This window comes from Colias eurytheme, chromosome 27, assembly GCF_061535395.1.
Source record: "Colias eurytheme isolate Ceu_HAF_F1 chromosome 27, ilColEury1 Martin Lab GWU primary, whole genome shotgun sequence".
Lineage (NCBI taxonomy): Eukaryota > Metazoa > Arthropoda > Insecta > Lepidoptera > Pieridae > Colias > Colias eurytheme.
In genome coordinates this window covers 5,700,527-5,821,938 of record NC_143006.1, presented here as the reverse complement: position 1 = coordinate 5,821,938, position 121,412 = coordinate 5,700,527, and the positions used below count along the sequence as shown (strand labels likewise).

Genomic DNA, 121,412 nt, shown 5'->3' with positions numbered 1-121,412 from the left:
CGTCGTCCAGACATGGAAGAAGTCCAGTAGTGTGCTGTGCAAAAAATTTAGTTACAATTTCCTAACGATGTATTCTCAACAAAAGTAAGTACATTTTGAAGAATTCACCTACCGCAATTGTAATATACTTAAATTATGACTAGAGTAATAGATTACACTTTCAATCTAATGGTAAATGTGATTATGTTTTGTGTAAAAGTATTTCTTAGGTTATTTTTTACATGTTACTGACGAACAATTTCTTGACATTTACTGACGTCAGTAAATTGTAGACGGTAAAGCTGTGGTCTCATGTGTAAAGTATGAAAATAAGATATTAAAATGTGTGTTAAATTAATGTAACGAATAAAAATAAAGGAGAAAAACAATAAATCTCTCAAGATTATTTTTTTGTAACTACAGGCCATACTTTTTTAAACCATGATGTAGGGTTAGTAAAGTCGGGCTTAGGGACTTGACTTTTCCCGGGATCTGATAACTTTTTTATAGTGAAAGCGGATCAGTGAGTCTTGGCCTCCAATTTTACAAGTGGTTTCTGATGGGATAACGCTTGCCTTATTGCATTTAGTGTTGATCGCTTTTCCACCCACACGAGTGATGCTTACTTTTGTTTTTATTTTTATTCAAAATACATATATCCAACAGCTTTTTTTAGTTTCAGAATGCCGCTAACCGGTGCCGAACGGCAAAAAAATACATTGAAAAACTAAAAAAGCAAAACCCTGAAATATATGAAAAGAAAAGGAAAACACACCTCGAGAAAGTGAAACAAAGACAAAGAAAAATATCAGATCTTAATGACAGTGAAAAAGAAGCTCGAAGACAAAAATGGAAAGAAGCTAATGATAGAAGAAAAGAAAAGGAAAAGCAAACAGAGAATTATAAAAATTAATGTTTTGTTGATTATTTTGTAACTAAAAATATTTTTTTTTTTAACTAGTGACTTCTTATTTTTTTATATGTAATATTACCTTATTCTGAATACAGCCTTACTTTTACAACTTCCTGACATTTCCTAACGAAACAGTTTACTGACAATTTCGTGATGTACAAATATTTTGAAAATGACCCATTTACGGTTATTTTAAGTTATTTGGATTTTGATTATTTCATTAACATTTTTTTCAATGTTTGTACCTTCATTCATACTTATATTTATTTTTTTAACACAATTTGACTTAACTTTGATTATTTCGAAAAAACTACAATGAAACGAAAGCTTTAAATTTTTTTCCAACAATTAATAATTACTAACGATAAATCGATTGCATGCATCAATTCACGCGCATTACTTTTATGAGTGCTCGATTGTGCGAAGCGTTGCTGTAGTTGGAACATTCAACGTTAAGAGGGGTTAGGCGGTCAGCGAAAATTCAGCTATTCGGGCCTGAGGTAAGCGGTGAGGGGATCCGCGTTTAGTATGGAATCAACGTGCTCGAAACTTAAAATCGTAAGCGCCATTCACATTTTTATCAAAAAGTGAATGAAAATATTTAGTATTTTCTAAATCTAAAACAGTCACGAAATCGAGAAGGTAAATACCTATGTATTTGTGATTTTATACGAATTATTATCGTAAAATACAGTTGTAATGAGCATTTATATGATATTTTAGAGGTAACTTCAGGATTTTTTTTTATCGAGCAAAATTTTTCCAATCGTGTTTTGGAAACAGTCATCCCATCACACATACGTTCTGTAATACATATTAGAAATTTCAGTGCGAAAAAACTTCAATATTTTCAATTATAGCTCATAGAAAACAGTCCATTTTGCCGTGTTCACCTACTAAGGGCCCTTAAGCATTATGCCGCATAATGCGCTCTAGTGCTCGGTTTATCTCAGACTTTAAGCGCAGCGACCGAATGTAAAAATTCCTTAACGAAAAACCTAACACCCCCCACTTCAACCGGCATAGCGATGCGATGCTTTGCAATAGCTTTACCGCGGCAGTCCTCGAGTGCCACACGTATTTTTTTTTATATTTTTTCAGCTGCAAGACGAAGTACTAACCGTGAAAAATTTGATTTCTTTGTTCAATATTAATTATTTATTCTCGTCTATCATTCCACTAGTTATTGACGTGACAACGTCTTATAATTCTATAGAGCCGGCTGCACGCACGAAAAAACATGACTCATGCGGCGTTACCTCGCTCTGAGGCGTTCCATGTAAAGCTTGAAGTGCAAGCGAGAGCGCGGAACGAGCGACAATGAAGCACAATCGGACGCGGACGTTGTCACGTTCAACTATCGTCAGTAAACCGACTTTACAGACAACCATTTTTTTTAAAATTCATATATTTCTCTACTGGTAAAAGCAATACAATTGTAAATTAAAATTCAATTATTATGTTAATAAATTTTATGGTTTTGAATAATAAACAAGAGATTGTAACTACGAAATTTCATATTTTTCTTCGCTGAATAAGATTAAGATAAAGTAAGTAATTTAATTTAAATATTTAACAAAAATTTAAATAATAAAATTAATTAATTCACCCAACATACCGTTCCTAATCGTTTGCCTTGCTTTCACAAGCAACTTGTGCAAATGTAACGCATCGCGTAAAAGATTTTTAGATGGGATATTACCGATATTACAATAGCCTCCATGTCCACCATGTCCTTCATTGCTCTGTGGTCCTTCATGTCGCCGTCGTGGCAACTGGTGGCAACACTGGACTTGTCGCCATCGCCCATCGGCCATCCGCGGTCCGCCATATTGAATTTTTTTATCAGTGCGGTGTTTGAATTCGTAGGTGGAGGTTGTCGCTTTCTGCTCGCTTATCGATTTCTTCGTTAGTAATGTGTTATTCTAGTGTTTGTATTGAAAACATGCCGAATTTGACACGGGAATAAATTCGTATCGTATTTATGTGTTTTCCTTTGAGTGTGCTCGTAAAAAGTATTCAATAAACAATCATAATATTGATTATTGACTGTCCAACCTGTGTTTATATTTCAAAGCAAGGTAAATAAAGTTTTTTATTTAACTATGTACAGTGATACTTATCAAGTAAATAGTAAGGTTTTATGGTGTATTAGTAAAGGTATAAAATAAAGCAGTTTTATTCGTTGAAGCTCGTAAATATAAAAATTTGATACGCCAAGTGTAGTGTGTGACAATACGCTAAATGTATGCGCATAATATTATAATGGAATCGACTAAACTTGATCAATAGAGTGTAAAGATGCGAATAAAATTAGAATTCCTTAACGCTTCCACATATTTACTTCTCATCTGAATATTAATTTTCACCTAATTAATTGGGAAAGCTTTGCGATTGTTGTTCCTAATTCGAATCTTGTTAGGCCAAGTTTTGTATGTCAGCTGTTTATTATTTACGTTATTTATAATTTATTTGTACTTATTAAATGTATCTTGTATATTAAAATATGTATTTACCTACTGGAATATTAAAATAAATATCTTATTTTAATATATTAGTTATGCAGATATTTTTAAGCATATGGAAAAACTGCAGTACCTACGTATTCTTACTAGGTACCTACACTTACTTAATTGTAAATATGTAATATTTTATTTTATTATTTTTTGATACACACATTTCTTCTCTTACCACATAAAGAACGTTCTACAACACTCAATGGAATTAAAAATTAATTAAGTAATGGAATAATTTTGTCGATTGTCGCCGCGTGGTTAAAAGCTAGGTCATTGGGTTAAACGGGGCGTTAAGAAATATCGATCGATTTACATGTAATAAGTACGTGCGTCCCGAGTCCCGACTTCGCTTGTGGTACAAATAAATATTATATAGGTAGCCTATAGCACTGAGGCATCAAGTAGGTACAGCGCCTGCAGAGATTAGTGCATTGAAACTTCACATATTTTATGTTATGTTAATTGTTACTTGTTAGTTTAGAATACATTAGCCGTTCATCACGGCTCCGCCTAGGTTGACCTGGAATGAAAAACAAATAAAAAATATATAGCCTAAACAATTAAACATACTTAGGTATGTCTCGGAATAATGTACCTAGTATTCTGCTCTGAAAGAATTTTTCAAATTGGTCCAGTAGTTTCGAAGTCTTCATTTTAAACAATCAAATCTTTCCTCTTTATCGTAAGTTTAGAAATAGGCATGTAAAGTTGAAGTTGAAGTGTTGTGTGTGTTTACCTATTTAATAAGTACCAATCCATCCACCGCGACATAGGTACATAAAATATTAAATATTATTTATCTTTGCAATTAAATATTTACATTTTGCATATAAACTGACATCGTTGATAAAAGTAACTTAAATAGTTGTAAAACGTGTTTAAACTTTAAATACCTACATTATTGTGCACTATGTATGTATATCTGTCGCCGTCAACTGGTTGAATCTGCTATTTGATTGAATGACTAGCGCATGCATTGAATGACAACATTCAATTCAGTGACTAGGCCGAACGTTGAGCGTCACTCAACGTCTAACTGCATAATATGTTCCTAGTTACCGAACATAGGTACCTATAATATTATAATATATAGCATAACTAGCTTTCCACCCGCGGCTTCTCCCGCGTTTTCAAAGAAAAACCCGCATAGTTCCCGTTCCCGTGGGATTTCCGGGATAAAACCTATCCTATGTGTTATTCTGATGTATAAGCTATATTGTGGTAAAGTTTCATTCAAATCCATTCAGTAGTTTTTACGTGAAAGAGTAACAAACATCCATACATCCATACTTTCAAACTTTCGCCTTTATAATAGTAGTAGCCAGTAGGATATAGTATATAAATTACTAGATTTCCGCCCGCGGCTTCGCCCGCGTTTTCAAAGGAAAACCCGCGTAGTTTTCGGATTTCGGATCCGCATAGATTCGTTTTTCGGATTTCCGGGATAAAACCTATCCTATGTGTTAATCCAAGTTACCCTCTATATGTGTGCTAAATTTCATTGTAATCGGTTCAGTAGTTTTTACGTGAAAGAGTAACAAACATCCATACAACCATACTTACAAACTTTCGCCTTTATAATATATTAAATTATAAAGATTTATATTAGTAGTACCTATAGAAGTATAGATTACGTAAGTAAACCGAAAACTATATGTATTAAAAGTCCCACTAAAATCAGAGACGTGGTTTTGAATTCATTGACCGATTTGTCGAAAATATGCAAGGCGCCCTTGTCAAAGGTCAAAAATACTTACGTCATGTTATAATATGTGGTCCCTTCACTGTTCCAACCTCAATAACTTTTTTATAACTATCTTCTTGTTCCGGCTTCGCTCGTGTTGATACGGGTTTTGATATGGGGATATGGGTTTCGATATTACAAATCGGACTAGTAGTTCCCGAGATTGGCGCGTTCAAACAAACAAACAAACTTTATAATATTAGTATATAGATTTAGTAGTATTATACCTACCTCATAACTTCATAAGTCATAGTATTTATTATTTAGGTACTCTATGAAATATACGGTTATCCTATATAATTATATGACCTTGTAGGACTGGTTCTGTCATGGATTTTAATCCATACTAATATTATAAATGCGAAAGTAACTCTGTCTGTCTGTCTGTTACTCAATCACACCTAAACTACTGACCCAATTTGCATGAAATTTGGTATGGAGATATTTTGATACCCGAGAAAGGACATAGGCTACCTTTTTTTGAGAAATAATATGTACCACGGGCGAAGCCGGGGCGGACCTCTAGTATTATACATATATTATGGAGTAAATGACCGCTAATGGACAGTGGTTATGACAAGTATGTTTATAATGTATAGTTTGAGAAATAAGGCTAGGAGTTCGAACATTAGAATCTCGTTGCTAGACTGAACTCCTGGCTTCACTCGCGTGGTACCTACTCGAAGCCTATGTGCTAATCCAACTATATTCTTATCTCTGTACCAATTATTTTATCCTACTAATATTATAAATGCGAATGTTTCTGAGGATGTGTGTGTGTTTGTTACTCTTTTACGCAAATACTACTGAACCGATTACAATGAAATTTAGCACACATATAAAGGGTAACTTGAATTAACACATAGGATAGGTTTCATCCCGGAAATCCCACGGGAACGGTAACTATGCGGGTTTTTCTTTCAAAACGCGGGCGAAGCCGCGAGCGGAAAGCTAGTACAATAAAAATAACCAACATAGGTATATATATCGTCTATTGGATAGTAGGATTACATTGTTATAATTTATCTTTTAAGTAAGTTGTCGAGAGCTCTTTTTTCCGGAATTATAATTCTGCTTTAAAAGTTTTAAAACTGTTGGTATTTTTTTTTTATAAATAAACTAAAAAATATAAATTATAAATAATAAATAAACTTAAAACTACGTAAGAAACGAATGTTCTTCCACCAAAAGAACCATGTAAATATTTTTAGTACTAACACAATTGATTATTCCGTTGTTTTTGGAAGTTTTTGTAAAATATATACAATCACAAATATATTTTCTACAATTGAATTTCTCAAAAGAATCATGTGAACAAACAAACAAGTATTTTGTTTAATATAATCGTGGGAATTATTCAAGGGCGGATCCAGCTTTAGTGCCAGGGGGGGGGTCACATAGACGTGGTCAATTTTCAAAAGCTATATTTTGGTAATTTAATTGATACGTAGATTTTAAAAAAATTGGTCAAGTGCGAGTCGGATTGGCGAACCAAGAGTTCCGTACAAACATTTTTATATGTTTTAATATTAAATTTATGCTTTTTGCAATTTTTCCTTTATCTGTGCTATAAGACGTAAGTTTCTATTAAATAAAAATTAAATATCAAGATTCTGTGTTCACGGGAAGTACCCTGTAGGTTTTGATTCCTGGCAACACTTGCGAATGTTGATAGGCATGAAATGTATGTTTTAGCAATTTTTCCTCCATCTGTGCTGACATTGCTTTTTACCAAATTTCAGAACTCTGTGTTCACAGGAAGTAGTACAATACCTATAGATTTTGATTCCCTTGCGATTATGTCGAAATTTGCGATAATTTACGGCATAAACGGCTGTATCTTTTGATTGCGTTGGCTTATAAGTTTGATTTTTTCACAGCTATAAGGAACCGTAGATTTGAGTATTCGGTATGAATTTCAGATTGATACCTCCACGCGTTCCTGAGAAACAGGGTCTTGATAGGCAGACAAACTTGAAAAATATATATTTTTTGCAATTATTCCTGTATCTGTACCATAAAATGTTGCTTTGTACCGAATTTCAAGATTCTGAGTTTACGGAAAGTACCCTGTAGGTTTTGAGTTTTGATTCCCTTGCGAATGTCGAAATTTGCGAAATTTTTCGGCATTTACGGCTGTATCTTCTGATTCGTTGACATAGAAGTTTGATTTTATTATAGCGTAAAGGTATTATAGACTTGAGTTTTTGGTATGAATATCAAGTTAATACATGTCAGCGTTCATGAGTAACAGGGTTGTAAGTTTATATATTTTTTTATATTATAATCTAAGGAAAAATTCATGCTTTTCGCAATTAGTAAACAAAGTCGTTGTCTCTGTGCCTATGTCCCGATGTATGATTAAATCTTTAAAACTACGCAACGAATTTCGATGCAGTTTTTTTAAAGATAGAGTGATTCAACAGGAATAGTATATTATTTATAAGGTTTTAGAGAAAGCGGGCGAAGCCGCGGGCGGTAAGCTAGTCGGCGTTATAAGACGTTTGATTGTACTAAATTTCATGACTCTGTGTACTCGGGAACTACCCTGTAGGTTTTGATTTCTTAGGGAGTGTCGAAAAATTTCAGCAATTACAGCTGCATCTTTTGATTGCGTTGGCTAAAACGTTTGAATTTTTCACAACATCAAGGGACCGTAGACAGTAGGATTTCGACATTAGCAAGGGAATCAATACCTGCAGGGAGCACCCTGTCCCGTAAACACAGCCTTGAAATTGAGTAAAAAGTATCGTGTTATAGCACAGATGTAGTAATAACGGCGATAACCCAAATTATTTGATTAAATTAAATAAAAATATATTTTTTAAATAATTTTAAACTTACAATCCCTTTACTCATGAACGTCGACATGTATTTAATTGATATTCACATCAGAACTCAGGTCTATAATAACTTAAATCTGTTATTTAATTCAAATTCTATGTCAACGCAATCTGAAGAAAAAGCAATTAGAGCCGCATATTCTGTAATTCGCAACTACTTGCAAGGGAATCATCAATCAAAACCTACAAGGTACTTCCCGTGAACAGTTGAACACAGTCTTGAAATTTGGTTAAAAGCAACGACTTAAGCACTTACAAACAATTGTAAGATACAACTGCAACATAATGAAAAAATATGTTTGCTCGGAGTCCTCGGTGCGCGGGTCCGACGCGCACTTGGCCGATTTTTTGTTGTAATTTGACTGTATTTTCTATTGTTCATTTAAAAAAAATTTTGCTATTTTATGTCTTATCCACGAACTGGGATATTTCGATATTTGAGGTTTTGTGTGAAAAGTGTAACAACAAAAGTTGTAGAAAAAAAAATTATTACATACAACTTTACCATTACACTTTATTCCGCAGTTATAGTTTTTTTTTTAAATCGAAAAACCTGTTATTTGTCCTTAAATTACGACCACAGGTCGACCCTAATAAAATTTTTCTATAATTTTTGTTATATTCTCTTCCGTTACCGTTTGTAATTGATTTCATTGTTCTATATTACTTTTATGTCTCAAAATTCAATAAAAACATCATATTGAACAGTATTAATTTGTTAATTTAAAAAAGTTAATATTAAATTAGTGGTCCACTTAGGTCGTGGACCTAGCCCAGGGGGGGGTCATGACCCCGTGACCCCCCCCCTGGATCCGCGCTTGGAATTATTACAACTCAAAGTACCGACGGCGACGTGAAGGCCTGTGCGACATTGAAGTAACATTTTGTTATTACACGCTTTATATTAGCTTCACCTGTATGTTTGTAACCGACTTCTTTGGGCGCGATTTTGACCCACTTTAAACTGCCAGATTTCGTTCAAACTTTGTAGATTTATTGAGGACCGATGACAATACACTAATTTGATAAAATAAATAATAGTTAAAAAAAAAAAAACACCAACCTAAAAGCGTGTTTTTTAGTTTTTTTAAACTATTATTATTTTTCCATATATTTTTAAGGTATGATGTAATAAGCAAAAAATTGCCACAAAAAAAAGATTAGACCAAGATAAAGCAGATAAGTCATTAAAAACACGACTGTTTATATTAATTTAGTTTTAATATTGTTTTTTTTTAATAAGTGGTTTTATTTATTACTAGCGGTCCGCCCCGGCTTCGCCCGTGGTACATATTTCGCAATAAAAAGTAGCCTATGTCCTTTCTCGGGTATCAAAATATCTCCATACCAAATTTCATGCAAATTGGTTCAGTAGTTTAGGCGTGATTGAGTAATAGACAGACAGACAGAGTTACTTTCGCATTTATAATATTAGTATGGATTGTTAGTATGGATTTACTAGCCACTTATACTGGCATTACCCGGATGCAATTGTAAATATGTAACATACTAGCTTTCCGCCCGCGGCTTCCCCCGCTTGGTATAAAATCTAATAAATTATATCTACGTATAGAATCAATCTATCTATTAAAACCACATCAAAATCCGTTGCGTAGTTTTAAAGATTTAAGCATACTTACGGACATAGGGACAGAGAAAGCTACTTTGTTTTATACTATTAATGTAGGTTTTTACTAGCAAGAGATTTTTAAATAAATTTTGTACTTATTTTTCGAGCCATTCAGACAGAACAAATCTATCCACTAAAGTACAGACTAGATTTAGTACCTTTGTTATTGTCCTATTTTGAAATATTAGCAAGTAGCAACTGTAACTTGCTGATTGGCTGCGTATTCGGTCGATATTACTTGTAAATGGCATTTTGCCAGGCGCCTTTTCGTCTATTGTGGGGTAAAAACACCATAATGTCTTTAGTCTGCTAAATATGGATATATCCTGTACTTACTAATGTTATAAACTAGCTGTGCCCTTCGGTTTTACTCGCATTTCTCCGCTCGTTACGGTCTAAGCGTGATGAATTGATGGTGCTATAAGCTTATAGCCTTCCTGGATATATGGGCTATCTAACATTGAAATAATTTTCGAAATCGGAGCATTAGTTCCTGAGTTTAGCATACAATCAAACAGACATACTCTTTAGATTTATGTATATGCAAAAATGTGCTTGTTTTGTTTCCTTTCTTAACACGTCGAAGCGATTTTATGATCAAATTTTTATGTCTGGATATGCCTAGATAGGAGACTAGAGAGTGGCAGAGCCCATAGCTTTTTAATCCGGTCATTTATTCAAAGGCTTATTAGACCACCCAATTTTTAGGGACCCTAACCCTAACTAAGAGTGGTGTAATAAGAAGGGAGTTAGTGTCCCGATTTAGGGCGATCGGGTCTGCCCGATCTGCCTAGCTCCCTAAGCGCCCTGCAGATTGGGTGATGTAATAACGTTTAGGGCGGTTAGGGAGCTCAGTTGCCGCGCGACTGTTGCGTGGAGTGGCTGCTTTTGTATGTAAGGTGTCACCAAACTTCCCTACTACAGGTTTATATAACTTAAAAGGGAAGTTCCAAATGTTTGTGATCACACCGCCATGTTAACAAATAAATAAATTGTTTATATCAATTGTTTATTTAATTGTTTTAAAACTCAACAAGTGTTCAAATTGTTCTGCACTTACTCTAATTAATTCATTAAAACTCCCGGTTCAAGCACGCTTAGTATTTGCATATTTGAAAGCTTTTCACGTAACCGCAAATACTCTTTCACCCAGATCTTTCTCTTCTTTTTTAATATTTGTTATTGCGTCAACGGTTGCCACTGCTACAGCAACTTTTTGAAGTTTCGATACTGACGGCGGCATAATGTAAAATGCAACAATACGTTTATCTCTCTAGACATTCGCGTATAAACTGAGTTAGGGCCCAATTCGCAGAGAAGTGTAATAAGCGCCGCACTAACTAGGGTACACGCCCACCCTAGATGCAGGGCCCTTGATATCGGGTAGTGTAATAAGGGTATCACTGAATCCGTTCGCGTTAATTTTCTAACCTATTATTTTTAAGTTATAATCAGAAGTTTATCCAACATCATACCTTAAAATTCACTTTTTCGTATATCTCTTTTTAATAAAACTGGGTAGTGGGTACCCAGTACGAAGATTACCCGGAAGAAAAACACGCGCTTTTTAACGGAAATTTAATACACTTTAATAAAAATAATGTTACATAAGTAAAAGTTGTATCAAACAGGGTTAATAAAAACAAATTACCAAATTACAATACTTCAGTCCCATAGGGGCGGACCTTCACCTTTGGTACTCGTTTTAGGCCAAATTATATTTAATTGAAGCACGCATGTACGTAAAATATTACATTTTTATATGTCTGTAATTTATGGAAATAAAAGGAAGAGGATATAAGTTTATTCGTGAATTTATGGTTATATTATAAACTAGCTTTCCGCCCGCGGCTTCGCCCGCTTTGTCTAAAACATAATAAATTATATGCTAAAACCTTCCTCTTGAATAACTCTATCTATTAAAAAAAAAGTAGTTTTAAAGATTTAAGCATACAGGGACATAGGGACATAGAAAGCGACTTTGTTTTATACTATGTAGTGATGATGCGAAAGTTGCATTGTTAAATAAATAAATAAATAAATCATTTATTTGCAAGTAAACATAACATGGTATACATAGGTGTTAAGAATAAGATAAATTATTTCAGCATGTTTAGTCGTGTTATGAATAATTATGATGTTTGTTAAAACATCCAAACATTGAAACATCGATATAGGTTATTATAGTCTTGAAATTGCTCCTTGATTTTTTTCTTAAAAACAACCTCAATCTATAATGACCATAGACTAAAAATATCAGAACCAAAATAAACAAAAACGAATTCTAACGCTTGTAAAATACGGTCTATTTTCCACATTTATAGATAGGTATTTTCGAAGGTGGATACGGCACGCCTAATTATACCTGATTCACTTAGCATTTAAGTGGTGACGTCATCAGCCTCACTTTTTGTGGAGTGAAGTCATGATGACGTAATTTCAACTGGGTTGGCATTAGGGTACTGGTCATCGCCCTTTATTTCACTATACTAGCATAGAATAAAGCGACCGCGTTTTCGACACTCCATAAGTTTTAGATATTTCTATAGAAAAACATGTTTTATTTGTGACCACAGATTATTAAACAGTTACGACACGTGAGTTATTGAACCTGTTTTGTTTCATTTTATTTTTTTATCGTTTTTTATTATTTATTAAGCTATTGCCACCTATTGCATAGCTTCTATCGCGGGCCTTGAGCTCGGGAACCGAATCCAGAAATTCCGTAACGAAAAAACCTCACACTCCCCACTCCGACTGGAGGTGTGGCTTGAAGGCATAGCATGCAATAGCTTTACCGCGGCACTCGGCAGTCCCCGAGTGCCACACGTCTTTTTTTTTATTATTTATTTATTGATTATTGTATGTATTTAATACACATATTTTACCACGCTCACTATTAGACTACAAGCCCGCATAGGACAAAAATATGGGTCAAATGAACCACCAGGGAACATATCTAGAACGATAGCAGAGCAAAAAATAATAAGATTCATCACTATGCCGTCACTTGTAAGCTGTCCAACTGAGTGCAGATGAGAATTGAAAAGTACAGGTAGACTCGGTAAATTTTGGTCATATATTTTTGTACGGCATTCTTAACCATCGATAGATCCATTAAAAATAATAAGAAACCGCTCAGTGCCGTACAAAAATGGTGGTCCACCAAGTCGGAATTTTTATTTAATTTCCGAGAGTTACCGGGGGTAAATTTGGTCATTTGACTATGTACGGCATCTGTGTCATACTATTGCTATACTGCTTTTAATCCATTATTCCGCAACGCCGTACAAAAATCATGGGGACAAGGGGAAAAAATCGAGAGTTGTAATCCCCTCTCTTTCCCCACTCCAGGGGGTCATTTGACACAACACGAAATAAATTTATTTTTAAAGTATTTTATGCATAGATAATATTTTTTCATGTGCCGTACATTTTCGTTGGTTCAAAGGGGAAAAATCTGAAAAAGAAAAAAAGCTATATAACGAAATGTTTGCTTTATATTTTTATAATAAAATATAAATATACATTAATATTAAGAAGCTCGAGGTGGTTAATTATCACCTTGGAAAGTCGGAGTCAGGTGGAATGGACTCCGTTAAATTGATGAACTAATAAAAAAGCTATGAACGAAAAGATGTGAATTATATGCAATCAGTCCATGAATACAGGTAAAGTCACAAGCAAATGCTAGTAATATATACATATTCAAAATGTACAAGTAAAGCGCTTTCAAATGATACCAAACACTGCATATTTATCTTAACTTTATTTTTTTACTCTGTATGTTTTGTCCGCTAGAGGGCGCCACATTAGATTTTGTGAAACCCCATATAGCCTTCAGCTAGCTGGTCGCTGGTTATCCAGTGAACAATTTAGACGCGACAAATGATATGTCATTTGTCGAATTCTGATAAGTAGTTTAGAAGTTACGAGGGAATAGATGAACATACATTCATGACCTGTAAACAACCATAACCCTCCTTTTGCTTTGCCGTAGTTGGGTAAAAATATGTTAATGCCGTACTGTATCAAATGGCCATAAAGCACCCTTAAAATTGTAGCTTTCGTCGCTTTCATCAGCCTAAAAGATGTGGTCTGCACAAAAATGTACGGCATCGTTTTTTCCTAATTTATCTATGTTAATACTATTTAAAACAACGGATAAAGTGTAGAAAACTATTATATTTCATTAATCTACGATGTTTAAACTTTAACAAAATTTCTGGTTTTGCATTTCTCTATAACTTTTTTTAGAACGGTTTCTTTTGAACGGCAATACTATACAACAATTGAATTTTACAATATCATGTTAAAAAAAAAGTTCCCGTACAGGGTCAAATGACCTTACAGCTCTTTATATCAAGAATTTGATGAAATTAAGATGATTATTGGTATATATTTAAAAGAACAATTATTTTTTGACGGCATTGCTTTTAATAGTACTTTTGAGTGCTAGATAATGTTTTGGAACCGAAGCCGTACTTAGTCAAATGACCCCCTGGAGTGGGGAAAGAGAGGGGATTGCAACTCTCGATTTTTTCCCCTTGTCCCCATGATTTTTGTACGGCGTTGCGGAATAATGGATTAAAAGCAGTATAGCAATAGAATAACACAGATGCCGTACATGGTCAAATGACCAAATTTACCCCCGGTAACTCTCGGAAATTAAATAAAAATTCCGACTTGGTGGACCCACATTTTTGTACGGCACTGAGCGGTTTCTTATTATTTTTAATGGATCTATCGATGGTTAAGAATGCCGTACAAAAATATATGACCAAAATTTACCGAGTCTACCTGTACTTTTCAATTCTCATCTGCACTCAGTTGGACAGCTTACAAGTGACGGCATAGTGATGAATCTTATTATTTTTTGCTCTGCTATCGTTCTAGATATGTCCCCTGGTGGTTCATTTGACCCATATTTTTGTCCTATGCGGGCTTGTAGTCTATATAAAATAAACACTTATTCGACATTTTATCGAATTAAAATACACCTAAATCTGTTCAGCAGATGCAGACTTTACTGATCGTAAAAGAAAGGTAGAATGCAGTTGATGAATATATTTAGATAATAGAAGTACTTACACCTATTTGTTATCAAATCATGGATGATAATAATAATTGTTAAACCCAAAAATGAATTGAAATTAAATAAATCATATTGCACGCCTCATAAGCGAAGCGTTGAGGTGGGTACTGGGTACTACTGTCACTTCGCGCAAAACATCTGATTTTTCAAACTTAAAATGTCTTTATGTATCATACATTGCACTTGTAAGATAATACATACACACACATATTAAGAAAAAACACTATTTTTAACATTCATGATATTTTTGATGTCATTTTTGTTATTTAAACTAGTTAAAAAACAGTTTAAAAAAGTTCTGTCTTGGACGTCCGTGTGTCTGTATGTGCGGAGGATTTTCTTGTTAACACGATAGCGACCGAAATACTTTACTAATCGAGTCTTTTTTTTTTCTCTTACGCTTGAGTATGCTCAGGAATAGAACCCTTTCATTTTTCAGGGTCTGATTCGATGTGGTTTAATTGTTATTAAATAAACAAAAATAATAATTAATAGTTAAATAATTATTAAAAAAAAATTATGAGGCGTGCACTTTTGGATTTTCCAAATTATTTTATAATATTTCTAGTTATCACTAGTTACATAGTATAAAACAAAGTCGCTATGTCCCTATGTCCCTATGTATGCTTAAATCTTTAAAACTACGCAACGAATTTTGATGCGGTTTTTTTTAATAGATAGAGATAGAGTGATTCAAGAGGATGGTTTTAGTATATAATTTATTATGTTTTAGACAAAGCGGGCGAAGCCGCGGGCGGAAAGCTAGTAAATTTATAATAAACAAAATTTCTCCTCATTCCCGTGCGATTGTGATAATTTTGCTCTTATCAATGACATCTGTTATCATTGACACTATCTAAGGCGCGGGTCAAACACAAGCGGCGCGGGCGCGGGCGTGCCATAAGCGCACCTCTTGAATCTGTTTTGCACCACGTCCTTCTTATACATTTTGTATGAATGAAGAATTTTGGACAGGCGTCGAGGCGGCACGCCACGGTTGCGCCGCGGGCGTACCGCAGGCGTACCGCAGGCGCGCTTCCCCCATCGCATCCAAATAGAGGTCAATTCACGGTCATACACAATCAAAAACAAATCGGGTGGTAGGAGACGGTAGCCTGTCAGTCAAAAATGTGTTCTCTCTGTGTGGAATTATATAGAGCTGCTATTACATACCCTTCTTCGTTTTGTTTTTAAAGGTGAATTGAATTAATCGATGAAATGATTTACACAGGTGATGGCAGTAGGGAAAGTGAAAATGAAGAAGAGCATAATGAAAGTTCCCATGTATTTACAATGTCAGAAATAAAGATAATCCTGATTTTGATTGTGTTTTTTATTTATTTGTAATTGTAATAATATTGTGGAATGATCAGTACTGTAAATACTTTTGAACTGAGATTTTAATGATAAGATTTATATGGTTTAAATGTAAACCTGTGTTTGAAAACCATATTTTATCTATACTAATATTATAAAGAGGAAAGGTTTGTATGTATGTATGGTTTTCACGCATAAACTAGGTACTGGACCGATTTTGATGAAATTTGGCACAGATAATCTTTAGACCCTGAGAAAGAACATAGGCTACCTTTTATTGCGAAATATGTACCACGGGCGAAGCCGGGGCGGACCGCTAGTACAATATAAATTTTGTGTTATTTTAACCTTCTTTTCTTCCATCATTACACCAGTACTACTTTAAAATTACTTTAAAAGTACTATAAAATTTTCCAAGTAAATTCCAACATTTTCAACAAAGATATATTTGCAATCGTGGGGTTATCCTCGCTATTTACTTACAAGGAATTATCAAAACAAAATCGTTACTTTCAAATTAATGTTAATCTCTTTTAGCACAAAAAACATAATTTTACTAAATTATGCATGAAGAAAATGCATTTAACCACTCTATATAAATATCATTTTCGGACGCCAACAGCGCGCCCGATGCGCGCCGGCAGCGCGCCCGAGGCGCGCCGGCAGCGCGCCCGCGGCGCGCCGGCAGTGCGCCCGCGGTGCGCCCGATGCGCGCCGCGCCGCTTGTATATGTCCCGCGCCTAATATATCGAAATACCAGAGTGCTGATTTGTGTGTATTTTATATTATCCATAATCTATATTATGTATTACTAGCGACCCGCCCCGGCTTCGCACGGGTGCAATGCTGATACTAAATACACTACAGAAAAACTGTGAACGTTGTACTGTGTACAATGTACATCTTATATATAAAAATGAATCGCAAAATGTGTTGGTAAGCGCATAACTCGAGAACGGCTGAACCGATTTCGATAATTCTTTTTTTATTATATTCCTTGAAGTACGAGGATGGTTCTTATGTAGAGAAAACGTAAACATGTACCACGGGCGAAGCCGGGGCGGACCGCTAGTATTATATAAAAGCATAGCGGCCCGGCCGGCCGGTACCGCCGCAAACGCTACGTCCCGCAATTTTTAAATCTGTAATATCTTCGAAAATATTCACTTAAATCATACGGTGTAAAGGGCCATATAGATCTATATTAAATGAACAATGTATTCAAGGTATTTAATTGGTTAAGGATTAATGCTGTATTGGTTAAAATCGCTTCGAAAATTAGCCATTATTTGTCGTAAAAAGTAAATGACAAAAAAAGTTATTGTGGGTTATCCATAAGAGATAGACATATACCATCATGGACTTTTCTGTAGACCTTTTCAATGTGTATAATACTTAGTACATTATTTTGATAAAACTCGTAGGGTTCAGCCTGCGTTTGCAATTTAAGCGGAAAAAATGTAATTTTTTACGACATCACATTAGAAACCTCAAAAATAACAGTACTTCTCCACTATTTAATGGATGTTATTATACATATAAACCTTCCTCTTGAATCACTCTATCTATTAAAAAAACCGCATCAAAATCCGTTGCGTAGTTTCAAAGATTTAAGCGTACAAAGGGACATAGAGACAGAGAAAGCGACTTTGTTTTATACTATGTAGTGATTAGAATTATCTAGCAAAATCCGCGGATTTTCTTGCGAAATACCTGATTAAATCTATACTAATAAATATTATAAAGCTGAAGAGTTTGTTTGTTTGAACGCGCTAATCTCAGGTACGATTGGTCCAGTCGTTCCTTACCTTCATTGCATTGCACAAACAAACAAAAAAATGACTATATAAATAATAAGGTGATGATTAAAGCACGTACAAACAAAAAATTAGACAAATTATGCATAATTAGCATATCTTTTAATATGATGGGCAAAGAAATCTAGTTTTTGAGAATCATTCATTATTGTATACAAGGACATGTTTTTTAGTACTACAATGTTCTTGGAATGTGCTAATTGGTGAATCAGTAGTATTCATTGATGTAACAAAAACTATGTTTGTATTTTTCATTGAAAATTGATCAGCCGTTTCTGCGTGATTGAGGAACGTATATAAAAAAATTGTCAGTGCACTAGTGTACATTTTATGCTAAATAGGTAATAGGTAAGTACTTTATCTTGGTCTACAAATATTATATAAATTTTTTTCACAGACAGTCGCGAAAATTTTTCAATCCATATACAGGGTTACAGGTTAAGTCGACCTATTCCTGTTAAGAGCGTGTAGTAGGGGTCAAAACAAACTGATTTGATCTTATAATACCATATCCAAAAGTTAGCCGTTGAAGAGTTATTGCACTTTTAATTTTTTTCTTGAAAATGCCACTTTATCTTTGCATTAAGCGTTTAATTTTTTATTTTACTTATTTGGTCTGGGTTTTTTTGAGTTTTTATGTAAAGGTTGAGTTAAACAATAATTCTCAGCAATAAAAATCCATATCGCTGCAAACAATTCAAAGAAATGGCTTTTAAACTACAAATAATAACATTAAAGTAATTAAGTTAACTCGTTTTAAACAAAGATATTGAAACAAATCTCTATGAAAATGTGTCTGCAGATGTTTTTAAAAACATGTGCATGTTCTTAGCTATGTAAAAAGGTATGATAACCACAGGTAGCATTATGTATATTATATTTTTAATTTTTTTTTAATAATATACATTAACTAGGTATATTATTAAAAAAAAATTAAAAATCCTGGGCGATTTTAATGCCCACCATTCCGATTGGCTGGGATCAAGAACGACAGATTATGCGGGTAGAACTTTCTGCGACTTCGTTCTGTCATACGGCCTATCTCAGCTTGTCTCTACACCCACTAGGATTCCTGACGTGGAGGACCAAACGCCATCCCTTTTAGATCTCTTTCTAACATCTCATCCTGATGACTACCACGTTGCAGTTGAAGCTCCACTAGGGTCTTCCGATCACTGCCTGGTGCGGAGTAATGTGCCTGTTGCACGCAAATCTCGACCTAGACCCGCAAGCTACCGTCATGTCTGGCACTATAGATCGGCGGATTGGGACGGGATGCGTTCCTTCTTTGCGTCCTACCCATGGAGTCAGATTTGCTTTGTATCCGAGGATGCCGATGCTTGCGCTGACTTAGTCGCTGATGTGGTCACGCAAGGTATGGAACTTTTTATTCCTTACTCTGTGGTGCCCGTTGGCGGCAGGTCCCAACCCTGGTTTGGACAATCCTGCAAAAAGGCATCCCGTTTTAAACAGGAATGTTTTCAGGCCTGGGTTAAAGCCATAGCAAGAAAGGATTCTAACGCTAAGGATCTTAAAAAAAGGTTGAATGCTGCCTCCCGACAGTACAAGAAGAACATCAAAGAAGCCAAAGCAGAGTTCGTCAGGAGAATAGGCGAGAGACTTGCGCGCTACCCCTCAGGTACACGTGCCTTTTGGTCACTTGCCAAAGCCGTTCAGGGGAACTTTTGCAAGTCATCCTTTCCTCCTTTACGTAGGGATGACGATACTCTGGCCCACACTGCAAACGAGAAAGCCGATACGTTGGCCACACTCTTTGCGTCGAATTCGACCCTGAATGATGAAGAAAGAGTTCCACCCACCATCCCATACTGCAACAGCAAAATGGCTGACGTGAAATTCACACAACGCGCCGTACGTAGAGCTCTTCTTTCACTTGATATCAATAAATCGAATGGGCCAGACGGAATCCCTGCAATAGTTCTTAAATCTTGTGCTCCCGAATTAGCTCCAATCCTTACGCGTCTGTTTCGATGCTCTTACACTTCCAGTATAGTCCCAAGAACTTGGAAGACCGCCCTGATACACCCTGTACCGAAAAAAGGCACTCGCTCCGACCCGAAAAACTACAGGCCGATCGCGGTTACCTCCTTATTCTCAAAAGTGATGGAATCCATCATTAATTCCCAGGTGTTGCAGTATCTAGAGGATCACCAGCTGTTAAGCGACCACCAGTACGGTTTCCGTCGAAATCGCTCGGCTGGTGATCTTTTAGTTTATCTGACCCATCGATGGGCATCTGCAATTGAGAGTAAGGGGGAAGCCATGGCAGTTAGTTTAGATGTGGCCAAAGCGTTCGATCGGGTGTGGCATAAGGGGCTCCTCTCCAAGCTGCCTTCATACGGACTACCTGAGAGATTATGCAAATGGATAGCCAGCTTTCTCAAGGCACGAAGCATTAAGGTCGTTGTCGACGGAACATGCTCAGAATCCCTGCCTGTGAACGCTGGTGTTCCACAGGGGTGCGTGCTGTCGCCGACGCTATTCCTTTTGCATATCAATGATATGTTGCAAGTACGTGATATACATTGTTATGCCGATGATAGCACGGGCGACGCCGCATATACCGGTCTTGCAAATCTCTCTCAGGACCAAGTGGATGAGCATCGGAAACAACTTGTGTCTAAAATTGAGAAATCTCTTGAAGAAGTCTCAATATGGGGTCAAAACAATCTTGTCCAGTTTAACCCCTCAAAGACGCAAGTTTGCGTATTCTCAGCTAAAAAGAGGTCTTTTGCAGTGTCACCTACATTCCAGAACACTCCTCTCAAAGCCACGCCTTGTATCGGAATTCTCGGTATCGACATTGCGAGTGACGTACAATTCCGCGGTCATCTGGAAGACAAGGCTAAATTAGCCTCAAAGAAACTTGGGGTGCTCGCTAGAGCGAGACAGTACTTCACGCCAGCACATCGCCTACTACTCTACAAGGCTCAAGTTCGGCCACACATGGAGTACTGCTCGCACCTATGGGCTGGAGCACCCCAGTATCAGTTACTTCCTTTTGACCGCCTTCAGCGTCGTGCTTGCCGCATTGTCGATCTACCTGAGCTCACCGATCGGCTGGACCCTCTGGCTTTGAGGCGCGATGTTGCGTCTCTGTGCGTATTTTATCGCATATACAACGGGGAGTGTTCTGAGGAATTATTTGCTTTAATACCACCTGCACAATTCCACCACCGCACTGCCCGGCACAAGCAAAAATATCATCCACACCACCTGGATGCATGGCGCTCGACAACCGTGCGTTTCGCACGTCATTTCCTACCCCGTGCTACACTCTTGTGGAACAATTTACCACCTTCCGTGTTCCCCAACCAATATGACATGGGAACCTTCAAGCAAAGAGCCTACACCTTCCTGAAAAACCAACTTCCACCTTAAAGCCGGCAATACGATCGCAGTGTTCCCAACGCTGTGATCGTCATGGGCGGCGTCTATCACCTACCACCAAGTGAGTCGCCTGCCCTATTGCTAGGGTTACTATAAAATAAAAAAAAAAAAAAAAAAAATCTTTTTGTCCATCTGTTATGACTGCTGACTATATTTGGATAAGTTTCATTTATATAATAGATGGAACGTTGGAGGACATAAGACTTTCACTTTTTCACATACATATTACATACATACAATGAGGCCAACATAAATTGTGTCCTTGCATTTATAAACTACCATAAAAAATATTTTTTCATTCACAACAAAAAGCAGAATTCAAAAACATTATGTACTTCAATAAAAACAATTCTGGCAACATTTTCCAATGTTTGCATTAACTCGGCCTCACACCTACGGCATCCGAAAATAGCTCTTATTGCCAATTAAATAAGTTGTAAATCGTGTTTGTTTATAAATGTTTCTTTTTTGCACAATTTAATCAGTCTTGGCGCGGATGTCCGAGCGAGTGGTTGTGTGTGTGTTGAGGTTGGTTTAAATCGATATAAATTTGTATAATTTAATTTATTTAATTTTTTTTGCTTTGAATTGGAATATTATTTAGTGATATTTGTTGGTTAGTGGTAAGTGTTTTATGGATTCTGTATTCTTGCTTTCCATGGATATTGTAATAAGATGTAGTGAGTAAATAGTTTTGATATAGTAGGTCATACAGTTGATTCTAGTTGCCTGTAAAGAAAAATCGATCAATGAAGCAGATGTTAATGTATCTGCCCCATACCGCAAAAGGGGACACAGAAATTCGGAAAATATATTATGAAAGAAACACTATATTATGACTTATCAAATTAAATACATTTTCATAATTGGCTTCTACAAGTGTTTATAAACAAATTACTACCAGGAAATGAGTACAAGTGTTGCTCAAAGATGTCTTTATGTACCCCAAGAGGTTAATGACATGAGAGCAGACACACCATTAAGATCAGGGATTTGTTAATTTGAACTTGGGGTCATGAATGATGACAGTCAAATTATTGTTTTTGAAGAAATAATTTTATTAGTGACTATTATATATATATATTATAAATGGGTTATCTAAAACCGAAAGAATTTTTAAAATCGGACCAGTAGTTCCTTTAATTATCGCGTTCAAACAAACAAACAAACTCTTTAGCTTGATAATATTAGTATTAGTTAGTGATAATTCATTATTGATGTCTTTCTATATATTTTCATTTAATTTGTTATTAACAGAATTCCAACATAATAAACGTTTTAGTTATAAAAATCGATGATTTCTAAAATATTCCTGTGAATAACGGTATTAATTAGGTACATTAAATTTACCAAAATAAACTAGATACGAAACGTTTTTTCAAATTTTTAATTTTACTTAGGTATATGTAATTGGGAAATTACAATACAAAGTTTTAATATTTGCAAGTCAAAAGGATAGGACCTATAACAATAGAAATTAGTAATAGTATTCGAAAACCTCTGAAGCATTCTGTAGAGTGTAGACGATTTTAATTACTCTAGCCGACTGCCGAGTATATAAATTATTCGAGTGATTCTTGTATCGTCTAATGTTTTAATTAGCTTGTACATAGTCGCAAGGTTGCGGTGTGCTATAGCTTGTTTTATTTTTTATATATTATATACCGGTTTTTGTGATAAAAAGAGAGATGAAATGCGAACGGTGTTTTTTTTTGAGTGTGTTTTATATATTTGGACTTTTATTTCGAAATTGATTTTGTCTTCAAATACTTAGTTTCACGGAATAAATTCGAATCTAGGCACTATTTATTATGGGACTGTGCTTTATGGTTTAGTCGTAACAGCGTAATACATAAAAGGGCAGATATATAATATATGTATATACCTACTTAGTAATATTATAAAGCTGAAGAGTTTGTTTGTTTGGACGCGCTAATCTCGGGAACTACTGGTCCGATTTGAAAAAAAATATTTCGGTGTTAGATACCTAGTCGATTTATCGAGGAAAGCTATAGGTAATCATCTCGCTAAGACCAACAGGAGCGGAGCACTGCGGGTAAAACCGCGGAGCACAGCTAGTATATAATATATATATGTATAACGAGCTTTACCACGCTTTACTGAGCATGTATAATTACTTCGGTACTAAAAAAATCCACACTAAGAAAATAGAAAAACGCCTAATCTCCCAGAAAATACGTTACATATTGAAAACCGCATTTTTTGCAGTCGGTTAACAAAATAAAAAACCGCCATGTTTCGAAGCAATAGTTAATGACCTTGCTACTTTGCTAGTGACATCATCGAGGTTGGTTATGCGATAACGAGTGAATTTTAATGTAAAAAACGGTTAATTAAATTAACATGATATTATTATTTATTACGCTTAACAATTTTTTTTCGAAACATTGAAAAATTCATTTTTTTTTAACCCAAACTCAAGCATTTATTCGTCATAACATAATAATTAACATATAATTGAATCGTCATAACATATTTTTAACATTTACCACCGATTAGGAAAGCAGTATCTATGGATATGGAGAAGAATCGGCAAGAAACTCCATAAATAATTTTAAATTTTATTATACACCTAAAAAGACAATGAATGATTAGTGCTACATTGGTAAGATTGTTTTCTTCACATAGCTTGTGCGTTGCAGCATTTGCCGTTTGAATTTCCAAATTTTCGTTTGTGATCTTTATCACGATTCACGAAATCCTGCGAGAACGAAAAGTGTATTGATTTATTGAAAGTAGTTACATATATTTTTTTTAATAAGTTTCTAGAAAGTGCAAATACATATATTATTAAATATTATGAATGTGTTTGATATGTATATCATAATTAATTAATAACTGTATCATTTACTTCAGGAAATATGTGGTTTTACCAAGGACATCAAATGGTACCTACCTACCTACCACTACAGAGTTTAATGTTAATGTGATTCTTTTTATTTATGAAATACAATCATTTGTTATTGCTGGATTAGATGATAGGATTAGATGATACGATTATTTATAATTTAATTGAAAATTTCTTTATTATATATTTAGAATAGAATAGAATTAGAATTTATTCGCAGTAAAAATCAAACACATAAACAAAAAAATACACAAGAAAAATAACAGTTTACTACGAAAAGGCATCATATATTTAAACATCGCTATCAGTTCGTATGTTTTTTTTTTACAAAATTTTATTGTTACGTTATTGTAAACTAGCTTTCCGCCCGCGGCTTCGCCCGCGTTTTCAAAGAAAATCCCGTTCCCGTAGGATTTCCGGGATAAAACCTATCCTATGTCCTTTCTCGGGTATCAAAATATCTCTATACCAAATTTCATGCAAATTGGTTCAGTAGTTAAGGCGTGATTGAGTAACAGACAGACAGACAGAGTTACTTTCGCATTTATAATATTAGTATCAATGACCTATTATACTAGTAGACGCGGCATACGCCAACATCATTGCACTAAAAAACAGCGTAATTAATACATACCTAATACTAACGCATTATCACCAATACAGTTGTTCTCTCTTTCACTCTCACGCACGAGACATAATACATGTCTCACTCATGTACTTCGTAATAACAACTGCCGATTAAAATATAAAAAGAACGTCCAGCCACGACGCTGAATAGTGCGTGACTAAGTGAAACTCGGGCACTTAGCTGAGTTTTTTCTTGCCAAAATAGAGAGCGGGTAACGTATCTAGCTTTTTTATATATCATAGATTAGTATGGATTAGTTATTTTGACTTTCGTGGGCTACTTTCAGAAGAGTTTGAGGACCTCTTGCCCACAAGGAGTAAACAATAAAATCTAGACACTAGGTCTTGTTCTAAGATAGGCAAAATGTTTTTTGGATACATTCTAAAAAGTTTGAGAACCTCCTGCTAATAAGGAGTAAACAATGAAAGTTTGTTTTATCTCTACGCAAGGAGTAAACAATATACAATGGAGTCTAGACACTAGGTCATGTTCTAGGATAGGCATAAAGATGGCCGTCACGGCATGACTGACCTGACCTTGTACTAAAGGATTGTCATGCTTGAATACAGAGATCGTATGGCAGCAGTAGCGTATAGCAGAGCAGTGGCTCAGTGGTGAATTGTTGTGCTTTGAAAGATTTGCGGGTTTTATTGTGTAAGAAAATTATGTCATTTGTTTTTAAATTTATGTGCTATAATAGCTTTCCGCCTGAGGCTTCGCCCGCGTCTTAAAAGAAAAACCTGCATAGTTCCCGTTCCCGTGAGATTTCCGGGATAAAATCTATCCTATGTGTTAATCCAAGTTACCCTCTATATGTGTGCTAAATTTCATTGTAATCGGTTCAGTAGTATTTGCGTGAAAGAGTAACAAACACACACACACATCCTCACAAACTTTCGCATTTATAATATTAGTAGGATAATATTTATTTTGCAATAAAATATTATAGTCTTTTGTTGACCACATTTTCCATAGCAGTTAAAATAGTACATACTAAAGTAACTACTGCAGGATTTTTACGACTCTCATAAAAGATGTTTTATTTGTATGTGTGCATTATTTTATGTCTCTTTTATATGGTAGATGACATAATATATTATATTATGTACCTATATTTTTTAAGTGTTGATTAAATTAAAAGTTTTCGCAATTATATCTGAAAACACTAGCTTTTCGGCTTTCAAAAGGTGTGTTATTAAAAAATATACATTGAATTTTATTATTTTGAACAAATAGATAAATATTTAATTACTTTAAAAAAAATTAATTGAGTTCAAAAACGAAATACAGTGTTACGCTCTATATTGAAAATATTTTTAGTCTAAAATCACTTAATAATAATTATTATTAATTTTTCTCAGACCGCTATCCATTTTTAATATGTTTCAAACGATAATTAAGATTTTAATAATAAATATTTTAAATATGGATTCGTCCAAAGTGGTTTATCATTAACATGTCTGAGGTCAGACGTTGAGGTCACTGAGTCAGGAGTGAGGTAATGTCCAATTATATGTTTTATTTTGTTATTTGACTTATCTATTGTATGTGTTTGATTATTATTTATTATATTGTATGAAAATAAAGGTTTTTAGAAGGGTTTAATCGCACAATTTTTTATCATTTTCGGTTAAAATTTTTGAAATTGGTTACGTATTGTATAATAATTAATACCTACTTATAATGTAAGTACTTAATGATACTTATCAGTAATCACTGTTAGGTTTTTTAAATTTATTCAATATTTAAATATAATAACTAGCTTATCGTCCCGGTCTCGTCTAGGCTAATAAATACCATAATCTTAATATATATAAATCTCGTGTCACAATGTTTGTCCTCAATGGACTCCTAAATCTCTTAACCGATTATAATAAAATTCGCACACCATGTGCAGTTCGATCCAACTTGAGCGATAGGATAGTTTAAACATGTAGGTACCACGGGCGAAGCCGGGGCGGACCGCTAGTAAATAATAAATATCTTGATTACCACATTATTACGTTACCTATTATAGATTACCTACTATAATAGGTATTGGATATTATACAGTTTTGCGGTTAGTGGGCATTGATACACATTTAGCATAATAAAAATATGTTAAGTATATCGTATATTATTTCGATTCCCATACCTTTCAGTTATAATACCGCATGAAAGTTGTCATACTGCAGTACAACGCAACAATGTTTATATGTTTCATTGAGCTGTGATTTATTTTTCTGAATCCAAGAATGTTCCGCAACGTTTTACGAACTGTAAAGTTTTTATTGCGATAAGTCACGCGTCACATTCAATAGAAACCGTTTCGTAAAATATTTCCCAACCCACCATTACTAGAAATACAAAATTTAACCACTATCTCCTTTGTTACAGTCCCCTGCAAAATGTCAACGATTTGAACACTCGGAAACCGCCAATAAATACGAACGAACGAATTATTTATCTGTGCGATGCGTTCAGAAACGTACAGATTAAATTAAAACGACTGTGATGCAGTTTTAGAACGCGCGAAAGAGAAGCGAGCGAGACGCACAGCTGGATTCGAAAATAGAACATTCAAAAATAGTGAAAAAATGTTGGGCTCCAAGTCAGTATCGGGGAGACCGTCGGCGGGTGAACACGCCGCATGGTGGGAAACACCATGGAAAACTATGGCTGACCTTGCAGAAGCCGTCGACGACCTCATATGTAGTTTCGACTATATGGACACAGCGATGGATAACCTAGTGATGCTCGTATTCATTTGGATAGTATTCTCGATAGTGTTGCTGGGGATTGCGAAATGGGCGTACGGCAAGTTCGGGGCGAGGAAAGTAGAGGAGAAGGTGGAAAAGAAAGGTAGTGACGAAACGAAGAAGACGGCGAACGAGATAATCAGCAGTGCTGATAGCGTGTTGGCGACGAGCGCAAAGATAAAGACCGGGGCGTTTAAGCCGTCGAAGCCGAGTGGCTTTATCCCCGCGACTCCGCCGAACAAGAAGAGATTAGGTCGGATGTCCCCTGGACCAGAGCAGTTGTCTCTCAAGAAGCATCAGAGCGTCATAGTGCCGACGTGCACGGGCGCGGACGCGGCGAGCGTTCAATGGGTGAACGAGCTGTTGACGTGGTTATATAATGATCTGGTTATTGTGAATGAACTTGTGCAGCAATGGATCGTGTCCATGAACGAGTTCTCGAAGAAATCGGTGGAGGAGGTGAGTTGATTGTTTGATTGTTAGTAGGGAAACAATGATATTTTGTTTGAGATAGAGTTTTGGATAGAGTTTAGATTAAGATTTAGTCTAAAGATGTTGTTATTGGGATTTAGAGTAAACTGGGTTATATTAGGGAGGTTTATAAATAGGTAGATTCAGTGTCGAATGATGGCCATGCGAATATAATTTGGATTAATAATTATGTTCTCCTGAAAAAGTCAGAAACTACAACTTCAAATAAAAATGAATTGACCAAAGAAAGAAGTTGGGGGAAAAGAAAATGTGCAAATTCTGCAAAGCATAAGCGGACCTTTAACGTTAAAACTGACTAGTTAGAAACAGAAACTCAATTTAAATTCGTCGTTTTATCACTTGATAAGCGGCCAAACCTTTGTAAATAAATAGTAAAAGCGATCAAAGTGTATAATTGAGTTATGTTTGCTAGTAATGGCTTCATATCTCTAAAGGAGGCGGTCAAAAAACTAAAAGATAGGAATAGATTTATTTTTTGAAGTGAAAACTTCTTTAGCGGCGTTGAGCACTTTTTCTGTAATGGGTATAAAATGTTAAACTCGCGTCAGGGCACGTGACCTGATCGAAAAAGCGTTTAGACGGATACCATTCCAAAATATCAAACATGCTCAACGTTAATAATCAAGTTTTCACTTCTGCCGGCACTCCCGGAGTGCCCGTCTTTTTTAACCGAATTCAAAAAAAAGGAGGAGGTTATCAATTCGGCCGGTATGTTTTTTTTTTTTTTTTTTATGTATGTACACCGATTACTCCGTGGTTTCTGAACCGATTTACGTGATTCTTTTTTTGTTCGATGCGGGATGGTGTCGAATTGGTCCCATAAAAATTTTATTCGGATAGGCCCAGTAGTTTTTATTTTATGAGCATTTTTGTCTGTATTTGTAAATGTTGCAAGTGCAAGTTTGAAGTCGGTTGTTTTTAACGCAGTTATTTTTAAAGATAAAATGCCGCATATATAAAAACTTTGCAGTGTTTAATAGTGCATAATACATTCGTAGCTAGCGTCAATTAATATTTCCCATCTTAATAATTGATTTGCCTATCGATTGATTGATTGATTGAAACACGTCTATGTCACGTACGTAACACTTATGTATTGACATATTTACAAATGTATTAAAACACGAATTTTTTATCAGTTTAAATTATTTAATAATTCATTGCTTCTGTTTGTTAACCATCAAAATAGATGGATCAATTTGGACAAGACTGGAATCGTGAGTGAGAGTTTCAGTTACTTTAAAAACATTTCAGTTATACGTATACAGGGTGTAATCGTTAAGTGTGCACAGGCGATTATTCCGTAACTATTGCAAATATCAGAAAACTTTAAACTGATATTGAAACTTGAAAGCCCTTTACCTAATGAGTAAAATGACAATAATAACTTTTTTAAAAATAAAACGGGAAATATCCAAAAAATTTACATCAAACACTCCCATACATTTAGTATGAGATATGACTATCCTAAACATGTAATATGAAAAATTTTGGTTCTTTTTTTGAATTTATCCTGAAATTACTTCGCAAATTTTAATAAAAATTCATTTAGAAACTGTAAATAGAGCTCGATGTGGAATACAATGGTATTCCAAAACGAAGACGCCACTTCTAACATTTGCTTTGAACACAAAATGTATGGAAAATTGGATAAATGTATGGGAGTGTTTAATGGAAAATTTTAGGATATTTCCCGTTTTATTTTTAAAAAGTCAATAGTGTCATTTTACTCATTAAGTATTATCGATATCAGTTTAAAGTTTTTTGATATCTGCAATAGTTACGGAATAATCGCCTGTGCACACTTAACGATTACACCCTGTATAATTATATGCAAGTTATATCGAGGCTGAATTTTGTTCTTTATAGATGTTGAAGTTTTAACATTTTGAACACAAAAACTTTCCAAAATTCCAAGCGGCTAAAACCAACTACCGAACTAAATATCTTTAAAATTCTATTATATTTATTTTCTCTTGACGTACAATTTTTATTATAGTGATGTAATTAATTAACACTCCTATCTATACTAATTTTATAAAGCTGAAGAGTTTGTTTGTTTGAACGCGCTAATCTCAGGAACTACTACTGTTCCGATATGAAATATTCTTTCGGTGTTAGATAGCCCATTCATCGAGGAAGGCTATAGGCTATATTATATCAGCACGATAAGACCAACAGGAGCGGAGCCACGCGAGTGAAAGCGCGGAGCGCAGCTAGTCTTTTATATAAACAGAGTAGATATTCTATCGTAATATAATAAAAGGATGTCCTAATACAATTAATAAAACATACGTCTACATAATACCATATGGCTTCTTAATATTATTAGTCACGCGAAATTAATCCCAATTGCCTTGTAATAAGATCCAATTAATTATTCGATTTTGCAATAAAGAGGTCACGGGAGGGAACGGATGTGTTTAAAGATCTTTATGACCGAGATTTACATATCAAAGAGTATTAAATAGATGTAACATTATCATTAAATAGATTAAGTTCTTGCCGGTTCTTCTCCATAGATATACTGCTTTCCGAAACGGTAGTAAATGTTAAAAATATGTAATGACGATTCGAAAGTGCTTCTAGAAGAAGTCTAATTGAATAAATAAATGTTCGTTTGTTTGAGTTGAGAATGAATCTCTTTGAGAAAAACTGGCTGATGTGTTCTGGGTGAAATTTGATAGAGGGATAGTTTATGGTTTATTTTGATTATAATTATTGAAGCACTTAAACGGTTTATATACCTAATTTGAGTTTATATGTTACATATGTCTGTCAGTCTGTATGTCTGTTTTTAGCTAATTACAAAGCATTTAATTTTGTTTGTAGCTTCGATAGCTCTATTAGAGCGTATACGCACTATGCGGGTAGCCGCATTGCGGGTAGCCGTCCGGCTGACCGCAAGCACAATTATGTACGTAATATTCATTTCTATGCGCACTGTGCGGTCTGCGGGTAGCCGCATCGCAGTGCGCATAGAAATGAATATTACGTACATAATTGTGCTTGCGGTCAGCCGGACGGCTACCCGCAATGCGGCTACCCGCAGAGTGCGTATAAGCTCTTAGAAAAAGAATTTACAAGGAATTTAAATGCTATTTATTTTACTAGATATTTTTACGATTTTCTCAATGATTTCTTATAGTTACAACAAATGCCTTGTTGTGACTATAACATAATGCAAATGAGAAATTTTATAAACTTCTATAACCGGAAAGTATTTGAGACGAGACACTTACATGAGCGACAATTTGTCTGATTGCCAAACGATTGTGTTTTGTTACTATGCCAATTTATATCTATGATCATAATACGACTCTATTTAGATGAAAATTTCATAATACCTAAGTGTTTACACAAGCTGTGCCCCGCGGTTTTACCCGCATTGCTCCGCTCCTGTTGGTGTTAGCTTGATGATATGATGATGCCCACAGACATGTATATTAAGTAGACAACGCAAGTACCGCGATCTGTATGAAAACCAAGCGTGTCATATTTTTTGTACTGACCTTGACGCGTTATGACGTCACGAGCGCTTTTTAGTGATTGTAATTTCATTTTACGCTAAATCGATTAAGACACCACTCGCGCGGCGATTCTAGTATCGTCCTATCCCATCGAAGTAAATCGAAAGAAATCAGATCAAACTAGATCTATGTCTAAGAGGTAGTTAAATAAATGAATCGTTATCGATTACTAAATCGATTCAAGACAGAAAAATGATAATTACCATAGACAGAGGAATGATAAAATAAAGTTATAAACCTTTTAATATTCTAATAAGTAAACTAATGTGTTTTAGCTTTTTCTTACATATGCCCATTGAGTTACCATGTACTACGTACTAGAGAGGCCATCGAAAGAAAGTAATGAAACTGTCAATCAATCAATCTTTATGTCCCGTTGCATCGATCCATTTTTCTTTTATGTTCGGGTTACTTGGAAAACTGAAAAAACAAACATAGTCTAAGCAATAAGGAGTTTTCTTAAAAAACCCCCAAGATGACACTTTAACTAATGGCGTCCATGCCATAATATTTATTTTTAGTACCTTTGTATTAAAATACTTAAAAGTTCTAGGTCAAGTCGTATTAAATGACAAAAAAAATCTATGCCTTTTTTTCTGAAAAATTGCTCCTTAAAATTATCATTTTTCTGTTCGATTATAAAATCGATTAGAATCGAGAACTGTTGCATCAAATGAACATCACTAACCACAAAATTGGACAGAAAAATGAGAACAGAAAAATGAGAAGACGCTATTCATTGCTTGTTATTATACGACGCGATCTTTACCGTACCAAGTAAAAGCGGCAATGTATTCCGAATCATTTCGTATGATTTGGTATGCGTGTTTGTCACGATCGTTTTCCACAGATATTCTTTATTTGATTTTAAAATAAATAGTGCATTTTCTGATTAGAAAATTACTTACCGGTGGAAGGAAACATCTCTGCTAACTCGACCACTCACAGCTGTGGAGTTTCTACAGTTTATAACGGCGCAATTCGGCATTTTACTTTATTCAGCTTCACGTCTTTCCTTGGCGAACTGCAAGCGCGGACTGAGTGTAGGCCAGCGTCAAGTAAGTTTCATAAACTTAGTTTGGACACGGGAAGTACATACACTCGCTTAGTCTATCTTGATACATGTCTGTGATGATGCCTATAGCCTTCCTTGATAAATGGGCTAACTAACATCGAAAGAATTTTTCAAATCGGACCAGTAGTTCAAAGTAAATGTCTATGATCGCGATCGGTAATTGTAGATGTTTAATTCGCTATCGCAGTAATGGCGGCAAACATCGACCATCATTTGTTGGGCCAACGCTCTCTATTGTGAAGGGGGCCAATAAGTATAAGAAGCTGAAATATAAATGCTATATTCGCGTCGTATCCGTACAAAAAGCTTGTGTAATAATCCAGGCTATTTACATATTATATCTATCAAACTCAAACATTTATTTATTCAATTAGACTTCTTATAGAAGCACTTTTGAAATGTCATTACATATTTTAATATTTACCACCGATTCGGAAAGCAGTATCTACGGAGAAGAACCGGCAAGAAACTCCATAGTTGCTCTTTTAAATCATGTCAGTTTCACAATTTAATTTTACAAAATACATATGTAACATCATATATTTATAACAATATGCCAAAGAACTGTCCTGTGGTTTTTACGCGACAACCCTCCATGGGTTTTTATCGTCCATAATATATCTATCTCTATTTATATCTATCTCTGTGCAAAGTATCATCCGATTGTCTTCTGTTCATAGTTCTAGCAAAGATTCATCCTCTCCCTAAATGCTACTCGCGTATACAAATACTATTTTGCATAATAAAAGCCGCGAAGGTTATCTTATTTTGGCACAAGTTGATCGGCCTATAGTTTGGCACATGTTTATCCGGGCTACACATGGTTTGCGAAATCTTCACTACATAGTATAAAACACAGTCGATGATGCTATCTGCCCGTCTCTATGGACTCTATGTATGCTTAAATCTTTAAAACTACGTAACAAATTTTGATGAGGTTATTTTAATAGTTAGAGTGGTTCCTGAGGAAGGTTTTATTATATGATTTATAAGCGAAAAGCGAGGACATAATATATAAAACGCAAAGCTGACTGACTGACTGATCATTCAATGCACAGCCGAATTCTTTCCCCGAGGGGATAAAATAGGGCAAAAAAGTATGATTTCGACATAGCCACGCCTTCCTCGAGCGCCGTGTGATCTTAGGCAAGATTTCCGTAAAAAGGGGAAAAAAATATGTTGTTACTACGAAAATTTATTTAGACCGCGCGGCCTGAAGCTGCGGGCAACTTCTTTATTTATATGGCGCGTCATCATACGTCATACGTGACGTCATCAGCCGTTTACAAGATGTGTCAGCGGCCTATTTATAACAGATATATCACTCGGAGATTATGTGTTAGTATTCTTTTGCAAGTGCAATGATTTTGTGTACGGAAAATAACGTTTATAGAAGCGGTATATATTGCGCTGTTTATTTTTAAATCTTGTAAACAAGAGGCTTGTGTGTGTGTGTCTGCCAATCGAAGTTTATTTGAGAGTGGTTTTAACTACATACTTTTAGCTTCACCTGTATGTTTGTACTAGATTTCCGCCCGCGGCTTCGCCCGCGTTTGCAAAGGAAAACCCGCATAGTTCCCGTTCCCGTGGGATTTCCGGGATAAAAACTATCTTATGTGTTAATCCAAGTTACCCTCTATATGGGTGCTAAATTTCATTGTAATCGGTTCAGTAGTTTTTACGTGAAAGAGTAACAAACATCCATACATCCATACATCCATACATCAATACATCCATACATCCTTACAAACTTTCGCCTTTATAATCATCGAGATATATGTTTTATAATATAATATACTAGCGGTCCGCCCCGGCTTCGCCCGTGGTACATGTTTACGTTTTCTCTACATAAAAACCATCCTCGTACTTCAAGGAATATAATAAAAAAAGAATTATCGAAATCGGTTCAGCCGTTCTCGAGTTATGCGCTTACCAACACATTTTGCGATTCATTTTTATATATATAAGATTAGAATATTAGATGTAACTGACTTTGATGTAACTCCTTTTCTTGATTTTGACCTTTTACAGACGGATTTAATTCAAACTTTGTCCACTTATCAAGGATCGGTTTCACAATAATTTTATGAGTTTAATCTTATTGATGTGTGTTTTGAATCTAGAATGTTAAAATGGTCCTTATAGAAAGAAGAAAGAAAGAAAGAAGAAAGAAAAAACATTTATTTCTAGATAAAGGTACACACACAAGAAGAAAACACAAAAAAAGAAGAAAGAAAGTACGATACATAATAAAATTAGACATAAATTAGACGCCATGTTTGTTGAGAATCTGGTACTGTGTGTGCACTGCATTTCCAGAAAAGGGTCTTGACTCAGCTTTCTGCCATAATCGCAGCAAGCTGCGACTACAGCGCTGGTATTCTGTCAAGACCGAATGGAGGGTGTGCTTTCGATAGATATGGTGGGAATAAAAGTTTCAGCATTTTTAACTCTGAATAGAAGTAGTGAAAGGATCTTAGTATTATCGCTTATAATTATAAGATTTTGTAGTAGTATTATTGTAAACTTACCTATGTTTTATTTAAATTGAATGAGATTCCCTTCCAAAATAATTACGTGTTTCATATTAATAACATAAAAATAAGAATAATAGAACTCGGTAAGCGGTTTATAAACAAGAATTCGTTTTTGTTGCAAGGTTGATTAATAAATACCGATAATAGGTAATTCTGCAGCCGCTCGGCTCTTGTGATTGCATTTAACATGTTAGTTGAATCATGCATGAAGCAATCTCACTTTGGCGAAGATTAAATGTTGTGTTGGTAACCTATCTACACCTATTTACTTATAATATCATTACACAAATAAAAAAAGACATGTGGCACTCGGGGACTGCCGCGGTAAAGCTATTGCATGCTATGCCTTCAAGCCACACCTCCGCGCCCGTCGGAGTGGGGAGCGTGAGGTTTTTCGTTACGAAATTTCTGGATTCGGTCCCCGCGCTCAAGGCCCGCGATAGAAGCTATAAAAAAAAGACAGGTTGCACTCCGGGAGTGCCGGCAGAAGTGAAAACTTGATTATTAACGTTCAGCATGTTTGATATTTTGGAATGGTATCCGTCTTACGCATGGAATATAAGGGCTAAAAAAAAAGAAAAAATCCGTCTTACGCTTTTTCGATCAGGCCACGTGTCCTGAGTCCTGACGCGAGTTTAAGATTTTATACCCTACGCCGCTAAAGAAGTTTTCACTTCAAAAAACTTAACTCGACTAAAATAAAAATAACATACAATAAATAACAAGAATTTCCATCCATTGAATTAAAACAAAGCCGTCAAAACGTAGGAAACATTTGCGCGGGAATGTAGGTCGATTGGCGGGAGATTTAAATTTAGAACGCGATTCTGATTCGTGTTCTCTATGGGAAAGAGTTTTTATATCTACAGATAATAAATATAGTTTGATGGATTGATTTGTTCGTGGGAGTTTTTTTTTTATGAACATGACAAGAACTTGATATATTTAATTATTTCAAGTTCCAACAAGTTTCAACAAACTTGTCGGCGCCGATCAGCGCTTATAAGCGCATGTTCATATATTTTCCTGCGCGGGTTACCAGCGCTTATAAGCGCCGATAAGCGCTTATAAGCGCTTATAAGTTTCAAGCTTTCTTTCTGAATACGCCCTATGAGTGATGGGGTGGTCACGGGCAGATTGATAGAACATGTGTATAATTATTCACAATATATAAATCTATACTAATATTATAAAACTGAAGAGTTTGTTTGTTTGAAGTTTGAACACGCTAATCTCAGGTAGGTACTACTCCGATTTGAAAAATTATTTCGGTATTAGATTGCCCATTTAGCGTGCCAAGAGGAAAGCTATAGGCTATATGTAAGTATGTATATCATTCGCTAAGACCAACAGGAGCAGAGCCACGCGGATGCAACCGCGAAGCGCAGCTAGTCCATACTAATATTATAAATGCGAAAGTAACACTGTCTGTCTGTCTGTCTGTTACTCAATCACGCCTAAACTACTGAACCAATTTGCATGAAATTTGGTATGGAGATATTTTGATACCCGAGAAAGGACATAGGCTACCTTTTATTGCGAAATATGTACCACGGCCGAAGCCGGGGCGGGCCACTATATATAAAAATAATTTTGATTTTCGTACATGTCAATCATTAGCTGTTGTCAATCCTGTCAAATACGGTTGAATACGGTCAAAATATTGTTTGACATTCATGCGTTCAAAAATTTATTTTGTGTAAAATAATTAAAAAGTAAAAAGGGTGAATAAACTATTGTCTGTATTTTTTTTAAATCAATTATTGAAAAGTGCAATTAAAGCAGATACATAAAAATTCCTCAAATATTTGTGTTTACGCGTGCTTTCAGAAATTGATAAGGTATTTTCGGTGAGGAAACTAACCAAGAAGGATAGTTCGATTAATTATTTAAAAAAAAATCTCTAAAAATGTAAAAATTCTGACAACTATTTGTCGCGATTTCGTCGACTGCTTCAACAATATTGCGTTGAAATAATATTATAACGTTAAAATTGAAACGGAGGCCCTGGCTCATTCGATTGAACCAAGCTAAATTGCGTTTTGAAGATTACATCCATTTACGCGATGCAATTAGCACAGAGAAGAAGATGCAGAAAATATTGGGCTATTTAGGTGCTTAGGTGCTATTTTACCGGCGACATACACAGGTAGCCCAAGTCATACGCATGAATATGCGCAAGATGCAATGACATATGTTCGTCATTATGGTCGGCCTGGATCTATTCATTACATTTACATGAAATCCAAAATGGATGGAAATTATTCTACTGCTTCGTCCCGGACAATTATCAAGTGATCGGCTCGACATTACCACACGTGTTTTCAAGCAATGAGTCAGTGGCGTGCCTAGGGTGTAAGGACTGGGCAAGCCCAAATTTTTCAAAATGTTTGATGGGTACCCTTTTCATTAATAAGATACCTACATAGGTATACTGTGTAATTATGTTCGTTATAAAACTTATAAAAAAACGTGAACATATTACCTACATACCGAATCAAATCTTTTAAATTTTCACGCGCGCCCGCAAACAGTTGAGTCAAACGTTTATTATTAAAATCGATAAATTATATAAAACTGTATGACATTATATTATTAACCTTCCGTATACGAGGTGACTAATCTCATCATGCTATACTAGGTGGGGTTTGATATACCCCAAACATGAAAGGTAGTAAAATTAGCATAATTGATATTTAAGATTGTTAAATAATAATAAATATGTTTTTATATCTAATAATGAATTGAATTAAGTAAAACAAATGTTATTTTTACATTACAATAGACTTTTATTAATAAAAGTACAAAAACTTAACTTTTTCTTCTAACTATAATCTATTAAACCTTTTCTTGAGGACTAAAATCAAATGGCACATAATATTAGAATCAGTCTTCTTAATTTATAAGACTACAATATAACTAGTTTTAAACATTAACAATTTAGTAAAAACAAACAATAATTAATCAAATCTTAATCACTTAAGTTTCCGCAGTCTTGACAATAAAAATCTGCATGTTCCATACATATAGGCTTATTACATTTTTTACAAATGTACCTAGTTTTCCTATCTTTTTGTCTAGGACAAAGTGAGCATCTTTGCATTGTATTAGACCTTTTTGCCGGCGGTTCTTGTAAGTTTTCAAGGGGTTTTTGAAAATACTTTTCAATTCTTTGGCGCAGTTTCCTAGGAAGTCTTTGGTTCTGCCTTCTTGTTTCTAGGTGGGATCTTACTAAAGACAAACCTAATTCCCGAATGAATTTACATCTCAAGTTAGTTTTATTTTTCTCAATACCATTATTGAGCATGTGTATAATCATACTATTTATACCAGCATGATTGAGTAAAGCGAAAAATATCGTCAGAGGCCAACGCTTAGAATTACGTGAAACATCGTAAGTTCTCGATAATTTATCGACAACATCAACGCCGCTTTTAGTCTGATTGTAGAATGTAATAATAGCTGGTTTTTGCTGACTTCCTGTTTCAACATCGATTTCTTTATCATGATGCAAAGACGACATCATATACACTATTTTACGTGGCTTTGGTACATAGGATAAGATTGTAATATCTTTTTGGAATCCAAATTTGGTAGTATATAATTCACGGTTTGTTTTGAATACAGGTGGTATACAAGTTTTATTAGCACGTAAGGTTCCGACTACAGTTAGTTTATGATCTTTCAGTAAATGATTAGTGCTCTCGTAACTTGTGAAAAAATTATCCATAGTAACATTTCGTGAAGTTTGTGAAACACATTGTACCAGTCGATCAACTACGTCGTAGGGTTTATTGCTAATAGCATAAGGACCCTCAGGTTGCTTGCCGCAATATATTTCCATATTTAGGGTGTAATAGGTCTTATTGTCCACCAAAGCATAAATTTTGATACCGTATTTTGCTGGTTTAGATGGTATATATTGGCGGAAACCGCAACGTCCTCTAAAAGCTACTAGTTCTTCATCCAAAGTAAGGTTTTCATACGGAATGTAAACATCTTGAGAATTTTTTACAAATTGTTCAAATATACTTCTAATCGGGGCTAATCGATCTATCATTATTCTCTCACTTCGTGTAGCAGCGCTATCAAATCTCAAATTTTTCAGTAAGAAAACAAATCTATTTCTACACAATGTGTCTCGAAACACATCCATTCCAGTACCGTCTGTGGCCCATAAGTCGATTGTATTTTGACGACTAGAACGCGCTAAACCAGATAGAAAAAGCAATCCAAACAGTGCCTTCATTTCTGTCAGTGTTGTTTCAGATTTTTGAGGGTCGTTAGTAGATTGCAAACGAATTTTCTCATTGGTGTAATTCACGATATCAGCAATCATATCATCAGTAATAAATAAAGAAAAACACTGAATAGGTGACTTCTTGTCTCTCGCAACTGATTTTACGCCAGGTAGATGATAAATAATATTTTCAGCTCTGGTGCGAACTGTAAGCCGGTATGGATTTTTTTGCCATTTTACCCCATCTTTACCTTTATAATATTCGGTATGACTAGCTTGTTGCAACCTCGAGAGTGGTAAGTTATCACTGTCTGAATCCGAAGACGGTATGTCCGCATCCACTTCACTATCTGTATTGCTTTGAGCACTGATATGATCTGCATCACCATCCGATTCTTGTTCTGGCTCAATATCATCATCGTCTTCTCCTGTTAGCGCTCGTAATATATCTTCTGCTGATAACCCAGACATGTTTTAGTTAAACTATTACCTGAAAACAATATTTCATCACGTTAAACACCGAAATAAACATATAAATGATTAAAAAACAGAAGTAGTTACGCTTACCTTTTGGGTGACGCGCTATACAAGGTGGGGTGTGTGATACCCAAGCGCACTTTACGTACGTGTCACACGATCTGTGGCAGACGCCGGACTGAATGCTTTGCACGGATCGGAGCGGCAACGTCGCATTTACAGCTACTGAGAAAACCAACTTACGCGTTTTTTTCGTTTAAAAATTGCAACGATTTTTTTACCGCTGGGGTATGTCATACCCCACCTCGTATACGGAAGGTTAATAAAATTGTACAGATCATTTATATTCTAATTCAAAACGCCAATCTTTCTGAAGGAAAGATTTTATAACATCGGAATAGGCATGACGAAAGATTTTGAAATTCTCTTCCATAATGTGTGTATACGTTTACTATACAAGAAAAACCCTATATTTCGGTAATATACTTAAATTTAACGAAGATTAAAGCCATTTTTCAAAAAATATTTAATATCTGTGCCAAAACAGCTCGCAGGTGTCATGGCGTAGGCGTGACGTCAAACTTTGGTAAATACGTAATTATTTGTACGCATTGCGAAGAAAACTAAAAAAGTCTTTATTTAATATGTGTTATAGAAACGAATTACAAAGTTTATAAGTGGTGTGCAGTATTGCAGTGTGAATCCACATAAAAATAATGCTCAAAAATGTGTTAGTAATTGTTTCAAGCGAAAAAATAATAAGAAATTATTGTATAAAGTTGGCGCGGAGAATCCCGAACCATGTATTCGTGAATTCGCAATTATATTTTTGTTCTGAGTCGATAAAGCATACGTGAAACAATAGAAAATAAATAAAAATGCGTATTCTCAACATATTCATAACAACAAAATACATCTGACGTGAGTTGTTTACTTATGCGTGACGTCACGCGTGTTTTAGTCAAAATGGCGAACTTCAGAATTTCAATGTTTTATTTTATTGATAATCTCATTAATCTTAATGTTTTTAAGATTTCTAAGTCGCTATATTTAATTTATTTATTATACATTTTCCCTTAAAAACACTAATACGATCATTTATGGATACTGTCGTCATGCCTATTATAGAAAGTAGGTGTTTGTTTTAGAATTCAATTACCTAACAGCTACTTTTCTATGGCAATTATTGATACCTAATACAGAAAGGCGTTCTTGGCCAAATAAATACTTATACGTATTTCTTAATAATTAATACGTACATACCTATGAATACGATTTAACGATGAGAAAGCACGCTCCGTGGAAGATCTACTACCTATTTACTAGCAGGAATCGTAACTACCAAAATATGTGCAAGTTTGAACAGCTGGGGAAAGGCTTCTTCTAAGCAATTCTCATTCATGAAATCGTTCGTAAACATTACAATTAAAATTTCGTTTATTAATGTACTAGTTTCGGTAATGCACAAATCGGGAGTTGGTTTTGATGAAGAAATTAATTGTTTTTCAGTAAAGTTTAATGATTTTACCTTTCCCCCGCTGAGCACAAAGCAAACCACCACAATTTACAACACAATCTGCTGTCGCGACACTTATTTTACAACAAAATTCGAAAAACTTAACCTAAATTACACCGGTATATTCACCCGCTCAAACAAACTATAATAATTTAACAATAATATTCACGACGTTCGTTCGCGCAATCGTAACTATCTTCACACTGTTAAAGCCTGGCATTTTTTCCCTTAGAAATTGCTATAGAGTTCTATAGCTAGGTATGTATCTACTCCGACGAAATTTCATACGTTAGAAGAGATGAGCGCAAAGCCCGGTAAAAGCCCACGCGTGCAAGCGAGACACCGCACTGTTTATAATCCATCCAATTTAGGTTGTAACGTCCAAATAAAAGGTACGACCTTATTCCGATAGGAAGAAGGATGAAATTAAAAAGTTTACTCGAATTCGTCATTATTTTATGGTAGGCGTATTATACAATATATATTATATTGTAGGTGAGTTTTCATTGAATTCGGAGCAGATTATGAATTGCTCATTGCGCGCGAATATTCAAACGTGAATATAGGTATTTTTCTGTCTCGTAGCGAATTTCTAAGGCAAGCCGGGCTTTTCGGCTTGTATGAACGTACCGCCACTGCAATGAGTTACATTAAAGCAACACATCTTTCGGATTATTCAATGATGGATGTATTCAATCGATCCAGACCGACATTATGTTGTAATCACGAATATGATTGATGGACCGTGTGGCACCATCAACCGCCAATCACCATGCATGGTTGACAGCGAGTGTTCCAAAAGGAATCCACGAAAATTTACTGTAGAAACTATCACAGGCAACAAGATGATAGTGGTAGAACTATCATAACTAAAGTGAAAAGAAACGATTTCGTGGTCGACACCAGTTAAAGAATGAAAAGAATTAATCCGAATGCATCCCAGTCTGCAAAACGTAGTTTAATTCGATAATTTTTCTCTGGCACGTGTATGAAGTAATCAAGTAACTATCTAATTATTGTTTTTTTTTTTTTTATTCTTTTTCCTATACCTATGTGTTATTCATCGAAATAAAATGCTGTTATAGGTATATCTTTATTTATTTTGTATCATTGTATTCCATTCATCAAAGCCTAAATTAGTTCCAAGCCCAAAGGTAACACGACATTCATTGACTGGGCGGTACGAAGTTCGCCGGGCCAGCTATAAAAAATTAAAATTAAAAAAAAATTCAATAAAAATGTAAAAAATTAAAATTATTTGTTGCGGTTTCGTCGACTGCGTCAACAATATTGCGTAGCTATAAACAAGTTAAATTGCGTTTTGAAGATTGCATCCATTTACGCCATGCAATTAGCACAGAAGAAGATGCAGAAAATGTTGGTCTATTGATTATTTTACCGGCGACATACACAGGTAGCCCAAGTGAATATGTGCAAGATGCAATGACATAATAATATGTTCGTCATTATGGTCGGCCAGATCTATTCATTACATGTAATCCGAAATGGATGGAAATTATTCAACTGTTGCTTCCCGGACAAATATCAAGTGATCGGCACGTCATCACCACACGTGTTTTCAAGAAAAAAATCCGATCACTGATGAGTTACATTAAAGGAACACATCTTTGGGACTATTCAATGATGGATGTATTCAATCGAATGACGAAAATCTGGCTTGCAGCATGCACACATTTTAATTTGGTTAGTCGAAAGAATAAAATATATGGCACCCGTTACACGCTCAATCCAGATCACGATCCAAGTCAGGTGACGGATTGACGAATCTTTATGTGGATCGTCGCGACATTAGATGGTCAATCCAGATCATATCAGTCCACTGTTCGACATTGTCAAATGCACACGCATTCACAACCACTAAATGGATCTGAATAAGAACAAATCTTGTGCAGCAATAATTATTGCCTGTTATTTGAAAAAACGCGTGAAGAGGAAACGCTGGGTTAAACCGTGGCTACTAAAAAGGAACATCTATACACATTCGAACTTGTTGGATGAAATTTATAGTACGGAAGAGGAAGAGGATTACGCAAATTACTACAGGATGAAGGAGGCATGTTTTGATCATCTGTTAAAAATGGTTACACCTGTGTGTTGTCGTCCCATACCATCGCGCTCCGAACGCAGACTGACGTAATTTGACAGCATGTTACATTACACGATCAATCTGGATCTCGATCAAAGGATCGAGATCGTTGATTTCTAAAAATCTAGATATTTTCTGATCAGATTTTACGATCCGTCAATCAAATACATTACACAGTCAATCTGGGTTGAGATCAATGATCATGATCAAGGATCACATTCTAGATTGAGCGTGTAACGGGTGCCTATGTGTGCGGGGATTGCTAATCCTAAAACCGATCCAGACCGACATGACGTTTTTATCACGAATATGATTCATGGACCGTGTGAAACCATCAACCAACAAACACCATGCATGGTTGACAGCGAGTGTACCAAAAGGTATCCACGAAAATTGATGGCAAAGACCATCACAAGCAACGATGGTTACCCACTGTATCAGCGTCGATCGCCTAATGATAATGGTAGAATTATTATCACAACTAAAGTGAAACGAAACGATGGCGTGGTCGATAATAGTTAAAGAATGAAAAGAGTTAATCCATGCTGCACAGCTTATTAAAATTCAATCATTTTTCTCTGAGACGTGTTTGAAGTAATAAATTAAAATACTATTACATATCAATCCATATAAATATTTATTTTGTATCATTGTATTACGTTCATCAAAGCCTAAATTAGTTCAGCTAAAAGGTAACACAACATTCATTGACAGGGCGGTACAAAGTTCGCCGGGACAGCTAGTAATTATATAAATTTTCTGCCCGCGGCTTCGCCCGCATGTTCAAGTGAAATTGATGCCACGATGATTCGATGATTTATGCGTATGTTTGTCACTCTTTCACGTAAATACTACTGAACAGATTACAATGAAATTCAGCACCCATATTGAGGGTAACTTGGATTAACTTATAGGATAGGTTCTTAGGATAGGTTTTATTGCGGAAATCCCATGGGAACGGGAACTATGCGGGTTTTTCTTAGAAAACGCGGGCGAAGCCGCGGGTGCAAAGCTAGTATTTATATAATATGATCAATCCTTCAACCGGACATGCATTGCGACAAGTCTTAGGTTACTTTAGATATAGAATTGCGTATCATGCACAGGAAGTGTCAACATCTTGTAATGGCCGCTGCAATGGAGAAAAATGCTATTTGAATTTGGAATTGCGTTCTATTGGTGGTAGAATATTCGAATTTGGAATTGCGTGCTATTGGTGGTAGAATATTCGAATTTGGAATTGCGTTCTATTGGTGGTAGAATATTCGAATTTGGAATTGCGTTCTATTGGTGGTAGAATATTGGAATTTGGAATCACGTTCTATTGGTGGTAATTAGAGTATTCGAATTTCGAATGCTGCATTTCTCAGCATAGACAGTACGCTGTTTTGAGTATGGCAGTCAGGCATAAAGCAAGAATTTTTGAATTTGGAACAAATGACGAGTTCTTGTGGTTCTGAATACGGGTTTGTCCTGTGAGTGGTTAGCTGCTATAAACAGAATACACTGCAGAGATGTTTACCTACACTACGGTTAAATAAATAATAAAAAACAGGCTTTAATAAGATGAATGTCGTTTATAGTGTTTCTACATGTTACATACAAACATACAGTTGACTCTAATAAAAGTGTGCTAAAAATGCAATTTGAATATTTTAATCAATTGCGTTCGTTGCTAGTTCTTAGTAATCGAGAATTGAGTATTTGAATTAAATTTTTTTTTGTGATAAATGGAAAGATTATATATTAGTTTTATAACAAAACTGTTTTTATTTTTATTTTTTTTGCAATAATTCAAAAGTTATTTAAAAATAAAAATTAGTCTTTGAATCCAGTACCGAAGACACGCCGACAACTCCCGAAGCGTCACTCGAGCGCGTGTGACGTCATAATGTTAGTTTTCACTCATTACAGTTGATAGAAAAATAAATATAGTTTGAAAAACTAAACAGGATAATAAGATAAATCCATGAAATTATTGTATTGTTACCGGGTTTTTATAAGTATACAAAATTTAAACTAAATCCGTCGGTTTATAGTGGGTCTAAATCGAATCGAAAGGAGAATTGGTTACTTACAAACATATGTTTTAAGCTGATCCTGGCGATCCTTATCAGGATAAATTTATGATATTATTGTATTGTCATCGGACCTTGATAAGTGTTCAAAATTTGAACAAAATCCGTCGGTTTTAAGTGGGTCAAAATCGAGTCGAAACTTCGAAAGGAGTCGGTTGCATACAAACATACAGGTGAAGCTAATAAAAGCGTGTGAATAATAAATACAGTGTTTTGATCTATTTAATTTTGTTGTCATTATTAAATTACATATTAATTATATTAATTGTTAATTATATTACTTAAATTTATATTAAAAATGGCGAACCTCAAAAGTTATCGTTTTGTACCATTATGTACGAATACTACAAAGGCAACTCCTGACAAAAATCGGTGATCATAAATATATCAACATCAAGAATATTATTTTCGTAACTAACTAACTAATTCGGAACCAACTAACAAATCGTATTTTAATTTTTAGCAATAAACTTTCAATATTATTGTCTAGTCACGTGTAATAGCCGTAAACGGTAAACCCTATGTACTGCAGTTAATAGCTATAACAATATGACGTCACAATTGTGGTGACCAGTCATGGCGCGTTTGTAGTCACGTGATTCTGATTTAAATTTCATCAATTTTTAATTGCTTATAATTAACGGAAAGAAAAATTTTTGAAGTTATTTGTATTAAATATCAATATTAATAATAATAAAGTTTCAGAATAGATAAAAAAAATCAATAATTTTTTTTTATTCAAATACTCAATTGGTAAAGAGATAGGAATTTTTTAACACGAATTCTGAGTTAACCTACGTTTTTACTATTTACACAAATAAAGCGCAATGTGTATTCTAAATGGGTAGCAATAGCATATTGTGTCGCTGTAAGATTGTATATAAATCGTTAGAACTTAGATAATCACTACATAGTATCACTACATAGTATAAAACAAAGTCGCTTTCCCTGTCCCTATGTCCCTATGTCCCTATGTCCCTTTGTACGCTTAAATCTTTGAAACTACGCAACGGATTTTGATGCGGTTTTTTTTAATAGATAGAGTGATTCAAGAGGAAGGTTTATATGTATAATAACATCCATTAAATAGTGGAGAAGTACTGTTATTTTTGAGGTTTCTAATGTGATGTCGTAAAAAATTACATTGTTTCCGCTTATATTGCAAACGCAGGCTGAACCCTACGAGTTTTATCAAAATAATGTACTAAGTATTATACACATTGAAAAGGTCTACAAAAAAGTCCGCGATGGTATATGTCTATCTCTTATGGATAACCCACAATAACATTTTTTTGTCATTTACTTTTTACGACAAATAATAGCTAATTTTCGAAGCAATTTTCACCAATACAACATTAATCCTTAACCAATTAAATACCTTGAATACTTTGTTCATTTAATATAGATCTATATGGTACTTTACACCGTATGATTTAAGGGAATATTTTCGAAGATATTACAGATTTAAAAATTGCGGGACGTAGCGTTTGCGGCGGTACCGGCCGGCCGGGCCGCTATGTTTTTATATACAACGTTCACAGTTTTTCTGTAGTGTATTTAGTATCAGCATTGCACCCGTGCGAAGCCGGGGCGGGTCGCTAGTAAACTATAAAACAATGTCGCTTTCTCTGTCCCTATGTCCCTTTGTATGCTTAAATCTTTAAAACTACGCAACGGATTTTGATGCGGTTTTTTTAAATAGATAGAGTGATATAAGAGGAAGGTTTAAGTATATAATTTATTAGGTTTTAGACAAAGCGGGCGAAGCCGCGGGCGGTTAGCTAGTAGATAATAATATAAACCGCGAGATTTTAAAACGTCGATAAATTGTGTGTAACATTTTCTTGCAATTTATTGCATTACTTTTCGAGATGGTAATCGGATTGTAACGGTGTTTACAATTTTACGCTGACATCTACGTAAAATGCAATAAGAATTACAGAGAAATTTAGAATAAATTCGAATCGTGAATAATAGTACGAGAAATATCCACCATGATTTTCCACAGTTTGTGGTTTCTTTCTAAAATTAAACTACACCACTTTGTTTACTACAAAGATTATAGTAAACAAACAAAAATGTTAAACGATATAACTATATGTTGTAGTACGTTAAAAAACTGACATTACTGAAAAGTCTGCCAAGTTCTTATAGTATAGTAGCCTTATAATGTCTTAAAAAAACTTGATATTGCAAAAAGCCTTAAGTTGTTTGGTAAGTTGCCAACTTGTTAAGTAGTTAAGCATAGAAATCTAAATAACAAGACACTAGAAGTCGTAAGCGTGCGTGACCTTGTCGCCACTCAGGTGATTTTCACATCACCAGTGCATTCGTCACTGTTCAGTTGCTCTGGAGACGTATGAGTGTATACATGGTGTGTTTCAGCAATTCCCATTGCGGAAATTCTTCCACAAGTTGTAATTATACTTATAAAGGAATAATATTTCATCGGAAAATATTTTTTTTTAGAAATAATGCCGTTTTTCCTTAAAATTATAGAATATTTACAAGTATTACGAGTGTCACCATAGTAATCGAAATAACAATGAATGACACAGTCGACCATTCTTATTATCACGTTTGTTCGTATTGGAGCAAAAAGTCTCATATATGTATTTTAAAAATTATGCATCCTCATACAAATATAGCCTCAAGAGAATTTTTAATTACAATTTAGAGACGAATCTATCTTACCGCTCACGGCTTCGCTCGCCTTGTTTGGGACTTTTAACAAATTATAAACCGAAATCTTCCTCCTTTATACATAGGGACAGACAGACAACGGGAAGCGACTTTGTATACAAATTCGTATGAACTATATTAAGTGGTGATTAACAACCCTTTTGACCGCCTCCTTGGTACAGTGGTTGACGCGTGAGCGTAGAACTGAGGGGTCCTGGGTTCGATTCCCGGTGGAGACGAAGAAAAAAAATGTCTCGGTCTGGCAGGACACAGAAGGCTGCTCACCTACTTGTCCCTAAAGAAAATCGATCACTGAAACAGATGTATGAATAATGCATCTGCCCCTTACCCCACTAAGGGGACACGGGACTTCACTTTTTAACAACCCTTTTGGAAAAACAACAGCTGGCTTCTAATATCTATTTAAATAATAAATACAAGCTGAAAACTTAATATCGACACTCGAAAAACAAACTGAGTCCTTGATAGCAGTTCAAATTGCTCTGCCCAGTTTTTAAATGGCGGTTTGCCAGGTTTTTTTAGTTAACACTATGAATAGGGTTGTCACCTTTTTGTGAATTTAAAATAAATATAAAATGAAGGATAATATTGGTAGCTAAAGGTAGAAAAGTGTTTAAAAATTATTACAGATAGATATAATCTATTTTAGAATGTATTTAACGTAGATAATAACTAATCATATGAAATAAATATTGTACAAAACAACCATGTGGAATAAAATATTTTCAAGTAATTTTTCTTTCAATTATAGAGTACAATTAACCCAATATAAATAATTTAGTATTTATTATACGTGTGACAACCCTGAGGTTGTTGGCAGAACACCAGTTCAACCTGTGATATAAAAACTATGATGAATGTCGTTTTTGTTGACCGTACATTGGCCGGTACTTGATGGATTTGATGCTTTATATTCCTTTGAAAACTCACAAAATGTTAAGTCACTTTTATAAGCTTTGACCATGAAGCTCGTTAGTTGTTAATCCTACTAATATTATAAATGCGAAAGTGAGGATGTATGGATGTTTGTTACTCTTTGTAAATACTACTGAACCGATTACAATGAAATTTGGTATGTAGGTAGCTGAAGACCCAGAATATATATAGTAGGTAGTATAGATAAGTATAGATAACTTATCTTCAAGTTTTTCAGGAGATTTTCTTATTTTCTACTATATAGAAAGTTTCGTAGTTATAAATTTCTATCACAATATCGCAATAGTTTTTTTCACAAACTTTTCTGAACTAAAAAAGTTACTATAAGTTATAACCTATGAAGTAAATAGCAAGTCATTTATCAAACTGTCTAGTTGTAAATCCTTTTGCATGATTCTTTAAGCTATTTGTTTAAATTTTTTGTACTATATTCCTTATGTTACATGTAAAGTCTGTAATACTGACAATTACGAAGTATCAATAATAAAAAACTGCACTAGGTAGGTAACTTATTTCGCCAAAGTCAATCTAAGAATTTACAGATCACTCAATATAAACAAATACTGTACACAAATAAAGGACTCGATTATTGTTAATATGTTTGTGTATGTATTATACAAACGGATTAAAACCTTAATTATAAAATTGTCAGCATTGATTTAAAATTCTTAATCCCTTATTGAACTTATGTAAAAAATAGTGGCTTAGAATCGCAAAGATAACAACTCTTCCTTTAGTGCGCTTTTAAAATAAGTCACTAAATAAATGTTTGTTTCAGTTATAACTTACTAGCTTTCCGCCCGCGGCTTCGCCCGCTTTGTCTAAAACATAATAAATTATATACTAAAACCTTCCTCTTGAATCACTCTATCTATTAAAAAAACCGCATCAAAATCCGTTGCGTAGTTTTAAAGATTTAAGCATACATAGGGTTAGGGACATAGGGACAGAGAAAGCGACTTTGTTTTATACTATGTAATGATAGTGATGCTAAAGATTATATATATAAACAGTATGAACAATTCTGTCAACAAAATTATGTAAACCATGTTTTGTGTCAACTCTTGTACGTAATTTAATCTTACGTGCATTGAACTGGAAAACTCAACTATACAATAACAATAAAATGAAGAGGAATTTATAAGCGATAAATAGTGAAACAAATTTGTGATACCTACTGAAGATATAATAAAGGCGTTGCGTAGTTTGTTGTTTTGTTGTTATTACTGTAACATTCAAATAACAGAAAGAAAGAAAGAAAGAAAGAAAGAAAATACATTTATTTGTACCGATGCACATTAATACATAAAGAATAAATAAAATTAACTTATAACTAGTTACAACGGCACAAAATGGATAATATCCACTCAGTGGTTTGAGAATCTAAGGACATATAAGACACTTAGATTCTCCACTGATTTTCAGTGGACACCACATTGACAACCTGACAGTGGCAGTGTACATATTATGAAAAAATAAAAATAAAAGTAATTATGTATATAATATATAAGAATATAATATAGTAGATAGGAAACATATATATATATATTATAAAGAATTATTACTTACATAACAGACAATAATACATTCTACAAGAAGATACAATACTAATACGCGATACATCATAATTATAATTAATAAAAAACAACTACAAATAGAATTATCACCAGAGCCGTATCGAGTCACGTGTTTGGAGCCCCGACCTCAGAACCTTTTTGTAAGCAGAGCAAATGGAAAAACAAAAATAACAATTTATATTATTCTATGATTATAATATAAATTTTACCTTTACCATACCTACTGCGTTCTACTGCACTTTGAGAGTGATACACACGACAAATCAGCTGTTTGGTATACACGTAGATACTGTTTAGTTATTGAAAATAGTGAAGATACTGCTCCGTGAGATATTAGATCCGCAAAGGAAGAGTATCGACGTTGCATATAATAGTCATGATAAATAATAAATATGATTGCGTCAGTTAATTCACTAAGCACCGATTTCAAATTCAAAATAAATGTAGTTTAACATAGAACACATTGTTTTCATATTTATTCACAGAATACAAAGTGTCAGTTTAATTACATTATCTGTGACATGACATTACATCATTGTTGTGTCACGGTCGCGAGCTAGGCTTGAATCATTTATTATGTCGTCGTTACAATGTATGAGCCTAATTTGGCTCTTCATTTTACATTGAATTGGTAAAACGTGAGTCATATTTGTAGTAGGTTTCGTACGTTTTGGAGATTTACCAATTTTTATATTTTGCTACGACAATTTTTGAAGTGAAACTTCTTTAGGCGCGTTGAGAGTAAAATTTCAAGGTCTCGTTATGGCAATACCGTCACGTCGTGGAGTAAGGCGACGATTTTGGTATCCTTGAATTTTGCCAAAGAAGTTTCACTTCTGACACGTATGCTCGGCATACCTGCTCTGTTATTCATTTTCTAATGCTTTATGAAACTTGTGATTAAATGAGATGGATGAACAGATTTCGATGAATTTCAAGCTTTACCATAAATGTTATGTCCACAAAATTTATGTATTCAGGGCCGATTAATTCTACGCCTTGCTGATAAAGTCACGACCTATTTGAAACTTAAATTTTCATATACTTGTAATTTATCTGGCAGATAAGTTAAACAAAACATAACTCGTAATCCAGAACTTGTGAAACTATTTGCAGATTATCAATGAACCATTCATATCAAATGCAAGAAAACGATATCTGAAGATTAATTTTGTAGTCTGGATGCAAGCCAAGTTCTTATAAGATAAGCAGACATATATCTTGTTGCAATAGGTACTATATCAGCCTTTATACGTTCCCACTGCTGGGACACGGGCCTCTTAGAGTACAGGCCATAATCTATCTGTGTATTTACATCATATGAGCGAATAATGATATAATTCATTCTAACCCCACTATGTAAAATTTTAGTGTAAACAGACGTAGAGCATTCTTTCGTAGTTCTTAGTGCGCTCAAAAAGATTCTATGCGATGTTCTAATACTGAACAACACTGAATACGAGTTATCGTTTATACTAAAAGATCACGAAATAATGCGCTTGCTCTAGCTCTATGTTCGTTGATGTAAATACTCCGTACCACGCTGGCCAAGTGCAGATGTCACATGTCCTCGAAATTTTTGGTTTCTTGAGATCGATGAAGAAAAGATTTAAAAATTGTATTGCACGCCTCATAAGCGAAGCGTTGAGGTGGGTACTACTGTCACTTCGCGCAAAACATCAGATTTTTCAAACTTAAAATGTCTTTATGTATCATAACATACATAACATCATAGCACTTGTAAGATAATACATACACACACATATTAAGAAAAAACACTATTTTTAACATTCATGATATTTTTGATGTCATTTTTGTTATTTAAACTAGTTAAAAAACAGTTTAAAAAAGTTCTGTCTTGGACGTCCGTGTGTCTGTATGTGCGGAGGATTTTCTTGTTAACACGATAGCGACCGAAATACTTTACTAATCGAGTCTTTTTTTTTCTCTTACGCTTGAGTATGCTCAGGAATAGAACCCTTTTATTTTTCAGGGTCTGATTCGATGTGGTTTAATTGTTATTAAATAAACAAAAATAATAATTAAAAAAAATTATGAGGCGTGCACTTTTGGATTTTCCAAACTATCTTCATTTATTGTAGCTTTTATTTTTGTGCGACTGAATCACTGTTTTTTTATAGAGGTAGGGCAGTGGTGATGTGTAGAGTGGATAAATTTAAAATCTATTTATGAAGCATGCTCGCCGTGTCGAATATTAGATCTATTAGTTGAAGTCAAAGGTCATAATGAGTCATCATTGTTAACAAGTTGCAATACTTACTTTTAAGCGATACTAGTTATTTGTCGGAGGATTCGTTTACTTGCATTTTTATTATATTATAATATTTATACTATAACATGCCTGCCTCCCACCTTCTATTACACAAAATTAGCTTATGAGAATAGCCGTGGTTTCTATTCTCAAATGAAAATTCAACAAAATCGATACAGCCGTTTTGGAGGGAATTCGCATCATCCACACATCGAGATAATATGTAGTACATACTATCTCTATGCATCCACATACATTCCGATGATAAAATAAGAAAAATAAATTTAAATAAATAAATAAAACTATGAAGCATGATGAACATCAATACTAAATGTAAAATAATTTCTATATTTGGGAGAAAACTATAAACATAAAAAGCTCGACACCCAAACAAATGACATTTAAAATTTGACCTTGACATTTGAGTTCAATGTATTCATAATGTCACTTTGACAGTTCCCATGTAAATATATTTAGTCTGTTGCCTTATCTATGATAATAATAGTCTTTTTTATCTTTTATGGATTGTTTCCGTTATTAGGTAGCTTTTTTAATGGTGTTGTAAGGTTTTAAGCGTACTTTTTGTTTTTGATACTCGCCTAGTATTATATTCTTTACTTATGTGACTAGTTTTTGTGAATAAAAGGTATTGGATTTGAAATAAATATTGGCCTTCTCAAAATTCATTTGTATTAGGCTAAGGCTGTCATAAATGGTAACCACTTAACTTGGCTGACCTTCCCCTTTGCAAATTTTTTATTTTAATTCGTGGATTTTAAATAAAGGAATATTATGAGAGGGTAGATAGATTATCTATTTTATTTTTTATCGTAGTAAAACACAAGATACATCATTATATTGATACTTATGTAGTTGAAAAATGGTTTATGTAACACAATTATCTACTGTTTATCTTTACTGTTTATCTTTTTACTGTTTATCTTTATCTTTATATGGGAGCGTAAACGCATCGCAAAAATAACTTCATTCAGCTATCTCAAACCATTTAAATTCTTACTATCCCTATAAATAACGTATGTATGATTATTTTGTTCGTATTATAAACAAATTTTAATAGATTTTGTTATCTGTTTCAGCAAGGCATCGGCGTGGAGCTAGTGAGAGCGTTAGACAGCCACCCGCCTAGCATCTCAAATATCTTCTGCGAGTGCGACAGCAAAGATGACGTCGTAAGTAATATATTTTATCTTTCAATGAATATGTGAATTGTTTTTAACTGTAAAACAACCTTAAATGTTAATAATACCAACCGTATAGGTAATAAAAAGTAGTGGACCTAGTATAGATCCTTGCGTGACTCTACGTTCTATAGTTAACTAAATAAAGATGCTTGTTTTATTACTCAATTTCTTTTCTTGTGTTTAAATATGTGTATCTTTTATACAAACAGTACCTACATGATTAAGAATAATGAAATCATATCCAATTTAGTACAATCGTTCGGAAGTTATACGCGTACATACAATTTGATTTATACAGATTATCCATTTACCATGTCATGTTCTTATAAACGCCTACAATCACTTAGTCAGCAATTGAATTGCGCTAACGTATCTAGATTTCAATTGGATAATAATCCAAGCGGATACGAACTGATTACTAGTAAATGTAAAATTATTAAAAAAGCGAAAAAGAATGAATTAGTTTTACTAAGTATAGATTTTTCTACCATTTTCAGTGTTTTATAGCATAAAGTTTAAAATTAAAATGTTTCCAAATATTTATGAAAACATTGAAAATTTAACTGTTGGTTATTTCGTTCACAAATCTAAATCAATTTTCGTCGTTAATACAAACAAAAAAAAATAAACAAAAACGGCATTCTTAGGGGACACCCGGGTTTGAACCGGGGACCTATCGATCTGCAGTCGATTGCTCTACCACTGAGCTATATCCCCATATCCAGTGTTCGTAAATAAAGCTATCGTGTTTCACAACAAAACTGCATGTGGGTGGTTGATAAAAACAATTTATTTGCGACTTTATCCCTTATGCGATAAGGAATTAAATAGATTGACAATGGAATTAAGGTTTTGCGTAGGTGGCTTTTATAGAATAGAAATAAGTTAGATTTTTATAAATTGATGGCGTCGTGGAGTCTGAGGGATTTGTCGCCATGACGTCATCAATTTTGTTTATTAATGTGCCTCTGGAAAACATACAGCATTGTTATGAAGAAGCAGTGTATACTCAACCATAGATACGGAATGATTTCCATAGACTACATACAACCTCTAGTTCCAATTTATTCCGCTAGACGTCGTCGCTGTCACCAGCAAGGTGATGGGGGAACCAAATTCATTTTTCGAATCATAGCGTTGTGTACTCTCGCCATAGGCGGTCGTTTCAATAAGCATTACTAGTGTACAAGTGTTCAAAAGTGCTAGTGTGTGAATAATTTAATAATTTTTCAAAGTCAACCGTTACTGTTCGTAATGAATTCGCCACCTAACAACGACTTCGAGGCGCCTTCTGGGGCCCCGACGGGCTCAGAAGGCCATCGTTCTGCTGCTTCGCCCTCGTCAGCGAGCCGGAGCGACAACAAACGGAAGAAATGTACTTCAAGTTCGAGTGACAGCGACTCGGACCCGGAGGTCGACGTGCCGACGACCAAGAAACAAAAAACGAGTACTGAGGTAACCGCCGATCCTCGGATCGACGCACTATATGCCCAGGTCAGTTTTCTTACAAATTATTTAATGCAGCAACAAAGTGCTCAAAACATAATTGAGTCTGATAATAATGTTGAAGTACCCGCAACCGAAAATATCGAATTTTTGTCGAATCCATCAACGAGTGCAAACAAATCAATAGATTTAGGCGTATGTAAAACGGTTTTTGACGAGGAAAAAGTTCTTAAGCCCGCAAATGAGAAATTATTACGTCAATTAATCGAGCTTCAACAATTTAATTCGCCAACGTGGCCTCATATTCGCTATTCCAAAGCATTAACGGACATGCTAGCCGCGCCAGGTTTTTGTAGTTTAAAAATTAATGACGAAATGTGTTCTTTAAACAAGGGTAAAGATTTCTTATCATCAACCGAAGAAATTATGGCCGCGATTACAAATGCATTATTACAGCAAAGGGAACTATTACAATCGGGCTTACAGGAGCTCATTAATTGGGCCCACAATTCTCAATCAGAACTTAATCCAGATAATCTTTTTAAAAAAATTTCTGACGCGTTTGGTACTACATCTCCGTCATATAAGCTATCGGAACAAACATTACAAATTGTGTGCGGTAAAAGAGCGGAGTGTATCGAAATTAGGAGAAAAAGATTATTAGATGGAATTAGGGATAAAAATATTCAAAGCGCGCTTAGGAATATCCCTCCGAGCGAAGAACATTTATTTAATAAGACCAAACTCTTAACGTTTATACAATCGCTAGGCGGTCCTCACTTTTGGTTACTACCCTCACAATCACAAATTTATAAAAAAACGGAACCACTTAAAAAGAAGTACAAGAATTCGTTACCTTCTACTTCCAAGGCTCAATACCGTTCGAGCAAAAACGTTACTCCAGATACATATAAAAATTCGCAAAGTACTTTTAAAAAAACAAATAATTTTAAACAAACTAAAAATAATTCCTTTCGAAACAAAGAAGAGAGGAAGTGACTATCCGACACACTTCAGGGGGGGTTGTTTAAAAGCTTTCAAGAGCCGTTGGCAAGCTTTGGGCGCGAACAAGTTTATAATTTCGGCAATAACACACTTTCGATTGCCCCTGGTAAAAAAACCGCCATTAATAAGGCCAACAAAGGAAATTATGAAACAGTATTCAACAACCCCGTCCCCTGCAATGTCTCAATCAATACAGGAGCTTCTGGATCAAGGTGTACTGCAGATCGTCACCAAAAGAACTCCCAGTTTTATTTCAAAGCTTTTTCTGAGGAAGAAAAGCGACGGCACTATGCGTCCGATATTCGACCTGCGGGAGCTGAACAAATTTATAAAGGCAAAGCACTTTCGCCTCATTTCGCACTCCACGGTTCCCGAGTTTCTCCAGCCTGGGGACTGGATGATAAAGCTAGACATCTCGTCCGCCTATTTTCACCTGGCCTGCGCCAAGTCTCACCGGCCTTTTATGAGAATAAGTTACCAGCTCCAACTTTACGAAATGACGTGCCTACCCTTTGGCCTAGCGTCAGCACCGTACCTTTTCTCTTCAGTAACATGTTGGGTCGCGGAGACCTTGCGTGCAAAAGGTTGTCGAGTTCTAGTGTATCTGGACGACTTCCTTCTGGTCAATCAGGACCAGTCCAAGTTATGTCGTCAGGCTGCGGAAGCCGTGCGGCACTTGGAATATCTGGGATGGCAGATAAACTACCAAAAATCGGTTTTGACCCCCACTCAAGACTTGGAATATTTAGGCATACGATGGCAGACTGCAAAAAATGTTATGTCACTACCAGAGAAAAGGAGAGACAAGTTAGACAACGCCATAGCTCAGGTTCTGAAGATACAACAGGTAAATCTTCGAGAACTACAATGCCTTTTGGGTCAACTGAATTTTGCAAATTTCGTTATCCCGCGGGGCCGATTACATTGTCGCAGAATGCAGATATTTCTGCGACGCTTCAACAAGAAGAGATCGCGACAGAAACTGCCAGTCCCAGCTATTGTGGCACAAGAGATGACGTGGTGGCGCGGAGCTACCCGGCACAGCATGCCAATACACAAAAAACCTGCCACCCATTTCCTGGCGACGGACGCTTCGGACTTTGGTTGGGGAGCCCAATTGAATGGGAAGACTATGTCAGGAGTCTGGTCAGTCCGTCAAAGAAGGTGGCATTGCAACAAAAAAGAGCTATACGCAGTAGTAACGGCTATAGAAAAGAATGTAGAACTGTTGCGCAATGCACACGTTCTAATTCAGTCGGACAACAGGACACTGATTGCTTATATTCGGAAAGAAGGGGGGACGAGATCGATAGCCTTGTTAACACTAACTTCCAAGTTGTTACAAATAGTGGACCGCTACAAGATAACGGTGAGCGCATATTACCTACCGGGACGGTACAATATAATAGCGGACAGGCTATCACGAGGAAAACGTCCAGCAGAGTGGCATCTATTACCAAGAGCGACAGCGAAAGTGTTCCAGAAGTGGGGACAACCCCAAATCGACCTGTTTGCCACAAGAAAGTCTGCAGTAGTACAGGAATACGTGTCGATAGACTGCAGAGATCTATCAGCAAGTTATATAGATGCCTTCAGCAGGCCATGGAAGTATCAGCTAGCATGGGTATTCCCACCGCCAAGCCTCATACCACGGGTGCTAGCACATCTAAACAGTGCAACGGGAACGTATCTTGTAGTGGTTCCAGAATGGCCGAAGGCGTTCTGGCTCCAGGACCTGAAGGCCAGAGCCCTGGATCATCCGTACCAGATCAGGAACCTGCCAGAAGTGCTGATAGATGTAACAACACTGTTACCCCCACCACAAGTGCAGACATTAACCTTGAAAGTTTGGAGGATTGGGGGTGGGGCGAACTAATAAAAGATTGGTCTGAGCAGGAAAAGAGCCTGTTAAAGAAAAGCTGGCGAGTTTCCACATTATCAACATATACGCCAGCCCTCAGAAGATGGCTATCCTGGTGTGTCAATTGTTCAGTAAATCCAAAATGTCCAAAGCCAGCGGATATCGCCCGTTTTTTAATACATCTTAACGTCAAAGAGAATTTATCATACAGCACGATATTGGTCCATAAATCAGCTATTTTAACATTCTGCGGTCCTCATATAGAAAAAGAGTCATTTTCAAATTTTATTATTAAACATACCCTTAAAGCAATTGGTGCCTGTAATCCTAAGGCTGTTAGACCGTTGATTACATGGGATCCGAGAACTGTTCTTGAATGGCTCTCGTCTAACCCGCTAAAGGATACCCTATTTGATATTTCTCGTAGAACAGCTACGATATTATTACTGGCTTCGGGCCGACGGGTTCATGACCTTACATTGTTAAATATATCGGATAACAGTTTCTTTGATAATGGTGAAAACATCTACCTAATACCAGCTTTTGGTTCAAAAACAGATACTCATAGTTCTCGTCAATCAGCTTGGAAACTTGCGAAACATCCGGATAAAAACATCTGTCCAGTTACTCTTGTACGGCTTTTAATACAAAAGAGTTATTCAAAACGTAGTGAAGCTAATAATTTAAAAAACCTATTCATAACATTCGGTAATAAAACTAAAGCTGCTTCCCGTACAGTCATTGGGAATTGGGTACGCTCTGTACTCAGAGACAGCGGAATAAATGCTTCTCCAGGCAGCTGTAGATCTGCGGTAGCATCATTAGGATGGCTGGAGAATCAGCCTATAGACGAAATATTATCACGAGGAAATTGGAAATCTTCCAATACATTTTTTAAACATTATTGTCGTGAAATTGAACTATCTAATGAAAATAATCGAAATTTGATTTTTAATACTTTTACATTATCATAGAATATAGATTCAATGAAAATTAATAAACAAATAAATTGTGTATATTTTTGTAGAATATTGTAACGTTATATTGATTGTATATTGATTCAAAGTTAAAGGCTACTTAAAATAGTATATTATTTGAATTTAATTAAACTTAAAATATTGTGCATATTTATGTGACATGATTTAGTGATTACAAGTAAGAAAACATTTAAAATACTATATATTGTTTGAATGATAGAAAATAAAAATAAGAACATAAGTAGGAGTTTTATTTTATATTTATATTCATCATAGCGTTGTGTCTTTTTATTTCACCAGCAGATAACAAACACGTCTTCATAACAATGCTGTATGTTTTCCAGAGGCACATTAATATAACGGTTTTACATTACAATAAAACCGATATTATGTGCCGAAAAGGAAAACATACAGCATTGCAGGAAGTCCTTCCTGGTGAAGACTATGATTCGAAAAATGAATTTGGTTCCCCCATCACCTTGCTGGTGACAGCGACGACGTCTAGCGGAATAAATTGGAACTAGAGGTTGTATGTAGTCTATGGAAATCATTCCGTATCTATGGTTGAGTATACACTGCTTCTTCATAACAATGCTGTATGTTTTCCTTTTCGGCACATAATATCGGTTTTATTGTAATGTAAAACCGTTATATTAATGTTTTAGTAAGCCTTTTAAGTAATTGTGTGAGGATGAAAATGTGATGGAATGTGCAAAATGTGAGGATGGGTTTGTTATTCTATTATGCAAAATTGATGATCGGATTTCGATGAAATTTTTCATAGAGATAGCTGATAGGTATTAACAAGTCTGGATTAGTATAGTTCATCACATAAGTGAAACCGCGGGCTTAATATAGTAAGATAAACCTGATTTTAGATTGACAACTGGGCTAGTACTAGTTGATCAAATTACTTATTATTTATTAGCTCATGCTCGTGGCTTCGTCCGCATAAAATGAAAAGTTTACCACGCTTCAATTTTTGAGTGGTAAATTATTTTTTTGACGTGACAACGTCTTATAATTCGATAGAGCCGGCTGCACGCACGAAAAAACATGACTCATGCGGCTTTACCTCGCTCTGAGGCGTTCCATGTAGGCTTGAAGTGCAAGCGAGAGCGCGGAACGAGCGACAAAGAAGCACAATCGGACGTTGTCACGTTCAACTATCGTCACTCGTCAGTAGACCGACTATACAGACAAACATTTTTTTTTATATTATTTGTTTTGAAATGGATATCGCACATATTTTTCAAACAAAATATGTGTAGGTACACTAATTTAAAAACATTTTATCTATACTGTGCCCGCGACTTCATTCATGTGGGAGTCAATTTTTCGCTTCGATAATTTTAATTTTACACAATGTTTACCACGAGAATTTTTATATAAAAATAGAGATAAGGTTATGTGACAACACTTAGATTTCTATCTTCCAGTGTAAGATACATTCAAATCGATTGAGCCGTTACACATTAACTCAGTTAGTTTGTTTTACAATCGAGTACATGTGCTTCAGTTTAATAAACAGAACTATTAAGAATACACATAATATTATGTTGAAATCACAGACACTCAAGTTTTATTTATATGTATAAATGGATTGCGTTGTATGTCGTGAGTAAGCGAACAAATTACTTAGCCTAACTTAAAATGGTGACATGTACTTATGTGTAACTTAAGTGCCTTTCACTTTTAATTGGGAATCGTCAGTGCTATATTAAATGCAATTTATATTCATGATTGAATTGGTGCAATGATTGATGTGAGAATGGTGGTCCAGGGTTCGAATCCTTGAGTTACTAAGTGACTGTTTCGAAATCGTCCAAAAAATTGATAATTGAAATTTGAAGTAAATACTTGCAGTACTTTTTGAGTTTTGCCCGGACATACAAACAGACAAAAATTCTATTAACTATGCATATTTAGCTTCGATATCGATTGTAGATCACGCCCCAAGGAGTTTTCCTCGATTTTATTATCTATACTAATACATATTATAAAGAGGAATGGTTTGTGTGTATGTATACGTGTGTATGGTATTCACGCATAAACTACTGGACCGATTTTGATGAAATTGGGGACAGATAATCTTTAGACCCTGAGAAAGAAGATAGGCTACCTTTTATTGCGAAATATGTACCACGTGCGAAGCCGGGGCGGCGCCGGGGGGCGCTAGTATATAATATGTATATTATAGTTATTTTTCACCAATTCCAGACGATCACCTGCGACTGCGAAGCGACACCCGCATTCCAGCTTAAAGCCTTCAGCCAAATGGGGGATAAAGTGGAAGTCTCACATTATAGAGTTAATGTTAACAGGTAATTATTATTTATTTATTTATTGTTTATCTATTCAAACTCAAACTCATACATTTCAAACTCAAACACACAGACATATATCTAGATATTTGGTTTGTGCTCAAACATTTATTTATTCAATTATAGTCTTCTTATAAAAGCACTTTTAAATCGTCATAACTCATAACATTTTTAACATTTATCACCGATACGGATAGCAGTATCTATGGAGAAGAACCGGCAAGAAACTCCATAGTTGCTTTTAAAATCATGTCAATATTACAATTTAATTTTACATGTTAATATGTAGTGTAAACTGAATTGTGTGTGATATAATCGTGTAAATTGTAGTGTGTTCGTGTCATTGTGAAAATTGAATTGTGTGTACATTTAAATAATTAGATTAATTAACTTTATTTTTTAATATTTGCACACCCAATCGATGGGTAGAATGTATTAGCCACATAATATGGTAATTAAAACATCTATAATTTGTAACTACATTCTTGCTTTTAGTAGTAGGAGAGTAGTAGGAGTGACAGTACGGACGTAATGACAGTACGACGCGTTAAAGCTAATTAAAATTGATTATTGCTAGCTTACCGAATATCCATAGTTTTGAGTGCACAAAATCACATATTTATAATCCTTTCTTGTGAGTGAACTTGTTATTTTTAAAAGTAAAAGTTAAAAACTATTTTGCATCAAGATTGATGTAGTGGAACATTTACTGACTGTTACTTTTTTTTGATCTACCGTCAATTAAAAAAATAAAGTGTTGCCAGATACAGATTTTATTTTCCCCATCAAGAAATTTTAAATAAAATAAATAATTGCTATTGCACGATGTCGAAGTGTTCGGCTTGCGGTAAATTCGTATCCGCCACTGATGGAGTGAAATGTCTTGGATGCAACAGCTTATATGACAGAATTTGTCTAAAAATTTCGAAAACATCGAAGTTGCCACCGAATTGGGTGTGTCCTATGTGCATAAGCAAACAGCCAAGAAAAGACAACACTGAAACCCCTGTCAAAAGTTTGAGCGGGGTATCCTTGGAGGATCCGGCTGGAACATCGGATGTGCAGGTCAGTGTACTGCAAGAGCTCAAACTGCTGCGGAGTGATTTGAAACATGAACTGTCTTGTTTTCGTCTCGAGCTTACCAATATTGGCTCGCGGGTGGACACACTGATGACTATGATTTCGGATTTGAAGCAACGATTAGATGATGTTGAAGTTAAAGTGAGTACGCTTGAAAGCCAGAACGATACAAGAACAAATAGTGAGTTTACTCAATCCCTTTCTGATAGCATTTCTAAGCTGAAGACTGAATTGAATGACCGTGATCAGGAAATGTTGTTGACTAATATCGAGATCACCGGCCTTCCAGAAAGAGAAGGCGAAAACGTTGTCCATCTCGTATCTTTAGTCGCCGCTAAATTGGACATTCAAATAGACCAAAAAGAGATTGTTAGCGCACATAGATGTGGCACTAATAATAATAAGCGAGATATCACTGGGACGCTGTCCCGCAGACCTATATCAGTGCGTCTGTGCCGCCGCTCATTGCGTGATGAATTTCTTCGCAAAGCACGAGTCCGACGAGGAGTTGATACATCTGGAATGGAATTGCCGGGAACTCCGCAAAAATTCTATGTAAATGAGCGTCTAACTAAATTCAACCGTTATCTATTCCACAAAGCACGTGAGGAGGGTCGCAGGTGTGGTTGGAAGTATATTTGGACAAAAGAAGGTCGTATTTATGCTCGCCGTAACCCTGACTCAACTTCGAAACGGATTCGCTCTGAAGAAGACCTGCCTTTGGTTTTTGGATCTCTTTCTATTTGAATTGTATAATCTTTTGCTTTGTCGTAGATGCGAAATCTTTTATTACATCTTCAGTTATTAAATACTTTGTATTCTGCGTTATCTTTTTTGAATTTGTATACACTGATAGTGTGGGGACAGAAATGGCTTTTCCAGGCGGAGATACTACGTGCGCTGTTTTAACATTATATTTTATGAATTCTATTGTTTCTTCTAAAAACACAGTTCAATTAAAGGAACACCTCATTGCCACATTTACACACTCGATCATTTTATATCTATATGGTATATGTATATGTTTTATGTACATTATGTCTCTCACATCATTATTATCATTGAATATTGTTATTTCCTTATTTTTGATCGTATCAGAATGCCTAGTCAAATTAAGAACTTTAAGCATAAACATTGCTTTAAATTATATTATTAAACAATGATTAACAAACTACTTAAAATTGGCTTCCTTAATCCAGGCTCATTATGTAATAAGCACGATGAGTTTTCATTAGCTATGGATCATCACCGAGTAGACATAATGGCAATAAACGAGACATGGCTGCACAAAGGTGAGGATAATCGAGCTCCCATTTTGTCGAATTACCGATTAATGCACATACCTCGCCCGTCCAGTATCCGTTCGAGGGGTGGTGGAGTAGGATTCTATGTGGGTAAAAATATAAATGTTAGCAAGCTTGTTCATCCGGAGACGCCATCTGTAGAGCAGATGTGGATAAGCATCAAGGGTTTAGGCATTAAATTGGTGATCGGTACTGCGTATAGGCCACCGTGGCTGGAAATTGATACTTTTTTGGACGGTCTAGCAGACTCATTACTGTGTTTTACTGCGTTCGAAAACATAATCTTGGTTGGAGATTTTAATGTCAATTTAATTGAAAACAATTTGCAATCTCAAAAAATCAATAATTTCTTTAAATATTCAAATCTTACTCAAAGCGTGAATACTCCGACACATTTCACGAGTCATAGTCAGTCTTTAATTGACTTGGTGTGCACTAATATTAACATCTTCAACCTAAATGTTGATCATATTCCCGATTTGAGCAGTCATGCATTTATAACATTTGATTTTAAAATTAATAAGCCCTTGAAGAATAAACCGTCGTGGTATGAGTTTCGACCCTTGAATGATATTATACCTTTGGAGTTGGAAGAAATTTTGGATTTAATAGAGTGGGATAATATTAGGTCATGTGTTAACATTAATGATGCTGTGAATATTTTTAACGAGACAATTCTTCATATATTTAATTCGATTGCTCCGGTCAAGAGAGTTTTCAAAAAGAAGGATAAGTCCCTGCCTTGGGTGACATTTCCAATAAAAAAAATGATGGAACTTCGGAATGATGCATTTCACAAATATAAAGCATCTGGTTCGATTGACGATAAAATTAAATATAAAGAATTAAAAGCATTTACTAATGAATCAATTTACAATGAAAAACGTGCTTATTTTAACTTTAATATAAATTCGAAGCTTAACGACTCGCGCTCCTTATGGAAAAATATTAAGAAAACTATAGCCTATAAAGATAGAAAAGAATTAAATCTGCCAAATCTTAAAATTTTTACCGACCCAGATGCGATAAATAAATGTTTTTTAGATGTTCCAGGTAACGGCGTAGTAGATCTTTCCAAAGTAACTTATTTCCGTAGTAACTGTTTCTCCTCTTCAATTTTTGAATTAACTGCAGTCGATGAATCGTGTATTCGTAAAATAATAAATTCTCTACACTCTAATGCAATAGGCTCCGACGGAATTTCACTTAAAATGGTAAAACTCACCCTTCGTAATACATTACCAGTAATAACACATTTAATTAATAAATCTATTGAGACTTGTACTTTCCCGGACTGTTGGAAATACGCCATAATCCGTCCACTTCCTAAAAAAACGAACCCAGAAAGCGTGAAAGACTTGAGGCCAATCAGCATCTTACCCAGTCTTTCAAAAGTTTTTGAAAGGGTGGTGTGCCAGCAGATCCAATCTTATTTGGAACTGAATGACATTCTACCGATATATCAATCTGGCTTTAGAAAATCACACAGCACTACCACTGCGCTAATTGACGTTATAGACAACATTATATCGGAACAGGATAGAGGTCAAAGCTCAATCTTGGTTTTGCTTGATTTCTCTCGTGCGTTTGAAACTATTAATATAAATATGCTCTTATCCAAGTTATCCTTCTATGGCTTTAGCCCCGCGACCGTAAGTTGGTTTAAAAGTTATTTATCTAGTCGATCGCAATCTGTGGAGCTTACTACATCCTCTGGTGAAAAAAAATTATCATGTCCACTTGAAATAATTAGAGGCGTACCACAAGGATCGATCCTGGGACCAATTTTATTTGTACTCTACACCGCAGATATCATTAATTCTATTAAATACTGTAAATATCATATATACGCGGATGACTTACAGCTATACATCTCATTTCATCCAAGCCAGACTGATTTAGTAATTGCGAAGATCAACGATGACTTAAATAGAATATCTAGTTGGGCCGACTCTAACTCTCTAGTTCTCAATCCAATGAAGTCCAAATTTATGGTGTTGGGAACAAAAACGATGATCCAGAAAGTTTTATCGTATAACCCAGTTTTGCACATTAAATCTGAACCGATTGAGAGAGTTGTGTCGACGCGTAACTTAGGAGTCATACTGGATGATGGTATGCGTTTTGAGGACCACGTTCACGAAATAGCGAAGAACTGTTTTTACAGGCTTAAAATTCTGTATCAAGTGCGTGATTTTCTAAGTGAAGATTTACGTGTGAGGCTTTGTGAAACTTTGATCTTATCAAAATTTAATTATGCAGATGCACTATATGGGACAAGATTATTGGCAAGAACCGAACGCGTAATTAGGAGAGTCCATAATGCTTGTGCGCGTTTTTGCTATTGTATCCCTCGAAGAGCGCATATCTCTCCATTTCTTAACAAATCCAACTCGCTATTTATGACTTTCAGGAGAGAACTACATTTTAGCGTACTTTTGTTCGGTGTTGTTAAGAATGGTAAACCTGCGTACTTGCATCATAAACTTGACTGGGCCAAAAATGATTATAATACTAGGTTCGCTAATTCCGGAAGCATTAAGCTATCGCAACATTTCTCTTCGTCATTTCGTGGTAGTTTCCGTTATGCTGCTTCAAAGTGCTGGAATAATTTACCTCCCCCTTTACGAAATCTTTCTTCAGTGCCATGTTTTAAAAAACGTCTGAGGTTTTTGTTGCTCCAGCATCAGAAGCAATTACCGATAGGAGTTCGGCCCGTCGCCACATATTTGAGCCATTGATCATTTTAAGGTATTTTATTGTGTATTTTATATAATATCTAACACTCTCCCACTGTTCGCAAAATAAAATTAAGCTGCACATTATATTTTTTCTCTACCTATGCTACATAAACACATTTCCATAATTATATGTATCATTTAATACTGACTCATTGCATCTGTACAGTCACGTGGTCTCCTCTGAAAATCAGTGCAGCAATACATTTTAAATAATGGTTGCTGCTTTGCTGACGGGGAGTCCTTTTTGCCTCCATTACTATCTTTTTTTTTTTTCTGTTTTGTGTATTAATTACTAAGAGTTACATGGTGGCAAATAAAACGCTTTCTATTTCTATTTCTATTTCTTGCAAATAATTTGAATTTGAATTTGTGACTACATATTCATGCTTTATTCTCTAAATTTACAAATTGAGACTTAACCTCGGATACATTATAACATACGGCGGTCTTATCGCTTAGTAGCGATTTCTTCCAGACAATTTATATTGTTTTTACATACATAAAAAGTAGTTAGTTTTTAAATTTCGGTTCGCCCTATTCCTGTAATTTTTACACAGCAAAAATTCAATTTTGTCAATATTTAAAAATTTACAAAAATACATACTTACCTACTTTTAACTTCTTTTTCCATTTTTTTCTAGATTTCGCGCGCGTCTCCACGTGACATGCGTAACGGAGAAATTGACAGGAGAACTCAAATGTGACGGTTGGCCCGAGGTGAAAGTGGCCCTTGCCCCCGTGGGACCATTGAGGCCAAACACCGCTGAGAGCAATCTACAGCAGCTAGTTAGGTATGGATAGAGAGAAATAAAAAAAAATATCCTACTAATATAAATGCGAAAGTTTGTGAGGATGTGTGTGTTTGTTACTCTTTCACGCAAATACGAACGAACCGATTACAATGAAATTTAGCACACATATAGAGGGTAACTTGGATTAACACATAGGATAGGTTTTATCCACGGGAACGGGAATTGCGAGTTTTTCATTGAAAACGCGGGCGAAGCCGCGGGCGGAAATCTAGTTTGTAATATAATCAGTAGCAAAAGATCTTAAACTATTAATTTGTAAATAATTTTAATGTACAGAAATAAAACTTTAATATGGTTAATATTATAAATAGAAAGTGTGTTAGTTTGTCTGTCATTCACGCCGTAATAGAGCTATTTTACGATATTAAGTGTCCAGAGATACTTAGTAGGCTAACAATAAAAATAAAAATTAACAAAAGTAAAAAAAAGTAACAGGCTTTAACGCGGTGAAACATCTCATTCCCATAGGAATTTCCTTAACAAAAAAAAATGTGTGCGTGTACTAGTGTACACACGTAAGAAGTGAGACTTCTTTATGACCTTATTTTTCAAAAAATAATTTACTATATGCAACTTTACAGAAATACGTCGAATCACGCGTGGCAGGGAAAAGAAAAAGATGGCGCGTAACGGAAAAATGTCACGCGTAACGAAAAAATGTTACACTAAATTTTTTTCCAACCCTGATAAAGAAGTTTCACTTCAAAAAATTGTTACTAAAATAATTTCTATAAATTTTCAGTGACATCATAGTAAGCGCTCTTCGCAACACCAATTTGAAGTTTAATTTGGCCCCATACCCCACTTGCCCCAGACTGAGACGGTATATGGCCGAATCTACCCCGAGACTGCCCCTACATTATGACTCTATGGTAAGTTATTTTTTGTGAATAATGCGGGTAGTTGGATATTTAGTCTGTGAATTTATGTGACGGGAGTGTGCACAAATAATATTCTATTGGCAATGATATTAGGATAACTAAAAAGGTGCAGATATATAGGATAATCAAATAAAAGTCGATTTTAAGTTGTGATTTGAATTATTATATAAGTTTTATTATTACTATTTGACTGACTGGTTGGCTTGGTTGGTAGTGGCCCTGCCTTCCAAGCCAGAGGTCGTGGGTTCGATTCCCATCCGGGGCAAATATTTGTGTGATGAACATAGATGTTTGCTCTGTGTCTGGGTGTTAATCTTATATATAAAAATGAATCGCAAAATGTGTTGGTAAGCACATAACTCGAGAACGGCTGAACCGATTTCGATAATTCTTTTTTTATTATATTCCTTGAAGTACGAGGATGGTTCTTATGTAGAGAAAACGTAAACATGTACCACGGGCGAAGCCGGGGCGGACCGCTAGTTATCTATATAAGTATTTATTTAAAATTATATATGTATGTATATCATCCATCTGGTTTCCATAACACAAGCGAAAGCTTAGTATGGGATCAGCCCCCCTAGTCAAGTGGCTTTCTGTTAGCGTAGCGTTCAATAGAATAGACTACGAATGTATGAGATTGACGTAACCTGTAGATACGTTTATCTACAGCCTACGTCAATCTCATACATTCGTAGTCTATTCTATTGAACGCTACGCTAACAGAAAGCCACTTGACTAGGGGGGCTGATCGTGCCGTATGTGAAAATTGTCCTGAAATATTTATTTATTTACTATTCAATACATGTATCAAAACGTCAAAAGTATTTTCAAAGACTGTGACAAGATTATATTTTAAGACCCACATACAGGGTGACTGGTAATTCGACGGGATCCTTCAAAGGGGTTATACTAGAGGTCATTTGCAACAAATTAAGTCCAGTTAACCAGGGGTCAAAAATTGATGGTTATTGAGCTATGACGGATTTTGATATGAAAATTTTCTGCCTTTTTACCATAAACAATTAATTATGAAAAAACTACGAAACTGTTAACATTCAATTGATATTTTGTTGCAAATGACCTCTAGTATAACCCCTTTGAAGGATCACGTCGAATTACCAGTCACCCTGTATATACTATATAGCTATTGAATAAATGAAAAACAATATTTTAAAATCAAATTTATATTGCATAAATAAATAAATAAAACATATTTCAGTTACAACAAGACAGACATATGTACACATCAACACCAAATTCGACGGCGGGTTGTATTCAGCTCTTGGGTGATAAACGACTTTTGGTCAAAGTCGTGGGTGCTAAGGATATTGGAGGTAAGAAAAAGGAATATATACATGTAACAATTGTGTTTATATGTAATGTAATATTATATTTTTTAAAATTAAAACCAAAGTAAATGATATATGTATATGCGTAAAATTATCTTTAACTTGACATGTTTTCATAATTTCACATTTTTCATAAGTTCAAACAAACAAACAAACTCTTCAGCTTTATAATATTAGTATCGATTATTTCAAATAACAATATGAAATAATCTATACTAATATTAATAAAGCTGAAGAGTTTGTTTGTTTGTTTGAACGCGCTAATCTCGGGAACTACTGGTCCGATTTGACAAATTCTTTCGGTGTTAGATAGCCCATTTATCGAGGAAGGTTATAGGCTATATATCATCACGCTACGACCAACAGGGGTGGAGCCACGGGGGTGAAACCGCGCGGAGCAGCTAGATATACATTTATTTAATATGTACTTACGTTAATTCTCACTAAATCACAAATAAAGTAAATTCGTATTGTAATGAAAAACATCGAATAATAATTTGTTAAAAACCACCACCTACTTTACTAAATACATATTATTATATATGTACATATAAAATTGCAGGCAAAACCGGGTGTATAGCACCATACTGTGTAGTAGAAATGGATGAACCGCCGCAGAGGAATCAGACAGCATTCAAAAAGGATACAACAAGCCCACAATGGGAAGAACATTTTCTATTGTAAGTATTTAATTATCTAGGAAATTGAACCTTATTTCCAGAGAAATAGGTATTAATATTTGAAAAAAGCATTGCTTAGGAACATAAGTGTTTAATATGCGAAAAAGTTGAGTATTATCTAGACTGGATATTGAAAATTGAACCTTATTTCAAAAGTACAAAGAACGTGTTTCATTTACAAAAAAAAAAACTTGTAAAAAATTGTTGATACCTCACAAATAGTTGTAGGTTTTACACAATCTTTTCATCGCTACTTTAAATAAATATTATCTGACATAAATTTTTATATATTACTAGCGGTCCGCCCCGGCTTCGCCCGTGGTACATATGAAAAATAGATGTTGGCCGATTCTCAGACTTACCCGATATGCACAGAAAATTTCATGAGAATCGGTCCACCCGTTTCGGAGGAGTATGCAGACTAACATTGTGACACGAGAATTTTATATATAAGATATTCCGCTATCACAAAAATGAAATTGTTGTTTTATTTCCCAAGAAGTAGTAATAAAACAATAAATATATAATTTAATAACCTAAATAAACATTTTACATGATAATGTTTTATTTCACAGCGATCTATCGCCTCAAACTGCGGAATTACTCTTCGAAGTGTATGATAGAACCGGCCCCCCCTCCCCTGGAGGGGCGACTACACAAAATAGGTATGTTTATTTATATTTTTTATTTATCAAACTATATGTAATTGTTATTGACTAGAAACCATAAACCATGAAAAAAAGTGAGAATAGTGGTAGGTATAGACACTGAAGCTAAACCAGACCAAAACTAAAGTATATTATTACATTATTTTCTATGAAATCGGAATTCACTTAAAAATATCTCTATACAAACTATAAAAGTATGGTTATATAGTTTTTACGGTTATGATTAATTTTGTTGATCAAAAAAATACTGAAAAAATTTGAATTAATAATTCAGTACATACATTTTGCAGTACATGCATTAAAAATTTCAGTATAGATACATTAAATTTTTGAAATAATCTATCCTTTTATAAAATCACAGACAATGTTATATTGTACATTTAATCAACACACAAATTTATAATTTTACATGTATTTGCATTTCGAAAAAAAAATTCTTAAAAAATGCAAAAAAATTTTTTTCATATTTTTTTTGTCAAAATTGGTAAAAAAAACTAAATATATTTATATTCCAGGTTCCTAGGTCTAGGTCTAGTAGGTATAGACGAGTTACTGGCTGCACCGTCACAACGCCAGCAGATAGCGCTACAGACTCGACCGATGGAGGAACACGATGTTAGCGGCTGTCTTACTGTTGAGGTATTTATTTTTTTTTAAGTGAAACTTTTATTACATCGTCTCAAACTTTTTGGTCTGTGTAGCGCATGTCGCGTGACGATCGGCTGCCGAGTAGGTATAAAGCAGTGTTCGGAGTCATTATCGTACAAATACGATAATTTTGTGCCTAAGTTTCACTTTTACCGTGGTTTCATAAAACCACACAACATTTTTTTGACGTGATAACGTTTTTAAAATTGTTTTAGTCGGGTGACATGTTCAGAAACTTGTGTCACACCAAAACCTCACGAGCGCGATCGCAGGTATATCATCTCCCGTCTCATCTCGAGCGCTGCCACTGCATTATGTTATCACGTAAACATTTCGATCGTAAACCTACATACTTTACAAACAAACAATTTTTTTACCCGCTTGGCTCAGCTCCTGTTGATCTTAGCGTGATGATATATAGCCTATAGCCTTCCTCGATAAATGGGCTATCTAACACCGAAATAATTTTTCAAATCAGACCAGTAGTTCCTGAGATTAGCGCGTTCAAACAAACAAACATATATCTCTAATACTTAATATTATAAATGCGAAAGTAACTCTGTCTATCTGCCTGTTACTCAATTACGCCTAAACTACTGAACCAATTTTGATGAAATTTCTTATGGAGATATTTTGATACCCGAGAAAGGACATAGGCTACTTTTTATCCCGGGAAAATGACGCAATCCCGGAAATACCACGGGAACGGGAACTATGCGGGTTTTTCTTTGACTGCGCGGGCGAAGACGCGGGCGGAAACCTGGTAAATAAATGTTTCCTGGACAATTTCACACACGGCACGATCTGATCCCATACTAAGCTTTCGCTTGTGTTATGGAAACCAGATGGCTGATAAATATACATATATCATTTTAAATAAATACTCATAAATAACACCCAGACACAGAGAAAACATCTATGTTCATCACACAAATATTTGCACTGGGTGGGAATCCAACCCACGACCTCTGGCTTGGAGGGCAGAACCACTAACCAAGCCAACCGGTCAGTCAATTATTTATTTACTAGCTGCCCTTCGCGGTTTCACCCGCTTGGCTCAGCTCCTGTTGGTCTAAGCGTGATGATATATAGCCTATAGCCTTCCTCGATAAATGGGCTATCTAACACCGAAAGAATTTTTCAAATCGGACCAGTAGTTCCTGAGATTAGCGTTAAAACAAACATATATATATGTATATATATAAACATAAGTATAGATATTTTTTGAAGTGAAACTTCTTTAGGCGCGTTAAGAGTAAAATTTCAAGGTCGCGTCACGGCAATACCGTCACGTCATGGAGTATCAATCATTTATTTATTCAATTAGACTTCTTTTAGTAGCACTTCCGAATCGTCAATACATATTTTTATCATTTACCACGACGATTTTAGTATCTTTGAATCTTGCCAAAGAAGTTTCGCTTCTGACACGTGTGCACACACGCTCTTTTTTTGTTAATCTACTAAAAAACATTTCTCCTTTCAGTTCCTTTTCATAGAGGGCGCTGATATACCAGACTTAGGATCTAAACCAATGAAAATCAAGGAGAGTTTACGAACACTATCACCGCAAGGACAAATGACAACAATGACTAAAACTATATTTAAACAGAATGGTAAGTTTTAAATTTAAATTTCGTATAAAAAATTCAAATTTTACCTATGAGCATATTTTTGATAGATTAGCCAACGAACAATTAATGTAGATAATTTTATGCGAAATGTTTTTAATTTTTATTATTTATCTTTTTAATTACGGTCTTTTTCACGGATTTTTGCTTTTTTTAATGGACAGTATAAATAAAATATAGTAATTTACTAAAAAAATTAAGTACTATAATTATAAAGTTAAATACACATAAATATTTGTATGTCAGTTCGTTGGCGAATTTTCTGGACGTAATTCTCATATATTGTAAAACCTTTGTAACGACAATTCTGGCAAATAAATTTTTCATTTTCATTTTTCAAAAAATTGTTCAATATTGCTATATTTTCATTTTAATATTGATTTATTTTATGCTGTCTGTACATCTGTATGTTACAAATATTTTTAAACTAATTTATTTATGTTTTTTTTTAGGTCACGAAAATTCAGCACTAACAGAGACAGCCCTAAGAGAATTAGAACGGAGTCCGAGCAACGCGAACAAATCCACACTGATCATACATTCAGTACAAAGGGTATGTCCTTTATTTTTATATAGGGTTGTCAATTTTTTTTAGTGAAATTCCTTTACTAATTTTTTGTGATCTCGTGAGTTAGGGTTGTCAATTGTCACTTTTGGTTTTATTTTACTTTTGATGTGTTATTTTTATAAATCTCAATTACGAAAAGTTTCATTTCCTTGTAAGCTACCACTTGAAACTTGAAAGACAGTTACGAAAATGTACACTTGTGATTTTTTTTGTTTTACCCTTGTGTGTGTGAAATAATAATTATTTTTTTGCATGTCTGTGTGTAGGAGCCGACGAAATCAATAAAGGTGAGTTATTTTCTGATTTCTTTGCATTTTGAATTAACTATTTTAAATTGCATTTTGGTACCTAAATTACAATAGGGTTGTCACAATCCTAAAAAAATATTTATCTGAATGTAAATACTGTTGTTCAAGCATGTTAGATTTAATAAAGTTTTGAAATATTTTGTGATTTGTAAAACTTTTTACTTTTTGGTAATAAAGAAAACAATATATTTTATTATGAAAATTTAGAAATAAGAATACTTTTTACTTATAAAAAAGTAACAGTAAAAATTCAATTGAACGTTACAAATTTCATAAGATTATTACAGTACATTTGTACAGTTAATTTTATCATAATCACAAAATATGTTCAAAACCGCGTGTGTGTTGCCACTAACAAAATCCCATCCAAAGGTTGAAATGACGGACTCTGGCAAGTTTATTGAAGTTGAACGCGAAGCAAGCATAAAAGATAGTCCAGAAGAAAAATCAAATGATATTAATGATAAAATAAGTGAAAAAGACGAAAACACAAGTGACACAGATAAAAAATCGGAAACGGTGGAAGAAAAAAAAGATGTGACGTCATCAACGGCCAGTCCGAGCCAATCTCCCGCCAAAAGTGTAAGGATAAAGGAAAATGGCGCGAAATCGAACGGCACGGAGGCGGTAATTTGTGTTTTTTTTATTAACCACTAATTATTGCATTTTTTTTGTACATGATTGTTGTATTGGCATGATGTATTTATGTTTTTGGTAGGTATTTAAATAATTTTTATTGATCGGCACATTTTTTCAATTTTTGCACAAATAATTTTATGTATAAATATTACAACTTTTTGTATTTATTTTATGCTAATTTACAAGATTTAATTAATTTTTTTCTTATATCAACACACCTCGATTTTAACAGGCATATTTGGTATGAATTCACAGTTTAAAAGCTAGACCGATTAAGACAATAGGAATAGATTTAACAAGAAACTTTTATTTTCAACCTACGATTTTTATGAAATTAAATACAGGCATACTACAAACTTTATTGGGATAAGTAACGTTTTCAAATGTTGTAACGATTATGGTTACATTTTACTTTTTAATAGGTATTTATTTGTATTTCTAGCAAGGAGACTATGTAAATAATCAAGAACCACCACCAGAGCCTGCGCCCAGACAAAAAAGGAAACGAGATTTCTTTGGAACCATAAAGAGAAGGTCGGAAAATTATTTATTAACTTTTTGATAAGAAACTACAATATGAATTTGTATAAAATCAATATTTATAAATCTAGTTAATTTCATTATCCTTAAACTTCGGCCATCATTTGCTAAAACTAAGCTTCCTTATATTCAAATATTGTTAAAATCGGTCAAGTAGTTTTTGAGTTAAACAGTAACAAACAAATAAACATATTTTTTCTACATAATATTACTAGTTTTCCTTGCGGGGCTTCCCGCAATTTGTAGAAAACCTAATAAATTGTATACTAAATAAAACCTTCCTCTTAAATCAATGTATTAACAAATAACTGCTTCAAAATCCGTTGCGTAGTTATAAAGATTTAAGCATACATAGGGACGGACAAACTAAAACAATGACCTTACACTATTTTATTTATTTATAAACTTTATTGCACACAAACAGAAAATACAAATTTTACTTAATAGGAGGACATTTGACAAAAGGCGGCTTTATTGCTTCAAGCAACCCCATATGTGGTGACTGTTATTCAATTAATGTTCATTTATTCATTCATTAATTCACAGGCTAGGTAGATCCCGTACGAGAGGCCAATCGCTCGATCTGACTGACTCTGAGATCGAGAATCAGCGCTTACGCAGCATCAGCGCTGAGAGAAATAGCCATGGTAAGTTTCAAGAAAAAAGGAAAAATAACGTTTATCTAACAGCACATAGAATCACGTAAATAGGACGAAAGAAATACATATAAATTATATGTTATACACCCATTGCAGTTTGTATATAAAATAATTATAATATAACGTGAAACGTTCTGCCATTAAAAGGGGATATTACTCGGCGAATATGTATAAAAACATTGCAATAAGTGTAGAAAAAAATGCTAATGAAAATAGGATATATACTACGATCCGGCTTGAATGATCAAAACATTGGTCCTTCGAGCCGGATCTAGTTATACATTATGTTATTTATATAGACGTTTCTTTCCCGTAAAAGTAATGTATTTCTTATAAATTTATACGAGTTTATTCCTAAAATTTTATTGTTATTGATTTTGAGAAAATAATTACTTGTAAAACAAAATGGCGAACCCGTGACTTGTCAATTTACTTTTAAGTTCTACAATTTTAACGAAGTCCATTATATTTAGCACATTATATTACTCAAGTATAGATACAAAATATCTATATTTCAGATAAAACGTTATCACTAGCGAATAGAAATGTTTATTCCGCCGGCGCGTCGCCTGCACAGTCCGGGGATGAATCTAGGACATCGAGAAGGTGAGATTTGAGTCTTAATTATTATATTTATAATAATTAAGGTTTTAAAGTGATTTTAATAAGATTTTAGTAACTTTTTACTTTGTGGGAAATTGTTGTTTTGCCTTGTAACTCGTAACTTCTACAAAATAATGTTGATTTTAATTGAAAATGTAAATTTTTAAGAAAAAGAAATTCTTACAATTATGCTAAAATGTAAATTAGTTGAGAGCTTATGAAAAGATTCGATAAGAAAAATAATAATCACAGATTTTTTTGCATGGTAAGGCTACATTATAAAAACAAAATAAATTTTAACATAAAATTGATTGAACTAAATTTAGTAGTTAGAAACAAATGCTTTTAATAATGCCGTCTTGCCATTTTTGGCTTAGTTAATGATAAACAAACATACATACTAATAAATGCGAAAGTCTGTCTGTCTGTCGTTTTGTATACGAGTGAAACCGCAAGGCAAAGCTAGTATAATATAAAATAATTTGGAAAATCCAAAAGTGCACGCCTCATAATTTTTTTTTAATAAATATTTATTAATTATTATTTTTGTTTATTTAAAAACAATTAAACCACATCGAATCAGACCCTGAAAAATGAAAGGGTTCTATTCCTGAGCATACTCAAGCGTAAGAGAAAAAAAAAGACTCGATTAGTAAAGTATTTCGGTCGCTATCGTGTTAACCTTTTGAACGCCAATGACATCTATAGATGTCATGCGCAATCGTGCCCTGTGCGCCAACGACACCTATACATGCCAAGAAACAGATCATAGATAAATACAAAATAAACATATTAAACCTTTACTTTTACGTGTTTTATTTATACAGTTTATGAACTGAATCCCCAGTTATTACATAATTGTACACAGTAAACAAAATTGCCAAGTAGTTATTCAAATATTTGATAACAAAAAATAACTTAATTAATGGCTAAAAAAGCATGTTCTCTCGCGCCAATGACATGTATACGTGCCTACTAGTGATGTAGTGTAATATTCAAGTAACTTCATTAAAACTTCAGCGAAATTACTCTAATTCGCTTAATTTTTGTAATAACTACAAAAAAAATATATAAGCTTAGTCACTGAGAAAAAAGGTAAATACTACATTCTTTGGTATAATACCATATTGTCTATATTGTGGATATTGTTGATTTGAATATTTTCCTTTTCGCCAATCATGCGCATCCCTAGCACAGTATCGATATGCAATCCCTTCTGCGCCATTGTCATGAATAGATGTCGGACTGGTGACGTCGTAAGCGCGTGCCGTGTTGTTAAGTGCGGAAAGTTGTAAAAATATTTTATCGAGTAGCGGGCGAGTGAGCGAGCAGTTTTCAAAATTTATTACCTAATAAGTCTAATCAGTGCCTTTATTAGAATATTCTTATGATACAAATTGTCGCTATGTCATATCAAAATATGGTAATTGACCTAAAGGCTAAATAGGTACCTACATATAATTAGTATTTGTAATAACTCAAGTACATATTAAACTAAATGATTGGAAAATAAATATGTAGTTTTAATGCAATTCCCTTTATTTAAAGGTAGTTGTTTTGATATTTACAAATAAACACTCCACAATAATACCTATAGTTCATATAAACTTAATAAATAAACTCGATAAGTTATAATAATATACAGCTACACATCCCTAATCAGAAGCGAGAGATTATAAAAAAAAGGATGGTTGCCCGCGCCATTGGCATGTATACATGCCAATGGGGCGTAACTGATAGAGAATAGTGCTGTAACTTGCTGCAATTTTATATGTATTTTTGTATCTCAAAAGGTTGATTTTTTTTGTTGATAGTTGCTATAAATGTGGTCTTAAGTTTTTACAGTAGGAGATGAGGTTAAATAAATATTATTTTTGTGTTATAAGCTGTTTATTCTAATATTCAGACGTGAATTATTATGTTTATCGATAACATCTTGGAATCCCTACTATTTTCAAGGTTATCTCATTGAATTTGTGGCTTGGCGTGGAGGGCACGGCGATGCGTTTTTGCTCTGGCGGTCAAAAGGTTAACAAGAAAAAGGATCCGCACATACAGACACACGGACGTCCAAGACAGAACTTTTTTAAACTGTTTTTTAACTAGTTTAAATAACAAAAATGACATCAAAAATATCATGAACGTTAAAAATAGTGTTTTTTCTTAATATGTGTGTGTATGTATTATCTTACAAGTGCAATGTATGATACATAAAGACATTTTAAGTTTGAAAAATCAGATGTTTTGCGCGAAGTGACAGTAGTACCCACCTCAACGCTTCGCTTATGAGGCGTGCAAAAATGCTTTAATATTATTTTAATAGTAGTATCGTTAACTAATGCTATTTTAATTATTTATGTATTTATTTGATATATTTATAATGGTAACACTAAAACTAAATATGTATTTTCTCTCTCTTTCCATCTGTCAACACACGCGGGGGCAAACGCACTGCAATATGGCAACATCGGTATTTCAAACTAATCCTTCCTGTAACGACTTTGCATGATCTAATTGGCTTTACATTTGCACTATTTTGTACATAAATTCATTTCTTCGTGTACTTGTTCAATCTCTACTATTTATTATCTGAAAATTTTCAAAATTGACGTTTCCAAATAATTTTTTGTACATTTTCGATTCTAAATCAACAAAACATCGCTTCAATCATATTCCAAATTGTCCACGTAATCTCGGAACGGAAAATTGACAAAAAAAGGTCCTCTCTCAGTGAAGTCTCCGGATTTAGTACCGCATCAGCGAGGACGTTTATCCACGAAGCTTCCACCTTAGTACTGGAGACAATAGAGGCTGGTATCAAGAAACATTACCTTGTGCCTTTGACCGTCGCGCAGAGATCAAGATGGCGGCGGAAAGGCGTCAAACTGCACATTTATAATGAGCACACGTTCATCGCTAAACATCTTAGCGGGTGAGTTGTTTTTCTGTTGTTTTATCTGTTTTTTGTGTTGTGTTTAAAGTTGTTTATAAGGTGGTGGGTATATTTTTGGGGAAATTTAAGGGGAAAAGGTTTATTTTTGTTATTAAAAATGGGGTTCTGTAATTTTGAAATGGCTTCCTAAACAGAAATTTTATTTTGATATTTGTAATGAGTATACATTCATCGCTAAACATCTTAGCGGGTGAGTTGTTTTTTTGTTGTTTAATTTGTTTTTTGTGTTGTTTTAAAAGTTGTTTACAAGGTGGTAGGTATATTTTTGGAAAAATATAAGAGGAAAAGGGTTTATTTTTGTAATTTAAAATGGGTTAATATTTTTAAATGGCTTCCTAAATACAATGAGTATTTTTATTTATATACTTACTTAGTGAGATGTTTTTTCATGTTTTTCTGTTAATTAATTACACAGGGTTTGGTATATTTATTATTCAATAAATAAAATATAACGTGGTAAGGTTCAATTTTTTATTAAAATAGGTTTATTTAAAGCATCTGAATATGTAGAATATTCCATTTTATTGGGTAAACTCTGCGACTATGAAATAAGCGAATTGGCTCAAAACGGCGAGTAGATTAACATTGGTGTTCCGCAGGGATATATTTTAGGTCTTCTTTTGTTCTTAGACTACATTAATAATTATTTCTACTTTATTGTACCTTTTAAGTTGTTTTTTAAATCCCACTCCTTCTAGTCAAACTAGAAATCTTCATATTGTAATTTGTATTGTACATTTTCTTGATAATGCTAATGAGCCAATTAGTTTCCCACTTCTCCTGGTTTCTGAAAAGGAGGGTAATGTGAGGTTTGCAACGATTGGCTGTAATTTTGGCACTTTTGGCTGTAATTTTGAACCTTGAAGCCCTTTCTCCTTCTTTTGTACTGGTCAAAAGGTTTTATCCCCCACCCCTCTCGCTCCAGCGGAACGGTGTGCGAGGTGTGCAACAAGACGGTAGCGCGGCGGCTCGGCAAACAGGGCTACGAGTGCCGCGACTGCGCCATGCGCTGCCACAAGCACTGCCACGTGCGTGTGCCCGCGCCCTGCCCGCGCTCCACCGTGCACAACATGGAGCTGTGAGTGTACACACACACACTACACACTGTACACACACACTACACGCTACACACTGCCACGTGCGTGTGCCCGCGCCCTGCCCGCGCTCCACCGTGCACAACATGGAGCTGTGAGTGTACACACACACACTACACACTGTACACACACACTACACGCTACACACTGCCACGTGCGTGTGCCCGCGCCCTGCCCGCGCTCCACCGTGCACAACATGGAGCTGTGAGTGTACACACACACACTACACACTGTACACACACACTACACGCTACACACTGCCACGTGCGTGTGCCCGCGCCCTGCCCGCGCTCCACCGTGCACAACATGGAGCTGTGAGTGTACACACACACACTACACACTGTACACACACACTACACACTACACGCTACACACTGCCACGTGCGTGTGCCCGCGCCCTGCCCGCGCTCCACCGTGCACAACATGGAGCTGTGAGTGTACACACACACACTACACACTGTACACACACACTACACGCTACACACTGCCACGTGCGTGTGCCCGCGCCCTGCCCGCGCTCCACCGTGCACAACATGGAGCTGTGAGTGTACACACACACACTACACACTGTACACACACACTACACACTACACGCTACACACTGCCACGTGCGTGTGCCCGCGCCCTGCCCGCGCTCCACCGTGCACAACATGGAGCTGTGAGTGTACACACACACACTACACACTGTACACACACACTACACGCTACACACTGCCACGTGCGTGTGCCCGCGCCCTGCCCGCGCTCCACCGTGCACAACATGGAGCTGTGAGTGTACACACACACACTACACACTGTACACACATACTACACGCTACACACTGCACTGCACTACACACCAAACACTTCACACACGCACACTATTCGCTACTATACACAAATACAAACACACACCAAACACTAAAGTCCGGTCGCGGAGCAGAAAGAATTTCGTACAATGACCTCTTTGCCTACTGACAGTGGTCACAAACATTTGAATGGAGTGCAGTTTACATGAAACATTTGGAGGAGAAAATGTTTTTTACTAACTTATTAAATAAATGTCCTTTATTCATTTACAATACTTATTAGTTAGTTACATTTTAACTTTTTCAATAACCACGATATCACTACATAGTATAAAACAAAGTCGCTTTCTCTGTCCCTATGTCTAATAAATTATATACTAAAACCTTCCTCTTGAATCACTCTATCTATTACAAAACACCGCATCAAAATCCGTTGCGTAGTTTCAAAGATTTAAGCGTACAAAGGGACATAGGGACAGAGAAAGCGACTTTGTTTTATACTATGTAGTGATGATAGTGAAATAGTGATGATGACAAGCAAGCCAACGACGTTTTGTCGTATGAGTATGGTCAATAAAAAAAACACATGCAATTAAGAACAAATCTTACACTCTCAGGTTAAAGGTTTACAATCCCTAAGGACGGCGGTCATTGCACCTGTGCGAGCAAGACACATTTTATTTACAAGGGAGTGAAAGTGACAGGTAGTAAGAGGTTAATGTACGAAATTCTTCCTGCTCCGCGACCGGACTTTACAAACACGCACATTACACGCTACTATACACTACACACCAAACACTACAAACACTGCACGCTGCACACTATACACAACATACCAAATACTTCAAACACACACACACACACACACAATACGTAGTTCATATCAGTTAACACAAGAGAACGGCGCAAAGAATCTTATATTACGTTCACACAATCTATGAAAATATGGACTATCTCAAAACAATTTCAGGAGAGAATTAAAAAACTTAATGATATTCACACACACACTGTATTAATATCCTATAACAATTACGACCTCAAGACATCATAAAATGAAATATTTAAATTGGTACATTTTATCGATTCACATTTTATCCAATAAATTAGCAAAAAGAACTGTATCCTATATTTTAAATTTCTAAATGATACATGCATGCTATTCAGTTTTAACCCCTATATCACACACCCGTATTTCAAAGGCACATACTAATTAAAATATTATTTTGTTGCCCTCCCGACGATGAAGGGAAAACTCGCAAGAAATATTTTACTGGTAACCCTGAAGCTATCGTAGTTGCCATGCCGCCATATTTAATCCTATATTAATCACCATTTTACATTTCAATAATTAATTACATACGCTAAATTTATTGGTAAGTTGGACTAATTGGTATTAACACATTATTTTAAATTATAATTCACTAACATAGATATTTTTTGGAGAAAAATATGTGCTAATTTGTAATACATAATGCAGTAATACATTGTCAATACAAGATGCAATCGAATTATTTTTGTTCCAATTTTAAAAGCAGAAAAATATCAGGTAAAAAAAAACTAAAACATTTTTTTTTGATTGTCAAATTAAAATAATACATCGCGGTCACATTAACTTGACGCATGGGCCATGGGCAAAATGACAAAATGACGTCATCGAAGCCATGCGGCATGGCTTTGATGACGTTAGAGATGCTAACCATACTGACGATTGCCGGGCGAGCTAAGAGAATGCGGGGGGAAGCGGGCGGGTTCTCGCATTCCAGCGATGCGTCAAGTTAATGTGACCGCGTTTGTAGTTTGACATTTATCATCTTGTATTGCCGTTTAAAAAAATCATGCAAGTACACCCTGTAGTTAAGCGAGTCATTTCGATAGTTTAAAGACACAAAGTAAAAAAAATATTGGTGGCATTTTTGTAATTTATAAAATTCGACGTATTTTGGCTTAAGCGACTGTAGGGCGATGAATTATATAAAAAAATATATTACATTTTAATATAGATGAAATGTTGGCAACGCTGGTCTATAAGGCCGCGTTTCCATCTGCAAGAAAACTTCCACAAGAAATTTTCTTGCAGATGGAAACGCGGCCTTAGAAATAGATTACAGACCATCTCTGATTTTTCTTAGCTTTTTTTAAATGTTCAATCTTTGAAATCGGTTATTTAAATAAATAAAAATAATTATTTTTACATTTATAAATTAAATATAATTCATCGCCCAAACCCCAATATAATTATTAATTTAATATTTATAACATTGAGCCATAATTCCCAACAAATAGATATTTGCTTATATATATTTTTTATTTCAACGCTGCAAAGGTCCCATTCCCATAGCTTTGGAAATGGAAGGTATTTTGTAATTTTATATAATTCGCGTATTTCTTCAAGTTATTGTTTATCGTGAAAGTCTTTTGTCCAAAATTGTTTTTATTATTTTTTATATCTTTGTTGAAAAAAGCACATTTCGCATTTCTATACGTTTAAAGGAATTTTATTTATATATAAGATTTTAGTGTTAATTCTCAATCTGGAGATGTAATAAAAGTAATAAACATTTTTAATCAATATTTATATTTATACATTGTTTTGAATTGGGCTAATGGAAACCTTCAAATTCCTGCAAAACGTTTAGAAATGCTATGTGCTTCGCGTATTAGTTTTTTATCTGTTTTTTATAATTTATTTTTTATAGCTATCTGTAATATTATCATGTCATAAGCTAAGGTAGAGGCTACACCGACTGCATTTATCGAAGCTTCAATGATCTTATTAAAGCTTAGAAATAACGTCAAATTATTGTCTTTTTTATAAATTAAATTGTTATAACGACATCGCGGTATTTAAATTTTAATATACTCGTTGGTTTTTTATTGTATTTTGACGTTATTTTATGCAGTAATATTCGTAAATATCTTTTAACATTATTTATTATGTATAAAAATATTCTGTATTTTATGTTTTTCAACTATATTCTATACCAAAAAACTATTTTAGTAAATGGTTGAAATGCATTAGTACAAAATTAAAATATATATTTGGAATTTATATTTGAAAAAATATTTAAAATACCCAAACATTTTTCTAGATCCATGCTCCCAGTGCTAAATGAATAGTCAAGCTAAGAGAAGACTGCAAGAAAAAACTAAAAATCCAAAAAAAATCAGGTTCTTTAAAAAATAATGTTGTAGTCTGTTCTCGTTTTTGCTTTATACTTTATAGCATGATTGTTTTTGCATTAGGTATATTAACATTTTTTATATTTTAATGAAACTTTGGTACTCAATCTAATTAATGTTTTTATTTTGTAGATAAATATTTGAAAAAGAAAGTTGCATGGCTTTTTAATATGTATAATAAATTATTTATTAAAACGTGGCGTAAGAAATATACTACAGTTTATGATATTTTTAAATACTAATTACTAACCACAATTGCATTATTTTTTATTGTACGCGTTTTATGTTTATTTCTAACTACATACATACTTCTATGTTTTTTTTATTCAATACCTAACACAACACAAATAAAAATTTTGTTTTTTTTTTGCACATGTTTGATTGCAGTTTATCTATTAATTTGTTTTAAAAAGACGTGTCAACCGTTACCTTTTGTTCTATTGTCATTTTGTCTTTGAAGTGAAACTTCTTTACGCGCGTTGAAAGTAAAATTTCAAGGTCGCGTCACGCCATACCGTCACGTCATCGAGTAAGACGATGATTTTGTTATCTTTGAATCTTTCCAAAGAAATTTCACTTCGTGCTCGGCACACATGCTCTTTTTTATTTATTTTGAATTCATATTAATGTATTTTTTTATTTTCAGGGCTTACATCTCATCGCCATACACGGATAAGAATATACGGATGTTGTGATCTTTTATATTAACGTAGCTTACGCACAAATGAGCTGTTACTTAATATATAATAAATTGTTTATTAAATTATAAAAAAAAATATATAATATACACCCATACTATAAGTACAACACGCTAAAATGTGTAGGCTTTTTATACATATTTATTATATAAATTTATATACATCATACTTTATGAGTCGAGTATGAGATTACATCTTTTAAATTGTTAAAATAATACGAAGTCTCGTCTCATAAAATATGAGATAGGAGGTAAGAAGTAGTTGAAAATCCTTGAATACATTCAAGTGCATATTGCGTCTATGCAGTTTGTACTCTGTGTAGTATTTTATCTGCTTGCTATAACTATATTGGCTAATTATAGAGTAGTTTAGCGTCGCTAGAGCCCACCTTTAATTAAAAATTCATAAATCAAACTGTTTTGAAAATTATATCTAAAAAATTGTCCAATGTTCGTCGATTTTTCAAAATCGCTACCTCATTTCTCTTTACCGCGAAGTTACCAAAACGAAAACTTTAAACTTTTTATCTGTTTTATAGGTTATAAATAACGGTAGTGACAGTTACACACTACAGCTGTTATATCGTTATTTTGATTGTAACATAGCTATAAGTGCTTACGCACAATCTATGAAGTCCAAATGTGCAATAATTATTTACAAATAAAATCTTCTCTCGAATAATAAACTTAATATATTTAACACCACCAGTGTTTTACTGATTATTATATTTATTTTATGTTGTAAAACCAGCAATTTATGTGTTCTGTTATTTTATTCACAATAACATAGACAATGTTTTTTTTTTAATTGTGAGTAATTGTAAAATATTATCGGTCGTAAAAATCTTACATGACAAATGTGTACTTTATTTATATTAAGGTTGTTGCATAATTTATGTGGTTATATGCAAGTAATATTGTTTATAAATGTTGGCATTGTGTTTCTGTAATTTTATTTTCTTCTTTTAATAAAAGGATGCCTTTTTATACGTTGTTTTATTCCTATATCCATCTGCGAAAATTCCTAGTTAAGTCTGGTATGATTTAAAAAAAAATATTTCACCATCTGAAAGTGACATTCTTCCTGTCGAGTGCTATGGGCTGCTAGTTGCTGCTATAAGGCTGCTATATTATTGATTTCTATGAAATTGAACTTATGAGACGTTAAAAATAGAATAATGTTATGATTCTATGATCTATGAATCTTCAGTTCATTTTGTTAGTACATAGTAACACAATTAGAGCAGACTAAATTAAAAAAAAAGTGTATTTTTGATCCATAGATTTATTATTCTGGTAACTAATCATAAAAAATGAACAAATTCTCATAGAAAAATTAAAAAAACTCAGGGTCAAGTTCGTATAAAATGAACAAAATCTCGTGGTCCTAAGACACAAATATGTATATCACTTAATTTGGGACCCACTGTCGTATGTAAAACATAAATGGACAAATAAATTTATTTCATTTCATAGACACGCTAAGCAACCACATTCTCTACTGAAACACGACTGTTGTGTTAAAAGATCGAACCGCGGATGCGGCTTATCATAATATATTGTGTGCAATAATATTATAATTATAGTGTACTCAAGTACAAAACTACAACTCTTTGCAAACAGATGCGTTGACTTGTCGTGTTTCATCGGTTAAGTATTGTTTAAGTTTAAATTGTCATTGTTGTTTAAGCGTCAAGTACAAAGATGTCTTTTGACTATCTCTGAAAAAATACGCTGTCGCATGGTCGTAACGCATTTCGCAGTCACTGCAAAAGTCATAGGTAGTCAACTGAAACCAAAATATGGTGCCACTTTGCCTAAATCTTAATCTCTACTATAAGTATCTATTTTATGCTATTATTCAGTTATGTTATTGATAAATCAATTACATAATTAAATAATATTTAGTAGTACTTGAGCAGTACATGTAGAAAATAATGATGATGCAGAATCAATTACTAATGTAATGTGACTTTAAAAAGGTTAGCAATTTGGTTATATTTTGTTTTTATGTATTAAAGAGTTTAGTAGTGTTAAATTTAAAACTTATTTAAAAAATGTATTAGTTCAGAGAGCCTACTACAGCATTAAGGAATATATGGAAGATGAAAATCCATGGAGGGTTGTCGCGTAAGAATAACAGGACAGTTCTTTGGCATATTATGATAATATATAATATTATGTAGTTAGGTGTAAGTAACATGTAATGTAAAATTATATTGTATATGGACATGACTTTAAAAGAGCAACTATGGAGTTTCTTGCCGGTTCTTCTCCATAGATACTGCTTTCCGAATCGGTGGTAAATTTAAAGAATGTAATGACGATTCAAAAGTGCTTCTGGAAGAAGTCTAATTGAATAAATAAATGTTTGAGTTTGAGTTTGTTTGTTTGTTTATGTATACTCATTACATTATATACGCTTTTGTTTATTATCTAATCCCTCTTATCTGAAGATACTAGTATTGTGTCAAGAGAAACTGTAATGTATTTTCAAACAATTCCAATAAGAATGTGATTAATAAAACTTCTGTAGTTTACTTTTAAATTTCAGGGTTTTGTAACTCTCTCGTTAGGCTTGAGTTAAGAGCGAGCCATTCTTGAGTTCCGACTGCCCAATGATATATTATGAGTAAGTCTGTGAGGAGTCTAGGTTGTTCAATAATTACCAGATTTAGACAAGTATTTTTATTATTTCACAATATAACATAGGAGATTCTATGTTGGGTTCGAACCAACTTTTGAGCTAACTGTTTCTTTGGTTATATTGAAAAGGTTATTTTAATTATTTCTTATTGGAATAACAGTTCTTAAAAAAATATAAGTAATTTAAAAAAATCACACTAAAATCAAGTTCCACTATATTTATATACTTGCTATGACTGAATATCATATTTATATATGTTTTACGTGTCAGGATTATATGAAGGGTAAAAAAAACATCAAAATTAAGTCATCACTTTATTGACTCCAGCATATGTACACATACAACAAGCTATCCGTAAACGCCATCTATTGTAATAAATACAAAATAGAAATCAAGGAATATAAGTAACATTTTGGCAGTGTGTATAAGCCTAGGCGTTCACATTACAACTTACTATTACGTCCAATATTCGATTCTTAGCGTGTGTAAGAAAAAAAAAACATTGTGATCACAAAAAAATAAATTTGAAAATATGTACACTATGTCACTGACTACAAATGTCGATAAAATTGTGTGATGGAACATCACTTGGTAACCTAAACTAGCGGGACATCACTATTCCGCTGTTCACCTTTTATAATAACTATCGATATTTTCCTTTCTTTTATTTCACTTTTGCAAACCATAGTTTTGTACTTAATGCATAATAAAACATTAGTGACAAATAATAATTTTTATAAAAGGTAAATAGCGTATTACAAACACAAAAAATATACATAAATGACGTCACACGAAAAATCATTTAAATACTGTGATAAACGTGAGGCGCGCTCTGCTTTGTTCAAAACAAAATCTCTTTTACAAATACATAAACATACAAATACAATTGCCTCAATACAAATACAGTTGCATCAATACAAAAACAGTTGCATCGATACAAAGACTGTTGCATCAATACAAAGACGGTTGACTCAATACAAATATATAAACGTAGCGCGATGAGACCGAAATAGACATATCATAACCAACACATGTGCGTTCAGAAAACGCGCGGTCAAAACGCCGCGTTTCCGACGCGTTTTTCCCCCATACAAACACGCAACACTAAAATCAACTAAGCGATTACAATAATTAATTATTAGGCGTTACAATAATAATATATTCATCGAAATGGCATACAATTTTACACGTTACAATATTTTCAATATATTAAATACGAATAAATACCGATCGACAAAAATCTTTGACATAACTGAGACCAATACAAAAATTGTATATTTGTTAGTATAATCGAACTAAGAATTTGGTTAGTTTTTTTATTACGTTTCTAATACGATAACATTATACTTAACTTATAGTTACAATATAATTATAAATATCACTACGTTTTAATCACCATCATTACAGTAGTGCTGTTTTAATAGATTACTGATTTACATAGAAAAATATATAAATGCGATGTAAGTTTTCTTATTACGTGAAAATTTCTTTACGACAACGAAAAATAAATTATTTAATTTTCAATTATTGTGCTGTTAAAAAATAACGAATGATATTAAAAAGAAAACTACATATATAAAATTGTTTGTATGTCTGTTTAATCGTCATAACTGATATTCTATAACTGCATAAGTTAATTCCTCAAAATATGATAGAGAGTTAACTTACAAAAATCACAAGAAAAAACTCTACCGTTTAAAAAAATAGACGTGTGTCACTCGGGGACTGCCGCGGTAAAGCTACATATTGCATGCTATGCCTTCAAGCCACACCTCGTGGAGAGCGTGAGGTTTTTTCGTTACGGAATTTCTGGATTCGGTCCCCGCGCTCAAGGCCCGCGATAGAAGCTATACAAGCTTAAAAAACTTGAAAATCATTTCTTACTCAACAACTAATATGAAGATACGTAGTATATATTATTAATTTCTCTATGTAAATCAGTATGTACGACATAATTCAAGTATCAAATACACACATTAACTGAATTGTAACAAATGCGTATTCAGTCAAAATAGGATATGCAATTGCCTGGTACAAACGTTTCGAAGTAATTATTTGAAAAAAAAATTGGGTGTCTGTAAAGTCGGTTTACTGACGATAGTTTAACGTGACAACGTCCGATCGTGCTTCTTTGTCGCTCGTTCCGCGCTCTCGCTTGCACTTCAAGCCTTACATGGAACGCCTCAGAGCGAGGTAACGCCGCATGAGTCATGTTTTTTCGTGCGTGCAGCCGGCTCTATCGAATTATAAGACGTTGTCACGTCAAAAAACAAAGTATATAATTTCGATTAAAGACTATAAATTATTTATAGTGAAAGAAAAGAAATGGATATTCTCTATGAATATCGTCTATACCAATAAATTTTATTTTCTTTATGGATAAATGATTTTAAACATAACCGTTATGATATAGACGTCAAAAATACAAAACGCAAAAAAATGTTTCTTTGATTTAGCAAATACGAATTTAAATTGATTCAAAATATCTGTAAAATATCATAGCATTTTTTTATTTTTCCAAATCATTTTTTTTATAAAAAAACAGTTCAAAAAAACGTAGGCTATCTCGCTCCCACACCACCTAACCAATATCTCTATCTCTTTCGCACAAAAATTAAAAATTTCTTCAAAGTACCAGGCTTCGAGCACCAAAGAAAATGCCTTGTAAATTTCCCAATAGAGGATTATGCAAAAAAATCTGTCAAAAAAGAAAAAAATCATAAAAAATGGTGTCCAATGTCCATACTGTATAATAATATAGTTTTGTACGAGCCGTGTGTAGGCCGCCGGCCTTATTTCATTGGAATGAACTATCAGTCGAGAATGTAGCTGCGAAACGATGTTATTCCGAAGTATTTTAACAAAAATTGAATTTAATAAAAAAAGGGCTAATTATGTAATAAATAATGAGGTTGTTTTTTATTCTATATTTGAAGAAACAATTGTTGCACGTTGCATGTAAAAAATGGTATATATATATTTTCACGTGAAATACTATTTTTATAAAAAAAAAATCGGTTTTATAAAAAATCTTGTATAATATATTTTTGGAGTAATTTTGAAAATAATGTATAGGTAACTTAATTACGCAAAAACTTTAACATCATAAAAATTTCCACTTTCATAGATTAAAACTAATTTCAATAAAGAAAAAAAATAATAAGAAATTGCTATCATTAAAAAATACCTTCGGAATAAAATCAGCGTCACGCAACCATCACCTATCTTAACACTATGACACTTCTAACGGGGCTAATTTTTATTTAATTTCTAAAAATGTACTTCCAATACACTGTTATTTTAATTATTTTTTTATTAATTTATTCTCTAAAATACCAACCCTTACACGATTATTTGATTTTGTGCATATTAAAAAAATCAAAATGGCGTATGTATTGCGCGCAATTTTGAAATAACCTATTTTAGTATTTATTATTTTTTCATTTTAGTTTTTTAATGTAAACTTTTAAAACGAATTTAAACCGCATTTATTTATTTCGTTTATTGTTCGTTGAGTATGTTATATTAAGAATTGTGATAAAAAACGCGTTTTAAATCCGAAATATAAAACACTCGTACTAAAACGGTTATTTTTTTAATCAGTTTTTCACGTGCTACAGTCAATACTATTTTCAAGTCATAATACAAAACGTCTATCTTTTAACTTTTATACTTCTGTCAAAAATGTATTTTTATAAAATGCACACAAAATAAATATAAAATTGGTGTATTCTTAATGTTTGTTTTTCATTATCGTGGTCGGGTTTCAAAGTCACTATAAGCACTTAACGACTATTTTGGCCTATTATTTGCACTAATTGAATGAAATTATCAAATAAAATACAGTAAATTAAATAGAAAAATAAAATTTCTATTAAGTACGCGAACGTTATTAAAAAATGAACGGAATTCTACTTTTAAACACAATTTCTTACATCTGAAAAAACATCTCTTGCGTAATTGGACGAAAAAAAAACTGCGTGAAAATGAATACACTAATTTATGAATCTTTTAAACTATTATTTTAAGTGGAAGACTGTTAAACGTCTTATTGAACCCGACCAAAAGGAAAATATTCATGCACATTGCAACACGGAAAGTTATGTCACATGATAAATATGATTATCCATTACTTAACTCCACGCTAAAATGATTATATTATTTAATACATAATTTATACTGGACTTTTTAATATATAATAAATAAAGTATGAGAAACAGACGTTATATAAAAAGTCCAGTATAAAATTAACACATTAGCAATCCTTATCCTACATACATTAATACGTATTAGAATAAATATTTTAAGTATAAAATTAAAAAAGAAAAACACAACTTTACTCATCGACTCGACGGTGTGCTGTTCGTATCTTTTTTCTTTTTTTTTTAATTTTTTCTTTACATACAACATTCGCGGAGCAATGTTGCCCGATCGTTGTTATATTCAATGCGAAGTTGGCAACATTAAATTATTACGTTGTTTTAAATCACAATGTACCGAACTAACACCGCTTTTTACAAACAAAATACAGCAAAAATCATATAAAAACACAATAAACCAAGATATATTCATGATACAAAACCTTAATAACTATTCAACCGTTCAATACAAAAAACATACATTTGTAAATAATTGATTGACGTTGAAAAGATAGACATTTGTTCAACGTATAGTTTTCCTCCTTTGACTGCAACATGAACAAAAATCTTGATACATTTGTATACTTGATACATATAAAAGTATATATATTAAAAACGTCGGTGTAGCTCGGCGGTAGACTAGTTGCATCGTTCGGCGTCGCCTGGCTTTTTTTATCTGCGAGCGAATTCCGCCTTCATGGCTGTAAAACAAACGAGAAATAAATTATTGCTTTCAATTTTTAAATAGACAAAAATTATCACAGACAGATTTTTAATTATGCATGTTCGACATTTTTATAGCCCTTTTCCCATTTTTGCTAATTTATATTAGAATTTTTGTTATTTTTTTGCCAATATTTCGCATTTTTTCAAAATTTTCTTAGCATTTAGCTTGACGACGCGGTTGGCGCAGTGGTAAAGTAACTGCCTACTGAGCCGACGGTCCCGGGTTCGATCCCCGGTCAGGGCAAATATTTGTGTGATGAACTCGATTATTTGTTCGTTGGTCTGGGTGTTATTATCTATATATTATGTATTTATTAAATATTATATTTATCGTCGCCTAGTGCCCACAACACAAGCCTTAATTGAGCTTACTGTGGGACTAGGTCGATTTGTGTAATAATGTCCTATAATATTTATTTATTTTCTCAATTTTTCCCCCATTCCTTACCGTCGAGTATCTCCCGCTTCATAAGCGCCATCTGTGAGCGCATTTCCCTCACTAGCTCCTGTTTGAAGCTCTCCCACTCTGCGGCGGTCACACAACCGCCTTCACCGCCACCGCCGTTCACTTGCTGTTGAGAGACAGACATATAAGAAATATTTATATCTTAACCTATCACGCGTCTGGCGCACAGCCGGCACCGATCCCGATAGTGTCAAGGGAGTTCACGAAATCTAGCTTTTTTATGACTACCGAGTTTGAAAATTTTATTTACCCTATTGTTCTATAATTATATGCCATGTATGATATATTTTTGGAAAGAAGAAGAAACTAGTTATAGCATAAAAATGTAATCATGACGATATATTTTTTCTATATAATTATAGAAATTGATTTAATTTTGTTTTAATTTTAATTGCTTACATACTAACACTTACATGATAATTCTGAGTTATCAAATGATCATATTCACGTTTTCATATCACTACACGATTGACAAATACATTCACTTATGTTTTCACACATTTAACACAACGTATTTCACTATAAATAATAACAAATCTCCATTATTCACAAACAAGAAAAAAAGTGCCATTTTGCGTCTTCCGCACTGAAAAGTTGAGACACTTTTTCACTGAGTATTCTTCAAATATCCCTAAAACCAATATCATAAACGTATTCTACGTACAATTTCCAGTAATATACGTCTCAATTATCACTCATCTAATTATTCCTCTCGGCATAATTCACAATCCAAATATTCGTTGAACAAGACAAATGTCACAAACTATGGCCGATGACGCAACTCAATCAATGATTCACTTTTTTTTTTTATTTTGTGGTTTTGGTCTCTATTGCCTGTCTCGGAGTCGTGTCGATTCGAATTATAAATGTTTAAGGCATAGAGAAATATTTTTTATACTGGAAACATTCACTTGTAAGTCTCTACTGATGACCTTCAATGTCACGGGCCGCGTTAGGCACAGAGTTTGTGCGCAGGACGCTACAGTACAATTTGCGTTACGACACAAATATTGTGCGTAGAACGTGTCACGGGTTAATATATATAAATCGTGTCACAATGTTTGTCCTCAATGGACTCCTAAACCACTTAACCGATTATAATAAAATTCGCACACCATGTGCAGTTCGATCCAACTTGAGAGATCCTATCCTGGTTTTATCCCGGAAATCCCTCGGGAACGGGAACTATGCGGGTTTTTCTTTGAAAACGCGGGCGGAAAGCTAGTATATATATAAAAATGAAACCCGTTTTCCTTGGTCACGGCATCACGCGTGAACGGGTGGACTGATTTCGATAATTATTTTTTTATTATATTCCTGGAAGTACGAGGATGGTTCTTATGTAGAGACAACGTAAATATGTACCACGGGCGAAGCCGGGGCGGACCGCTAGTCAGTAAATAAAAACACGCACCTTCAATATAGTCTCTTCGCTTGCAGAACCGAACCGTTTGCGGACAGACCGGGGCGATTGAGCTTGTTGTTGCGCGGGAGACTCGGAGCTTGCTAAAATATTAATAAAATATATATTTAAGGATTTACAATATAATATTTAGACTATATGGAAATTAATTAGTAATAACTAAAAAATTAAAACCATTTTAGAAAAACAAAAAACTACTTTTTTACACGATGCAATCATTTTTGTTGGAAAAATGTACAAAATATGCAAATATCTTTCGTTATTCATCCATACTGATATTATAAACCTGAAGAGTTTGTTTGTTTGTTTGTTTGAACGCGCTAATCTCGGGAACTACTGGTCCGATTTGAAAAATTCTTTCGGTGTTAGATAGCCCATTTATCGAGGAAGGCTATAGGCTATATATCATCACGCTAAGACCAACAGAAGTGGGGCCACGCGGGTGAAACCGCGCGGCACAGCTAGTTATTAGTATGTGTTTAAAATAATTTCAAAAATAATTCATACACAAATAGAAAAAAATGTCTATTAATTGAAGCTTGAATAAAAACAATGCGTGCCGCTATAGCTGCTTGCGTGATGTACCAAAGCAGATGATTTTAAATAAAAAAGAAAAATAGACATTTATAAACATAAAACCAAGTCAAAACGTGAAACATTTTCCATTATTACGCAGATTTTTTCAAAAACATAACTATTTTTTTTTATTTAATGTCGATACATTTTTTCAATTACCCCCACCACATTTTCATTTTCTTTCCTACACTAACAATTTTACACCCAAAAAATTAACAAAAACACCCCACAAATTAATATCTCATATTAACATTCTTACTCCCAAAAAACTCGAAAAAAATTCCAAAAAATCACAAAAAATCGCAAAAAAAATCCCACAAAAAGCGACTCACGCGTATTGCCATTACAGTTAGCTGGAAGGCGGTGCGGCAACGTCGCTGATCGTTCCCAGCTCTTCATCGGTGTAGAGTTGACGGAGTTGTCTGTTGATGTCTCCTGGAAATTGTAATATTTTCTTAATTTTTAACGTGATAACGTTTTTAAAATCGTTTTAGTCGGGTGACATGTTCAGAAACTTGTGTCACACCAAAACCTCACGAGCGCGATCGCAGGTATAACGAGAGAGAGACGGACCGATCTCCCGTCTCATCTCGAGCGCTGCCACTGCATTGTGTTATCACGTAAACATCTCGATCGTAAACCTACTTTACAAACAACCAATTTTTTTATATTATATGTAGACTTGTAATTATGATGGGAACACATCTACATAATTAGATTTTTACACGCAAATGAACAAGTGTGTATCCACACATTAGCATTGCACTCGCATCAATAATGACTTAATAAAAATTATTAAGCTGAAGAGTTTGTTTGTATGAACGCGCTTATCTCAAGAACCACTGGTCCGATTTGAAAAATTATTTCGGTGTTCGATAGCCCATTTATCGAGGAAGGCTATATATCATCACGCTAAAACCAACAGGAGCGGAGCAATGCAGGTATAACCACGGGGAAAAGCTAGTAATACATAATCACATTAACATAGATGGCTCTAGTAGCAACATTACATCCAGCACGTTGATACATATTACACACTACGATCAGTTTCCCGAGTTTCTTGTACTGTAATTTGTATGACTATAAATTGTTATTAGTATAAATTATATTACACACTACTTAGTATAAGTAGACACACATACACACACATAATATGATTCCGGATCCGGTTCAGGATCCCGATATAATACATCGGGATCCGGAATCCTAGCACACATCTATATACTATACCTCGGCTCTATCGAGATGCGCCCGTCGTCTAGCGAGCGTGCGCTGCATCTCGTGCATCATGCAGTGCAGGCTGGCGCGACCGGACCCGGAGCCGGCGCCGCCGGACCCGGACCCGGACCCGGCGGACTCGGTTCCGCCCGGGGGAGATGCCGCTTCGGCGTTTATCGCTTGCTGTAATGGGAGATATGGCGTATAAATGTGTTGTACTATTTTGTGTAAGTCATGATTGTGTAGAAAAAGTTGTCATAATTATTGTATACAAGCGGTCCGACCCGGCTTCGCCCGTGGTACATATTTCGCCTAGGTTCTTTCTCAGGGTCTAAAGATTGTCTGTGCCAAATTTCATCAAAATCGGTCCAGTAGTTTATGAGCGTTTATTATTATTCATTACCATCAAACAAACAAACAAAGTTTTCCTCTTTATAATATTAGTGTAGATAAGCACCCAGTCTGTTTGTGTGACAATATATCCATGTGTTTCGTGTGTCTATCTCTGTGTAGGACGATTTTGTTGTCTGTACGCTGTGTTTTCATGAGTGTCTTTGGGTATAGTGTATTTATATCACTGTATAGGTTGCGTGTAGATATGTATAGCGTATGTATAGCTGTGTATAGGTATGAATAGCGTGTTTATTACTATGTATAGTGTGTAGAGCGTGTTTATTATTATGTATATTGTGTATAGCATGTTTAAGAGTGTCTATAGTGTCTTTATAGCTATGTAAGTGTGCTTATAGCGTCTACATCTATGTGTTTGTGTGTATGTATGTACATACCTTCGCCTGTCTCTTCAGTCTCGCCTGCTGCAGCTGAGCCGCGAGCCCCGCGATCGCTGGGGGCTCCGCGGGCGGCTGGGGGGGCGGGGGAGGGGGAGGGGGAGAGGCTGTGGCCCCCGGCGGGGGAGGAGGGGGAGGGGGAGCCGTGGTGGTGGAGGGTTGTTGGGGCGGTGGGGGTGGGGCGCCTTGCTGTAATTACACATAATAGTATGTTTATATTTTATGACTTACTGGCGGTCCACCCCGGCTTCGCCGGTGGTTATATACATGTTTAAACTATCCTATATCTCAAGTTGGATCGAACTGCACATGGTGTGCGAATTTTATTATAATCGGTTAAGTGGTTTAGGAGTCCATTGAGGACAAACATTGTGACACGAGATTTATATATATTAAGATGTACACTTTATTGTACACAGGAAGTATTATGTATACTTTATTGTACACGGGAAGTATTATGTATACTTTATGTACACAGGAAGAAAAGTCAACAAGTTTTTTGTGTATGATTGATTGTTTCATGGCTATACGCCATTTCTTCCAAATAAACAGTATCTTTAAAGTTTAAACTGACAATGTGGTCACAGAAATCATTCAATCAAAGTAAATTTATTTAACTAATAACGCAATCATTTCATATTTTGTCTGACAACATACATTTGTATGCATATTGATAAATGAGAATTTTCTAGACATTTTTGATCGTGCAAAAAGACGAGGAGGACGAGGGAGGGCACCTCGTGATAGAATAAATAAATAAATAAATATTATAGGACATTATTACACAAATCGACCTAGTCCCACAGTAAGCTCAATTAAGGCTTGTGTTGTGGGTACTAGACGACGATTAATATAATATTTAATAAATACATAATATATAGATAATAACACCCAGACCAAAGAACAAATAATCGAGTTCATCACGCAAATATTTGCCCTGACCGGGGATCGAACCCGGGACCGTCGGCTCAGTAGGCAGTTACTTTACCACTGCGCCAACCGCGTCGTCTATTCTTTAAAAATTTATCCACGCAATTATTTTTTTAATGTTTATAAGTCGATATACAACTGAAAAATACAACTGCAATCTATGCATAATTTTTTTTACCACATTTTACATTCAAATTTATGATTAAATGAAAAAGAAACTTACCATGGGCGGCGGTTGTGGGGCCGCTGATGGGGTCGGTGGGGCAATGGGGCCCTGAAATATTCAACGTGCTTATAAATTGTCGAAATAAATGGTATTTATTGAATAATTATGACATTTCAAAATTTGTACATAACATTATGGATCTGTTATTTAAATGGAATAAGATATAATCCCATCTTTATAATAAGATTATGAAGATGGGATTGTAGCATTTGCATTCTTAAATACACTTTGTACTTTTAATTTTCTGTAGCTGGTAAAAATGTTTTAAAAATCAATGAAAAAAATAGACATGCAAATTCCATATTAGTGATGCTTACACCACCAAATTATTTTTGTTACTATTCATTAAAAAATGTTTTATTTAGTTAAACAATCTATACTAATATTATAAAGAGGAAAGGTTTGTATGTATGTGTGGTTTTCACGCATAAACTACTGGACCGATTTTGATGAAATTTTGCACAGATAATCTTTAGACCCTGAGAAAGAACATAGGCTACCTTTTATTTCGAAATATGTACCACGGGCGAAGCCGGGGCGGACCGCTAGTTAATTATAAAATAAACAATACTCACATTAGCGGGTGCGGGCAGATTCTGATGCGGGGGCACGGGCGGTGGGGCAACCACGCTCGCAGACAGGGACATGTTCGGGGGCATTGGGGCACTGGGGGCACAACGCAGAAAACATATTATTTATATAATGGTAATTTAGGAGTAAATAATACATATTTTGTTTTATTTATTCGTAATCATATAGCATTACAGTAATTAACATAATATCTTAATAAATTAATACAGAATTATGAGCCAATTAAGATTACAAAACAAGGTACTTACAGATAGATACTTTGAGTTAAATCTATACTAATATTATAAAGAGGAAAGGTTTGTATGTATGTATGGTTTTCACGCATAAACTACTGGACCGATTTTGATGAAATTTGGCAAAGATAATCTTTAGACCCTGAGAAAGAACATAGGTTACCTTTTATTGCGAAATCATTGACAAAAGTGCTGATGTTGCGCTTGCTTTTGAAGATTTCTTTAGTAATATCCCTGCTAGTATAACTAAGAATTTAAATTCGTCTTCAGCGCTTGCAGAGTCTTTATTGAGGGATCATGTTGCTGAGTGTAACAAATTATTTGAATTGCGACACGTGACTGCTGATGAAATTGTTAAAACTTTTAAAACATTAAATTTAAAAAAAACATGTGATCTCTGGGGTATGTCTGTAAATTTAGTAAATAATATCATAGAAAACATTGCCAATCAACTGGCGTTTATATTTAATCAGTGTTGTGACTGTGGTATATTCCCTGATTTACTAAAATTTAGCAAAGTTATTCCTTTATTTAAAAGTGGTGACCAAGAAGACAGTAATAACTATAGGCCAATTTCCATATTACCAACTTTGAGCAAAGTCTTCGAGAAACTAATTTTAAACCAATTAAGTAGTCATTTTGCATCAAATGGTTTACTGCACGCCAAACAGTATGGTTTCACAAAGGGGCGCTCTACCACTGATGCCGGAGTAGCTCTTTTGTCACATATATACAAAGCATGGGAAAATTCAAAGAATGCTTTGGGGATATTCTGTGACCTTTCTAAGGCTTTTGACTGTGTAGAACATTCCACTCTATTACGGAAACTAAATTTTTATGGTATCAAAGGTTTAGCTCAGGATCTCATAGCTTCATATCTTCAGAATAGGGTACAAACCGTTGTCGTTAATGGAGAGAAATCTCGCGGTGCGCCGATTAACATAGGTGTTCCGCAGGGATCTATCTTAGGACCGTTTTTGTTCTTAGTGTATATTAATGACCTACCTTATTATTTGGAGGATATGTGTGAAATAGTACTGTTTGCAGATGACACCTCATTAATTTTTAATGTGGATAGACATGACACAAATGTTGACGAAGTAAACTCTGCTCTTTTACGCATATCCAATTGGTTTAATACTAATAATTTACTATTAAATACAAAAAAAACAAATTGTGTAGAATTTATCCTCCCAAATGTAAAAAAGGTGAAAAGGAATATTATTTTAAACGGGGAGGTATTATACCCTGTGGAATCGACTGTTTTTCTTGGTTTGACATTAGATGAGAAGCTTCAATGGGGGGCCCATGTTACCACCACCGCTACTAAGCTCAGCTCAGCTGCATATGCAGTTAGAAGAATAAGGCATCTCACCGATGAAGAAACGGCTAGATTGGTTTACTTTAGCTACTTTCATAGCATAATGTCCTATGGAATTCTGCTATGGGGCAGGGCTGCAGATATAGAAACTATATTTATATTACAGAAAAGAGCCATACGCTCTATATATAATTTGCGTGCTCGAGACTCACTAAGAGATCTCTTTAAGAATACTGGTATCCTTACTGTACCGTCGCAGTATATATTTAATAATATTTTATATGTACACAATAACGCTTACTTACACACAAAAGTCGGAGATAGACATTGTTATGACACAAGAAACAGAAATAAAATTGAAATGCCATTTTTCCGGCTAGCTAAAGTTAAAAATTCATTTATGGGTCAAGGTATACGCTTTTACAACAGAATTCCTCATAATATTAAAGAGTTTAGTTGTTCTAAATTTAAAACTTATATAAAAAATGTACTAGTTCAGAGAGCCTATTACAGTATTAAGGAATATATGGACGATAAAAACCCATGGAGGGTTGTCGCGTAAAAACCACAGGACAGTTCTTTGGCATATTATGTTAATATAATTATTATTATGATGTTACATATGTAATTTGTAAAATTGTAAAACTGATATGATTAAAAAGAGCAACTATGGAGTTTCTTGCCGATTCTTCTCCGTAGATACTGCTTTCCGAATCGGTGGTAAATGCTAAAAATATGTACCTAATGACGTTTCAAAAGTGCTTCTAGAAGAAGTCTAATTGAATAAATAAATGTTTGAGTTTGTTTGAGTTTTGAGTTTGAAATATGTACCACGGGCGAAGCCGGGGCGGACCGCTAGTGAGTTATATTTTAAATGGCATGTCAGGAAGGTGTGAATTCCGTGTTTTGGTGAATTATATAATATCGTAATAAGAAAGGTTAATAAATAATTAAATAGTTAAATCTCCCTGTGTGTGTCTGTTTTATAAAAAAATAACATCAGAATATATAATTTTGAGTGTGTGTTTACGTTTCTACTCGTTGCGTGTATGTATGTATATATGTATGTACGCACCTATTAGTGCGGTGGTGCGAGTGCGGTGCGGGCGCGTGCGGCAGCGTGTGCACGCCGTGCGGCGGCGGCGTGGGGGCCGTTTGTACCGTTGTTTGAACCGTCTGGAATTTTATATTTCAATAATAACATATTTAATTATACCATTTTTGAAGTGAAAACTTCTTTAGCGGCGTTGAGCACTTTTTCTGTAATGGGTATAAAATCTTAAACTCGCGTCAGGACACGTGACCTGATCGAAAAAGCGTAAGACGGATACCATTCCAAAATATCAAACATGCTCAACGTTAATAATCAAGTTTTCACTTCTGCCGGCACTGCCGGAGTGCAACCCGTCTTTTTTTTTATATATTAGCATATTAACTGCCCGCAAATACTTTTTCTTTAAGTAGTTTGCAAAATTTTCAACAGTTATTTTCGTAATCGAAACGGACAAAAAACTAATGAATCTAAAATCATGAATAATAATTATTGAATTGGAAATAGTGTAACCATCGCTACTTTTATGAGATCACATCTTTTATGAAACACGATTTAAGCCTTATATTTTATGTTTCAATTTTGAAAAAAAAAACAGAACCATGATGTATAATTTGTATAAATAACCAATTTTTTTAATAGTTAAATAAATTAAAAAAAGAAATCACATGGGAAAATCAAAACACTGCTTTCGGTAGGTTAACATCAAATAAAAACATATCCTGTTAGGTTAAGTAGATTGTAAGTACATACATTGTTAATTGTAATATTGCCTATCTGCTAATAAAGAGTTTTTTGTTATTATCTGTAATATAAATTATTATTATTATTATAGAAAGAGAGACGGAAACTCACATTATGATGATGATGCGGCGCGTGATATTGACTCTGCGCCGCATGATGCTGCGGAGTTTGCACCGCGTGCTGACTGGGCAACTGTTGCGCTATTTGTTGGTGTTGCGTCGGCAACGCTTGGTGTTGCGTTGCTATTTGTTGATGTTGCGTCGCTATTTGTTGATGTTGCGTCGCTATTTGTTGATGTTGCGTCGCTATTTGTTGATGCTGCGTCGGTATTTGTTGATGCTGCGTTGGCAACGCTTGATGTTGCGTTGGCAACGCTTGGTGTTGCGTCGGTATCGCTTGGTGTTGCGTCGGTATCGCTTGGTGCGGTAACTGATGCGGTATTTGGTGGTGTGGCGCGTGGTATTGTGGCTGTTGTAGCATCGCTGCGTCTTCGCGCGTCATCGTTCTGAAAATGTGTTGTAAAATGTGTTGGATATTTTTGCGTATTTATTATATGACGAAAAAGTGTGCGTGCGTGTAGTATTCTGTTTTTGTTTTTTAATCATTCTGTTTTACTTTAAGTAAAACAGAAATATTAATCTAACAATTCACAAAAAAAATCGAAATGAAATGAAATATTTATTGAATGAACTTTCATAGCTTGTTTTTACAAAAATAAAATAGTTTACTTTAATAAAATAATTAAATAATCTATGTAATACAGTGTGCGTTTTAATTTGGTCAACAAATTGGCTTCTGCGTTTTGCTTTCTAACAACTTTTCAGAATTTAAGTATTATTATCATATCTTTTTTTAATACTACAAACGGCAAAGGAGCGGGCGGTGCACCGATGTAAGGTGATCACCGCCGCCCATGAGCAATTACAACGTCAGGTAACCTTGCGATTGTTTTGCCGGCCTTTGAGAGACGCATAGGCTCTTTTTTTCAATCTTAGACACTAAATAATATAAAACCTCACCTGTACCCCATATCTTCGTCATAGTGTGCGTTATGCCCGTTGTACGGCACGGGGGGGTTCGGCTGCACGGGCGGGGGGGCGGTGTTATTGCTCGCCTTGTTCGCTAGAACCTGTAAGTTTTTTAGGTGGATTTTAGTATGAATAATCTATACTAATATTATAAAGCTGAAGAGTTTGTTTGTTTGTTTGAACGCGCTAATCTCGGGAACTACTGGTCCGATTTGAAAAATTCTTTCGGTGTTAGATAGCCCATTTACCGAGGAAGGCTATAGGCTATATATATCATCACGCTAAGACCAACAGGAGCGGAGCAATGCGGGTGAAACCGCGGGGAACAGCTAGTGGCCACTAAAATCATTAACTGACTAGCTGGTTGACGAGACTTTGTACGGATTGAGGCTATGAAAAAATGCCTAAAAATGTTAATGGTAAAAGACATTTGATAACGATGACGATAGACGATAGAAAAATAACTAAGGTAAAGTAGTGTTATGGCCACAAACAGACAAGTATCTTAGTAGATATCATAATGTTTCACTAGGTCTAAAATCTTTAAAAAATCTTGGAAAAAATTGATATATTGCATGATTGAACGAGGCATTTATACATAAACGGAAATGAATGACTAGTATGAAAATTATCTAAATCAAAGATTTTAGTGCGAATTTGTAGATGGAAAATTTTATCAGTCAAGATGATTCATATCTTTTATTTCTATAAATCCTCTCATATACTAGATATTCCTATCTTTGTAACTACTGTAAGGATCTCGGCCAATATTTTACCTAAGATTTAAAAATATGCTAGCAGCATTTCTACCTCTTGCTTTTTATTTATTTCTTTGTATATGGTGTTTATACTATTTATTCCTCAGATGAAACATTTGCTTGAGCTATTAAATTTTCCTATACACTGTGGCTCTCTCCAACAAATATTCCAACCTATCCTAGAAGAGAAACTTAGCAATCAAAGCACCTTTTTCCCACTATTACTGTCCATTTCCTGATACCCCAACCGTGAGTCAATTGTAAAGGAAACACGCGTGATTTCAGTCACGTAGTTAATTCGTGCACGTCGTTGTTACTGTCTATAGTAGCTAATTATGCGAAATTATCGAAGTCAATTTATTTATGCACTTTTAGTTGTACCCTTGGTGCTTTAATTTGGATCCAGGTTCAAGTTCTTAATTGTATGACTTACATCAGAAAGAAGACTAGATTTGTAGACGTTTTTAATAAAAATTTTAGCAGTACAAGTTAGAGTAAGACACTGCCATATAAAAGCACGTTGAAGCCAAGCTTTGGGCTAAATAAATTACCAAGGCAATTATTTTGGCGAGATATCGTGGAAAATGCTTGCAATTTAAAGTCTTTGTCAGACTCAGAAAGGTGATAAGAAAAATCAACCTGTTTATGTATTAAACACCTAACCTATTAAGAAAAGAAGGCACGACATTACAAATTTTTACTCCTGAGCATCCTTTCATTACCGGATAGATGTTATCCGGAAATTACCTTTAGCAACACAGCGGCAAAACTTTACCATCAGATTACCAACACAATATCCACCATCTAAACTTTGGATAAAAAAAGTGAAGTCCCGAGTACCCTAGTGGGGTAAGGGGCAGAAGCTGTTATGCATACATCTGTTTCACTGATCGATTTTCCTTATGGACAAGTAGTATCCTGCCAGACCAAGAAATTTTGTTTCTTCGCCTGCACCACGAATCGAACCCAGAACCCCTCGGATCTTCGCTCCGAGCTTTAACCACTGTACCAAGGAGGCGATCAAAACTAAACCCTCACCTCCAACGTATGCATCATGGCCCTCGCGAAGCTGTCCGCGTCCTCGCGACACGAGAAGTTCAGCCCGTACACGTGCCGCGCGTCCCTCCATTGGTGAAACGTGGCCGTCGCCTGGTTGTACTTGAGCCCTCTGACTATACCGCAGTTTATTACCACCTGGAATGGGGAGGTTTAAATTTAATAACGTTTTCGCTTGATTGAAGTATACCATTTGGTAATTGATATCTAGGCATATTTATGATGGACCACGTAGTAAGTAGTAATTATGGTGAATTTAGATATATATGTAGTCTTGAAATTGAGATCTTAATATTCAATTTGCTACTATAATAAGCAATATAGATTGGCCACTTGGTTCATTCTTTTCGAGGTTAACACCATTTGGTAATTAAGCTATTGAAAATGACGGAATACCCTAGGAGAATTAAGCTATTGCAATAAGACATTTGATTTGCTACCTGATGCTGCTGAAGATGATAACCTGTATCCTTTAAAATGTATTTACGTATCATTTTTACAAACTTGGCTACTAACCTCATGATCGTTCAGTTTGCTGCCCACCACTCGGGACGTGTTGTGCTGCGTGTGATGGTAGATGAGCACTTTGGACCATCTGACCATCTGACTGACTTACACAGAACTTGGCTACTAAAATACCAACCTCAAGATAGGTTAGTTACTAACCTCATGGTCATTTAGTTTCCTGCCAACAACTCGAAACGTGTTGTGCTGCGTGTGATGGTAGATGTGCACTTTGGACAAGCCCGAACTTGAGCCCAAGAGAATCCACTGACCATCTGACTGAGTTATACATTACTTGGTTACTAACCTCGTGGTCATTTAGTTTTCTGCCAACAACTCGGAACGTGTTGTGCTGCGTGTGATGGTAGATGTGCACTTTGGACAGGCCCGAGCTGGAGCCCGAGGGGATCCACCGCTTGAGCGCATCGTCGTACACCATTACCGATGCGCGCGCGCTGCTTATTGATTGCTCGCTGTGAACAAAGGGGATGGTGTAATTAGAATCATAGAATCATGTTGTTGTCATAGATATTTTGACGCTACCTATATGTATTTATGACGTGAAATAGATAGATGAAAAGAAACGTATAATTGATTTAAGGGCTGGGCTGATTTTTCAATCCTTGGTTAATACTTATTTGTCGAATAACGTACTAAACTACCATTTCAAAAATGTATTCTTTGGCCGTATTTGACAGTTTACGGGTGACATTTTAATATTATCGTGTAATACTTTATTGGGCGGATAAGTTTTTTAACTATGGATTGAAAAATCGGCCCTAAATCAAATTATTATTCCAATCAACATAAATATTTGGTTTAAATATATTGACGTAGATTGCTATCTACATATTTTGTTGATTGAGTAAAAATACCACTTTTCACACGATAAAAGGTATAATTAAGTTGATTTTAAGTTCAGAAATAGATTTATATGGAGCATTGAAATGGGCTAGACTGTGTAAATTATTTTTTAATAAAAAAGCGTTTTGTATTTTTAGAATATCGTAATTACCATACCTACCTGATTACCTACACAGATCTAATTAAATGTAGTGTAACACAGTTTGTTTGTATGTATATATGTATGGTTTTCACGCATAAACTACTGGACCGATTTTGATAAAATTTGGCACAGATAATCTTTAGACCCTGAGAAAGAACATAGGCTACCTTTTATTGCGAAATATGTACCACGGGCGAAGCCGGGGCGGACCGCTAGTTTTATATAAACAAATACCTACATATACTTTACCAAAACAAACTGTACCTACAAGTAAGAAGCAGACCACAGTAGCGGTGAACCAATGAAAGTTTTGCTTTCAACGTGATGGGAAAGTTGGAATTAAGTTCGTCGGTTGCTTCTGGATTAAGTCATTGGGTTGGTGAATTATCTACGATTCAGTGACCGCAAATCTTAATCTTATATATAAAATTCTCGTGTCACAATGTTAGTCTGCATACTCCTCCGAAACGGGTGGACCGATTCTCATGAAATTTTTTGTGCATATCGGGTAAGTCTGAGAATCGGCCAACATCTATTTTTCATATGTACCACGGGCGAAGCCGGGGCGGACCGCTAGTATGTATATATAAATCTCGTGTCACAATGTTTGTCCTCAATGGACTCCTAAACCACTTAACCGATTATAATAAAATTCGCACACCATGTGCAGTTCGATCCAACTTGAGAGATAGGATAGTTTAAACATGTAGGTACCACGGGCGAAGCCGGGGCGGACCGCTAGTAAATTTATATTATTTTAGTGTTTCGCTATAATGACGAAAGATATTAAATTTATTTTAAGTGGATAATACACAATTCTATACATTCTATGCGTTATAGTATACCTAATATAATAATTTACACCACCAATACATAGATCATCAAGTAAAGATTAGGTAGTGTGGGGATAGACGACAGAACATAGAAAGAGATCCATAATTATCGCTGAATCACAGTATTACCATTATTTCCTACAGTAGTGCGACGAATGTACTTGTGCAGAGAAACGGAGGGGAACTGGCGGGGGTCGGGCGACGCGGGCCGCGTAAAGCAAACACGCTTAGTTTGCTTTACCTAGCGCGAAAGGATGACGCAGTCGTATTTTTTGTGTAATAATTTTATTATACATAGGTACTTACATATTCTATTATGGCGCGCACAAACTGTTCGGTTTACGGATGTAAATCTACATTGAAATCCCAGAAGGAAACAATATTTCAGAAAGATTGTATTAATTGTATCTGTTGAATTAAAATCAAAGCTATGTATATGTTGTCCTCATTATTTTCTTGAGATTGTACATCCCAATGCGAATGCATTACTTAGTTAAATGTTATAATATACAATTAAGAACATCCAAAAATAAAGTGTCCACGTAAATAATATTTAGCAGTGCAATATCTGTAATTATATATTTATGAACAAATAATTACATCAGATTTAATAATCGCAATTATTTTGAATGTACATATGAATAAAGATTTCATCATAATATTAATAATCACAATTGTTTTATTTCCCATTTGTTGCAACCCTAGCGTATTTTCGTGTGGCAGCGTAAGTACCTACGCTGGCGGCGGCATCGCGCGACATCAAAGGCGATTCCTTACTGTAGGAAATAATATTGTAATACTGTGGCTGAATTATGAATACTAATAATATTGACCTAGTTTAAAGAGCATATACAAATTCAATATGTATCTATTTTCTTACGTATAAAACAGACTTAGTTTACAGTTAAATATTAAAAACGATTAAACTATCAAATATCTTATATATAAAATTCTCGTGTCACAATGTTAGTCTGCATACTCCTCCGAAATGGGTGGACCGATTCTCATGAAATTTTCTGTGCATATCGGGTAAGTCTGAGAATCGGCCAACATCTATTTTTCATATGTACCACGGGCGAAGCCGGGGCGGACCGCTAGTATGTATATATAAATCTCGTGTCACAATGTTTGTCCTCAATGGACTCCTAAACCACTTAACCGATTATAATAAAATTCGCACACCATGTGCAGTTCGATCCAACTTGAGAGATAGGATAGTTTAAACATGTAGGTACCACGGGCGAAGCCGGGGCGGACCGCTAGTAAATTTATATTATTTTAGTGTTTCGCTATAATGACGAAAGATATTAAATTTATTTTAAGTTGATAATACACAATTCTATACATTCTATGCGTTATAGTATACCTAATATAATAATTTACACCACCAATACATAGATCATCAAGTAAAGATTAGGTAGTGTGGGGATAGACGATAGAACATAGAAAGAGATCCATAATTATCGCTGAATTATGAATACTAATAATATTGACCTAGTTTAAAGAGCATATACAAATTCAATATACAGTATCTATTTTCTTACGTATAAAACAGACTTAGTTTACAGTTAAATATTAAAAACGATTAAACTATCAAATATCTTCTCGTGTCACAATGTTAGTCTGCATACTCCTCCGAAACGGGTGGACCGATTCTCATGAAATTTTCTGTGCATATCGGGTAAGTCTGAGAATCGGCCAACATCTATTTTTCATATGTACCACGGGCGAAGCCGGGGCGGACCGTTAGTTTTTAATATAAAAATCTTTATCTTGTTACTTTCCCGCACACAATCCAACAAAATTAAAACGTCTCAAAAACCAGCTACACCCAACAACATTATGCAAAAACCACTCAAAGGGCACGCAGTCGCAGACGGTTGCGCAACAGTCGCCCAACATTGCCCAACGTGTTGCGTAAGTTTGCCCACGCGGGACGGTACGCCCACGACGCGACGTGGTTGTGTAGCGAAATCGGATTATGTTAACTTGTATGAAAATATGAATGAATATAATATGGTAAAAATAATAATTCACTAAAAAGGTACGAATAAACAGCTGATGAAGGTAAAGTAAGCGTTATTAAAGATAGCTCAAAAACAACTAGTCAAATCTGGATCAAATGTTCTCACCCGAATACAGCTTAAAAATTCATGAAATATGATTTCCATTAGAAAATGTTAAACAAAAATTTAAAATACAGTGTTATCGATGAGCCTAAAACGGGTGCCACTTATACTTTTTTTTTTGTCAATAAACCTATAATGTATAAATCTATGGAAAGGATAAGAAATACACGTTATTTATTTATAGGTATTTATTTAAAACTTATTTATTTATTTAACTCTTTAATAGTTGTACAGAAGCCTTAGAACTACTTACACAATACACATAGAACAGAGTACAACTATTTTGGCGGCCTTATCACTTAATAGTGATCTCTTCCAGGCAACCACGGTAAAAGGTAAACAAGCAAAATGATCACTAATTGGCGGGACGAGAACAGAAAAAGTATAATTAATAGCAAGAAAACAAAAAAAAAATAATAATATATATCTATCATAAATAATACATGTCCATATACAATATCACATATACTATACATATACATACACAATATATAAATATACATATACATAAATAAAATAAACAGATATACACACCAATTACATATTATATAATAAACATAATTAAAATATACTTAGAGGGAAACACACTGATATTGAATAAGATAAAATTATTATACGAATACCATCTAACTTAATTCTTCTTCTTAAATCTAAAATAACTTAATTTTACTCTCATTCATACTAACGCATACAAGTCCAATTAACATTCCCTACATCCTGTAACTATCAACTGTCCAGTGTCCTGTAAACCAAAACCACCTAAAAATCCAACTGCAAAATATTTCACGCACATTATTCATCGCGTCAAGTCCAGAATCTTATCCGCAAACGAAACATGGCCACCAGATGTTTGGTAACGTAAACAATAGCCGAAATATAAATAATAACACAGCTTATTAACAAAAAAGTTCACCGACTTACACAGAAAATGGAGCAAATTCTGGCACCATAATATAGGCACAGTATTACAATATTTCCTACAGTATGGCAACGAATGTACTTGCACAGAGAAACGGAGGGGAACTGGCGGGGGGTCGGGCGACGCGGGCCGCTTAATGCAATCACGCTTAGTTTGCATTAACTAGCACGAAAGGACGACGCATTCGTATTTTTTGTGTAATAATTTTATTATACTTACATGTTCTCTAATGGCGCGCAAAAACTATTTTGTGTATGGATGTAAATCTACATCGTAATCCCAGAAGTTATTAAGATATTTTAGATAGATTGTATTTGTATCTATAGAATTTTAATCAAATCTATGTATATTATGTTGTTCTCATTCTTGTCTTATCAGATTGTATACATCCCAATGCGAATGCTTTACTTAAGCATTCGCATTGGGATGATTTAATTACTTAGTTAAATTTTGTAATAGACAATTAAGAACATCCAAAAATAAAGTGTCACGTAAATATTTAGCAGTGCAATATATGTAATTACATATATATTTATGAATGAACAAATAATTACATCAGATTTAATAATCGCAATTATTTTGAATGTACATATGAGTAAATAATTTCATCATAATATTAATATTGTTATCACAATTGTTTTATTTCCCATTAGTTGCAACCCTAGCATATTTTCGTGTGGCAGCGTAAGTACCTACGCTGGCGGCGGCATCGCGCGACATCAAAGGCGTTTCATTACTGTAGGAAATATTATTGTAATACTGTGATATAGGTATGCAGCATGAACTATGGTGGCTCATTTATTAAAGCATTCTATTTAATTTAACACATAATCTATATATATAATATAACTAAGTCGATAAAATGTGCGTGCCGATAAAACTTAAAAAGGAGTCCCGACACGATAAAGGGACTTATGTGGTGTGATAGCCCTTTATCCCCCCTCGAACAAGAAAGTTCCCGTTTTAATCTAAAGGGCATGTTTTTAAAGATATAAGGGACTTTCCGACCCTTCAACTTGGAAATTAAGTGCAGTGGCGCCATCTGTTATCGAATATTTGAACTTCGGAGACTATATTACACTCCAATAGACATAGTGTACACACTATGTCTATTTGTCTCCATAGTTGTGAGCCATTGCAGCATGTGTAGTAGTGGCGCGAAATTTAAAATTCCAATTTCAATAAAATCTTAAATTTAAATTTTGTGTATTTATACGTCATTATTTAACGTATATTTTGGAGTTAAAGCGACATAATTTTAGTTATCCAAATTAATTCTCAAAATATTAAAAAATTTAGGTTTTTAAATTTCGCGCCTTTACTACATACGCTACCGCTACAGAAGCTAGAAAGTTCCCGTTTTAATCTAAGGGCGTGTTTCTAAAGATATAAGGAACTTTCCAACCCTACATAGTGGCGCCATCTGTTATCGAATATTTGAACTTCATTCAGGACAACGATTGTTTGGGTTGCATTTCCAAAAGCGTTGCGAGCAAATTTCAATAAAGTCTTAAATTTAATTTGATGCTATAATAAAGTTATTAAATTTTGTGTATTTGTACGTCATTAGCTAACTTATATTTTGGAGTTAAAGCGACATAATTTTAGTTATCCAAATTATTTCTCAAAACCTTAAAAAATTTAGGTTTTAAAATTTCGCGCTTTTAGTACAAATGCTACCGCTATAGAACCTTTTATTATGGCGGACGATAGTGACCAGAATACTCTAGAAGGTGTGAGAGAGAAAATATTTTCAAATTTTCTCGAATATTCTAGAGCCTAGCTCTCTGAATATATAAGAGCCCGGTGTCGCTCACCAGAGTTAGTTTAATTTGAACAGCGAAACGAGCGATTTCAAAACGAAAATAAGAGAAGTTATCTGTGAGCCTTTATTTAGAAGTATCACGTGTGAGTATTTTTAATAGTGTGTTTAATTAACTCTCGATTTTGAAACGAAATAGAAATAAGTTATTTGTGGGTTTTTTTCGTGAAATTTCCCTATAATATTAACAACATGTAACCCATCAAACCCAAAACAGCTATGGGACTCTTTCAAAAGGAGTATGAGTGATGATATATTGTACCAAGTCCGACAAGCTAATCCTGAACTCACTATAGAATTCAATGACGAGATCTTCAATGAAACACTCATTCGCTTAGAAGATAAATGTTTAGCAATAAATAATCAAGCCTAAGTAGAACTTGGAATGCCAGCACCACAAAGAAATGCTTTTAGTGTGCTAAACTACGAAATTATGAAGGAAAAAAGTTACAACATCAATCAACTACTTGAATACAATGCTCACAACTCTCAATGACAATAAAAAAAAAGTTTACGACGTTATAATGAGCCGGATAAATAACGATATTGGTGGAATTATTTACTTGGACGCACCAGGAGGCACCGGTAAAACGTTTCTCATAAATCTAATACTGGCGGAAATACGTGCTAAAAAACTCATCGCACTGGCACTAGCATCATCTGGCATTGCAGCCACACTTATGGAAGGAGGACGATCTGCCCATTCTGCCTTACAACTACCATTGAATATAGCCGAACAACAATTCCCGGTATGTAAAATTTCAGGAAAATCTGGACGTGGTAAATTCTAAACCAAGCTAAAATTTTCATCTGGGATGAATGCACCATGGCCCATAAAAAATTTATAGAAGCCATGGACAGAACATTACAAGAATTGCGAAAAAACTCTGAAATAATGGGAGGAGCTCTACTCATACTCTCAGGAGATTTTCGACAAACACTTCCAGTTATTCCCAAGACAACATCAGAAGACGATATCAATGCATGCTTGAAAAAATCACATCTCTGGCTACAAGTCCAAATACTGCAATTAACAAAAAACATGAGAGTTGAATTATCAAGAGATGAAACAACAGCACAATTTGCTAAAATACTTTTACAAATCGGCGAAGGTACATATCCTACTGACCAAACGACCGGCCTCATTGAACTTAACAGTGATTTCTGTAATATAGCCACTACTGAAGACGAACTAATCGACAAAATTTATCCAAATATTATTCAGAACTATACTAATGCAGAGTGGTTATTTCAAAGAGCAATTTTGGCCACTAAAAATAATATTGTTGACGATATCAATTTTAATATTCTGAAGAAAATACCTGATGAAGAGAAAATATATAAATCGATCGACACGATGGTATCTATTGAAGAAAGTGTCAACTTCCTCACTGAATTTCTAAACTCTTTACAAGTACCAGGAATGCCATTACACTGCCTTCGTCTGAAAATTGGAACTCCAATCATACTACTCAGAAATCTCAACTCCCCAAAATTATGTAATGGAACTAGAATGATCGTAAAACAGCTATCGAATAATATCATTGAAGCTGAACTTATTTCTGGAAAGACCAAAGGACAGACAGTATTTATACCTAGAATACCACTGATCTCTTCGGAATTGCCATTTCAATTTAAAAGACTGTAGTTTTCAATAAAATTAACCTTTAGTTTTACAATTAACAAAGCGCAAGGACAAACTTTAAAATATTGTGGCATTAACCTCAAAGAATCCTGCTTCTCTCACGGTCAGCTATATGTAGCTTGCTTCAAGAGTAGGAAATCCGAAAAATTTATGTATATATACTCCGGACAATAAAATGAAAAATGTTGTTTATAAACAAGTATTGTAAATAATGAGAAAACGTTTTCAATAAATTTTTTTTTACTTTTTACGTCATAGTTTATTTTTTTATTTCGACTCTACCACGTCATCTCATATCAACTCCCGGGCGAAGCCGGGTTTTTTAGCTAGTCTACTATATAAAAATAAGTCGGGTTTTCCTTCCAGACCGCGCTATAGCTCCAGAATGCACGAACCGATTTCCACGGTTTTGCATTCGTTGGAAAGGTCTCGGGCTCCGTGAGGTTTATAGCAAAGAAAAGGTGTCTCTGGTGGCGAAACGGAGTTCGCCCGGTTTGCTAGTTGTTTATGAAAAGACAATGCGAACATGGTGAAAATTGAAAGATTTTAAATTAATAAATACAGCTGAATATTAAACGTGCAATGGATCTGCAAACCCCATATTCTATACGCAATAAAAACAAAGTCTAGATAGAACCTATAATAACTGGAACGATAGTCCAGTCACCACGCACTACGCCATAATCATTTATGCTAATAAAATAAAGATAAAGGTTCTAATTCTATGTTTGTAGGAGGAAATCTTGGGAAGTACTAAAACGATCATGAAATTCTTTCACTTACAGAAAGCTACACCAGCATTGACATAATTATTTTAATACTCTTATTCAAGCTGAGCGAAGTCGGTGCATGTTGCTAGTCAATTATAAATTACCTCTATCATATCACAATCACAAGTGCACAATAAAAAGCGACTGCAATATAAAACAAACCAGAATATTAACATTTTTATTCACACACACATGTCGAGCATTGTTGACCCGAAAGTGAAATTGACGCAGGGAAAATATTCCGAGTTTCTAGTGCAGGATGTGCTAGGCATATTGTGTACGCTCATGTATCTGCAGTAAACAAAACGTATATAAAAATAACAAAAAAATCATACCAAAACGTATGTGTGTAAATCGAGAACTGAAGAAAATGAACTGATAAAAAATGAAAATATCAGCTAAAATATTGTCAATAAATCTAGCTCTTATACCTTCATTGGTAGTTTTAAAAGCTATAAATATCCTCGAGACATCTCATAGAAGGCGCAAAACTTCCTGTCCAAAAACACGAAGATTTATAATTTATTTTTGATACTCTTTTCATTCCCTTGAACCATATAAGTATGGTATTATTAAGTGTGCAAAATTTAAAGTTGATGTAGTCACTAGTTGTGCTCCGCGGTTTTACCCGCAGTGCTCTGCTCCTGTTGGACTTAGCGAGATGATATATTATATCCTATAGCCTTCCTCGATAAATGGGCTATCTAACACCGAATGAATTTTTCAAATAGGACCAGTAGTTCCCGAGATTAGCGCGTTCAAACAAACAAGCAAACTCTTCTGCTTTATAATATTATTATCACTTATCCTTTACATTTAGGTAACTATCCAACCTTCTCTAACGCTTTAAAAACACCATCTCAATTAACCAAACTATTACTATTACGAAACCAGGCTACCTGAGATAACTTTCATCTTCCGATACCGATTGTGTTTCTACAAAAGCGATTGTTTTCGCCTACCTACCATTGTTTAAATACCGTTATAATAATGGGTTCCGAATTGTATTACGACATAAAAATATACCTACTCTAGTGGTCAGTCGAATGGGCCATGTCTAAACTGAAGACTTTCTGTTTTTGTGTTTGATTTTAGGTTGGATTTTAACGGATTTAAAACACGCTTTATTTGTTGCAGTATTATTGTTTCAAGCTCGTTTAACAGCGTAAGAAAAGTCAGGTTATATATAAGTTTTAAATCCGTTTATCTTCATTTCTCAAAATGAATATATTTTGAACTGACTTAAAAATGGAGGAAATTATCAATTCGCCTATACTAATGTTAGTAACGATCAATCTGTAAATACATTTATCTAACAAAATTCATCAAAATGAATTCCGCAGTTCGGACATGAAGACGTGAATGTGACGATAAACAAACTAATGTAAAATTTATAATAATTAAATATAATGTCGTTTTAAGATCACTTTCTCATTACAAGAAAAGGTGATTAATTAAACTGCAATCTCGATCATCAACTAAAATTTATGGTCACACAAACACACTGACCTCTTTAACAATTCCAAGTATTCGAATGGACAAATAAATAAATTCTGCGACACGAATACTTCGAATTTTCAGCCCTAAAGGTATTAATTATCATTTTCGACTTAATTACAATGTAAAAACTTAATATTTAAATGTAAAATTGTAAATGTCTTAAAGCAGTATTATTACCAGGGTGGAAAAGTGACAGCGCTATAGTATAAGTCGTCTAGCGCTATCACTTTCCCACACTGGAAATAATACTGCTATAAAACATCATGGTATTTGACTTCAATCGGTTGAATGAGGTAAAAACCCCACTTATTATGCACGTGGGATTTAGTACACACTGTATATTGTTATCTTATTATTATTATTTAGCTACTCTTTAGTTAAATATTTTAAGACGTTACTAGGTCATGTCAAAACAAATAAACATACTTCTTTATCAAAACTCTAATATTAAAGTAGAATTTTATATTTATACCTAGAAAATGCCAATCCACATCGTAATCAGTCTAAAATAGAATTTCATCCAAATCTTTTTTTTATTATTTCACTGTTAGATAGTCCATTTATCGAGGAAGGTTCTTCGCTATAATATATCAGCACAATAACACAAATAGGAGCTGAGCAATGCGGGTAAAACCACGGGGCATAGCACACATTATTTCACGTAAGTGTAACAAACTTCCATCCAACTTCACAAACTTGACATTTATATATCAACTAGCGGCGCTCCGCGGTTTCACCCGCGTGGCTCCGCTCCTGTTGGTCTTAACGAGATGATATATAATTTATAGCCTTCCTCGATAAATGGGCTATCTAACACCGAAATTTTTCAAATCGGACCAGTAGTTCCCGAGATTAACACGTTCAAACAAACAAACTCTTCAGCTTTATAATATTAGTATACGTTAGATTATTGGCCTTTTTACATTCACACTATCCTACAAGATGTTCTCACATCCATTCTGTCTAAAACGAGCGTGTTTAAACACAGGTACAATATGTTATCATTTTGATGGATGGTGGATATGGAATCTAGTTATCCCACGGAGATAATTTTTGTAAACTTGAACTAATATTATACAACACATTCGATAACAATCACGTGAATATTTTGAACACATAAGAAACAAAATAGACCAGATTTTTTTAAGAGAAACTTCCTTAGGCGCGTTGAGAATAAAATTAAAAGGTTTCGTCTTGGCAATACCCTCACGTGATGGAGTAAGGCAACGATTTTGGTATTTTTAAATCTTGTCAAAGAAGTTTCACTTCTCACACGTGTGCTCGACACACACACTCTTTCTATAATTACTTAATAAAATAATATGCTTTCTTATAGGGTCTTCCGGTTAAACCACTAACTATAACTTATAAGGTAAAGCATAAATACTATGCAGACTACGAGTTACATTACTTAATAAATAATAATATTAATTTGTAAACAGGAAGATAATTCCCAAAACCTTCGATCAAGTAAAATAACTACAATATAATGCTTATAAAATGACATTATAAATCTTTTACAAACTGATGTAACTCCATTCCTGACTTACAAGCATGCCTTACCAAAGATACACCACAGGCCCAAACTGTAAATAGTCAAAAAATGCTTATCGTAAGATCTAACTGGCCAATCTTGACCATATACGGAATACTAGAATCTACAACATACCACAACTTCGCAATACATTTACTCTAACATCAACCTACAACCCTCCCACATATTATATTAAATGATTATGCGGTTTAAAAAACTACTACAGAATATAACAGGAGAAATCTGGCAAGCCCACACTCGCTGAGATTACTACTACTGAACTCAATCATCAGACAATATTGCTTGTATTTATTCTTTTCAACTCAATCTAAGTATAATTGTAAAGTTCCATCATGATAAAAGTACAATTTAAAATTAAATTGATCATTAAAATTTTTATTACATAGTTGTGGCCAGCTAGCCAGAAAAGCGTTTAATAAAAGCAATAATATATACTCACGTAGAATTACCATTTCTTAAAGCAGTATTTATTCCAGTGTGCAAAAATGAGAGAGCTATATAGGTCGTCTAGCGCCATCACTTTCCCACTAATAATATATATAAATAGTACTATTTTAAGACTTCATAGTGACCCCTAATTTAGGGGTCACTATTATTAAATATGAATGATTTGAAAGAACCAACTATGTCATCAAGCTTTAGGGGCCCTAAAGCTTGATGACATAGTTGGTTCTTTCATCTCCATTCAACCTGATAATATCTTATTATAAAAGCTACTCACTGTGACCAATATTCCTCCCAATTCTTCTCCTTACTGGAACCGTACCCACGCGGAAGCGTCGCCGTTTTACATCTTCCATTTAGCGACGCTGCGTCCCTTTTATCCGGCAAGCTTAACACCGAGTGCCTTTGCACGGGCTCCGAACGAAACGACTGAAAGGACACCTGTGACCCTTCGTCGTTCGAGCGCAGACTCGACTGGGACCCTTTAAACCCATTCTGCACTGTACCGTAGTCCCCATTTCTGTATTCTACCGCTTGATTCGCTTCACTGTTAACTCTGTTAACAGGGCGAGGAGGTCGTCTGTATTCCATGTTTTCCTGATTGAAAGAGGAAGCCCGTTTCATCTTTGGCGACTCTTGCACGCTGGTTAAAGACGGCATCTTGCTCTCTTTCTCTAGATCGATCTCTTGTTCGATTTGCGTCTGCACATGCGCTAACATCTCCTCCAGATCACCCAGATCCGGATTGATATTCAGTTTGGAACGACGCATTTTGCACACTATTCTCTCACCATTTTTTATTTACACACACTATAATAAGTATAATTAAATTAAACACTGCAATCGTTTCATTATAATCGATGGTTCTTTTCCTTGTACTCGCTATGCAAACGTAATAGTAAAATGTTTTTACATTAACTTAAAACTCGATCATGGTATCAACCTAACGCAATACGCGACACGTCCGGCCCCCACGAGTGTCGGAGCTCAACTGATTGAAATTCAAGTATAAAGCAGAACTCAATTACACTGAGAGCATGACACAGTTATCAAATACTTGTCAACTAACCTGAATATCCATTGCCTTATCAGTTGACATCCGACATTGATAAAAAAATATTATTTTATTGAAGCGAAAAGATCATAGTAGTCATTGCTTTTCCGTGTAATAGATTTTAGTCACGATCTCTATTGACAGGGTACAGTGAAATCAAAAATTTATATTTTCCTGCGCCCGCGCATGTTTGGTTGCGAAACTTAATTGTTTATATATTTAGGTCAGAATAGAAAGGATTCCGCTGTATTCAATTAACTATTGTCAATAAAGTTTCATCGATGATTAATTGCGTATAATATACGGCGTATTAGGTATAATAAGTTTAAAGTAAGTTTTTACAAAATATTTTATGCTCAATATTTATAGAGCATATACCTATTGACCGCCTCCTTGGTACAGTGGTTGACGCGTGAGCGTAGAACCGAGGGGTCCTGGGTTCGATTCCCAGTGGAGACGAAGAAAAAAAAATGTCTCGGTCTGGCAGGACACAGAAGGCTGATCACCTACTTGTCCCTAAAGAAAATCGATCAGTGAAACAGATGTATGAATAATGCATCTGCCCCTTACCCCACTAGGGGACACGGGACTTCACTTTTTTTTTATATACCTATTTGGAAAAAAATAGACAATCATCGGATACGATGCGCTTACGCATATCCTTCCTTTGACATTTTTATATATGTATAATTATTCATCCATACAAATTACAATGTCATAAGTTAATAAATGTTAAATTGTCATAGAGCATTTTCCAATTTACGATTACGACTTACTCTAAACAGTCCTAGTATGTTCTTTGTAGTAACATAAGTCGAACCATTGATACATAAAACTTAAAAATTAATAGCGTTCTTTTGCAAGATTTAATTAAAAACCATCCTCAACTCCTATAATATTTAATTTACTAGCATAATGCACTTTTAACCATTTTGTTTTCAACGCACGTAATTACTTCTTCTTCTAGATTCCATTGAAAGAGCGTTTAAAGACTTGACATCTTTTTTCAAATTGTAGTAATCCGCAACTCAAGGAAGTATAAAATAAAATAGGAAGGATTTAAGGAAATTAAATGATTCCTTCCAACCGAAAGAAAACGAAAAAATCATGAAATTTTTGTATGTATAGAGCAAAGGGATTTTCCTCTATGGACTCCTAAACTACTGAACCGATTTTAATAAAATTTTGCAAACTGCGTGCAGTTTTATCCAGCTTGGATAAAATAGCTTATATGTCAATTACGATAAAATATAGATATACGCAGGTGGAGCCAGGGCTAGCAGCTAGGCCTCGATGCGTCTGTCTGTTTATTCGCGATCAACTCAAAAACTACTGCAATTTTCATTCTATTTTCACCAATGGATTGCGTGGTTCTCGAAGAAGAATTTGAAAACCTATGTAGGTATATAGTTTTAACCCGTTTGTCCTTACAACGTGTTTTCCCTAGTTACAAATAGAAGTAACACAGGGCTTAGTGAAAGTAACGAATCACGCCTTGTAATGAAACATACATAATATGTATTTTTTAAAGTTTAAACAACGCGCGCAAAGCCACGGGCTAGTATCAAACTGATCTGGCAATGCCCCGCTCGGCACTAGATACTATTTCTGATCTCATTGATTCGCCAC

At 34.6% G+C, this 121,412-nt stretch overlaps 3 protein-coding genes and 1 non-coding gene across 8 annotated transcripts; 2 read left to right on the top strand and 2 right to left on the bottom strand.

The window, feature by feature from the left end:
- The first annotated feature begins 2,736 nt into the window (after positions 1–2,736).
- Positions 2,737–86,670, top strand: LOC149896925 (uncharacterized). 5 transcript variants are annotated; one of them, XM_090117112.1, is made up of 20 exons: positions 2,737–2,973; positions 27,139–27,959; positions 54,138–54,230; positions 61,752–61,855; positions 67,622–67,771; positions 68,535–68,664; positions 69,896–70,010; positions 70,588–70,705; positions 71,281–71,370; positions 71,889–72,012; positions 73,508–73,637; positions 74,105–74,205; positions 74,487–74,507; positions 74,901–75,155; positions 75,610–75,701; positions 76,254–76,354; positions 76,885–76,972; positions 79,701–79,901; positions 80,848–81,000; positions 85,631–86,670. In XM_090117112.1, exons 2-20 carry the CDS (start codon positions 27,339–27,341, stop codon positions 85,677–85,679), a joined length of 2,736 nt encoding a protein of 911 aa, XP_089973238.1. In that variant the 5' UTR covers positions 2,737–2,973; positions 27,139–27,338; the 3' UTR covers positions 85,680–86,670. The 5 variants fall into 5 exon arrangements, with proteins under 5 accessions (XP_089973238.1, XP_089973235.1, XP_089973239.1 ...); XM_090117109.1 differs by having other exon boundaries at positions 79,689–79,901; XM_090117110.1 differs by lacking the exon at positions 2,737–2,973 and adding an exon at positions 21,734–21,793 and having other exon boundaries at positions 79,689–79,901.
- Positions 54,888–54,959, bottom strand: TRNAC-GCA (transfer RNA cysteine (anticodon GCA)). The gene has a single exon. It is a non-coding gene; the product is annotated as a tRNA-Cys (tRNA).
- LOC149896926 (uncharacterized) lies at positions 55,497–59,757 on the top strand. The gene is made up of 2 exons (XM_090117051.1): positions 55,497–56,613; positions 56,890–59,757. The coding sequence occupies exons 1-2, from the start codon at positions 55,497–55,499 to the stop codon at positions 59,526–59,528; spliced, it is 3,756 nt and encodes a 1,251-aa protein (XP_089973177.1). The 3' UTR covers positions 59,529–59,757.
- A 1,958-nt stretch (positions 86,671–88,628) lies between the features above and the next one.
- On the bottom strand, positions 88,629–119,635 carry ena (ENAH actin regulator enabled). Its single transcript, XM_090117118.1, has 14 exons — positions 119,007–119,635; positions 106,414–106,579; positions 105,585–105,740; positions 103,780–103,889; positions 102,872–103,265; positions 102,041–102,141; positions 99,396–99,486; positions 98,818–98,868; positions 97,665–97,853; positions 96,889–97,059; positions 95,991–96,093; positions 95,074–95,165; positions 93,642–93,765; positions 88,629–93,168 (listed from the first exon to the last, which is right to left on the bottom strand). Exons 1-14 carry the CDS (start codon positions 119,498–119,500, stop codon positions 93,140–93,142), a joined length of 2,271 nt encoding a protein of 756 aa, XP_089973244.1. The 5' UTR covers positions 119,501–119,635; the 3' UTR covers positions 88,629–93,139.
- Between the last annotated feature and the right edge of the window lie 1,777 nt (positions 119,636–121,412).

Bases quoted from the DNA above. Each gene is read 5' to 3' on its own strand.
- ena (XM_090117118.1), bottom strand. From the start codon at position 119,500: ATGCGTCGTTCCAAACTGAATATCAATCCGGATCTGGGTGATCTGGAG. The intron at 103,890-105,584 runs GTGAGGGTTTAG...AAAAACTTACAG, and splicing joins CCATGATGCATACGTTGGAG to GTTCTAGCGAACAAGGCGAG. The intron at 103,266-103,779 runs GTGAGGTTTTAT...ACACATTTTCAG, and splicing joins GACGAAGATATGGGGTACAG to AACGATGACGCGCGAAGACG.
- LOC149896926 (XM_090117051.1), top strand. From the start codon at position 55,497: ATGAATTCGCCACCTAACAACGACTTCGAGGCGCCTTCTGGGGCCCCG. The intron at 56,614-56,889 runs GTACTTTTAAAA...CAATCAATACAG, and splicing joins TACATATAAAAATTCGCAAA to GAGCTTCTGGATCAAGGTGT.
- LOC149896925 (XM_090117109.1), top strand. From the start codon at position 27,339: ATGTTGGGCTCCAAGTCAGTATCGGGGAGACCGTCGGCGGGTGAACAC. The intron at 72,013-73,507 runs GTATTTATTTTT...TTCTCCTTTCAG, and splicing joins GCGGCTGTCTTACTGTTGAG to TTCCTTTTCATAGAGGGCGC. The intron at 73,638-74,104 runs GTAAGTTTTAAA...GTTTTTTTTTAG, and splicing joins AACTATATTTAAACAGAATG to GTCACGAAAATTCAGCACTA.